The sequence below is a fragment of the Rhineura floridana genome, chromosome 1 (assembly GCF_030035675.1).
Source record: "Rhineura floridana isolate rRhiFlo1 chromosome 1, rRhiFlo1.hap2, whole genome shotgun sequence".
NCBI lineage: Eukaryota > Metazoa > Chordata > Lepidosauria > Squamata > Rhineuridae > Rhineura > Rhineura floridana.
In genome coordinates, this window is record NC_084480.1 from 80,438,251 (window position 1) to 80,551,305 (window position 113,055).

General features: G+C 41.8%; 1 protein-coding gene across 2 annotated transcripts; it reads left to right on the forward strand.

Moving 5' to 3' along the window:
- Positions 1–25,453: 25,453 nt before the first annotated feature.
- Positions 25,454–111,918, forward strand: SRFBP1 (serum response factor binding protein 1). Of its 2 annotated transcripts, none has more exons than XM_061607119.1 (8): positions 25,454–25,620; positions 66,047–66,135; positions 71,843–71,915; positions 88,633–88,704; positions 104,555–104,636; positions 107,184–107,919; positions 108,733–108,770; positions 110,692–111,918. In XM_061607119.1, the coding sequence occupies exons 1-8, from the start codon at positions 25,591–25,593 to the stop codon at positions 110,868–110,870; spliced, it is 1,299 nt and encodes a 432-aa protein (XP_061463103.1). In that variant the 5' UTR covers positions 25,454–25,590; the 3' UTR covers positions 110,871–111,918. The 2 variants fall into 2 exon arrangements, with proteins under 2 accessions (XP_061463103.1, XP_061463018.1); XM_061607034.1 differs by lacking the exon at positions 25,454–25,620 and adding an exon at positions 34,174–34,235.
- The last annotated feature ends 1,137 nt before the right edge of the window (positions 111,919–113,055 follow it).

The following is a 113,055-nucleotide window of genomic DNA, read 5'->3' on the forward strand; positions in this document are numbered from 1 at the left end:
AAGAGAGGAACTGAAGGTCAACCCAGCAGGGATCAATCCTTTCTGACCTTGACCCTGAGTTTTGTTTCTGAACTTTGTGGCTATTTAGTGGCAGCCCTGTAGCCAGGGTGGGGCAAATGGGTGCACTGCCTCCCCGAGAGATGTGCTTTGCCCACCTCTGGATTTATTTTTGGAGAACTGTCTTTTTAATTTGTGATATAACAGACAATGACAGCCTCCATTTAAAGAACGACACTTATTTTAAGAACAGGAGAGATTTAACGCTAGGACTCTCTGAAAAATTCAGTGAATGAGGCACAACAAAAGCCTCATCTAGAAGATGTACACAACAAAATTATTCCCACTAACTACATGTTACGTTTCTGTGACAGAGGGAATTAATCATGGCTTGCTTGATTTTTACAATGCAAATGATGAGACAAGTGAAACAACTGTGACACGGATCTCCAATATTCTACAGAAGAACGGTCTCAGCATTAACAGTGTGTCTTCTTATGTGGCTGACAGTGCCTCTCAGCCAAGAAGGCAGAATCTTTTTTATCCTTTGGGGGGATTGTAGAAATGGAATACAAAGATGCGATTCAGCAGGTACCAACAAGGTGGCTGTCACTTCTACCCGCTATTGAATGCATACTACAATGTTGACCTGCTTTAAGGAAATACTTTTTTTCAGAGAAGGAAAAAGAACATGTGAAGATTGTGTGGGCAGCTTTCAGTGAGAAAGAACACAAATCTCTCCTTTGTTATGTTTACTTTCTGATGGTAATCTTTCAAGATGCTGTGAAGAAACTGGAATGTAACAATATCAGCTCCACAGAGCTCCATGGGCCACATTCACACCATACATTTATTCCACTGTTATACTACTTTAAACAATCATGACTGTTGGAGAATTTTTCTCCATTGAGATCTTTTGCTGGGGGTCCTTAAAAAAAAGTATTTGAGGACACAGGCTTGAAGCAAAAAGGTAGGCCGTTATTCTTTACAAGCATATGCAGGGTCAGCCTCAGAGAAACATCCAGGAGATACTGCACTGAGGCACTGTGTGTAAGCTCTTTTATAGAGTACAGTTACAGCATGTGACAGTGATTCACCAATCTCGTAAGTTCCCGCCCACCCAACATCACAGTTCCTCCTCTCTACAATCGTTCCAAACCAATCAGAAAGCATTAGGCAATCCTGCTCCTGATTCCAAAATCCAGTCCATCTTGTTAATATGACCATTGTCCTGCTGTCTTTCAAGACTATTTTATGTTCACCGCCCAGAGAGCTATCGCTAGTCGGGCGGTATATAAATTTAATAAATAAAATAAATAAATAAATAATGAATTTTGGGGCTAGTTGGAACAGTTACTATTGCGAATATGCTTTCAAGCATACTTGGTACATTCCATATGCCATTTTTCCTGAGCAGTCAGGCTGACCCAAGTACACCTGGAGATATTTGGACAAGTTCCTTGAGTTAAGTTTGCCTCACCTTAGGGTGTTTGGGAATGTATGAGCACCCCCACTTCAATCCCTTTGCTATAGGGGTTCTTATGTCCTTATACCTTTTCAGAAATCCCATTTCCTTACTTATAAAATACATAGCTCAAGAGGGGATTATATTTAAATCATTTTAAAACCCCACAGACTCAGGAAAAGACTGGGTGACTGGCTAACTAGTATCTTTCAGCCTCAGAGATGAGGAGGCAGGCCACCCCAGAGTACCTTTTTCTTAATGAAAACACGCTTATAAAGTTGTAAATATAACACACTGGGTTATATTAAATTCATTATTAAACCTCACTGTTTCTCTTCATTAAACATTTAATACTTATTACAGACTTATCCTCTAGATGGCATTATTGCTATACACAGGAAATCATCAAAACAGTATAATTTATCAATCCTGACTACACAGGTTAAATGCTGATTGGGTTTAAACAATAGACTAATTAATCACTTGTCAGTCATGCATCGGCCAAGTCTTGGCAAAGAAACAAGATCACGGTGACCATTGCCGTTTGTCTAGTAAAGTTGGGTTAATGAGAGGACAAACTAAAAGAGACCTTATTTTAAAATATGGAAAAAGTTTTTTGAGTTTGCTGAAGATCCATGAATGGGGTGGTCGCTCCCTCAAGGGTATGTTTCAGTGTGGGGCAATTGACATCTGCAAAACACGACTTGAAAGCATGCGTCATCTGAAATAATGATAATTTCTTTCTGTACATAATTGTGATTTTGCATTCCTGTGAACTTACAGACGATGTGTATGAACGAAACGGCTGACTTATTTGTAAATCTTGGTTGAATGTATATAAACTTAAACCTAATAAAAATATATTGGAAAAAGCAAACAAACTATAGTTAAAGTTTAACCACAAGTAGCGCTAAATTGATGTCTGGATTCAGCCTCTGTAACAATAAAAATAAATAACTATAGGCTTGAGCACACAAGCTGTAATCTGCATATTATTATTAAGTAGATTTTATTAGCTGCTTGTTACCCAAAGGTCTCCAAGCAACTAGTCATAGAAACATCAGTTATTTCATGGATTCTGAGCCATGTGCTCTTTTGAGTGCTGAAGTGTCTGGAATTTGGTGGGATTGAGATGTGAAAAGGGCTGCTGGTCAAATAGCAATATTTCATTTATATCCCACCTTTCCTACAAGGAGTTCAAGGTGGTGTACATGGTTCTCTTTCTCTCCATTTTATACCAACAACAGTCCAGTGAGGTAGGTTAACCTGAAGGACTGTGACTGGCCCAAGGTCACCCAGTGAGTTTTATGGCTGAGTAGGGATTTGAAACTTAGTCTTTCCACACAAGGATCACTTCAGAATGCAGAACATTTGCTCAACAGCCGAATGGTTACTCTCAGCCTTATCAGGAGAAATCAAGCCCAGTCACTGACATTAAAATGGTGTTGAAATGAGATTCTTTACATTTCCAAAATGAGATCCCACAATTCCTAAGGCTGACAGTATCTCTGCTTTGGAGTTTTTTGCTGGATTTTGGATGTGACATGGGTAGACTGATACTGTTATTCTAAAATCTACATTTCGATTGAAGTATCTAGTTCATTCTTAAACTCTGCTTCCCCTGTCTACTGTTTGGCCAAATATAACGTTCTTCCATCTGCTCTTTTAGAGGGAAGGTTCCGCAAAATTCCCTTTGCTGAACGATATTGCCCATGTGATATTGGTGCTATTGAGACTGCAAATCATGTCCTATTAGAATGTATATTTTATAATGATCTCCGCATACGGTTTATTACCCCTTTTCTCCAGAATTTGCCGGGCAGGAATATAACTTTTTATGTGCATTATTTCTTTGCAGACACAGACCCACGTATTACATATAAGGTTGCAAACTTTTTTGCTGCAGCGATTGATTTATGTAACCCAGGGACCGCTGCACTTTGCAACATCTGTCTAAATAGTTTGTACATACATACTTTTAGGGGATACTGCATTGTTAACCCTGTTTTGTACTGTCTATGCTTGTATGATATATATTTCTGGTCATTGACCGTAATAAACTATTCATTCATTCAATGCATTCCCCTGTCTACTTTGCCTATCTCTTCCTAGTTCTAGAAGCTGTGCCATTTTTCAAATCTGTTGAACTCTTCCTAATAGACCATCCTCTTTCAACAAGCCTTTATCCCACTTGGGACTATTTTTTAACTGTTTTTATATATGGAACTTCTAAATATATATATTTTATACTTTTCTTGTTTTATGATGGTAACTTTTTTATTTATAAATGTATATTTTATTGTTGTAACCCACTCTGAGACCTTATGGTAAAGAGTTGGTAAGATACCTGATAAATGAATAGAAATGTTGATATTTTAGAGCAGAGATTCTTAGGCTGTAATCCCATGCATACTTTCTTGGATGACAGTCCCAGTGAACTCAATGGGACTTATTGCCAAGAAAAGATACAGAGAATCAGGCTGTAAGGATACTGAATCCAGCATAATTTACTCCACATTTGTGTGGAGTAAATGGCACACTACCCACAGCCTTGCATCTTTGGCTTCGCTAGTGTGGGCCCACTTCGATGTGTGAATCATGATAGAGCACAAAGGGGATGTCTTACTAGTGCTAGTCCTACCCAGATTAGACACACTGAAGTTGATAGATATGACTAATTTAAGTTCATTCATTTCAATGTGACTATTCTGAATAGTTAGTTGAATACAACCCAATGCTTTTCAGAGAAATGTGTGGGGAGCACAAATATGGTCTGGAATGAGGCACTCACTCTAGACCAGCCTTTTTCAACCAGTGTGCCTCCAGATGTTGTTGGACCACAACTCCCATCAGCCTCAGCCAGCATTGCCAATGGTCAGGAAAGATGGGAGTTGTGGTCAACATCTGGAGGGACATTGGTTGGGAAAAGCTGCTCTAGACACTTCCCGAACAGTGTTTGGTTGGGAATTCACAAGCCACGCTGAATTCCATACCCATAGAACCTTGCCTTTCCACAACAACTTTAAACTCAGGCCTATCGTTGCTAAAACAAAAGAAGGGAAACCAGCAACACTCATTTTGTTCCCATGTCTACAGTCACAGGAAAGACCTCAAACACAGTTTTGTTCATGAATGAAAATGGAACCGCTCTGTCAACTTCTACAGTAAGCACAAAGTTAGGGTTGCCATATTCCAGTTCCAAAAAATCTGGACATACTAATTTGCATATTATGCATTTTTCTAATTATGCAAATTAAGTATATTAATTGCCCAGTTGTGTTGTTTTTGTGCTTAGTAATTACCATCAAAAACTGGGGGAGGATATGAGGAATCTTTTTTAAAAACTTACATTTCAGCCTTAAAGTCTTAGACTCTAGTTTCCAACCCTACATTTTATATATATATTCCGTTAATCACCTAAAATATATATATGAACGTAATTGTGATTAACCAAATGGAGGTTTTTATTATATTAAGAAAATGTTTCAGCTTCCGCCTTCATCAGCTGCCAACATACAAATGCTGTTACCAAGGTGGCAGTTGTAGAGCTTTGAGGATGGAATGCTCAGAGGGGCTTTATTTGCAGAAGCTAAGTAGTGGTGGTACTGTCCTCCAGGTTCAGGCCATGTGGTGCCAATGTATCCAGAGAGTAAATCCAAAAGTTCTCCCTTTTGGTCAATGCTGCTGGATCTGCTGGCATCTCTATCGCTATAATGGAAAAGTCCAACAGGCTGTGACCCTTGATGTTAAAATGCTTTGCAACTGGTTGCTCCACTTTTTTTGTCAAAATTGCCGACTTGTGGTTCCTGAAGGACGTGCATAGGTCAGTTGTGGTCTTTCCTACGTATTGGATATGACATCCTGGTCTTTTGCACTCGATGATGTAAACTATATTGCAGGCCCTGCAGGTAATGTTCTGTTTGATGTAATATGTCCTGCTTGTCCTAGTGCTTGTAAAATTGGCTGTCTCCCTGAGGTACACACAGGTGATACAGCGTTTGGAGTGACAAGGATGAGACCCTGGATTGGTGATAGGTGGCTTAAGCACAGCTCTCACCAACAGTCTGTGCAAATTAGGAGGTTGGCGAAATGCTATAACAGGAAGCCTGCTGATGGCTCTGGTAAGATGTTCAGAGTTTGCCAGAAATGGGTAGCTCTCCTTGATTGCTCGGTGATAGTTAGGAGATGCTGGATGGAAATCTACCACAAATGGAATCCATTGCTCTCTGCTCTTTGACACCTCAGTATGATGGAGGAGGTTTTCTCTGGACAGAATGGAGGCTCGGTGGATGTTGCAATTATGTGGAGAATATCCTCTTCGAAGAAGGTGTTCTTTAAGTTCACTGATCCTTCTCTGGTATTTATCTTCAGTGTTGCAAATAAGTTTGATTCTCAGAGCTAAGTTATACACAATGTTCTTCTTCATATGCCTAGGATGGCAGGATTTCCAGTTTAAACAGGTGTGGGCATAAGTGGGTTTGCTGTAGAGATCAGTGGCTATTTTGTTGTTTTCAATGGTAAGAAGGACATCCAGAAAAGGGATGTGTGGATTGTCATTTGTACTATTAAATATAAACTTAATAGAGGGATGGATAGAGTTGATGTAATTTTTAAATTGTTCCAAACTCTCTTTACCATTCGTCCAGACCATAAAGATGTCATCAATGTATCGCCACCATATAAGTGGTTTGTTGATGGCCTTTTTGAGGATCTCCTGTTCCAGTTTACCCATAAAGAGATTTGCATATGATGGAGCCATGCGAGTCCCCATAGCTGTGCCTTGTAGTTGCAGGTAGTGTTCTCCATTGAATGTAAAGTTGTTACAAGTCAGGACTAGCGTAGCTAAAGTTGTGAGAACCTCTGTTGGAGGATTGTTCATATCTCTGGTGTTAAGGAACTCATTTAAAGCCTGAATCCCATCATTATGTGGTATATTGGTGTAAAGAGATGTGACATCTAAAGTAGCTAGTATAGTATTGTTGTGGAACTGATACTGCTTGTTTAAAGACTCAGTTTTAAGCAAGAAGTCCTTGGTGTCTTTGATATATGATGGGAGGTTTTGCACTATGTTTTGTAAATTTAAGTCAATGTACAGAGAAATCCTTTCAGTAGCTGTGTTGTTACCTGAGACATTTGGGCGACCAGGATTGTTGGCTTTGTGGATTTTAGGCAGCATGTAAAACCTTCCAGGGGTGGGATTTGGATTAACAAGGAGATCAGCAGTTTCCTCTTTAAGAAGTTTCATACTTGTAAGGTTTTGTATAGATGTAATGATACAAGTATTGAGATCTGTGGTGATGTCTTTGTCAAGAAATCTATATGTTGTTTCATCCTTTAGTTGTCTTTGACCTTCTGCTATATAGTCTGTAGTGTACCACAACAGCACCACCCTTATCTGCAGGCTTGATGACAATATCCCTTCTCATCTGAAGGTTCCTTAGGGCTATTCTTTCTTCTTTTGAAAGGTTGCCATGAGTAGGAGTTGGTGTGTGGTTGTTGATGACTCTGTTTATTGATAAGAGAAAGGTTTCTAGGACTAGATTCCTGTTAATGTTTGGTGTCCAAGTTTTAGGTGGCAGAAACTGTAGCAGAGGATCTCTATTGTAGAGGTATATGATGACTCTAAGAACAACATACGCTGTATCACCTGTGTGTACCTCAGGGAGACAGCCACTTTTACAAGCACTAGGACAGGCAGGACATATTACATCAAACAGAACATCACCTGCAGGGCCTGCAATATAGTTTACATCATCGAGTGCAAAAGACCAGGATGTCATATCCAATATGTAGGAAAGACCACAACTGACCTACGCACGTCCTTCAGGAACCACAAGTCGGCAATTTTGACAAAAAAAGTGGAGCAACCAGTTGCAAAGCATTTTAACATTGAGGGTCACAGCCTGTTGAACTTTTCCATTATAGCGATAGAGATGCCAGCAGATCCAGCAGCATTGACCAAAAGGGAGAACTTTTGGATTTACTCTCTGGACACATTGGCACCACATGGCCTGAACCTGGAGGACAGTACCACCACTACTTAGCTTCTGCAAATGAAGTCCCTCTGAGCATTCCATCCTCAAAGCTCTATAACTGCCACCTTGGTAACAGCATTTGTATGTTGGCAGCTGATGAAGGCGGAAGCTGAAACGTTTTGTTAATATAATAAAAACCTCTGTTTGGTTAATCACAATTACGTTCATATATATATATAAAGCCACAATAAAACACAAAATTGAAATAAACATAAAACAAGCCAGAGCAGCAGTATGAAAATCCAGCATAAAACAAAAAGCCAGGAAAACATCAATAAAAAGCAGTATTGTGACTGAGAGGCTGTCTGTACCAACAATTAGGAAATGTGAGATGAACACACCACTACAACCTGTAATGCAGATAGAAATCAAGATTTCAATATTATCAGTTCAGTCAAGAATCTTATCTAAAGATAGTAGTGTCTCAGCATGGGAGAAATGTCTTTAGTACACTGATTCTCACATACCAGATCAGTGAGAGGAGAAACACAGCCTTCCATAATAAAGGCTGGAACGATGGAGATTTGAGTGCTGGTCCCTGTTTTTTAAAAATGCATTGAATTCTAAAGACCTGGCAAGTTGTGCTAGCATTAGACAGGATAGCTTACAGTAAGAAAGAGGGATGTACCTTAACCACCTAGCCATCTTCTGCCTTCCATGATGTCCCCTGAAGTTCCATGATGCTGCTGGTGTCCCCTGAAGAAGCTAAAGCCCCGGATTGCATTTCCCCCCAAGAATCTGGCATAGCAGTGGGAATGGCAACGATCTCAGCCACTGCCAAGAGACAGATGTACCACCAAAAGGAATAAATATCACATAGTAAGGAAATAACTTTTCCCAGGGTGATGAATGTTGCATGAATTGTTCCACTCCTATTGGTCTTGAGGGGGAAGTTGCACCCCCACTGCACTGAATACATATATAGTCTCTGTGGACGTGTATATTTGTGTATAAATGTATGTACATGTATATACACACACATACCAACCATCCCTGGGGAAGAAATGAAGAAGGATGATCTTTGGTGGGGAAATGCCTGCCCATCATTTTGAAGATGGATACGTATTGGGGAAAAAATACTTTTTAGCCTTTTCTGAATTGCTGTGAATGATTCAGTGAATGAGTGAGGCTGCATTCCAATGGAATTTTACTTGGAAGTAAGCACCAATTAACAGGGTTGGGGCAGGGCCAAAAAAATGCAAAAGCTGATACCTCAGCCTTTTCTACAGAGAGGTTTGCTTTTCTATCTTGTGTTTGCTGAGGGGAGGGAGTGTTTGGTGAATTCAAACCCCTTTATTCCATCCTCCATGATGGCAAGCAGACACTCCCATTGCATTCACCACTTAAGACACATACCCTGAGACACAGAGACAATTGAAATGAAGGCTGCTTCTCCTTGTGGACTCAACCAGGAAGTGAGCTAGGGATAGGGGCAGAACTGTATGTGTTCATCAAGTAAGCATGTGCCATTTTCTAAAACTGCCTAGATTCTACATATGCAGCAGGCAATCAAAAATTCTTGATTTTCCCACGACAGCTGTGATGTCCCTCATTGGCTAAGAACAACGGACGGTGGGAGTTGGTTGATTTCTCAAAAAATTATTGGACAGAAAAACTGTCTTCACATTTTGCTTTGTATCTCTGGATCTATTAGGGCTAGAGACTTGCTTTTTTAAAAAAAAACAAGTTGGGAATCTGCACCACCTAATGAGCTAAGTGGGCACTGGGTAGCATTGCTAGAATCTGGGAAAACTCAGCTAACTGGACAATATGGCAACCCTACCCAAAGTGCAACTAGCAAGTCTTTGTACACGGAAAACAGCACTTCAATGTAATCTGGAGGCTTCTGCCTCAACAGACTGCCTAACCTCAATATACAGGCAATGCAATGTCAGTGCAAGGTATTTGTCAAGCCCCAAGTGACCCAGGGGGGCCTGGATCAGGAGGTGGCGGAGCCCCAGGGCCCCTTTCCAGCACAGAGTGACTCTGGGGGGGGAGCTGTTTGAGGCCACACCCCCAGCTCTGCAGATGGGAGAGATGTCAGATGTGGAGGGTGCCCCTGAAGATCTAGGGGGAGGAGACATGACCAACTGCTCTCTGATTCCCATGGGAAATTTGCCCGCTTATGTGGAGACCCCTCCCTTGCCAAGCGTCCCAGGAGAGCCATTGGAGCAAGACCTCACACACGCGTCAACTCCACCTCCCAGGATTCCTTATCTGGCCCTTCAAACGCTTCCCTGCCAGAAACATCTCCTCCCCCTTCAATGGAGCCGGCACCTGAGGAGTCTAGACTGTCCGATGAGCAGACATGTGCATGCCCTGTCACCTTGTGCGCGCCGTCAAGAAAAGAGGCTTGGCCAGAGGGAAGTTCCGCACAGGAGTCAGAGATTACAAGCAAAAACCTTTCCTACTTAAGCCCGCGCCACCCTGATGAGGGTGCTGAGTCAACTCCCCTTACAAGCTGCAGAGTAAGCCTGAGTAGTTTAGTTAGGGATTACAGTGAGTGAGTTAGTGAAATCTATGAGATGCCTTGCCTTCGATGTTACTCTAATAAAACAGGAATTAATTCCAGTCTCGCCTCCGTTTCATGATTCTCACTCTGGGCAGGACAGTATTTGAGCTTGTGGCCATCCACAAGCAGCTATCATTACCACAGGATGTTGTAATGGCAGTTAGCATATATGGCTTGTTCACAGGGTTGGAAGAGAGAGCCATTAGCAATAACAGCAACATTGATTCTCAGAGACAATACGCTTCTGACTACCAGATGCTGGGGATTAATGATATGAGATGGATATCGCTATCATATCCTGCTGGTGAACTTCTAAAGGCTTCATTCTAGTTGCTGCCAATAGAGCGGATGCTGAGCTAAATGGACCATTGTTGTGACCTACATGCCACTTGTGAAAGGTACATAGATCCAACTGTTAAATCATAAATTCTACAAAATAGGGGCATGCTATACTCATTTAGATTTTTTTTACACATTCCACTTTGAAAAGAATGAAATTCCTAGACAACAGTGCCACCCAGAGGCCAGTGTGTTATAAGTACAAAAAAAGGGCAGATTATTTAATTAATTATCCTAAACAGTGTCAACCAGGGACCAATGTGTTACTAGGGCACAATCCAGTATGGGTTATTCAGCCAATTATATTCTAAGAAAATTCTGTAGCCTAAAGGAATTGGAAGCAGTGTAGATCTTGTGTTGCATTGCAGCACTATTGATGTTAAAGGCTCTGCATGCAAACATTTTGAGAACTGAAACATCATGTGACTTACAAAGGCAACTTATGTCAGCAAAATAAATGAAGGAATGTAAACGTTTGCAAATAAATATAAAATGGCTAAAATTATAGAATGTTAAGAACCATCACACACACACATATATCCACTAGATTTTAACACTGTCCTACCCTCCAAACACCCTACCGTACTTTGCCTAAGAAACAGGAGGGCCTGATTCTTAATGGCTAGGAGCATAGCAACGTAGCAAATATTTTGCAGTTTCTTGAGGTTATATTTTCTTGTTTCTGTTTTTATGATGCTTTTAGTGGTTTTATGCTATGTTTTAAAAACATTTAAATTGTATTTTACACAACAAACCTATGTGAACGTATAACATGTAATATTCCTTATATACAAAAACAAAACTTTCCCTCTGTTATGTGTATAAAATTATGTTCTTTTAATTTAATACAGTTATAGTAAGTAATCATTTTAAATAGATAATATGAAATATTTGTTTAACATCTAAATATATATAATTTATATTAATCATTTATTTCAATAGTGAACATGTGTGATAATTATCAATTAAACCTCTGCTTCATATAACTGACAAAAAGGAACCAAATTGTTCTTTTTTCTGTCTTCTGTCTCTAGGTTTATTAAGTTTTTCTATCTCTACAACATGCCACACCTTGGTCAACCATTCTGTTTTAGTGGACATTTGAGCAGATTGCCATTTTGCAGTTAACAACATATTGGCTGCAATTTCCAACTAAAGTAATCTGATTTGGTCAAACCTAATTTCTTAGATATTCCATCTACACTTGCATGGGATTTACAAAATAACCTATCATATACTTTATCACCTACCGCCCTCTCCCAGTAGAGTCTAACTCTATCACATCACATCTCTATACATGCATATAATGAGCGTCATTTCTTTTACATTTCCAGCATCTATCAACAAGATTAGTGTCGATTTTAGCTAAACACTTGAAAGCTGGGTATCAACAATAAAGCATTATATAATTTCTGTTTATTTATTAATGGAGAGATATAAATTAGTTATATATCTTTCTGTTCTATAATGTCTACTTGAAGCATTCTTTACCATTTTAAATTTCTTAACTTTTGCATCTTCTGCTACGATTTATTGTATATTTGTACACTGCTTAGATTTTTTCTAATATTCAGCTCTCTAACAATTTTCTCAGATAACTAAAATTGTTATTTATGCATTTAAGTGTTACCTCAGTTGGTTAGCCTTTATCAACAGGGACCAATCCTTTAGTGTGGTGCCCTGTGGACCTCCCTGGCAATTTAAGTCCAGCAGGAACAATCCCTGCTCTCTTTTAGATGAGTTTTTAAAGTGTACTGTTCACACAGGCCTTTTGGAACATGAATTTTTTTTTTTAAGTATTGGTGTTATGGTATTATTGTTTTTATGTTGTTTAACAACTTGTTATTTTTAAGAAAGTGCAGTTTATAAATATTTAAATGAACAAATGAATCCCCCCTTAGACAGCAAAGCAGAACACCACCAGCCTCTTTGACTCTGACCCTTTTCAATTCTTGCCACCTCTCCTACAATTCCTGCTGACTTCAGAATCCCCATATATGAAATTAGAGTTCTTCCTTAGTATATGTTGGAGCATCTTCTAAATCTTTCTTCAAAACAAATTCATTAAAAAATTACTACCCCACACCTTTCCCTCAGAAGAACATTCTACCAAACTAATAAATGCTGGAGGTTAGTCTACATCTTGCTGCTAAATAGATAAGCAGTTAAGGTAGACGCATGGCGAGAAAAAGTAAGGTACACAAGACTTCCAACTCACAAAGCAAAAGAATAAAGAGAAACAGATGAAAAGATACCGACTCTCTAGTTCCTATTAGAATGTCTCCATAAAGCGATGCAAAAATGGAACTCTTTTTCTGTTTCTGTGCATTGGTTTCAACTGGAAACGTAAGTTTCCACAGGTGTGGAGACCCTATGTCCCTCCAGAAGTTGCTATACTATACATGCTATTCCTGTCCATTCTAGCAACCATGACCAATGGCCAGAGCTTGGAAGTAACTTGTTATTTTTAACGAGTTGCTTGTAATTAGTTACAATTTTAAATAATGAGTGAGTAATTCCATTACATTTGGCAAGTAAAGGAACAACTAGTAATTTCCCTACTTTTCAGCTGCAACTTTAACGTTTCCACGTTAGGTTGGACGTTACTTGGGGGCGGGAACAAGGGGAAGTCAGCTTCTGGCTGTGATTGGTTAACACAAGACATGTGCCTCACACTGATTGGACCTCTGCGCAGACTGTCTCTTCCCTCGTGATCTGTGTTAGGAGGCACGAGGGAAGAGGTGAATAGGCAGGGCCTGCTGCTAGCATCTGAGAGGACAAAATGGATGCCGGAGGAAAAAGCCAGTTGAAGGACAACGGAGAAGGCAGCAGCAGAATGGCAAAGAGCTGTGGAGGTGAGTGATGATGATTTGTGTGTGTGTGTGTGTGCCCCGGTGTGTGTGTTTACGGCTGGAGTCTCTGGTTTTGGGGGGGGCTCCAGCTCTCTGGCTACCACCCCTTACTCTCCGGACTCTCAGCTTCAATTTTTTAAAAAAAGTAAGTTTCTAGGTGGTCTAATTCCCGAGATATACACCAAAACATAACCCCCCACACACAACTTTTTTTAAAACAGATCCATGCTCTAGCTACAACTCCCATCAGCCCAATCCAGTGGCCATGCTGGCTGGGGCTGATGGGAGTTGTAGTTTAAAAAAGTAACTTTTCAAAGCTCTGGCTGTAACCCCGCCCTTTCATGATTGTAGCCAATGATGCCAGAGTTGTGACTTGTTGATCCAGGCATGCCTAGGCTGAACGTCAGAATATGGTGGCTTTGAGTTTTTTGCAGTTTGCGTAAGTAATATGGCTTAATGTTTTTTTTCCTCTTCTGTCCAAGAGTCAGACCTTGGGCTATGAAATATGAAAGTATTTAATCCAATATCTGCTTTTCTGGGAGTAAAGCCATTTCTGGGAGTAAAGCATGTACCTGGAGTAAACCCCATTGAACTCCATTAGGACTTGCTTTTGAGTAGACATGGTTAGGATTGTGCTGTAAATTAATGGGACTTGTGAGTAAACATAGTGAAGACTTGTGTTTGTGTTGTAAATCTCTCTCCCTCCAACCCTATTTTTAAAGAAATTAGGCAGGGTTTATCACAGTTTTTATTATGTAGGAAACTAATACTCATTTTTTAAAAAAATGAATGAAGTTTATTTATTTATTTATTTTTATTATTTGATTTATATCCCACCCTTCCTCCCAGTAGGAGCCCAGGGCAGCAAACAAAAGCACTAAAAACACTTTAAAAATCATAAAAACAGATTTTAAAATATATTAAAACAAAACATCTTTAAAAACATTTTTAAAAGCTTTAAAAACATTTTTTTAAGAAAAAGTTTAAAAACATATTAAAAAGCAATTTCAACACAGACGCAGACTGGGATAAGGTCTCAACTTAAAGGACTTGTTAAAAGAACAAGTTCCTTATCACTTGAGGCTGCAGTTTTCCCTGGTTGAGTAAGCCCCATTGAATACATTGGGACTTGCTTCTGAGTAAACAAACATAGGATTGCACTATAAATATCTTTACAGGTTATATAAATAAACATATTTGATAGTCATGCTTATATAAATATTTTCATAGAATCATAGAATAGTAGAGTTGGAAGGGGCCTATAAGGCCATCAAGTCCAACCCCCTGCTCAATGCAGGAATCCAAATCAAAGCATTCCCGACAGATGGCTGTCCAGCTGCCTCCTGAATGCCTCCAGTGTCGGAGATCCCACTACCTCTCTAGTAATTAGTTCCATTGTTGTATGGCTCTAACAGTTAGGAAGCTTTTCCTGATGTCCAGTCGAAATCTGGCTTCTTGCAACTTGAGCCCATTATTCTGTGTCCTGCACTCTGGGATCATCGAGAAGAGACCCCGGCCCTCCTCTGTGTGGCAACCTTTCAAGTACTTGAAGAGTCTATCATATCTCCCCTCAGTCTTCTCTTCTCCAGGTTAAATATGCCCAGTTCCTTCAGTCTCTCCTCATAGGGCGTTGTTTCCAGTCCCCTGATCATCCTTGTTGCCCTCTTTTGAACCTGTTCCAGTTTGTCTGCATCCTTCTTGAAGTGCAGAGACCAGAACTGGACACAGCACTCAAGATGAGGCCTAACCAGTGCTGAATAGAGGGGAACTAATACTTCACATGATTTGGAAACTATACTTCTGTTAATGCAGCCTGATATAGCATTTGCCTTTTTTGCAGCCACATCACACTGTTGGCTCATATTCAGCTTGTGATCAACAACAATTCCAAGATCCTCCTTGCATGTCGTACTGCTGAGCCAAGTATCCCCCATCTTATAACTGTGCATTTGGTTTCTTTTTCCTAAGTGTAGAACTTTGCATTTATCCCTGTTGAATTTCATTCTGTTGTTTTCAGCCCAATGCTCCAGCCTATCAAGCTCCCTTTGAATTTTCTTTATGTCTTCCACTGTATTAGCTATGCCCCCCAATTTTGTATCATCTGCAAATTTGATAAGCATGCTCTGTACCTCCTCATCCAAGTAGTTAATAAAAATGTTGAAGAGCGCTGGGCTCAGGACCGAGCCCTGTGGTACTCCACTCATTACTTCCACCCTGTTTTGTCATGCTGTGTCCCTATAAGTATCCAATTGCATACTATGGTTGTACAATACTTTCTTTACATTTTAAGTATGCCTTGGGGTAGTCATGGTTCTCCATTGTTTTCATCCTGAGGGGCAGATAGGCTGAGAAATGGTGAGTAGCCCATGGTCACCCACTACACTTTATAGCTTATTTCCATTTTGAAAAATTAATTAAAACAATTTACATGCAGGCAAAATTTATTAAGCGGATTCACACAATATGTGTAAAGCACATCCAACTCACATTTAAAGCGCATGACTTCCCCTAAAGAATTCTGGGAAGTGTCATTTCCCCCTCACAGTTATAGTTCTCACCACTCTTAACAAACTGCAGTTCCCATGATTCTGTGGTGGGATTCATGTGCTTCAAATGGGTGTTGAATGTGCATTAAAGGAATGGTGTGGATCTGCCCTAGGTATGATGTTCATTCAAGAGTGAATTGAAAAGAACAATTTTAAAAGATACTTCTTACTCTTACTCATTTTTCAGACCTCTTTCTGAAGTAAAGGGTCAAATCTGTAAAAACATTTGGAGCAGCCACATTAAAAGATAAGGGTAGGGTATTCCAGGCAGGGGGTTGCCAACCCTGCTTGGATATGGATGTCTTTGCAGAAGAACCCTAGTCAAGGTTTACCAACAGCACAGTCCAAACTATATCTACTTAGAAGTCAGTCCTGTTGAGTTCTATGGGGCTTAATCCCTTAGTAAGTGTGTTTAGAATTGCAGCCTTCAGGAGCCTCCATCTTTACTCCCCAAAGCTCCCATCTAACATCTCCACAACACTAGGCTCCTTTGTCTCTGCTGTGGCCTTCTGGTGACTGCCCTAGCCTGAAGGCACTTAACCCTTCTTGCTGAAAGCAAGTAGGCTAGATTAAATGTTCCCTACCCAGGCTCATATATATAAAATATAAAATATAAACGGCATTTTGTCAAAAGTATTTTTGTCTACATTTTATACCTCATCCTTGGTTTTCCAAGCTTGGCATGGAATGCTTCTCATACAGAATTAATTTGAAATGCTGCATATTTATTATCATAATCATCATATTCAAAATAAAAAATATATGTACCGCCTTCAAGTTGATTCCAACTTATGGTGACCCTATGAATAGGGTTTTCATGAGGCTGAGAGGCAGTGACTGGCCCAAGGTCACTCAGTGAGCTTCATGGCTATGTGGAGATTTGAACCCTAGTCTCATTTTGTTCTCACAACAACCCTGTGAGATAGTAGGTTAGACTGGCCCAGGCAGGGTTATTTAGTGAGCAAAAATGATGCAAATAGGATCTCTTTTAATTGTGCTATCGACCTGCTTACTTCCACTCTGACTGGGGGATCTTGCAGCATGGGGAAGAGATGGGGGCACATCACAGCTGAAGTTCACCCATATAGGAGCATTATCTCTTGTTTATTATAGAGACGCCTGTTGCAGGTTTTGCTGCTGAGAGCAGCAGTCAGTTAGTGCGGCCACTTGAGTCACAGCTTGTTGATCCTGAGGAGGCAAAACTAGAAAGTGAGGTTCAGAAAGGAGGCCCTGTGCACGAGGAGGAGGAGGGCATGAAGCAGTGGCAGTTGCCCACAGCCACATCTGCAGAACAGCAAGTACCATGGTTTGGCTTTGAGAAAGCTTGTACATTTGTGAACCAGAGTGGGAAAAATGTTGTTGTACGATGCAATTACTGCCTTCCAAGGATCAAAAATCTGAGATCAGCTGTTTCCTCCTCATCCAATGTGAAGAAACATTTTGAGGTAAGCCTTTGTCATGCTGGTCCTCATGCTGGACCTTGAGATGAGATATGAAACTGAGGAAGCATCCAAACTAGGAAAGGTGGTAGTAATGGGTGACTTCAACTACCCGGACATAGACTGGCTGCATATGTGTTCCAGTCATGACAAAGAAGCAAAGTTTCTAGATATTCTAAATGACTATTCCCTAGATCAGTTGGTCATGGAACCGACCAGAGGGACGGCAACCCTGGACTTAATCCTCAGTGGGGACCGGGACCTGGTGCGAGATGTAAGTGTTGTTGAACCGATTGGGAGCAGTGACCACAGTGCTATTAAATTAAACATACATGTAACTGGCCAATTGCCAAGAAAATCCAACACGGTCACATTTGACTTCAAAAGAGGAAACTTCACAAAAATGAGGGGATTGGTAAAAAGAAAGCTGAAAAACAAAGTCCAGAGGGTCACATCACTCAAAAATGCTTGGAAGTTGTTTAAAAACACTATATTAGAAGCTCAACTGGAGTGCATACCGCAGATCAGAAAAGGTACCGCCAGGGCCAAGAAGATGCCAGCATGGTTAACGAGCAAAGTCAAGGAAGCTCTTAGAGGCAAAAAGTCTTCCTTCAGAAAATGGAAGTCTTGTCCGAATGAAGAAAATAAAAAAGAACACAAACTCTGGCAAAAGAAATGCAAGAAGACAATAAGGGATGCTAAAAAAGAATTTGAGGAGCACATTGCTAAGAACATAAAAACCAACAACAAAAAATTATATAAATACATTCAAAGCAGGAGACCATCTAGGGAGACAATTGGACCCTTGGATGATAAGGGAGTCAAAGGTGTACTAAAGAACAATAAGGAGATTGCAGAGAAGCTAAATGAATTCTTTGCATCTGTCTTCACAGTGGAAGATATAGGGCAGATCCCTGAACCTGAACTAACATTTGCAGGAAGGGATTCTGAGGAACTAAGACAAATAGTGGTAACGAGAGAGGAAGTTCTAAGCTTAATGGACAATATAAAAACTGACAAATCACCAGCCCGGATGGCATCCACCCGAGAGTTCTCAAAGAACTGAAATAGCTGATCTGCTAACTAAAATATGTAACTTGTCCCTTGGGTCCTCCTCCGTGCCTGAGGACTGGAAAGTGGCCAATGTAACACCAATCTTCAAAAAGGGATCCAGAGGGGATCCCGGAAATTACAGGCCAGTTAGCTTAACTTCTGTCCCTGGAAAACTGTTAGAAAGTATTATTAAAGCTAGATTAACTAAGCACATAGAAGAACAAGCCTTGCTGAAGCAGAGCCAGCATGGCTTCTGCAAGGGAAAGTCCTGTCTCAGTAACCTATTAGAATTCTTTGAGAGTGTCAACAAGCATATAGATAGAGGTTGTTAGGAATAAATTTATTTTAGACCCCAAAAAGTTGCCTAGGGTTGTCAAGAGTGGTTTAAAAGAACCTACATTTCTGTCAGAACCAATGTTGCAAAGAATTCTGGACCCTAGAGAAACACAACTCAAAGTTCAGTTTCTTCCCATGAGAAATAACACCCATAGGCGCCTCTCTGGCTGGAATAATAATATCTTGGAAAGATAAAATGTATCCCAGTTGATTGTTGATAGTTTCTCTTGTCTTGCTTCATTTTTTCATACACACCCTGACATTGTAGCTAAATAGCATAACAGAACAAGTGTTCCTAAACACTTTGCTAAAATGAATCCATAGTTTTACGTCATACTGCTGACACAAGCACACTAAAGCCTCATGTTTACCTTTTCACCAAATGTCAATCTAACCCTCTTACTCGCATTTCCTCAGTTCTTATCTCATATTAAGCTGCTTAGATTGACCTGTGTATGAATTATTTATCAAACTCTCACTTTTTAGAATTATGAGAAGTGTAACAAAGGATAAGAAAATGTGCTTGTTTTATTCTGTAATATTGTATTTTTATTCTATGATTTTAGTAAACATTGCATCTTGTTTTGCTTATGAAACCTATATAAATGAAGCTTTGGGCTAATAAAGTTTGTTCTCTCTCCTGATAGACTGTGGTCTGTATGGTTAGAGACCCTTTCTTGATCAAGCAAGTAATTGTCTGTATGTCTGCTTTACTTTTGGTATCTGGAGGTAAATTATTGAGCTTGTGTGCCTAATTAGAATTAAGGTATACGCCTGCTCACCCCCCCCAGAGAAGGGAGGGGGTATTTAAATTTGTTCCTAACAAGGTGATCCAGTGGACATAGTGTACTTAGACTTTCAAAAAGCGTTTGACAAGGTACCTCACCAAAGGCTTCTGAGGAAGCTTAGCAGTCATGGAATAAGAGGAGAGGTCCTCTTGTGGATAAGGAATTGGTTAAGAAGCAGAAAGCAGAGAGTAGGAATAAACGGACAGTTCTCCCAATGGAGGGTTGTAGAAAGTGGAGTCCCTCAAGGATCGGTATTGGGACCTGTACTTTTCAACTTGTTCATTAATGACCTAGAATTAGGAGTGAGCAGTGAAGTGGCCAAGTTTGCTGACGACATTAAATTGTTCAGGGTTGTTAAAACAAAAAGGGATTGCGAAGAGCTCCAAAAAGATCTCTCCAAACTGAGTGAATGGGCGGAAAAATGGCAAATGCAATTCAATATAAACAAGTGTAAAATTATGCATATTGGAGCAAAAAATCTTAATTTCACATATACGCTCATGGGGTCTGAACTGGCGGTGACCGACCAGGAGAGAGACCTCGGGGTTGTAGTGGACAGCACGATGAAAATGTCGACCTAGTGTGCGGCAGCTGTGAAAAAGGCAAATTCCATGCTAGCAATAATTAGGAAAGGTATTGAAAATAAAACAGCCGATATCATAATGCCGTTGTATAAATCTATGGTGCGGCCGCATTTGGAATACTGTGTACAGTTCTGGTCGCCTCATCTCAAAAAGGATATTATAGAGTTGGAAAAGGTTCAGAAGAGGGCAACCAGAATGATCAAGGGGATGGAGCGACTCCCTTACGAGGAAAGGTTGCAGCATTTGGGGCTTTTTAGTTTAGAGAAAAGGCGGGTCAGAGGAGATATGATAGAAGTGTATAAAATTATGCATGGCATTGAGAAAGTGGATAGAGAAAAGTTCTTCTCCCTCTCTCATAATACTAGAACTCGTGGACATTCAAAGAAGCTGAATGTTGGAAGATTCAGGACAGACAAAAGGAAGTACTTCTTTACTCAGCGCATAGTTAAACTATGGAATTTGCTCCCACAAGATGCAGTAATGGCCACCAGCTTGGATGGCTTTAAAATTAGACAAATTCATGGAGGACAGGGCTATCAATGGCTACTAGCCATGATGGCTGTGCTCTGCCACCCTAGTCAGAGGCAGCATGCTTCTGAAAACCAGTTGCCGGAAGCCTCAGGAGGGGAGAGTGTTCTTGCACTCGGGTCCTGCTTGCGGGCTTCCCCCAAGCACCTGGTTGGCCACTGTGAGAACAGGATGCTGGACTAGATGGGCCACTGGCCTGATCCAGCAGGCTCTTCTTATGTTCTTATGTTCTTAGAGTGTCCATTGTCTATTTATGTTTAAATTGTGAAGTTCCTCTTCCATTTTTTCTTGGATTCATGCTTTGTTCTTCTTCCTCAGAGGGCACACCCTGAGAAGCTGAGAGCAATTGAAGAAGCAATAAAGGCAAGGAGACGTGGCCTTCCTGAACCAATGCATGACACCCCTCCTCCCAAAATGCTGAAGCAGCAGCAGACAACCCTTGAGAGGTGGGGATCTGGCAGGGAGCCTGTCACCCAGAGCAATCTCGACAGGAGAATTATTATTATTATTATTATTGAATTTATTTATACCCCGCCTTTTGGCCAAAGGCCCTTAAGGCAGCTTACAAAGAAAAATAAACACAAGCATAAAAATACATCAATGAAAGCAATACAATTTACAAAAATTAAACTAAAAAACAAATAACATTATTAAGAAAAAAAAATGTCCAGAAAATCAGAGTTGAAGACCTTGTCTTAAAAAGACATCCATCCTTTTTCCTACAGTGTTTTGCATCTCGAAGTCACAATTCCCTGAAGCCTGTTCCAACTGAAGGCCTGTTCCAACTGAAGGTGGTGGCGGCTCCATGGTCTTTTCGGTGGCGCCAGCTCCTGTAGCTTGAGTCCTGAGGCCCGCCAGCGGCATGTCGTGGGAGCCGGAAAGAGGAGACATTACCACTTCAGACTGTGGACAAACCATCATTCATTAATCTGGTTCGCATTGGACTCCCCAAAGATCTCACCATCATATGTGCCAAGACTCTGACAGAATTGAGAAGAGAGCATGCCACATGAGAGAAACTCTTGCAAACCGAATGGGTGCTGTGGCATATATAGCAACCACTGCAGATTGTTGGACCAATGGCAAGAAGAGTTACTTTGGGGTAACAGCCCACTGGATCAACCCAACTACCCTGAAACGTGAGGTCAGGGCCTTGGCTTGTAAGCGTCTGAAGGGGCGCCATACATACGATGTCCTTTCAAAAGCACTGCATGATGTACATGTGCAGTACAGGATCCACAACAAACTTATGTGCACTACTACAGACAATGGCTCCAACTTTGTGAAAGCATTCAGAGTTTTCATGGCCAAAGAACCAGTGGAAGCTGCAGGCACCAGTGACGATGATGGTGATAACCAGGAGGAGGAGGAGGCTGAGGTGGAGTTTGTGCCTATCTGTGAGATCCTGGACACAGGACCTGAGGCAGAGGAAGAAGCTGCAGACTCAGGAGAGGATTTTGTTTTACCACCATACCAGAGATGTGCTAGCCACACCCTCAACCTTGTGGCAACACAAGACATAGAGGCCATGCTTTCTGACTCCTCCAAAAGTAGTCTTCTTGGTCCTTTCAAGAAACAGTTTCGTTCCTTGATGGGAAAGTGCAGCAAGTTGTGGTCCAAGCAGAACCACTCAGCCCAGATTGCCGAGTATATCCATGCGCAATGTGGTGTGTATCTGAAGGTACCGAATAAGACCAGGTGGAATTCCACCTTTGATGCGTTGAAGCAACTACATGAGCTCCTGTCAACTGTGCCACTAAAAATGCATGCCATAATGGACCGCTGCTCCTTGTCCAGGATCACAGCTGCTGAGATTGAAGTGGTACAGGAATACACGGAGATTATGGAGCCACTAGCCCAGTCCCTAGATATCCTGCAACGGGAGAACGGCATGTTCATGGGGTATTTGCTACCAACGCTCTGCAATCTGGACCGCAAGTTAGAAGGACTGGAAAACAAACCTGAGAGGTACACATACTGTTTTCAGCTGCTGAGAGGTGTGCGCAAAGCCCTAAGAAAGCGGTTTGCAGCTATCTGGGAGGACAAGAGGCTTCTTCTGGCAGCCTGCCTACACCCTCACTTCAAACTAGATTGGCTGGAATCGTGTCAGGCCACCACCCATACCAACAAGTAAGAACATTAGGGAAGCCCTTTGGGTGGATTACTCCAAGGGAAATGTTGTCTCAAGGGAGGCATCAGAGGGCTTAAGGTGGTAGGCAGGGGCTGGGCCTTTTCTTCCTGGGGCTCCTCATCACAACCTTGGGTTGCTGCAAGTAATCCTTAAGGGTCTGCTGTGCTGCCCCATGAGTGTGGTGACTTGGTCACCTTCCTACCTTCCATGTCATCATCCACAGGCTCAGGCTGGACCCTGAACCAGGGGACATGACAAGCATCAGGAAATGAAGAGCAGATGATGGTTTCCTAACATATATGTGTTAACATATCCTCTCTCTTTCTTAGATACACAATGGAAGCCTTGCTGAAAGCTGAAATAAAGATGGGTGTACTTAATGAGGACAGTGATCAGTCTTCAGATAAAGACCAGGAAGGAGATGACTTAGAAGATGACTTCTTTAACTTTCTGCCCCAGGGCAAGAAGTCAGCAGTGGACACTGCTGAGGAGGAACTGGTGAGGTACCTGAGGTCTCCCAGCAGGGAAGTGTCATCACTCCATGGCTTTCCACGTGTGCTGTGGTGTTTTTTGCAGCACAACACAGGCATGCCTTCAAGCGCCGCAGTAGAACGCCTGTTCAGTATTGGTGGCAACGTAATGACTGTAAAAAGACATTCCTTGTCTGACATGCTCTTTGAGCATCTTGTTCTTTTGAGACATAACAGAAACATATTATAAAAGCATTTCAAGTGTAAAATTTGATTTCAAGAGTTGGGGTATCATCATTGCTTGGGGGGATGTGAGATTCTGTTATGCCATTATGTTAATCTTCTGGATAAAATTTTTTATTCTACTACCTCGTGTGTGTGTGTGTTTATTTTTAATATTGTTTTAGGCTTCTTATATGTGCAGCAGCCAAAGCCAGCACCTTGTAGGAGTTTTTTAAAAAAAGTAACTGAAATGTAATTGTAGTGATTACTTTCGAGAAAAAATAAAGTAATCAGTTACTTTCAGAGCAATTGTAATTGTGACGGTAATTACTACTTTTTTGGGCCAAGTAATTGTAACTGTAATTTATTACTTTTTAAAAGTAATCTTCCAAGCTCTGCCAATGGCATGTGGAGGGCCAAAGGTTCTCCACACCTTATCTAGGGAGGGGGAAAAATTGTTTTAAGGCTGAAAAGTCAAGTTGCCATAAGCACTGGATTTAGTCTCGAGTAATGGTTGTTGTTATGCGCCTTCTAGTCGACTACGACTTATGGCCAGGGCTGTGGAGTCGGTACACCAAACCAACTCCGACTCCTCTATTTTTCTACTGTCCGACTCCGACTCCTGTTTTTCTACTGTCCGACTCCGACTCCTCTGTTTTTCTACTGTCCGACTCCGACTCCACCCAAAATTGCTTCTTGTCAATCAAAATTTATTTGGAAGTCGGAGTCGGTACATTGCTCCCGACTCCGACTCCTCCCAAAACTGCTCCCAACTCCGACTCCACCCAAAATTGCTCCTGACTCCGACTCCACAACTCCGACTCTACAGCCCTGCTTATGGTGACCCTATGAATCAGCAAGCTCCTACAGCATCTGTCGTGAACCACCCTGTTCAGATCTTATAAGTTCAGGTCTGTGGCTTCCTTTATGGAATCAACCCATCTCTTGTTTGGCCTTCCTCTTTTTCTACTTCCTTCTGTTTTTCCCTGCATTATTGTCTTTTCTAGTGAATCATGTCTTCTCGTGATGTATCCAAAGTATGATAACCTCAGTTTCATCATTTTAGCTTCTAGTGATAGTTCTGGTTTAATTTGTTCAAACACCCAATTATTTGTCTTTTTCGCAGTCCATGGTATCCGCAAAGCTCTCCTCTAACACCACATTTCAAATGAGTTGATTTTTCTCTTATCTGCTTTTTTCACTGTTCAATTTTCACATCCATACATAGAGATCGGAAATACCATGGTCTGAATGATCCTGACTTTAGTGTTCAGTGATACATCTTTGCATTTGAGGACCTTTTCCAGTTCTCTCATAGCTGCCCTCCCCAGTCCTAGCCTTCTTCTGATTTCTTGACTATTGTCTCCATTTTGGTAAATGACTGTGCCAAGGTATTGATAATCCTTGACAAGTTCAATGTACTCATTGTCAACTTTAAAGTTACATAAATCTTCTGTTGTCATTACTTTAGTCTTTTTGACGTTCAGCTATAGTCCTGCTTTTGTGCTTTCCTCTTTAACTTTCATCAGCGTTCTTTTTAAATCTTTACTGGCTCCTGCTAGTAGTATAGTATCGTCTACATATCTTAAATTGTTGATATTTCTCCTCCAATTTTGACACCTCCTTCATTTTGGTCCAATCCCGCTTTCCGTACATGTTCTGTGTATAGATTAAATAAATAGGGTGATAAAATAAAATAATTGTAGGCTTTTATTATTTCCAAGTAAAATAAAGGGAGGAGTAGCTAATCCTTAATAAGAGCACTCTTATTACACCAGGTAGCATTTACCCTATCTTGCGATGTAATCCTAAACACGCTTACCTGAGTGTAAATCCCACTGATCTCAACATTTACTATCAAATAGACATGTAAAGTATTGCGCTATCAGATTACAAAATACCTCCTTGATTCCGCTTTTAACAACACACGATCCTATGAACGGGTAAGGATCGCAGGCGGACCTACAAACCGCATCATCCCCAACTTCTTTTTCTCTTAATCAGCCGCCGCCCCCCGCCCCTTTGCCTTTATAACCACGGCCCGAAGAATTCCAATAAACAAAACAAAAAAAGTTTTGCGCGCTACTGTGTAAGTCTTTTCGACGGTCCTCCCAAAGCTCTAGTTTTACTATCCCTCTACCATAGAGGAGTAAAGTGTAGAGCGGTATCCGGAAGTAGTGCGCTGGAGATCAGCACATGCGCGTTCTTTCGTTTGCGGGGAAAAGCGTGGGATGAGAAGGAATACACACGCACTCCATTTGAGAGAGGGTCTGTGTGTGGCCAAGCGGAGGCAATGGCGCAAGTTCTGAACCTTAACAATGAGGTGAGTTTTCCTCTGCATTCGCTCAGTGAGAAGCAGCCTCGCGTTTTAGAAGAGCTGCTTTGAGAACGTGAGGGAACAACTGCGCGTGGAGGCTGGCCGGCTGGCTAGTTAGCTAGAGCTACAATTCAGTGCACACTTACCTGGGAGTAAGTCCCATTGAACCCAATGGAACACACTGAGTAGACATTTATTGGATTGCAGCCTAGGCCGGTTAGGAAGAAGCACCTTTTTTTACCAATCGAGTTCAGGGCAGGAATTGGTTCATTCCCTGCAGCTCAGTTGAGGGAGGAGGAGGGTCCCCCAAACACACGCAGCAAGAGCGTCGTTTTCTAAGGTACTCCCCACTCGGCGGCGGAGAGTCGTTCTTCATTCACTGCCTTGAAACGCAAACGCTTCAAAACTCCTGAGCCCGCGCCGTTTCAGTTGCCCCACAGATCTCGGGAGCAGTACAGGCTTTGCATGTGAACCCCCTTTCCCATAGTGGAAGCTAGGACCTGTGGGGGAAGGTGATTTAGGCAACGGCAGGAAGCAGAGGGTTAGCTCTTGTCGATCAGCAGCAAAAAGAGTGCCAGAATGAGCATCTGGGATTTCCCTCCCTTTCCCCCAATATGTGTGTGACTGCTGAGAGGACTCATAAGGAAGACAGCCCTTAAGCCCCTCTTCCCCATTCATCTATCCTGCCCTGCAGACAGAGCTTGGAAAAGTTACTTTTTTGAACTACAGCTCCCATCAGCCTAATCCAGTGGCCATGTTGCCTAGGGCTGATGGGAGTTGTAGTTCAAAAAAGCAACTTTTCCAAGCTCTGCCTGCAGATACCAGCTGCCCCACTTTTCTGCTGCAATAGGACCCATCGCCTATAACGTTGCCCAAGAAGCAAACCCCAGCGACATGCTTGTGTCTCTTTCTCCCAGTTTTCCCCTTGGTTTGTTTCCTAGGTACCTGTTCTTTCTCTTGAACAGTTGCAGCCGAAGTCCCTGCATGTTTACTTGGAAGTAAATCCTAGTAAATTGAGTGGGGTTTATTCTCAGTTAAATGTGCAGAGTGTTGTAGTTGTAACTTTTTCCAGCAGGACCACTGTGTTAATCTTTTGCAGCAAAACAACAAAGGGTCTTGTGGCACCTGGCCAAGAAACACATTTATTATTGCATAAGCTTTTGTATACATCTTTTAACATTCATTTTTGCATCTGATAAAAGTGGACTGTAGACCAGACAAGATGATCATAATGAATTTATTGGCGTTTATGGTGCTGCAAGACTTCGTTGAAACCTTAATTTTGTCTTTCATATCCGTGAATGTTTTTCTCTCTTGCCCTTCTGCTCCCTTCCTTTCTTTCACATACACTTGTTTTCATTAATTTGCTTTCAGTCTTTTGTGTTTCTCTTACCTTCCACATCCTCTCTTCTCCTGTTTCATCCTGATACTGTGCATTTTCACACAGAAGTAACAGAGCAATCAAAACCCTCATCTGTGCTGGAGGGGGCTTGGAGATCCCTTCACTGGTGATGGGGCCTCCACTGAAAGCATGAGTGCACAACTACCAGGAGTATCTTTGCTGGTGAGAGCCAGTACATACCCCCAAAACGGGATTTCTGGAAAGAGAAAGGGGCAGAGCTGGGCTGACTAAGGATCTACTAGATTCTAAGCTGATTCAGCTACTGCAAATGAGATTGATTAAGCCTATCTTATCTGCTCTGTCAGCCTGGAGTTGGTTCACTGAAAATTGTCAACTTCACTGCACACACCCCTATCTACCCTAGTGGGCATGATTAACAAGGCTTCATGTGTGACATTCAGCTCCACTCATTCTGCCTGGAAGCTAGGCTTGTTCCATAAGTTTGTGAATTCACTGGGGCTACTAGAAATGAGCCCAACTTGAGAGTATTGGAACCTGGCTATGGAGAAAAAAATGTTTTAGGGGACAAATAGTGTGTGCTAATCATGGACCTGGAGAAGGTTCACTTTCCTTGTACATGCATTATTTTGTGATTACAATGAACAACATTGTTGATGCGTGATGAAGCAAAACAAAATCTTCTATGACTATAAATGCAGGGAAGCGCTCTGTTTAATAGTATGTCCCATTGTTAATCTAAAGACTGTTTCCTATACAAAAATTAATCACCACCACTGTGTGTTGTATGGTCTACCTAGAAGTCATAGTTCAATAGTAGAGCACATGCTTTGCATGCAGAAGATCTCAGATTCGGTCAATGGCATCTCCAGTTAAAATGTAAGCTGGTGGTATGAGAGATTACAAAGACAGACTGCTGCAATACTAGTAGATGGGCAAACTAGATGGTCTGGCTGTGTACGGAAGCTTCCCATGTGGCTGACCATGTTATTTACTTGAAGTAGAACAAAAAATACTTCCGCCACACTTCATCTGTGCAACACTTCCTATACATATAAGCCTTTAACTACTATGTTGGGTGTGTATTTCTGGGTCCAATACAAGGTGCTGGATTTAACAGTTACGTCCGTTCATGACCTGGGACCTTCGTACCTTAGGACTGTCTCTGTCCATATTAGTTGTCCCTTGCTGTCAGTCCTGTCCTTTGGCCAATTTCAGACTGAAGTGGCAGAGGGGTGAGCCTTTGCCACAATATGTTCCAAACTGTGGAGCCTCCTCTCAGAAGAGTTGAGGAAAGTTTCCTCTTTGCTGTCCTTTTCTAAGGGTTTTTAAACTCTTGATCAAGTCTTTTAGGAAAACTGTATTTTTCAGGTGGGTGAGTCTGGCATGTTTTGTTTCTTGCTTCATAATGTAATGGTTTTAAATATTCTGTTTTATATTTCTTTTTTTGGATTGCTAATAAGTATACATAGGCTGATAATGGGAACTTCATCTGTCTTAATGATACTTTAAATTAGTGCTTCAAACCATCATGTTTATGTTCAATACACAAGTTCTGTTATATGACAACTTCCCATGAGGAAAGTGTGTCAGCCTGTTACACCTAAAACAAAGCAGGTGAAGTAGAAAGTTTATGCCATAATAATTTTCTTATCCTTTAAGATGCCTTGTTCTTTTTCATTGGGTTTTTGATCTATTGCTTATTTCAGACTTTTACCAAGTTACCCCTTGCTTAATTCACTAGAAAAGACAATAATGCTGGGAAAAATAGAAGGGAATAGAAAAAGAGGAAGGCCAAACAAGAGGTGGATTGATTCCATAAAGGAAGCCACAGACCTGAACTTGAAGATCTGAACAGGGTGGTTCATGACAGATGCTCTTGGAGGTCACTAATTCATAGGGGTACCATAAGTCGTAATCAACTTGAAGGCACCTAACAACAACAACCCCTTGCTAGGTTTTATGCTGGGTTTTTAGTTGTTCAGCTGCTGGGTTTTATGCTGGTTTTAGTTGTTTTGTTGGGCTCTTTGCTTTTGTGTTTTTATTGTGAATGGTATTTTTATTGTATGTTTTGAATCTAACTCAAAACAAGGGATAGTAGCAAATGTTTAAGGTTATAAAAGTGATAATATGTTCTGGCAATACATTTAATTTTTGGATTGTTTGAATGTTAGACTTATGATTTAACGCTACATGCATATTTGTTATTCCATACAAATCTGTTTCCCCCTGCTATCCAACATGATCATACAACATCACTGCTGCAGCTGTTTGTATTTCCCCTTGTTTTCATATCCATGCAAAGGACGTTTGCATCAGAGGTAACAGTTATTGGCTGAGAACTGCATGACCTCCTGTTGCTGGCTAAGCATCAGGAATGGAGATGGACAACTGCCTTCAAGTCGATTCCGACTTATGGGAGACCCTATGAATAGGGGTTTCATGGTAAGCGGTATTCAGAGGAGGTTTACCATTGCCTCCCTCTGAGGCAGGAATAGGGATACAGATTATTTATTATTTTATTCCATTTCTAAACTGCCCTTTTTATCAGTTATGATTTCAGGTTTACCATACCAACATCAAATTATTAAAACACTGAAATTTAACTAACTTTAAATAGTTTTCAATTACTTTTAATTGGAACAGCACACAGCATCCATCAGTTTATTGCTCTTCTTAATGCAAAGACAGACAGAAATAGGAAGATGCTGCATATGGAAATGAAACCACAAGTAAAGCCTTTGCGTTGTGTGTGTGTGTGTGGTCCTTTTTCACACAGTGAATATTGTTTTTTTTTCTCAAATGCAGTTACTAGGGAACTATTTCTGGTATTGAAATGTGCACCAGCTTCTTCCTGTCTGTGCATTGTGCTAGTAATTTTGCAAATATGTTCAAGTCTCAGATCTATTGGGACAAGACAATAATCTTTTCCCAAAGAATGAAACAATCAGTGACACATCTTTCTTTCTGCCATGATTTTTACACAAGGAATAATCTAAAGATAAAATGAAAATGAAGTGGTCAAGCATCAAAAAGTATGTGCATAAACTTGCTTTATGCATAGATTATTCTTGAAAATGTTGCTAGGTGGCAGCACAGAATAAGTAATAAACTTCTCTTACCAAAACTTCTCTTAACACACACAGAGATACTTGTACAAGGTGTCTTGCAAACATGCTTAATTTACAAACTGATTAACTTCAAGGCATAAATATGTGTTCCAAAGAGAATGATGAGATTTTGGGGGGGGGGACATAACCCTCTTCCTTAATATATGTGTAGATTTGATAAACCTTTAACTGCCCTTGGTTTATATAGCTATTAAGAGTGAAATTTCAGAACTTTATTCATTCTGTTTTCCTGTGGATGGGGCACAACAAAGTCCTGTAACAAATTTTGTGAGGAATTTGCACTAAAGGTAAAGGTAAAGGTGCCCCCGCACTTGTAGTGCGAGTCGTTTCCGACTCTTAGGGAGATGTCTTGCGACGTTTACTAGGCAGACCGTATATATGGGGTGGGATTGCCAGTTCCTTCCCGGCCTTTCTTTACCCCCCAGTGTGTGCTGGGTACTCATTTTACTGACCACGGATGGATGGAAGACTGAGTGGACCTTGACCCCTTTTACCGGAGATTCGACTTCCTCCTTCCGTTGGAATCGAACTCCGGCCGTGAGCAGAGCTTTCGGCTGCGTTACTGCCGCTTACCACTCTGCGCCACGGAGGGTCTTCAATTTGCACTAGTGGAGTAAATACTATGGCTTTATTTCTCCTATTGCATGTATTATATATAATTTTAATGATTCAAGAGGAGTTGTAATCCAGGTGAACCAAGTTAAGCTGTATATATTGTTCAGTGGGGCTTACTATATTGGAAGTATACTTAGGACAGCACCCACAGGATTAGTTTGCACGTCGTACTAAACCTTCCTTCAGTGAGACGAGAATAAGCAGGAAGGTTCACCTGCCCCACAAAGCCATGGTTTAGTGAGATATACATTACAAGGAAGAAGCTGCCAATAACTTAAGGTGTGCATGCTTCCCTGCCCTCTATTCCTCCCATGCAGCTGGGTCAGGTTTTTCCCCGTTTTCTTGACCCTGGCCTGGATAATACACAAGAAGCCAACTTAGTAAGGGAAAGCAAAACTTAAAAGCTACCTATCCACTGCACAGGAGGAGAAGGAGAAGGGAGAAAGACATCAGCTTCTTCCTGCTCATGCGTATCTCAGTATACCATGCGTTAGCATGATGTGAATACTGGGCTATAGAAATCAAATCTGGGGATTAGATTTAGAACCAAAAGGACAGTTTCCACCCTTATATGTTGTAGCTTGCATAAGGAGGTCTGAGACCACGATAGCGAAAAAGCTAATGGATCTGAAGTAAAGTTTTTAAAGGCCAAAGTGCATTTTCCCTTTTGAATATAGTAGCAATTTCAAAAAAATAATTATTTTGAATACAAAACATACTTCATTTGTACTTTTTCATCTGTCCAGAAAAACTTAGCATACATTATGTTTGTGCGAGTGTAGACCTATGAAAAACTGTTGCAATTTGTCTATTTTAACTGTACCTCTTTTTTTGTTACATCCCACCCGTAAGGAAGAAGAAGATGGGGAAAATTGTACTCATATTCACCCTTTCTTTCTGCACTTATTTATACTACTCCCTCCAGGATTTAACTACTTATAGTATGGGTGGGGAACCTGTGGCCCTCCAGATGTTGTTAGACTGCAACTCCCATCATTCCTGACCATTAGCCATGCTGGCTGGGGCTGATGGTAAGCGGAGTACAACAACATCTAGAGGACCACAGCTTCCCCATCTGTGACCTATCACATTACCTCCTTCCTTCTCTGTGTCTAGGCCTGATGGAAGCATTTAAACTCCTGAGGAGCTGAAATGTTAATAATGTAATACCCAAGCAGCTGAGCCAGTGGTCCAGCTCACAGGTTAATGCTGTGGTGGGTTTCAACAACACAGCCTACACTTTTTCAGGTTTCATCTGCTTTGGAGAGGATTAGCAAAATATTACTATTTGCAAATTTATTTATTTTTTTACTGGAGATGGCAGCACTACTGGTAATCAATAGAGTGCCTTGCTTTATTATTTTGGTTTGACTATAACCTTGTTCTCTCCAAAGCTGAATTTGACTTTTGAAAATTGATAAACAAATGGGCTCTTCAATATGTACTGTATTCTTTAATAAATGGTGACTTCAACAGTCGTTCTGGCAAGATATTTGTCTAGAACCCCCCCCCATTAATTATCTAGGGAAAGTAGCTGACTACAGAGTTAGTACTATGAAAACACAGGAAATATACTTATATTTTTCCTCTTCTTTGTAAAATTAAGGATGACTGGCAAACCTTAGGCTATTATAGGAAGAACATAATTCTACACATCTACCAAGTATATGCCCCTTTTTTTGTTCTTTGAGAATACATGTAACACGTGTGTCTCTTGTTTAAAACATTTTAATACTCATTAGCAAGTTCTTTAGCAAGAATTTCCTGTGATGGATTAAGTTCTGCTTAAAAAGTCTCTGACATTCTTTCAGACTATGTCAGTGTTCTAAGCAATCGTTCCTCTAAAGCTTATGAAATTTCAAAGCTTAGACCCTGAGATAGAATTCAAGAGAACTGCATTTTCCCTAGGAACTCTTCCAGAAGCTATTATTCACGTTTGAATTGCCACATCATCAGCTGGAGAACAGAAAAGGCAAACTGAGATCAGCAATCCAAGCACATTTGCTTTCAGCAGATTGTGAAGAAATTAAAAATGCAAAAGCAATCTGCATATTTGTCACAAGCTGAACAATATTAAATGACTATAGGTGAAAATAAGATTCCCCCTTTCTACTCAGAGTGTATGAAGTGTATGTGGTTGGGCCACGTAGGCTAGTTAGAGGTTGCCAAAAATAAAACATGTGGCTGCTTACTTGGCTGATGCATAACAAAAAAAGAGAGACTCAGTCATGGGAAATTGCTGTACATTATATATATAAAAGAGTTATAGCATAGCTGCAATGCAGACAATGATGGTGGTTTTCTGGTGTGTCTATAGGTGTGATTTAAAAGTCATCTGACACAATTCACTTATAATTGATTGCCCCTATCTGTCAATGCAGATGTCATGCCTCAAATTTTAGTCAATGAATAATTGAACAGTATTGGATTCACAAGTCACATAATCTTTTAAAAAATGTGTGATTTTATGGTTAAACTCTGAATGTTTTTCTAAACACAAACAATGTCATACTGTTTATCGCTGAAACTGTGATATTTAAATCCATTTTAATTTGGTATACTCATACATTTAGAAAAATTAGAGGTTCTTAAAAGATATAGAGGAAAGATGCAGGGTTTTGCCTCTCACACGTATCTCTCAGGAAGCATACCAAACCTGAGATCTCCAGCACGACCGGAATTTGGAATAGGTGGGTGTGCAGGTGAGCCCAGGCTCAGCCAGCTAAAGTTCTTCATCCCATCTCACCCAGACATCCACTGGTGTAAGTTCTCCATCCCACAGCTTAGTCAGCTCAGCTGAAGCCAGAGTAAGTCCCACCAAAGGGGCAGGATGTAGCAGGGACTTACCCCAATCCAAACTCTTTTCAGCTCAGACACTGACCTAAAACCTACTGGAAGTTACATTGGCAAGAAGAGTGGTGTAAGTCAAACTCAGCCAGAAATAGCCCTGCTCCTGAGGGTAAAATACACTGGTGTAAATTATGCTGGCTTCCTATAGTTTGGATTGCTCTGTCAGTCTCTCTTCTGATTCCATGACCCCTGCAGCATGCAACATTATTTATTCATTAATTTATTTTATTACATTTTATTTTTTATTTATTAAATTTATATCCCCAGGAGCCCAAGGCAGCAAACAAAACACCAAAAATACTCTAAACCATCTTTACATAGACTTTAATATATATTAAAACAAAACATCTTTAAAAATGTATTAAAATCAAAACATCTTTAAAAACATATTTTCTAAAAAAGCTTTAAAACATTAAAAAGCCATGCCAACACAGACACACACTGGGATAAAGTCTTCACTTAAAAGACTTGTTGAAAGAGGAAGGTCTTCAGTAGTTGCCGAAAAGATAACAGAGATGGTGCCTGTCTAATATTTAAGAGGAGGGAATTTCAAAGGGTAGATGTCACAACACTAAAGGTCTGGTTCCTTTGTTGTGCAGAACGGACCTCCTGATAAAATGGTATCTCCAGAAGGCCCTCACCTGCAGAGTGCAGTGATCGACTGGGTATGTAAGGGGTAGCTATGGACATTGTGTATGGATGTATTGTTTATTGATGAGATTTTTAAGCTCCTGGAAGACAAGTACATCTTAGCGTAGCTTTCCCTTTAACATTCCCCTTCATCCCCCAGTGCATGGGCTGTGTACCTTCATTCCCAAGACCATCCAAGTTGCATGAGCCCCACCCCTTTAACACTAGACTCTGTGCCCTTCTGCAATGCACAGGCTCTTATAAATGTGTTCAGGTTGGGGTTTTAGATGGGCCTCAGCTCTTTAAGTTGAAGACTCTTAATGCTGCCCAATATATCAAATACCCAGGAGTGATCTTGTAACTTCCTGCTTGCCTGACATGATTACCCAATTGATTACCAGAGAGAGAGGGGATCAAGGTGACGCCAGCCTTTAATATATCCCCATGTAATCTTTTAGAGACTTGCTCTGTTGTTAGTTGATTTATATCTTCCCCCTTTTTTCTTTTTACAAAGCACAAGGTGACTGAGAAAATTTCACACTTTCTCTGCTCATTTAGCAGGCTTTACATGAAATCTTCTATAAAGAAAAGAAAGGTCAAAGGATGGTGTTCACTTACTTTGTACTATGTGATTGCCAGCATTTGACAGAAGTTTAGTACTGTGGAGGTTTTTGTTTAGGAAGATACAATCTAGCAGGTAACAGGGCTTAGGATTTGAGCCATAGTAACACTGACATTTGGCTATCTAGCCATGCTCTTAGTGCCATAGGATACTATTTCTGTAGTTCAAACAATTGATATGTGTAAAAAGCATCTTTATGGCCAGGTTCAAATGTTCCCACCCCAACTTACATGGCTGTTGTAAGGAGTGAGTCCATATGAACCTGGAACATTTGAAATGTGCTATTTTAAATGCCTTATTTACATCAAAGCTAGTTTAATTGAGGGGATTTTTAATGATGTATGACTTATATGTTAAAAAAGAACGTGAAGCAAGACATTGGTTGATATTTTTCATCAGTGTGTTTCTGCATCACTGGAATTTTATTACTCTTTGAACAGCTTGCCAAACAGTTCTGATCAGACAACTAGTTCGGTACCAGTTACGTTCAGAAGTGTTTTTTTAATGACTTAGGAAATAAATTTTATGTTCAAGTCACTCCACTTCCATTTTATATTTCCTGTCAAACAGCAGTTTAGAAGTGTCAGCTGTTACATAGTCCTAATATGAAATGCCCAAAACATGTAACATAAGAAATAGTTGTAATTTTACAGCAACTCTGCTATAGGTGATGGAGAATTGGTGACCTAGAAGTCTCCTGTGTGTGCTGAAATATAAGCCAGCATTACCTGAGTGTATTCTTTTGTGAATATAATCATAATCTAGAACTTTTGACCCTCCAGATGTTTCTGAACTGCAGCACCCATCAGCCCCAGCAAGTATGGTCAGTGGCCAGGAATGATGGGAGTTGTAGTTCAGCAACATCTGGAGGGCCAAAGGTTCCCCACACCTGATCAAGAGATTTTGTTTTAAGCATGAGCAAAAATATGGGTGTGGCTTGTGGGACTTATAGCCCTCCTTCATCCCTGTGCTCCATCCCAACTAAGGGGCAGTTCTCTTCCAAAAAAACTAATGAGCATACCCAGTGACCACAGAATGCTGACTGACTGACTGAGAGGAAAAACTCTGCAAGCTGAATGGGAGGGGGAATGGAATGGAGTGTCTGGAAAAGGAAGATGATGAGATGCATAGCTAAAAGGCACCCTCCTCGTGCTCTTGTAGTCAGCAGTAGCCAGTTAGTCTTCTCTCACCAGGTTGCTCTAGGCAGTCGCATGCCTAGGAAGGGAGAGCTTTGAAAATTCCTCCCAGACACACACAACATTTTATTGGGTATTCTATTTCCAATCTTGAGAAGAGAGTGATTTTGCTTATATAGCTCAAACAGCACCATCCACACTCAAGAGGGAGGTAGCAACGTATGTGTGTGTGGGGGGGGGCAGCAGTGTGTACCAAGGTTTGCAAAAGTACCCCCACAAAAAACTAAAAAACCTAAGGGGGTAACTGAATGAGGACAACAACCCTTTAGGTCCAGAGATATTTCCACAGTGCCCAATGTGCAACAAAGATCTGAGAGAGAGTAGCTCATGGGATCTGTGCAACATAGTCCACTTGTATATAGGTTAGATCCGCTTTTAAATAATAATTAGACATTAAAGTTTGCACAGGAAGTAAGACCCAAATTACAGCCGCAGGCTCAGATAACACTGGCAAAACACACACCAACAACCTTTTGTTGTAGGATCACACTTGGAGATCCTAACAGTGAACTCATTCTCTGAGAAGCTTTAAAACCATTTTAAAAAGCAATTCCAACACAGACATGGACTGGAATAAGGTCTTTACTTAAAAGACTTGTCGAGAGATGAAGGTCTTCAGTAGGCACTGAAAAGATAACAGAGATGGTGCCTGTCTACTGTTTAAGGGGAGGGAATTCCAAATGGTAGGTGCCACTACACTAAAGGCTCGCTTCCTGTGTTGTGCGGAATGGACCTCCTGATAAGATGGTATCTGCAGGAGGCTCTCACCTGCAGACCGCAGTGATTGACTGGGTAGACTATCTTTCAGGTAAGATGGAACCATACACAAAGAAGAGGGGAGGTACCAGCTGGTTTGGAAAAGCTCTAAGTTTTGCAGAACTGCAAAACATCTTTAGGAGAAAAAAATCCTCAGTGGCGATGGGAGACCAAACATCCCAATCAGGACTGAGTATGCTCAGATAGCAAGGAATGCTAATTGCCAGAGGTGGGGGCACAGAAAACTGGGTGGAGGGGAGATGGAATAGAGTATCCAATATTTTGTTGCATGTGGTATGTGTGTCATTGCTATTTAAAATTGCTTGAGAGTGGACTCCAGTACATTACCCAATTTATTTCTCTTTGAACCATACAAGAAAGACTGTTCATGCTTGTGTTTTCATTGATATTAGTGTGGCAGTTGTTCAGCTTTATCACTGAATCCAGGTTTTATTTTTGTTTCTTTTTTTAATTTAAAGGTGAACTCAAACGTAAAATTGGTTTGTTCTGCTTTGGGGTAGGTGGGGATGGATTAGCATGTGGCTAATAGCACACCAATATGTTACACATCGAAGTCAACATGTTGATGATGTGGTGGGATTAGAAAATTCAGTAGTAAACATTCTCAACCTTGGTTTGCTTTTGACATGCAAAATTAGAACAGAGTGCAGAAGGAGTGGATGCGAGAAGGGGCTTAACACTTTCCTTGTCGTTATTCCTCAATCCAAATGGGGAAAAGTTACTTTGAGGAAGGAGTAGCAGAGGATGAGCCATAGTGGGAATGAGTTAAGTACCTGTTGGTTCATACTGCTTCTCCCCTGCAAATGCTCAGTCTTGGTTTGTATATCAGGAAAACACCAAATTGGAAATTCTTAGTTGGGTATTGAACATGTCATTTCAGGCCCCCCCCTTTTTTTTTTTTACAAAATTCAGATAAGGGACTGGATCCAGACTTCAGTTAGTTGCACTCAAGTTTCCTTTGAAATCATTGGAACAAGTTGCTTATAACAAGTCAAATTGATTTCAATTCATTATACAGCCACGATAGTGGCTGCATGCTATAGTCAGCATGGATTTTTCGCATTCCACAATGTTAAATTGAAAATACCCCCTATGCCATTCTGATGCTTCCCATCAGCTCATCTCAAAACAAAACCTTACAAAACTTATAGTCCTGAACTCAGAAACCCTTGCTTTATAACCCTGTAAATTTTCATGGCGATACACAAAACAGTTAAGAGAGAATCGAGAGTTCAAAGTATAAAAAGGGACAGAGTAAAACCAAGAGCCCTTTTGGACTTTTTTCTGTCAGAGTTCGCATAATCTGTTGAAATTGATTAAAAAACCAGCCATGTTCGCAGAGTACCTGTACTCCTATTACTGACCTTGCCCATACTCTGACCTTCATCTTCTGCACTTTAAAGATTAAAAAAATGCCTGGCTGGTTTTTAATTAATTTAAGAAATTTTTGCTTGAACTGATTGTCAGGCATGCTCAGTAAGAACCAACTGTCAGTGTTCTAAAAGCCAGACTCACACCTGCTGGGCTTGACTAATCAGGGTCACACCCACATCAGACCTTTATTTCACTTGAGACAGTCATGGCTTCCCCCAAAGAATCCTGGGAGGTGCTGAGAGGAGACTCCTATTCCTCTGACACAGCTCTAGTGACAGAGCTCCAGTGGCCAGAGTCAGCCTCTCTAATTGAAGCTGTGTGAGTGGAACAGGGCATCTCCAAGCAACCCTCAGCACCTTTCACTAACTACACTTCCCAAGATTCTTTGGGAGAAGCCATGACTGTCTAAAGTGAAATAAAGGTCTGGTGTGGATGTGGCCAGGGACAGCTTTGGTTTAAATCTGAGTGGGAAGCTACATGTGCCTGCTGTAGAATAAAAAGGTGCGGGAAATTCTGAAAAAGAATGATACTGTTCACAGTGTTTTCCTTTTGGAAAGGAAAGGGGCTTCCCCTCTGCCCAGTGCCCACCTACCCAATCTTCACCCCTTCCTCCCTCTCCCTCCCCTTCCTGCCCTCCTCCTTCCACCTCTCCTCCCCCAGGTCAGTTTCACCTATCATAAGCATGATTGCACAGGAGTAAATCCCACTGAACTCAAAAAACATGCAAATTATCAAACCTGCCCTCCCCTTCCTCTTGCCCCTTCCCTCCTCTTTCCTGCCCCTCCCTCATCCCCTTCCAATCCTCTCCTTCCCTCTTCCACTCCTTCTGCTCCTCTCTTTCCTCTTCTTCCATCTCTCTACTCTTCCCCCTTCTCCCCCATGGTCAGTTTTACCTATCCTAACCATGACTGCATGACTGTAAATCCCATTGAACCCAATAAGCATGCAAATGATCAGACTTGCCTTTCTCCTCCTCTCCCTATGCCCTTCTTCCTCTCCTCCCCTCTTTCTTCTTCCTCCTCCCCTGCCCACTCCAGGCTTCCCTCCCCATGGTCAGTTTTGCCTATCCTAAGCATGATTGCAGTAAATCCCACTGAACTCAATAAGCATGCAAATGATCAAACCTGCCCTCCTCCCCACACTCCTGCCTGTTCCCCTCCCGCTCCTCCCTTCCCCATCCCACTGAACTCAGTAAGCATGCAAACAGTCAATCCATTCTCAGGAAACTTGCACAGGATCCCATTTCTTACCTCCCAGATTGAAAAGCAGAGAAATTCACTAACCTTCTCCAAAGATGGAGAATTACATTTTTGTATGTTTGTTGGTGTTCTTCTTACTTTGCTTCTTTTCTGTGTTTCTACTGTTTGTACAGAGAATCTAACATAGAAAATTATATTCCTCTCGTTATTCATCCTAGAAATCTTTGTCGAATTTATTTTTGTTAATTTCAAAGCCTTTTTATTCATCAGTGTCATATGATGGTGAAGACAGCCTTTTGTGTTTCAAACTGGAGGTTATGCTCTATTTCTATTTTGGGTGCATTAACAGTTGAATCTGAAAATGCAGTTTGATGTAAAATCAGACGGATTACAATCTGTTGCTACTTCAGCAATGACTCTTAGCTGTGTGGAAAAGGACGGTGCATGTTTTCAGCCTGCTATGTTTAAACTACTCCACTTAAGGAAAGGTGGGCATGGTCAGTTAAAAACGTAGAGCACACCTAGAATTTTGCTAGAATATATTTCACTTCCTACTGTTTTATCTTGTGCAGATTGAGACACTCCTCGTGTCCATTGGAAACTATTCTACAGAACAGTCAGTGCCATTATTCCACAATTGTTTTTGGAGCTTTTTTTTAGTGTTGCAAAGTGTTGCTGTAGTCCATATATTCACAGAAGCAGAAGCAAAAGGGAATGATTTACTTATAGGAAACTTCACTAAAATTGCAAAGGAAATCAAACATATTTAAAATGACTATCTGAACTATATCAGCTGTTTTAATATTGTTGCTTCCTCCCTGATAAACCAAGATGAGCACAGCACATGTTTTATTTCTGTTATTTGGGGCTGATTATAGGTGTTGCCACCACTCACCATATGATCAGAGGCACATGTTACCAAATTCTTCCAAACTACACAGGAAGTGGGTTGAACTGTGAAAGACCAAATGGTGTTTGCATTTTGACCAATTTGTAGGGCTGTCCAATATCTCAGAGAGGAGTTCAGGTCTCCTGCTCCCCTGGTTCATTCACTATAGCTACCCAGTTTCCCTGCTTTTTAAAGTTTGATAGAATAGCTGTGGGCTATAGGGACACTCTTAAACCGCAAGGTTTTTTGCCTATTAGTGAATTATCTTTTTCTTCTATAGTTTTCTAGTGCATTATTTCTTAGTCTATAGCTTTACCTCATTGTGTTGATTATGCTAATTCATAAGTGATTATACTGTCTTTCATTGTGTAATCCATATAAATGAACCAAGTGATGCAATTTTGTTTATATTTGGTCTTTGTATTTCATGCAAATGAGAGCCGGAATGGTTTACCTAATTTGAATTAAGTCAAGCCATGACAGTGAAGCAAAGAAGGATCCCGCAAGTTTGAAGGGGAATGTATAGCTTACTGCCAATTTAATAAAATTGTGGCCATAGCATGTGTGTTCTATATAAAGCTTGCTACAGTTGTTTTCATGTCAGTTAAAGGTGGCCTCAGAAGGGTGCTAGAATCTAGGTTTTTAAAATAAAACACTTTATTCTCTCAGAGCTGGCCATTCAGAAATCTTCATTTTAAAAAATTAATTGCTTTTACACAAAACATTTTAATCTGCTGATATAGATCTATCATGTATTTAAATGTAAGTATGCTTTTATTGTACAGCCACGAGAGTGGCTATATACTATAATCACCATGGATTTATCGCATTCTGTATTGTTAAATTGAAAATGCCCTCCATGCTGTTCTGTTGCTTCCCATAGGCACATTTTTTTTAAAAAAAACAACCTTACAAAACTTATAGTCCTGAACTCAGAAACACTTGCTTAACAACCCCCTAAGTTTTCATGGCAATACACACAACAGTCAGAGAGAATCGAGAGTTCAAAGTGTAAAAATAAAAATAAATCCAGACCCCAGTTTTTCTGTCAGTGGTTTCATAATTTGTTGAAATCAACTAAAAGTCAGCCACGTTCACAGAGTACAGTATCTGTAATCCAATTTCTGATCTTGTCCTATATTCTGACCATCTTCTACAGTTTAAAAAATGCCTGGTTGATCTTTAGTTAATTTAAGAAATTTAACATTGAACATTGAATTTAACATTATAATGTCGGGCATACTCAGTAAGAACCAATTGTCAATGTTCTAAAAGCCAGACTCACAGCTGCTGGGCTTGGCTACTCGGGGCCACATCCATGCCAGACCTTTATTTCACATATAGACAGTCATGGCTTCCCCCAAAGAATCCTGGGAAGTGTAGTTTATGAAGGGTGCTGAGAGTTGTTAGGAGACTCCTATTCCCCTGACAGAGCTCCAGTGGCCAGAATGGTTTAACAGTCAGCCGCTCTTCTGGGGATTGTAACTCTGTGAGTGGAAGAGGGCCTCTTCTAGCAACTCTCAGCACCCTTCACAAACTACACTTCCTAGGATTCTTTGGGGGAAGCCATGACTGTCTATATGTGAAATAAATGTCTTGTGTGGGTGTGGCCAAGGACAGCTTTGGTTTAAATGGGGGGGGCTACATGTGCCTGCTGTGGAATAAGAAGGTGGGGGAAACTCTGAAAAACAATGATACTGTTCACAAAACAATGATACTGCTTTCCCTCTACCCAGTGCCCACCCACCCAACCCCCTCCCCTCATCCTTTCTCCCTTTCCCCCTTCTCTGCCCCCAAGTCAGTTTCACCTATCCTAAGCATGATTGTACAGGACTAAATCCCATTGAACTCAAAAAGAATGCAAATGATCAAACCTGCCCTCCTCTCCTTCTCACTCCTATACCCTCCCTTTTGCCCTTCCCTTCCTTCTCTCCCCTTCTCTTCCCCTTCCAATCCTCTCCTTCCTTCCCTTTCTTCTTTCCTCTTCTGTCCCCTCCTCCTCGATGGTCAGTTTTACCTGTTCTAACCATGACTACAATACAGTAAATCCCATTGAACTCAATAAGCATGCAAATGGTCAGACCTGCTCTCCTCTTCTCCTCTCCCTCCTTCCCTCTGTCATTCCATCTACTCCTTCCCATCCCCCTGTGGTTAGTTTCACCTATCCTAAGCATGATTGCAGGGGAGTAAATCCTACTGAACTCAATAAGCATGCAAATGATCAATCCATTCTCAGCAAGCTTGCACAAGATTCCATTTCTTACCTCCCAGCTTAAAAAGCAGAGAAATTCACTAATAGGCAAAACCCCTTGCGGTTTAAGAACGTACCTATAGCCACTATAGATAGTCACTTTAAATATGTCTGATTTCCTTTGCAATTTTAGTGAAGTTTCCTATTGTAAACCATTCTCTTTTGCTTCTGTTTCTATGAATATGTGAAGTACAGCAACACTTTGCAAAATTTACACTAAAAAAACCCCATAAACAATTGTGGAATAATGACAGACTATTCTGCAGAAGTCTTCAGTATACAAGAGGAGTGTCTCAGTTTGCACAAGATAAAACAGGAGGTGAAATATATTCTAGCAAAATTCTAAGTGTGATCTATGTTTTTAATTGACTATGCCCATCTTTCTTTAAGTGGAGTGGTTTAAACATAGCAGGCTGAAAACATGCATCTTGGGCATGTAAAGGTTGTTTTTTCCCACAGCTAAGAGTCATTGCTTAAGTAGCAATATATTGTAATCCGTCTGATTTTACATCAAACTGCATTTTCAGATTCAACTGAATGCACCCAAAATAGAAATAGAACATGACCATGTGATGTTCCTATATTAATGTATATATGGTAAGTGTTGGTTGTTTAGAAGATACATGGTAAGTGGAGTGAAAGAGGAGGGGGAGTGAATGGGCAGTAGAATGCGAGATGATTGGCTGAGTGTTTAAAATGGCTGAATGTATAAAAGGCAGAGTGAGAGTGGAATCAGGGGAGGAGAAGAGAACTGAGTGGGTTGCTTGGTGGGGTTTAGAGAGTTGTTTACCAGGAGGGAGGTGGAGTTCGGATTAGTGTTGAGTAAAACCATATGCTTATGTGCCTTAAGAAGAAATCTTGTTAATCTTGTTAGCTTTGTTATCTGTAATAAATACTTGATTTGGTTTACCAAAGGCCTGATCCTTGGCTGGGGTTTCACAGACCAGAAGGGAGGGTAAGGTAATGACCAAGGCTGAAGGGGAACTGTAACAAATGGTGGCAGCGGTGAAGAGAATAACAATACCAGTATTCAGAGTCTCTGGGAATACTAGTATTGGGACGTTACTGGTGGTTGCCTAGCAGGGGGATCTGTTGAGATCTGTGCTAGAGCGGGGAGAGAAACCATAAGAGAGAGCGGTCCGGACTGGTGGAGTCCCTGGTGGTGCCTAGTGACAGGCAGTAACCACGAGCAGGTAGGAACCTGACAGGGAGAGCCAGGGAAAGGTTGTCACATGTGGTGGCAGTAGCGGTGGGATACGAACAACAGAGAATCCAGATACGAATACTAGAGAATCCCTAACAGTGGTGTGGCAAACAGAAATAACAAAACAAGATTACTTGTGAGAGTGACTGGCAAAGAGTGTGTGGCAAAGAGTGAGTGAACTCAAACACCATGGCTGAATACATAAAAATGAAAAGAGAGGAGCTGGTGGAGAAGTGCATAACATTCAATTTACCTCACGAGGGTAAAGGGGTAGATGAATTGAGGGTAGCACTTACAGGATTTGCAACTGCCCAGCAAAAACAACCTGTCAGGGAAGAGACCCCAGAAGGATATTTAAGCAATCCCGCTTATATAGAGTACTTGAGAGAGAAGTTAAGATGGGAGGCTGAAGAAAAAGACAAGCAGAGGGAGTTGGAAGCTGAGAGATTGAGGGTGGAAACTGAGAGAATGAGGATGGAGGCTGAGGAAAAAGACAAACAGCGGGTCTTTGAGGCTGAGGAAAAAGACAAACAGAGGGAGTTGGAAACTGAGAAGTTGAGAATGGGGTTTGAGGAGAGGGAGAAGCAACGAGCAGTGGATGCCGAATTACAAGTAGAAAAGTTAAAATTTGAAAGAGAAGTTTCATTCTGATGAAACAAGAAAGGACAGAGATGGAGCAAAAATAAAAAATTACTCCAAAGGACTTTGCTGTCTATGAGCCTGGTCAAGATCCTCAAATTTACCTCAGCACCTTTGAAAGAGCAGCTCAGTTGTGGGGGCTACCTGAAGATAAATACATGCAGTATTTATCAAACCTGATTAAAGGGGAATTGGCTGAGGTATACCAATATTCCCCCTCAGATAGGCCCATCACCTATGCTGAATTCAAAGAAGCAGTGTTTAAAAGATTCAGAGTGGGGCCTGATTATTTTAGAAAGCTTTTCAGAAACTGCCAGATACAGACAGGGACGTCTTTCGTGGAGCTGGGGGCAAAACTGATGGACATATTTGGGAAATGGCTGACAAGTGCAAAAGCTCAGTCTGTGGAGGAGGTGAAAAACCTCATGGTATTGGATCAATTATACCATCAGTTACCACCAGAAATAAGGCTCCTGGTCAAAGACCGTTCCCCTACATCGGTGCAGGAGGCCGCAGAGATGGCGAATCACTTCACCTCCAACAGAACTGGCTGGGTGGGGAAAACATCTAGAGATTTTAAACCTAGACCATATAATGCTGGCAGAAGGGATGTGGTACCACAGCGAGTGAGTCCTCCATTAAAATCTGAAGGGCACAGGACACCCCAGAGTGGATCTGTGTACCCTAAAAGTGAGGAGAAATTATGCTACAAATGTGGTAGACCGGGGCATCTACGTTTTCAATGTGAGGTTGCCAACCCCATTAGTAATCCTGCTCAGACAAGGGCAGTGAAAACAGAGCCCAAGGCTTTAGAAACAGCGAAAAAGGTTCAGTTCTGCCAGATAAACTGGACAGAAGTAACAGACCTTGATTCAAGTCTGAGAGAGGAAGTGAGTGTACAAGGGACAAATTATTGGGCATTGCTTGATACTGGTGCCGCTCAGACATTACTGAGGCCAGATTTAATAAAATCTGAGGTAATATTACCTCAGGAAACTGTGACTATCCAAGGAGTGAGGGGTCAACCAGAAAGTTTGCCTGTGGCCCTGGTGGATATGACTTGGAGAGGCCGAGAGGGCCGATATAAAGTAGGCATTAATGCCCAGCAACAAGAACCAGTAATACTGGGAAGAGATGTAATGGGAGCCCAAGGAAAGATCTATGTAGTGACCAGACAGCAAATTGGCAGAGAAAAAGAAGCCATATTAAGGGGGGCTGAAACAAACAGGGTGGAATCTGTTAACCAGCCTCAGGTCACCATAGCAACCACTAGCAGGCCTGCTGAAGGAGACAAACTGTATCAAGTGGTCTCTGATAGTGATGAGGCAGATCAATTCAGGGAAGAGCTACAAAAAGATATCAGTTTGAAGCAGATAAAGGAACAAGCTCTGACCCAACAGATTCCTTTCACTGACAAACTGAGGAATCAAGTTGTGTGTGAGAATGGGATTTTATATAGACTGTGGATGCCTGCTAAGAGAAAGGGTGAATGTGAACCAGTGAAACAAATGATGGAAGTGGTGAAAGAGAATTTGAGTCAAGCTCAGCAGAAGCAACGTTACTGGTATGACAGAGCAGCCAGGGAACGTGTGTATAATGTGGGAGATAGGGTTATGGCGTTCATACCCAGGAAACATGACAAATTACAGGCTAACTGGGAAGGACCATATACCATCAGAGAAAGGCTTGACACAGTGACGTATGTAATCACCACAGACCAATTAAACAAAACCAAAGTGGTTCATGTAAATATGTTGAAGCCTTACCATACCAGGGATGCAAAGGTGTTGCAAGTTACCTTATTCCCTGAGGGAAGTGGGCCTGAACTTCCAGATTTGGTACAGGAAAGCAAAGACAAAGGAGGGGTAGATCAAGTGGAATGGTCAGAGGAGGTGAAGGAGGAAGTAAAAGAGGAGATTCTGAGAGTTTTGAAAACCTATAGGAATCTCTTTAGCAACAAACCTGGCCGAACCAGTATAGTTATACATTCCATTGATACTGGAGATCATGCCCCAATCAGATCTGTTCCGTACCGTGTGAATGGGAAAGTTTTGAATGAGATCAAAAAGGAGGTGGAAGAGATGCTGGAATTAGGAGTGATCAGGGAATCCATCAGTCCCTGGGCCTCAAGTATTGTCCTGGTTCCGAAAAAAGATGGAACGACAAGGTTTTGCATTGATTATCGGCTAATCAATAAATTTACTGTCCCAGATGCGTATCCTATGCCTAGGGTAGACGCAATGTTAGAGTTATTGGGGGCAGCAACCATTATCTCTACACTAGATCTCTGTAAAGGATTTTGGCAAATGGAACTAGACGAGCAATCCAGAGCCAAAACTGCCTTCAGTACACCAGATGGGTTATATGAGTTTGTGACCTTACCCATGGGACTAAGGAACTCACCAAGTTCATTTCAGAGGCTAATCAATACTGTGTTGCGAGGCATGTCAGATTTTGCAGTGGCCTATATCGATGACGTGGCCATTTTTAGCAAGTCGGTGCCTGAGCATGTCCAACACCTGACAACAGTATTGGAGGCCTTAAGAAAAGCAGGCCTCACAATAAAAGCTAAGAAATGCCAGTTTGGACTAAAGGAAGTAATTTATTTAGGACATAAGGTGGGGAGTGGGAAAATCACCCCCTTATGGAGCAAGGTGGAGGCAATACAAGCGTGGCTGATCCCCTTAACCAAAAAACAAGTAAGGGCATTTCTGGGTGTGGCTGGATTTTATAGGAAGTTTGTGAGAAATTTTGGGGAAATAGCAACCCCCTTGCATGAATTAACAAAGAAGAAGTGTTCTGAGCGTGTGGTATGGACGGATGAATGTCAGAAGGCTTTTGATCTACTGAAGCAAGCCTTGTGCCAAGGACCCATATTAATAGCACCAGACTATGAGAAACCATTCATCGTGGCTACAGATGCGTCGGACCTGGCGCTGGGAGTCGTCTTGCTACAGGAGAGAGAAGGCACCAGACATCCAGTGGCGTACCTGAGTCGCAAGCTGACGCCGAGGGAGAAAAACTATTCGTCGGTCCAGAAGGAGTGCCTAGCGGTCGTGTGGGGACTGAACAAGTTGCGCCCATACGTATGGGAACGAAGATTCACAGTGACTACGGATCATCGGGCCTTGTTATGGTTGCAGACTATGAAAAACCATAACACTATGCTGCAGAGGTGGTCCTGGGCCCTACAAGACTATCAAGTGGACTTCCAGTTCATCAAAGGCAAGGACAATGTACTGGCCGATGGACTTTCCAGGCAAGCGGCTGGGACTGCAGTGACGTGACCAGACAGAGGAACAAAGAAAGACATTTTCCCCATAGAGACTTTTATTTGTTAACGTGGCGTATAAACCCTGGAACAGGAATAATACTCTGCTGTTGTTTAAGGGGGGGGGGAAATGTGATGTTCCTATATTAATGTATATATGGTAAGTGTTGGTTGTTTAGAAGATACATGGTAAGTGGAGTGAAAGAGGAGGGGGAGTGAATGGGCAGTAGAATGCGAGATGATTGGTTGAGTGTTTAAAATGGCTGAATGTATAAAAGGCAGAGTGAGAGTGGAATCAGGGGAGGAGAAGAGAACTGAGTGGGTTGCTTGGTGGGGTTTAGAGAGTTATTTACCAGGAGGGAGGTGGAGTTCGGATTAGTATTGAGTAAAACCATATGCTTATGTGCCTTAAGAAGAAATCTTGTTAATCTTGTTAGCTTTGTTATCTGTAATAAATACTTAATTTGGTTTACCAAAGGCCTGATCCTTGGCTGAGGTTTCACAGACCAGAAGGGAGGGTAAGGTAATGACCAAGGCTGAAGGGGAACTGTAACAAATGGTGGCAGCGGTGAAGAGAATAACAATACCAGTATTCAGAGTCTCTGGGAATACTAGTATTGGGACGTTACTGGTGGTTGCCTAGCAGGGGGATCTGTTGAGATCTGTGCTAGAGCGGGGAGAGAAACCATAAGAGAGAGCGGTCCGGACTGGTGGAGTCCCTGGTGGTGCCTAGTGACAGGCAGTAACCACGAGCAGGTAGGAACCTGACAGGGAGAGCCAGGGAAGGACGCATCACAGACCTCCACTTTGAAACACAAAAGTCTGTCTTCACCATCATATGACATTGAGCAATAAAAAATGGAAATGGCCTGCCTTCAAGTCGATCCCAACTTATGGTGACCCTATGAATAGAGATTTCATGGTAAGCAGTATTCAGAGGGGGTTTACCGTTGCCTCCCTCTGAGGCTAGTCCTCCCCAGCCCCTTCCTTGTCTGCAACTGCTAACTGGGGGGCAACTGGGCTCCTTGGGACTATGCAGTTTGGCCACGGCTGCACAAGTGGCTAGGCACGTAACCCCTGAGCCACTTACTGTGGGGGTGATGTTTAGCTGGCCCTTGCCACCCTAGAGACAAGAGTGGGGATTTGAACTCACAGCCTCTGGACTCACAGCCAGGTTCTCTTCCCCAATGTGGACCAGTGGACATAGTGTACTTAGACTTTCAAAAAGCGTTTGACAAGGTACCTCACCAAAGGCTTCTGAGGAAGCTTAGCAGTCATGGAATAAGAGGAGAGGTCCTCTTGTGGATAAGGAATTGGTTAAGAAGCAGAAAGCAGAGAGTAGGAATAAACGGACAGTTCTCCCAATGGAGGGCTATAGAAAGTGGAGTCCCTCAAGGATCGGTATTGGGACCTGTACTTTTCAACTTGTTCATTAATGACCTAGAATTAGGAGTGAGCAGTGAAGTGGCCAAGTTTGCAGACGACACTAAATTGTTCAGGGTTGTTAAAACAAAAAGGGATTGCGAAGAGCTCCAAAAAGACCTCTCCAAACTGAGTGAATGGGCGGAAAAATGGCAAATGCAATTCAATATAAACAAGTGTAAAATTATGCATATTGGAGCAAAAAATCTTAATTTCACATATACGCTCATGGGGTCTGAACTGGCGGTGACCGACCAGGAGAGAGACCTCAGGGTTGTAGTGGACAGCACGATGAAAATGTCGACCCAGTGTGCGGCAGCTGTGAAAAAGGCAAATTCCATGCTAGCAATAATTAGGAAAGGTATTGAAAATAAAACAGCCGATATCATAATGCCGTTGTATAAATCTATGGTGCGGCCGCATTTGGAATACTGTGTACAGTTCTGGTCGCCTCATCTCAAAAAGGATATTATAGAGTTGGAAAAGGTTCAGAAGAGGGCAACCAGAATGATCAAGGGGATGGAGCGACTCCCTTACGAGGAAAGGTTGCAGCATTTGGGGCTTTTTAGTTTAGAGAAAAGGCGGGTCAGAGGAGACATGATAGAAGTGTATAAAATTATGCATGGCATTGAGAAAGTGGATAGAGAAAAGTTCTTCTCCCTCTCTCATAATACTAGAACTCGTGGACATTCAAAGAAGCTGAATGTTGGAAGATTCAGGACAGACAAAAGGAAGTACTTCTTTACTCAGCGCATAGTTAAACTATGGAATTTGCTCCCACAAGATGCAGTAATGGCCACCAGCTTGGATGGCTTTAAAAGAAGATTAGACAAATTCATGGAGGACAGGGCTATCAATGGCTACTAGCCGTGATGGCTGTGCTGTGCCACCCTAGTCAGAGGCAGCATGCTTCTGAAAACCAGTTGCCGGAAGCCTCAGGAGGGGAGAGTGTTGTTGCACTCGGGTCCTGCTTGCGGGCTTCCCCCAGGCACCTGGTTGGCCACTGTGAGAACAGGATGCTGGACTAGATGGGCCACTGGCCTGATCCAGCAGGCTCTTCTTATGTTCTTAATGTGCTATACCAGCTGTCTGACCAATAAAAAGGCATTGAAATTTACAAAAATAAATTTGACACAGATTTCTAGGATGAATAATGAGAGAAATAAATTTTGCTAGTTTAGATTCTCTGTAGAAACATTAGTAACACAGGAAAGAAGCAAAGTAAGAAGAATACCAACAAACATACAAAAATATAATTCTCTATCTTTGGAGATGACAAGTGTTGCCACCACTCACCATATGCTCAGAGGCACATGTTACCAAATTCTTCCAAGCTACACAGGAAGTGGATTGGACTGTGAAAGACCAACCCAAATGGTGTTTGCATTTTGACATATTTGTAGGGCAGTCCAATATCTCAGAGAGGAGTTCAGGTCTCCTGCTCCCCTGGTACATTCACTAAAGCTGCCCAATTTCCCTGCTTTTCAATGTTTGATAGAAATATCTGTTGGCTATAGGTACGTTCTTAAACTGCAAGGTTTTTTTCCCCCTGTTAGTGAATATATTATTTTAAGTGTTGTAAGTGTGTTTTCTTGTGCAAACTTCATTAAGGATAGGCTTTGGTCACTCTGCTGCTACAAAGTAAAAACATACGAATCCTATTTCCTGTCTGTGTAACAGGATGTCATTACTTGTGGAAAGCTGTGCCAAGTGTAAGTGTCTACTAACACCACATTTGGTGGTATTAATCATGAAATTCATCAGGTCTTCATTTTCAGTTAAAATGTCTTGCATCCAATTAACAAAGAAGGAAGCCCAACTACAATAACATTTCTGAAAAGTATATAAAGACTGATGTCTCTTTTAATTTTTATATTGTCCCTTTACATGGCCAGCGACATTAAGAATGTTCTGCTTTTACAGTGGCTCTTCTTCCTGAAGTCTTAAATTGGTTGGTTTTTCAAAGATCTGAAAGTACATTGCAGTATGATATGTCCCCCATGATGGAAGCAGGGTTGGTAGTTAATCATTGTAGCTGTTAACATTAAATCACCACAAAAACATATTCCTGTAAAAGGAATCTAAAGGCTAAATGGGTTGTGTGGTCAGGATTGGAATATACGGGGAGATTGAAAAGAGGGAGTTGAACACCTTTCCCTTGGTCACTCTTATGAATGCTCTTCCCTTCCCCAAACCCTTATTAACTATTTCTTTGCCAATATTGCTCTCAGATCCCTGCGGGGGGGGGCTTTTTTTAAAAATGGGGAGGGAGAACAGGATGTACAGGTGAACGTACTGGCTTTTCCCTGCCTGTGAAAACCCCCCTCTGACTTGTAAGATTTGACGTGATCCACATTTCATTTCAGTCTGACTGTTGCTGATTTTTCAAACATTTATCGCCAATAATATTAAATCTTATGATCACTTTCAGCTTCTTAAGAATAGTCCTAGTGCCTTTTGGTCCTTTAGAGATCCATAGTTTTGTAGGTTTTGGAAGGAACCTTTATATTTGAAGAGTTCAGTCCCTGCTAATGCAGCAAAGCTCTCACACCAACACCTGAAACAGATGAACACATAAAAGAAATGCTGATGGGTGGTTTGGACAGTTTTGGTACTGATTTTCCTCTATATGGTTGTCCTCCTGGATTAGTGCATCTGTATGATCACCTTGGGCCGAGAGCAAGGGTGACAAGCACACACTCTTCTACAACAATTTCTGTAATTGTGGCAGCGCATTTGTGGGGAGGACTGCTGCCAAATGTATCTGTATACATCAGTAGAAGAAAGATTGATCCATAACAATTCCACAAAATAGACAACGCTTTTGTAAGGAACTTTTTTTCTCACCTCTTAGCCAAAGTTTTTGTTTTTTTAGATTTGTTCAATTGAGGGAGGGAAAAGTATTATTATAATTGTAACTGAATTCATTCCCCCCACCTGCACCCTACTTTGAGTTGAAAGTCAATGGTTAATATTCTGTAATTTCTAATTGTTCTGCAGACTGACCTCAACAGCAGGTGCAAAATTTAGTACTTTATTGAGCATCAATTGCTGCTTGGGCAAGCAGGTGTGCTGCAGGATCTGTCCTTCACCACCGCCACCACCTTCCTAACTCAAAAGCTTGTTGTTAATCTGATAACATCAAAGCTCTCTCTAGTGGCCAGTAAAGCAGAGGATGCTGACAAATCAAAGCTACTTTAGGACTAAAGATTGCTATCATTCCAAAGGGGACATGTCTGCCAGTTATGATTTGCAGGATGCTTAAGGACAAGTAGAGGGATGGGTACAAAAAAGCCAATGTCCTTAACGAGATTGTAACGATCAGGCTTCACTCTCCGTGCTTACCATGGCAAGTGTGCTGCTACCTCTGACACATGTGATGAGCAAGGAGCTTTTCTTCCAGGTTTAGAGACTGAGAGACAGGCAATGATCGTTACATCACCACCATTCCTGCAGTTATGCAGCAATTTCTCCTCTTCCCCAAGCCGGAGGCTGGGAGGAAGTCAGGAGGTTGTTTAGTTACTTTTTTGCCCATGTACTCAGAACATCTTGTCTGTGGAGTGGCTATAACAGGCAAAATCTCCGCTACCCTTTCCTGGCGGGAGACCACTACGATAAATTGCATTATTGCTTGGAAAATATGTGTGTTAAGAAATTTCTCACAGGCATTGATTTTCCCATTTTCAAACGTATGACTTGTTTACAGCTTCCACAGATTTGTGACATTGCCTGCACAGTACCAGCAAACTTACCATGAACATCACCAATTGCACCACAATTATTCTCTAATTTTTATTGATTGCTCAAAAGGCCCAGTACCATTTGGGAGTGACATTTATCCCTAGACTCTGGCAAGAAGCTCTTATCCTGCTAAAACATCTGTTTTTTCCAGAAAGTTTTGCAATCTCAGTGGCCTTGAATAACATTCAGCTTGTTAAAGACTTTGTTTCATAATGACTATCAGCTCATTTCTAGCTTTAGAATTGTCCATGCTCACCTTACTGCAATTGCTTTTATTTTTCCAGTTGGGGACTTTGTTCTTTAATCCATTGGTTTCCAACTAGTAGTGGGTCACATCAGTAGGACCCTACTTTGTTGCAATGGCAATGAAGAAAACTTACTTCTCTGTAACCATTGCATCGAGGTCAGTGAAATGTATTATTAGGATTTGTTCCAATCCGTCTTATGTGTGGGCTTTGAGTAAAACCACTTTGGTCACTCCAGTGCATTGTTCCTCAGTGTGGTGCCTGCAAGGCTCACTTCACCCCATCCTCCTGGCTGCCCTCAGCTTCTGTATGAGAGCAGCTCAGTTCCAAGCCTTGACAAGTGGTGATCATCTTAGATTACCCAACATGCATTGCCTGATGATATTGGACAATGTATTTTGGATGATCTTAGATGGCTGTCGCTTGTCACGGAAGGGAGCCAAGCGATTCCCTGTAAAAGTCCCAATGCCATACCCACAGACAAGGGTGTCCAGGGGAAAGGAAAGGAGGGAATGAGGAGTAACATGGCAGGAGCCGGGAAAGTCAGGAAAGCAGTTACCTGGGAGGGGGAAAGGTTCTACTTCACTTTTTGCTAGATATTTATTTGGCATTTTTTCTCTTTCTCTTTAGTTGAACAATGCTCCTGGAGTGGCTTACAAATGATCAAGGAGAATTATTTATTTATTTATATCCCCCTCCCTTCCTCCAGAAGACACCCAGGACAGTCTCTGCCTTCAGGCTCACAATCTAAGAGACACAACATAACAGGAAAAGTGACTGGGAGGGAGTAGAAAGAGTAGTATGCTCAAGCACTCATTCATAGCTATAGAGATTTTGTAGTGAACAGCAGGAATGGAAACATTTGAAAAATGGAAATGGACTGCCTTCAAGTTGATCCCGACTTATAGCGACCCTACGAATAGGGTTTTCATGGTAAGCAGTATTCCGAGAGGGTTTACCATTGCCTTCCTCTGAGGCTGAGAGGGAGTGACTGGCCCAAGGTCACCCATGGCTATGTGGGGATTCGAACCCTGGTCTCCCAGGTCGTAGTCCAGCACTTTAACCACTACACCACACTGGAAGAAAAAGCCAAAAGTTGCTCGTCTTTCAGCCGAGCTGATGGCAAGGCCCTGCAGTCCTACCTCCCCCCCCCTCCCCCAGCAATGGCTGTTTAGGGTGAATTCACACTGTCATTGCTGACTGTATGTAGCCTCTGCCATGTGCAATGTTAAGCCTTCTGCATAATGTTAAAGACACTTGAAAGGGGACCTTGGCAATGGCATTCAGATATCTGGCAGCAGTTAGATAGTCACAGACTGCTGACATACGTGGTCTTACTGTGTTGCCAGCGGTCATGTGCTTTGAAATTAACAGAATTGAGGTCCAGTAGGAATGGCATTCCACTGGATTGCTGCCAAGCACACACTGTTTGTTAGAATCATAGTCAAAACTGCTTGTAAAGCTGGTTTATAGATTGGACCATCTAAGTGGTTTAATATTGTTATTTAGCTTTTACCATAAAATCAGTGTCATTTCGCCCCCGAATTCACTATTCGGGTGTTGAAGAACAGAACATAGCTGTAATCTTGAGTGGGTAACATAATTTGGTGTTAACTTTTTCATATTTTGACCCAACCATGGTGATATGCTTTAAGATATAGATACGTACCTTTCATGAAACCTCTTTCCCCTTTTGGTCAGATTTTCCTGTAAGTATTCTTAAATACTTGGCTGTGGGTTAGCTTAGGCTGGACTTCTTGTTTCTCTTAAGATTTAAAGCAAGCTCCCAAAGTAGCCAAGCATAACATTTTATTCTAATGTAATATTTCTTTCCAATATTTGCCACCCCTTACAAGGTCTTTACAATGTATAGTCTTTGGGTGTGATCCAGTGAGTCCTTTTAATACACCTTCTTAGCATTCCACCCCCACCTCCACAATCTCTAAAGCATGTCTTAAACTTCCTTGCAGTTTGTCATTTGAGTGAGCTATGCTAGATTTTTTTGAAAGATCTACCATGGTTGTCATGAGCAGAATTAACAAATGCCTGGAATTCCTTTGGGTGTATGAAAGGAAGCCAGGAAGTATATTTGATTAAAATCCTCAAGTAAGTGGAATCTGTAACTCTTATCAAAGTCCCAAGTTTGATTTGGGTGCATAGGAAACTGTGATTGCAGCTAAGTAATTGCATGAGAGCCATATAAAGTGAAATTTGAAACCTCAGCTACAGTATAGAATGATCATGACTTGAGAATGACTTGTGCTTGTGAATTACTAGAGGAAGCGGAATGGACACATTTACAACAGAAGTGTTGCCCCTCAGACATCCAAGTATAGAAGTAGAATCCCAGTTTCCTTTCTCTTCATTCGCAATCTGGCTGTAACCCAGTTCAAAACTTACCTTGCATGATGTCATCCTTCCTCTTTTCTCGCCCCATGATGTTCTGAGATTATTAACTTAACTGTCTTTAAGTACCTTCCATTCTAAGCATGGTTTCCCAGTCATCTGCTACATATTTCTCTATATCCAAGTCAACAAGTTGCATTGTTAAGATAATAACATTTACAGTTGAAATACTGTTTACATTTTAAAACACTGCTGTCACTGCACAAACATCCCAAGCCAGTTGTTCCCACCATGTCTATTTGCATTTGCACTTTATCAGCCCCCTTGGATGAATAGGCGGACTGCATTTTTAAACTCAGCTATATTTAAGTTCATCTGCTGGAATGCAAATGGAAATACACAGATTGGCAATCTTCATTTTCAGCTAAATAAGATTTCCTTTCCTTTAAATTAGTGTGGTATTCCTAAGCAAAGGCAACAAAGCATGTGAATTTCAATCTCACAGGCTTGCCAACCCTGGCAAAATTATCAGCCAAAATAGGAACAAAATCAAAGAACAGAAGCAAGTTTTAGAACTTTCAGTTTTAAGAAATTAGCCTGCATTTGAGAATATTTTATTTGTTTAAAATATTAGTGTTGAATTTTGACTGCATGAAGTTTTACCATGGTTTACAGCTCATAATTTAAAATAATTAGAAACCCCAAAAGACAATTGGATATAATGTTTTTTAAAAAGCACTGGGCAAAGCACAGAGAAAAGAAAAGCACAAGGACAGAATGCATTTCATTAATATCACATGCCATTGAATGTCCAGGCAAAAATCACCAGATCTAACACGGTGGGCACCTGATTGAATAGAAAGCAAAAGGGTGTTAAATAGAAGCAGTGCTACTACTATGGTACCCTCTCTCCAATAGCCACTTACCTTACATCTGAAATCGTAGGCATTCGAAGTACTGCCTCCACTAAAAATCTTAACAGGTAAAAGACCAGATAACAAGGTTCCATACCATTTAGGGATGTATAGGTTAAATCCAGTCCTGTAACCTGAGCCCAGATCCAAACCAAATGTGATAGTTATGTGATCTGATCTGGAAGACCAAATTTCCAAGCCATCTTTAAAGGTTGCCCCATGTACAGCAATCTAGTCTGAATGTTGTCAGTGTATTAATATTGATCATGTTTATCCGGAAAGGGCTGCAGCTAGCACACCCACTGAAGCCAGTGAAATGCTATTTGAGTCATGTCTTTGGTATCCAAATGCAAGCGTGTATCTTAACAGCACTACCAGGCTGTAGGAAATCCCAATAATTTGGTAAACTGTACTATCAAACAACTCCACCTTCATCTTGTCTGGACTGAGCATCACTTTATTAGCTCCTGTCAAGTCTATTGCTGATTCAAACACATAAGCAGAAGATCAATATCCTTGCATGGATTCAGTAAAAAAGAGAAATAAAATTGCGAACATACTGGCTGACAAAAGCTTGCTGGAGATAATGGACAGCTTCTGTAGGTCAGAGAAGACTATACTGAGCTAAATAGGCCAATGTCCTGAATAGAACATTACATGTACATATGTTCTGCACACACTAGAAAGGGTGTGTTCTCATTCTTGCATTCATGACCAGCAGTTAGTTGACCTTTGGTTTAAATTAGTTCCTAAAAATATACTATGGCTCCACACGTAATCCTAGAAAAATAAATTAAATATTGGAGAGGAAGGTAAATATATATGTTCGAGTACATAATGATCTGCTGTGATGCCTTAAATTGTGGGCCTTGCATGTGCCTGGTGGTTCTTGTTTTTTATTATAGCTTGTGAGCTTTTCATCCGTATCAGTTAACACATGCATGGAATAAGGCTTTAATGTAAGGTTCTGACATTTTCTTCCCTGTGACTTGGTGCCTTTTAAAGAAATGCATGGCAGGCAGGAATTGAACTGATGCAGCTGTTACTGCCATGGAAATTCTATGGTGGAAAGAACTGCAACTGTTTAACAACTTCATGAATGGCATAGTCTCTTTTTGAGGAGCAATGTTGTAGTGTCAAGTCTAATCTAAGGCAAGATCGCCAAATTGGAACACCTGGTTCCTTAAGGAAATGTGGGAAGTCTGTTGGGAACAGTTTGGATGGGCAGGTATAATGTGCTGCAAAACAGTTTAGAAGATGAGCCTTGTTTTCCAGTGAAATTTTCAAAGAGAAACGCTTAGAGCTTGGCCCAAAAAAATTGTAATGTGAAATCCTAAATTTAGTTTTGGTACTTTCATATCCATACTTAAAAGAGCTTTGTGAGTTCTGAGTAAAACATTCTTTTTTACCTGGTTGTTTATTTTAAGTTGTGTTTTGAGCCTATTTCCTTACAAACACAATTAGGGAGAATATTTATGGACAATTACTTGCTATTACAGGCATAATTTATTTAAATTCTGACTCTGCAGAAATATTTATACAAACCGGTGCTTCCTGTTTGCACGGTAGTAAGACGGATGGTAACATGACATGGTCACCCTGGCCAGATGTCTAATTCATGACCAATTGGTTTCAAGATGCAAACCCTTCCACCTTGCAGTAAACTTTTTTTAAAGGGCTTTTAGTTTTAGTACCCTTTTTACATCAATATTTGTTCTGCATGGAGTGAATTTTCACAGAGCGAGACAGTCTTTTTGGAGGCTGTTGCCAATATAAGGAAAACAAGCCTTGCATATTATCTTGACTTTTTTTTTCTCCTCAAACCTGAATAAGAGGGCAGGGTAATAGTTTGGAATTGGCTAAAACTACTTATTGTTCCTACTGCTATATAAACAGAAAGTCTCTGCAGAGTCAAAATCTGTGTAATAAACTGCTCCTCCAATAGCAAATAATATCCATAAATATTTTATCAGGTCTTCTAAAAGAGTGATTTTACGTTATTTATTTATTTGTATCCTGCCCTTCCTCTCAAAGGAGCCCAGGGCAGCAAACATCAAAATGTAAAAACAGTACGATTTAAAATAAAATAATATTTAAAACAAAAACCATCTAAAACCATTTAGAGTATCTAAAACCACTCAGAAGCAATCACATACCCTCATAATTGCCAATGCCTGGGTAAAAATAAATGTTTTTACATTTTCCCTGAAAGTCAGAAATGAGGAAGACAGGGAGGGCATTCTGCAAACAGGGAACTACCACCAAGAAGACCCTGTCACTGGACAGGAGTTACAGGCAGCTCTCCCATCAAGGCCTCCCCTGCTGACTGTAGGTCCAAGATGGTTGGGGGAGTTGTTCCTTTAGGTGCTTGGGTCCCAATCCATATAGGGCTTTGTATGTTAGTACTACACCTTGAATTGGGCTTGGTAGGTCCAGTACAGAGTTTTCAGGACTGAAGACACAAGGTCCCACCAGGCTGTCCCACTAACCAGCCTAGCAGCTGCATTCTGCTCTAACACCAGCCTCCAGAGTGCCTTACATGGAGTCTAAGTGGGAAGTCACTAAAGCCAGGCTTTCTTGGGGAGTTCACAAGCAGACTGGTGAAGGCCTAGGATTGTGCATTTCACTGGCAAAAAAAGACAAAGAGAGAAGAAAATAATTTGATCAGTTGACCCCTCAAATATCATCAAATAAGGATTATTTTTAAAGCTTTAACTTTATTTGAACAACAAAAGAGATACTGTTTAATCGTCATCAGATTTGATTTGTGTGCTAATTAAAAAACATTGCAATTAAAAATATGTAACAAATTATTGTTTGAGTAATGTTAGGTAAGTTTTCTGTAAATGTAAATGACATGCTGAACAGTTCTTTCATTTTTATTAGGGTCACTTTATAATTACTTTTTTTTAAAAAAAGCAATTAAAACAGTGGCCTTTATGACTGATTACTGCTTGTGTACCCGTTTCAGCTTGGAGATGCCTGCTCTTATAACAGATATTTAGTGGGGGAAGCTCTGCTATATGGCTAGTTCTCCCCTACTCCTCCTAACTGTTGCAAGGTTAGTTCCTCTCTAATGCTCTTGTTAACAAATTACAATATAACACAATTAAAAAAGGAAGATGCTACTTGCATCGTGGTATTTTTTGGCTTCATGGAATATTTGATCATAGTCAGATAATAGGCAGTTAGTTGGCATTCTTTGTCTATCAATTGACCAGTATGCCACATCTAACAAAGCCACTTGCTTTTACCACAGTGGCTTTTCTACCTGCCAAGAGAAATTGGGAGTGGAGGGGGATTCGAAATCACTCCTTGTTAAGCTTCTCCCTGCAGAATTGGCACCAGGAGTTTTTTCGGGCCAAGTCTCCAGGCAATACGTAGCAATACAAAGTAAAGTGAAGAACATTTGTTTTTCTGTGGAAAGTCGAAGTTCCTTTCTAGAGCTGAGTCTGTGAGGTAGACTTCAAAGAATGCAATCACATCCAAATAGCCTTTAATCTTAGTGGAATTAAATCAGAGATTTTTATATATACAGTATATGTCCTGCCCAGAGTTTGACACAGGAGTCAGAGGTGAGTCTGGCAATAAATCTTGCTTTATTAGAGTCTCAGTTACATCAAAAGCAGTGCGTCTCATAGGCCTGGCTAGACTAGCTCACTACTGGTGCTAACTATGCTAACTAAGCATTCTCTGCAGCGTGTGGAGTAAGTTGACTCAGCACCCCAATCAGGGGGGCACCATTTTAAGTAGGAAAGGTCTTCGCTCATAATCTCTGACTCCTTCGAAGACTCTCCCTCTGACTGAACCACTTCTCGCATTGTCTTGTGCAGGGTGAAGGGGGGCGAGCCTCCACCTGCTCATCGGATAGTACAGGCTCACCAGGAGCCGGCTCAACATCAGGGGATGGGGAGCGAGTTGGTGGGGAAACTTTTAAAGGTCCAAGCAGGCTGTCCTGGGGGGTTAGAGTTGGTGCGTGCACAAGATTGCTCCCCAATGGCTCTGGCTGCATGCTTGCAGGTGGCAAGACACTGTCAGGTGGAACAGGCTCTAAGCCGTCCGGGGGAGTCTCCAGAAAGATTGAAGGGTAGCTCATGCTCCTCCCTCCCTCAAGGCTCTCAGAAGCCTCATCCTCCTCTGCCCACTTGCCCTGAGGCTTTTGGAGTAACTGGGGCTCAACATCATCCCCCCATCCATGCACCATTCGCCTCCACCCCCTGGGTTTGGGGTTGTCCAGGTAGATGTCATGGAATTCCCTCACCAAGTCTGGCGCATGAACATAGTCTGCTGCTTCCCAAGAGCGTTCCGATGGATCGTAGCCCTTCCAGTGAGTCAAATATTGGAGTTGTCCCCGGCGCTTTCGCGAGTCCAGAATCTGTTCCACTTCGTATTCTTCCTGACCATCCAGAATGAGAGGAGGTAGCGTCTCCTCTGGCGCTCTTTGAGGATCTGGGGGAGTTCTGGTGTCAGCAAGGAGCAATGAAACACAGGGTGTATTTTGAAGGTGGAAGGCAGTTTCAGATGGAAGACCACTGGGTTGATCTGTGCCTCCATTTCAAAGGGTCCCACCCTGCGATCCGCTAACATGACAACGTCCCTGTGTTGGTAAGTAAACCATGGACAGCCACACCCTGTCCCCCACTTGGATTGGAGCCCCCTCCTGATGATGGTGATCCGTAACTCTCTTGTAGTCCTCTTTTGCTTGCTCTAGTTGCTCTTTCAAAAGCTTCTGCATAGCCTGAAGTTCTTGCACAAAGTCCTCTGCCACTGGGATGGCCTGATTGACCCGTGGGGCAGCAAACGCCTGAGGATGATATCCTAAGTTAGCAGAGAACGGAGTTTGTTGCGTGGTCGCATGCACAGCATTGTTATAGGCAAACTCCGCCAGGGGCAGAAAGGAGAACCAATTATCTTGCTGATAGCTGACATAGCAGCGCAAGTATTGCTCTAAGGTAGCATTCACTCTTTCCGTTTGCTCATCCGTCTGATGAGCCAACAACAGTCACAGTTCACTCTGTAGGAGTTGCCACATCGCACGCCAGAACCGCGCCGTAAACTGCATCCCTCGGTCTGAGACAAGACTGTCTGGCAGACCGTGCAACCAGTACATATACTGCACATACAAACAGGCTGTCTCTTGTGCATTTGGGAGTTCAGTACATGGAATGACATGAGCCATCTTCGTGAAGCCATCCACCGCTACCAACTCTATCGTCTTTCCTTGCAAAGTAGGGAGATCGGTGACAAAGTCCATGGTGACCATCTGCCAGGGGCCCTGCGGGGTGGGAAGTGGTTCCAGAAGTCCTGCTGGCCGTCCCATTGGTGTGTTTGACCTGCACGCAAGTGGGGCAAGACCGAATGTAGTACTCCACTTCCCTTTTCATCTGAGGCCACCAAAACTCTCTGGTTACTGCTTGTAAAGTCTTAAAGACTCCAAAATGCCCAGCAGTGGGGGAATCATGGCACTGACACAGCACCCGGGCTCTCGTCTCTCCGGGGGGCACATAAATGGCATCCTTGTGTTACAACACCCCTTCCTGCCACATAAAGTCCTCTTGTTCTGCGACAGGCTGCGTGGCTAATTCAGAGAGCTTCACTTTGATGAATGGATCCTGCTCTTGCACCACCTGCACATCAGACACCCGGGAGTCCTGACATGCACCAGCCACCATCTTCTCGGGGGGAATAATGAACTACAGCAACTTTGGGGTGGGATTTTCCAGGTACTCCAGCTTGCGGGACAAGGCATCTGCCCTCTTGTTCTGGGCTTGGGGAATGTAGTGGATTTTGAAGTGGAAGCGGGCAAAGAATTGAGCCCAGCGCACCTGTCTCTGATTGAGCTTGTGGGTGGTATGGAGGCTCTCCAAATTCCGATGGTCCGTGCGCACCTCACTCTTGTGTTGCGCTCCCTCCAGATGATGTTGCCAAGTTTCGAAGGCATCCCGGATAGCCAGTAATTCTTTTTCCCACATGGTATAATTTTGCTCGGAATCAGTCAACTTCCATGATAAGTAGACGTAGGGTCTCAGACCTACTCCTCTCTGTGCTGGTTGTAAAAGTACTGCACCAATGGCCACATCCAAAGTGTCCGTCTCCACCACAAAGGGACGCGTGGGATTGGCTTGCTGCAAGATGGTTTCCGAAGCGAACCGCTGTTTCAGTTGTTCAAAGGCTTATTGCGTGGCTTCAGTCCAACAAAAAGGGCCCGAGCCCTTCAGACAATCCGTGAGAGGTGCTGTCTGGTCAGAGTAGTTGGTGATGAAGCTATGGTAGTAACTGGCAAATCCCAGGAAATGCTGTAGATCCTTCTTGGGTTTGGGGGGGCTGCCACGTGAGAACGCAGTGCACCTTCCCTGGATCCATCTCCATACCTGCTGGCAAAATGCAATACCCCAAAAGTCCAACATGGTCAGATCAAACCCGCACTTCTCCAACTTGGCGTAGAGATGGTGCTCTCACAGCCTCTGCAACACTGCTCACACGTGTGCCTCATGCTCCTCTGGGGAATCCAAATAGACCAGAATACCATCTAAATACACAATCGTAAAATGATCCACATAGTCCTGAAGATGTCTTTCATGAAATTCTGGAAGACTCCTGGAGACCTGGACAATCCGAAGGGCATCACTAGATACTCAAACTGTCCATAGCACTTTTTAAACACGGTTTTCCACTCATTCCCCCTCTTTCATCCGCACCAAGTCATAAGTCCCCCTCAAGTCCATCATAAGGAATAGCTGTTGGGGATGGTGATTTGATTCAATGCTCTGCAGTTGTTAAACAGGCGTAACTCCCACTCTTTTTCTTGACAAACAGCAGAGGTGCCCCGGCCAGGCACTGCAAGGGGCATATGAAACCCCTCTTCAGGTTCGTGTCCAGTGGGGATGCATGCTCCTGGCATCAAATTGATGGTGTAGTCATAAGGGCAGTGGGGAGGCAGTTGATCCGCTTCCTTCTTGTAAAACACGTCCTGATACTCCTCATACTTCACAGATAAGGAAGCTTCCTCCTGAGGAAGCACTCCAGCCACTACCCTGACCTCCTTCGGCGGCTGGCAGTGCTGATAACAGTACTTTGAGGTGAACACCACCACCGCCTCATCCCAGAAAATGGTCAGATTGTGTTGAACCAACCAAGGCATCCCCAACACCACAGGGAAAGGAGGCAAAGATGCCATATAGAATGCCAGCTCTTCCCAGTTCCCGGGGATCTCCATCTCTAATTTCTCCGTTGCTCTGGTCACATTCCCCGACTTTAAGGGCTGTCCATCTGTGGTCTCGACAGACAAGGGTTGTTCCAGTTCCTGGATCGGGATGCCATGCTCCCAAGGAAAGTCACTGTCCATGAAACTTGATGAGACCCCACTGTCAATCATGGCCTTGGCTTGGAAGCTGTGCCCCGAGGACAGAGTTAGTCAGACAGGTATAAGCAGAGTGCCTTAGGATGGGAGGGGTTGCTGCTGAGGCTGAGTTGTCACATTGCCTCCCAACTCTTTGGCTTCTATGAGAGCTGGGATTTGGAGTTTTCCGGCATCTGGGGCTTTCCCGCCTTGGTGGGGCAACCTTGGGCCAGATGCCCCCCTTTCCACAATATAGACATAGCCTCTCCTTCCTGTGCTTCTCCCTCTGTTCCTCCGACAAGCACGGTCTGCTCCTGCTGATTTGCATAGGCTCCTCCCCTGACAGAGTTGAAGTTCCCACGCTAGGTGGGTGGCACACGCAGGGTCGTTGTAGTCAGACACTTGAGCCAATACACGAAATGCATTGGTATAGGCCCCCACAGACCCTTTTCCTTGTTGTAAAGTTCCCAACTGGCAGTTGACCCTGTCCTTTGAGAATCACGGAACATGTCAGACATAACTATAACGAAGGCGCAGTACTGGGTCATTTGTGATCAGGTACGGGGTGGCCCATTTGGCTGCTTCCTCTTCCAGGAGACTGATGATGAACGCCATCTTCGCATCATCGGTCGGAAATTCGGCTACCCTCATTCCTATGTTAACACATTTCTCTTGGCCAAGTCTTTGACATGTAGATCAGTATTTAACACAGTGATTCCCAACCTGGCCATTCAGTGCTGGCTGAAACCCAATACGGAGCCCATTTATATCCCCAAAAAGAGAGGTGCCGGGGTTCACACCTGGAAACTTATACAGGGGATAGCCCTGCATCTGATGACTAACAATGCAATCTTATACATGTACACTCAGAAGCAAACACCCATTCTGTTCAGTGGTACTTACTTCCTGACAAGGGTGCAGTCCTCCATGGTGGTGGTGGGGATGTCTTTGCCCTTTACTTTTTTGGAAGGGTCCTACTGGCCAATTAGCATGAAAGGGGAATATGTTAGCCACTGAGAAGAGTCTTCTAACTTGCTTCCTTGCCTTTTCCTGCTGATTGGAGTGAATCAGAGTGAAGGGAGGTGAGTCAGCCGCTGAGAAGATTCTTTTCAGTAGGTACTGTAACATGCTTCCTTTCATCCTAACCGTTGGAACAAACCACTCAGGGACTTGTGGCTCTCTGAGGAGAACAGGAGCCTCCTAACAACTCTCAGCACCCTTGATAAACTATACTTCCCAGGTTTTTTGGGGGGAAGCCATGAGTATTTAAAGTGGAATAATAGCAGAATAAATGCATGGTGTGAATGTGGCCTGGTTTCACTCTTCTTCAGAATGTGGGTTTCAGAAGTAATTATCTGAGCAGATTCGTTTGGGGACCTGTTCTGGTGGGTGGGTGAGTGAGCAAGTGAGTGTGTGTGTGTGTGTGTATGCATGCATACCTGCACGCATGTGCGTATGGGTGTGGATGGGTGTGTTTTGGGAGCTCCTGTGTGTGTGTGTTTTGAATGTGCGTGTGTGTGTGTGTATGTTTTTGAGGTTGGTGCATGAAGCCCCTAGTTACCTAAGCTGACTATCCTTCAAATTTTGTTATAAGTTGTCTATATTCTGTAATCTGCCCTGGGACTTTCTGGTGAAGGGCAGATAATAAATATCATCATATTTGTTGTTGAGATGAATAAAAAATGACATTACTTAACACTTCATTATGTATTTTTTTTTCAATTAACAGATACTAAAATTACAACAATTAGCATGTGGGGGTCACAAACTTTTTTGAGTTTAAAAAGGGGGTCCCGTACTCATAAAGGTTGGGAACCACTGTCCTAGAGTATCTATGTTATAGAAATGTCATAAATAAATATATGAGATAAAATTTGGACCTGGGGCTTCTTAACTTATCCACTGTACCAGAAAACTGACTTTCTCCATGAAATGAAATTTGAAAGAGCCTTTTACTGAAAATGAGTCAGGTTTGTATTAACATCATCTTAAATTAAAACATTTATGTGGTTAACTGAAGGAAGTCTTGTTCTGTAAAAGGCTTAGAAGAAAGTACAGGTGCTTTTGTGGTAATGTGGATACATAAATGAAATAGAAACACAAATAAGCTGTCTCCACCTATAGCCAAGCCCTAGGTCTAAGAATATTAAACATGACTGCCTAGGAATGTCTTGGCTATTTCATGGCTTGTTTCTTTTCGAAACTCAGACATGTTTTTAGACTGTTGGCTTGTTCCTTAACTGGCCGAGTATTTTTGGAAGCAGTTTGACTTTTAACAGAAAATCTGAATTCAGTCTTTTGTTAAACAAAGGAGCTAACTATGCTCAAAGCTGTTTGTGAACTTGGAACATAATGCAAAATACATTCCTGGTGGTTCTACAAAGCATTTTATTATAGTTTTCTTTTTTCCAAAACAGGTCGTGAAGATGAGAAAAGAAGTGAGGAAGGTCAGAGTTCTGACAATTCGCAAACTAACTAGACACATCACAAAACTGAAGGCAAAAAAGTAAGCTTAACAATTATTCTCTTTATGATTTTCTGCAGTCCCAGGATAACTGGTAGATAGAACTGAATATTCTTTCTAGCAGGAAGGCGGAATGCAAACTTCCTGCACATGCTCCTTCTGTGGCCAATGACTGTCCCCCTTGCCATGATATTATTTCTGCAGCTTGTCTCTTCATTTCCTATTCAGTAACTCTACAATATTATAGAAATCATAATAGTTATGTTATGTTATGTTAATGTTTATTTGTACCCCGCCTTTCGGCCAAAAGGCCCTCAAGGCGGCTTACAGAAAAAGTAAACACAAATATAAAAATATATCCACAAGGCAATACATCAATAACCAATACATTGTACAAACAATTAAATTAAATAGCAAATAACATTATATTAAGAAACAAAAATATCCAGGAAAGGCATTCTGTCTCGCCTGAACTTACACCTATTTCAAGGGGCGGTACACCAAATGAGCAAATTTGATCACATCTTTTACAATGGATGTATGTGATGGCATTATTTATTTTATTTATTTATTTATTAAATTTATTAGTCGCCCATCTGGCTGGTTGTCCAGCCACTCTGGGCGACGTACAAGATAAAACAATACATTAAAACATTAAAATTTAAAACCATAACAGTAAAAAACCTAACCCACCCCAAAAGCCTGCCTGAAGAGCCAGGTCTTCAAGGCCCAGCGGAAGCTTATCATAGAAGGGGCATGGCGGAGATCATTTGGGAGAGAGTTCCACAGGGTGGGGGCCACTATTGAAAAAGCCCTCTCTCTAGTCCTCACCAGTCTAGCTGTTTTAACCGGTGGGATCAAGAGAAGGTCTTCTGAGGCTGATCTTGTTGAGCGGCACCCCTGACGATGCTGGAGGCGCTCCTTCAGATAGACTGGGCTAAAACCGTATAGGGTTTTAAAGGTCAAAACCAACACCTTGAATTGGGCCCGGTAAACAACCGGTAGCCAGTGCAACTCCTTCAGCACTGGAGTGATGTGATCTTGCCGGCGGCTGCCTTTAATCAGATGAGCCGCCGCATTCTATACCAGTTGCAGCTTCCGGACCGTTTTCAAGGGTAACCCCACATAGAGTGCATTATAGTAATCTAGGCGAGAGGTGACCAGGGCATGTACTACCTGTGGGAGTAGATGGTTGGGAAGGTAGGGGCACAGCCTCCGTATCAGATGGAGTTGATACAGCACCGCCTGGCTCACAGCCGAGACTTGAGCCTCCATGGTCAGCTGGGAGTCAAGAATGACCCCCAGGCTGCGGACCTGGTCTTTCAGGGGCAATCGTACCCCATTGAGCACCAGGTCCACATCCCCCAGCCTTCCCTTGTCTCCCACAAACAGTACCTCGGTTTTGTCAGGGTTCAGCTTCAGCTTATTCCTTCCCATCCAGCCACTCACCGACTCCAGGCACTTGGACAGGGTTTCTACAGCCAACCTCGGTGAAGATTTAAATGAGAGATAGAGCTGCATGTCATCCGCATACTGATGACATTGCAGCCCAAATCTCCTGATGATTGCCCCCAGCGGCTTTATATAGATGTTGAACAGCATCGGGGAGAGGATGGAACCCTGTGGCACCCCACAAGTGAGAGGCCAAGGATCCGAAACCTCATCCTCCAATGCCACTCTTTGGTACCTACCAGAGAGGAAGGAATGGAACCACTGCAATACAGTGCCCCCCATGCCTAACCTCTTCAGGCGGTCCAGGAGGATAACGTGGTCAACGGTATCGAAAGCCGCTGAGAGATCAAGGAGGACAAGGAAGGTGCATTCGCCCCTATCCCACGCCCTCCTCATATCATCTACCAAGGCGACCAAGGCTGTTTCAGTCCCATGTCCAGGCCTGAAGCCCGATTGAAATGGATCCAGATAATCCGCTTCCTCCAAGTGCGCTTGCAACTGTTTTGCCACCACCCGCTCAATCGCCTTGCCTAAGAATGGCAAATTTGAGACTGGGCGAAAGTTGTTCAGATCTTGGGGATCCAAGGAGGGCTTCTTTAAGATTGGTTTTATTACTGCCTCCTTGAGTGATGATGGCATTACTCCCTCTTCGAGAGATGTATTTACCACCATCTTGATCCCCTCACCCAGTCTATCTTTGCAGCTCATAATGAGCCACGATGGGCAAGGATCGAGTAAGCAGGTGGTTGGCTTTAAGGTTGAAAGCACCTTGTCCACTTCATCAGATGGAAGAAGCTGGAACCGATCCCACACCACCAGAGCACCACTGGTCACCTCTGGCTCGCTCACTGTGTCCACAGCGCACGGAATAGCACTCTTAATACGATCGATTTTCTCCGCAAAGTGTTTAGCAAACTCGTCACAGGAGGCCTTAGCATCTTCCATTGGTTCCGGAGCAACTGGACCGACCAGGCTCCGGACCACTTGGAACAGTCTCCTGGGACAGCACTCTGCAGATGCAATAGAGGCAGCATAAAAATCTTTCTTTGCTGCCCTTATTGCCACATGATAGGCTGCCGCAGCCGCTCTAACATGTGTCTGATCGTCATCAGAGCGAGATTTCCGCCACCGGCGCTCTAGCCGTCTCACCTCCCGTCTCAGAGTTCGCAACCGTGGGGTGAACCACGGTGCCGTCTGAGTTCTATTCAGGGGGAGAGGGCGTTTCAGAGCCACCCGGTCTAATGCCCTGGCAATTGTGGCATTCCACCCCTCCACCAGGGTCTCAGTCGAGTGGCTGTGTGCATGCTCCAGAGAATCCCCAAGCGCATTCAGGAATCCATCAGGATCCATCAGACGCCTGGGGCGGACCATTTTAATAGGTCCTTCACCCCCACGGAGGGTTTGTGGCACCGAAAGGTCCATCTTCACCAAGTAGTGGTCTGACCATGACAAGGGGGTGATGGATGTACCCCCAATTTTCAGATCACTCCCCTCCTTTCCCGAGACAAACACAAGGTCGAGTGCATGACCAACTACATGGGTGGGCCCCATTGTAATAAGGTGCAGCTCCCAGGAAGCCATGGTTTCCATGAAGTCCCGAGGCGCCCCAGTAAGGATGGCCTCTGAATGTACATTGAAGTCCCCCAATACCAGCAGGTTTGGGGACTGTACACGCACAGCCGAGACCACCTCCAGCACCTCGGCCAGGGAGTCCGTCGTGCAGCAGGGTGGGCGGTACACGAGCAGAATCCCTAGACTGCCCTTTGGGCCCAACCTCCAGTACATGCAGTCTGCCACCTTGGTCTCACAGAGAGGAGGTCTGGTGAGAACCAGGGACCTTCGGTAAATAATCGCCACTCCTCCTCCCCGACTACCGACCCTCGGCTGCTGTGCATACGAGAACCCAGCCGGACACATGGCCCCAAGAATAGGAGCAGCAGCCTCATCCAGCCAGGTTTCCGTAATACATGCCAGGTCCGCGCCCTCATCCAATATCATATCATGGATGAGGGATGTTTTTTGGGCAACAGACCTGGCATTGCACAGCAGCAGTCGAAGGCCAGAGTATGGAGTCAAGCATCCCCCAGCTGTCTGTTGGCTCTGGACAGGCCCGGAACAGGGGACAGATATTATGCATCTCTCCCTAGTTCCTCTTATCTGACGTGACCTGCCCCTAGCTTTCCCCAGCATCTGCCGCCCAGCCTCGGTATACATTGGCCTCCCACCCTTCCCCCATCACTCCCCTGTGATTGACACATGCCCCAATGTAAGCTTCCACCACTCAGGCAGGCACCCAACCTTAAAACACCCCCCCCAAAAGAAAAGAAAAAGAAAAAAAGAAAAAGAAAAAGAAAAAAAACAGACACAGCACACAAAAAACCCAGGCCACCTCAGCCAGCCGGCTTATGTATCCCTCCAAAGAGGGACAGGTGGTGGGAATCAGTCACAGCTGGCTGGGTACCTGGGGCCTGGTCCTGCAGATGTACGTCTGCCAGGCAGAAGTCCCACAGGGAAGGATGGTGGAGATGGTGAGCAGCAGCAGCAGCAGCAGGCTCTCCTTCCCTGGGCAGCGGTGTTCCTCTCTTCCTGCAGGCACTGGGTCTCTAGATTTACAGTAATGGTCAGGTTTGGACATAACACTGAACCATAGTTTAGTATTAGAGGAATGAGTCTGCTTCAGCATTTGGCAGAAGCACTCCTTGTTATGTGTTTGCTGAATTTTTATCTTAGCTTCCTCCCATAAGAGCCTATGGCAGTAACATCCCAGTGTGGCTGCAAAGAGGAGATTGGAAGCATCCACTTCCTGATTTCAAATAACTGCAGTTTGTATTCTGTCTGAACTGGGAGCTATGGATAGTTTAAATTATGGTTTATTGCAGGGATGCTGAACCTCAGGCCTGGGGGTCAAATGTGGCCCTCGGGACTCTTTTTTCTGGCCCTCAGAACTTTTTCTCTGCTCATTGCCCCTACTCTGCACCCTCCTCAAATGTTTTTGTCTAGCTGGAATGTGTCCTTGAACTACATTAATGTCTCCTGCTTGCTTGGATAGAAAGAGATGTGTGTGTTTGTGTGTTTAGAAACCTCTGAATGTTGTGTAGCTGGACTATAGCTTTCTGTACAAAGACAAGACATCTTTTCTTTACCCATTTCTTTGCCTGTGACCTCACCACCACTGGCATGCAGTCCCCAGAAAGTTGCCCACAGGGAAATACAGTCCTTGAGCTGAAAAAGATTCCCCACCCCTGGTTTATTGACACAGAAATCATAGTTTGATCCTGGTTTGGTTAATAAATCATAGTTTAAACTAACCCTTGTTTGGCCCATTCAGATGTAATGCCAAACTAGGGGTAGTTTAAACCACAAATCAGATGCTTCCATCTCATCCTTGTAACTGTGCCAGGAGGAAGGAAATATGGAGTGCTTGTGCCCAGGATCAGAGCAATCTTGTTCTTTTAATGCTAAGCGATGATTTGGCATTACATCCGAACTAGATCAATAATTTTCTTCTAGATACTGATCACTAAATTTTGTACCACTAATGCAACTATCACATCTGATTGCTAGAACAAAGTGTTATATCCAAAATTGCATGGACACAGTTCCACTCATGCAACAGGACTTTTCCTTCTCCTCCTCCTCTGACATACCATCACAACTGCTCTGGAAGCCCCTACTCCAGCCCTCTGGAATAGATTTTGAGGGGGCTGGAGGGAGGTGAGAAAGGGAAAGTTCCATTGGGCAAGCACAATCTGTTTTGCGAATAGATACACTTGCACAAATCTGTTGTGCAAGCAATATTGGATACAACCCTATGCTTACGTTTGAACATCACACTTAGCCAAACCACGTCTTTGCATGAATACACAAATGTGCTGGCTCCTGAGGAGGAGATCGAGGCTACTTTGTTCCTCTCTAGGTTTTTTAGGTCAGCACAGCAACTAAGCCAAGGTTTAGCAGTGTGTTGTCAAAACTCCTTAACTACAACCTGTAACTGTGAGCTATGACAAGCTAAATCAAACCTTGGATTAGCTGCCATTCCACACTGATGTGACGTGCAGGCCAGGCCACGCTCTTTCTCATGTGGCCCAATACAAGTTCTGTATTTCCTAACTGTGGTTGAGAAATTGCAAAATACACATGGGCCTGTATAAGGTAGTATGTCAGTTTACATTTTAGAAATCTGGGGGTGGGGAAGAGCCATGCTGTTGGTAACTATTACCATGAATTATTTTACACTGAATAATAACTAAACATAATGTATGAAGTACTGCAATATTATTGAAACATCTTTTTTCAGGGGCACTGAAGATGCAGTCCTGAAAAACCATAAACGAGCAGAGAGGTTACTGGAAGAAATTCATGCCATGAAGGTAATGCTGTGCAGATGCCTTCAATATCTAGTCTACACTGCTTAAATTGGAAGCATCTGTATAGGTCTCTCTCCCCCTCTCTTTTTAAATTCAAATAAGCTTGTTTCAGATGTTGTATGGACTAGTTTTGGCTGTAAGTATTACATCTGGGAGAGCAACAGAAAGCAAATGTGGTGGGAGACTATTTTTAAATTTATATTTTACTGTTTATTGGTATAATTGTCAAGGTGCTAGACTGGATTGACTTCAAGAGTTGCTAACGTAAACTTGCATTTGTTTCCATCAGCCCTGTTTGCCTCAGCTTTTAATTCCTGAACCTAAACCATTAATGTTAAGTGCCTCCGCTGTTCAGAAATGTGGATGGCCATTTTGGAGGTTGACATCATAGTTCCTGGTCTTCCCTCTTGCCAGCTCCTTACATTTTTGTGTGATGCTGTCACTGCTCTAATGTGCAAAGCAGTAACTGACAAAATGGATGGTAACCAAAGTATTTTTTCTTCTGTGGCCAGGGTATTCATTAGCAATTGCAAGTCTCTTTTACTTCTCTTACACTGACATGCTGGGCCATTAAATGTCTGGCAGGCTCTTGAATAACAGATCTTTTTGTAGCAATGAATAGCTTAATTACACAGTCCCTTTTCTTTGTACAATATTTATAATTTTAAAAGTCAAAGTACACGAACAGATTAAACTACAGGAATGCTGTTTTGCCCTATCAATGAATGCACAGTTTACTTCCATAAATAGGAGCAATACTAATTTTACACCATATGCTTATTCCATAAACTCTTTCAAAACTCAGGATTAATGGAAACATACATTAGGGAAGAGGCAGCAAGTGCTCCTTGAGTTCTGTGAAATGTCTTCTTCTGCAGGAGATGGACTGAGATTACCAGCCCCAGAGTTCCCTATGACCTTTGTCTTCATGAAAATGATGTATAAAGTGTAGGTTTTCCACCTGTATTCTAGGACTTAGAGTTTGCACCCACAGCCACTGCCTCCTTTCTTAGCCAAAATTTCAGATTGTTGACGTGGTTCATGGGATTTAAGTGATTGCTTTCCTCAATCCTGCTTACAAAAATTTAAGCAGAGGCTCTCCCTTTTGCAAACACTCCAGCTCGACTGCTTGGGACACATCATCTTTCAAGTTCTTCTGTACCTGAAGTTCATTATTTTTGCACCCATTTCATATCTAAAATATTATATTAGCTCTTTAAGACACATATTTTGAAATGAAGTGAGGGGCATAAACTACTTCAACTGGGAAATAAATCATTTCTATTTACAACATAACTTGCATTATATGAAATTTGAAAAACAGACTGCCGGGTATCTAGCGCTCTGATGTCATGTTGGGCTATATGTTTATCTAAAAAATGTTGGAAACATAAAAGACTTTTCAGAGTTAAAACATACTGCTAGGTGCTAACAGTTATGTGTAATGTTCAGTGTGAAGAATTCTTCAGTAGTCACCCTATATGGCACCCAGATAAGATTTAGGTATCTAAGCTTGAAAAAAATACTACCAGTTATCCAGCAAAAGAATTGTATGTATTTGATGGAACTTGAGAAGTTTCTGTCACTAATTGTTAAATGGAGTAACGTTTTCATCTACAGCAGATTTGTTCTCAGTGTACCAATGTTGTCTGGCACAAGGGGCTTTTCCCCTTGATGTTTGTTTATTTTTATTAAAGAGGACTAATGGTCATATGTAGTAATCAAATGCTTTAATAACGCTGAGTGTTTCAAACCCAAAAGCTAGAAATGCCCTTCTTTCTGGGGAAATGACATTGGTTAAAAATTCTAGCTACGTGGATTGAAACAAACTGGGTTAATTGTTTGCAGGAGTTCTTGAAGCTATTGGAACAGAAAACTGCTTTTAGATTCTTTATATTTCGTTTTGCCAGAACTGTATAAAACATTTATTTTAAAATACAGGAAAGAGACAAAGAACACTATGAACATAGCTAGTTCTTCCTCTGTACATGATTTATTTCATGGATGCCAAGAATGGCCATGGAAGATGCATTTGTGAAAGAAGAGGATGGGTTACAATAATAATTTCTGTCTTCTGAAGTATTGTCATTTGGACTTTGTAGATATCAATTTATCTTGTTTCACAAAATACCCATTTCACATTGCATGTTATGTTAAAATATTTATTGTAAACTTGTGACACTGTTTAGAAATACATATTCTAGGCTAGTGCAGGTGTAACAGACATAGGGTGATAGCCAACTTACTTAAGCCTTTCTCTTTTCACTGTTTTAACCTCAACCATTTTAAGTGTTTAGGAGTTTTCCAAAGGTCTGTTTTTTGTACTTCTGGAGTAAGGTACTTTGTGCATTTGTCCCCCCTCCCCCCAAAAATGCATAAGTTCCTGGTATGGAGACCTCTTTGTAATGTGTGAAGTTGCCAAAAGTTGTCCTCTTTTCCTTACATGTGCTGCTCTGCCAGGATGGTAAGTCATAACCATATTACAAAGGCAGTGGTGGCTTGAACCTATGTTTTGTGCAAGGGAAACATTAACATTAGACAGGCTTTTTTGTAAGAAAAAAAGGGCTTCGAGATGAATTTTTTATGCATCACATGGTATCTTTTTAATTGATTTCAGAAAGGATTGTCACAAATATTGTTTGTCTAAATAGGTAGTGACAACTAATACAATTCAAAACAGTTTCTACGGTCTGCCTTGTGCCCAAAAAGGAATTTAAAAAATATGTTCTGCATTTAATTTCTTTTGCTGCTTTTCTCTTTTCACTGTTTAACCTCAACCATTTTAAGTGTTCTAATAGTTTTTCAAAGTTCTGTGCAATGTTGGCAAACAACTCAAAATATGATTGCAAGAAAATAACTTCATTTATATATTCAATATGTGCTTGATGAACTTGAATTCTAAATTTGCTACTGATTAAGAGTTGATAGTTTTTCTCAAGAACTAAAAAACACAAAAATGGGAATAGAACTATGTACCGTGTACTGCCCATGAATTTACAGCAGGCTTTTCAAGTAAGACATATTTTTCTACTCAACTTTTACAAAGATGCATGAATACTTAATATGCAGTACATTTAGGAGCAGTGACTAAAATTATTGTTACATCTATGCCAGTGAAATATCATAAAATCCAAATATTAGAACTTCCAAAGTATAGGCATAGAACTATCTTGTGATATCATTTTCTGTCAGACAGGGTGTTTAGTGGCATTGGTCAGATGAGACCATTTGGTCTCTCCCAGCTCTGGTTTGTGATTAGTATTGATTAATTTTTATCTGATCTGAATGGTGGAGTCCAGGAGACCAAACATTAAGGAAATGGGGACTGAATGTCTTCTATGAACAATATTATAGCATTGGAATAGTGTACAGTCAGTAAATCTTTGCATGGTAGCAATTTTTTATTTTTAGGAAGAACAATAATATAATCACTTCATTTCCCCCATCCCTTGATGGGCCAACTTTGACAGGTGGGCTGGAGTACTGATGAGGAACTTCCTAGTGCAGCCATCCCTGTGGGGCCCGTTGTCAGCACCAATCAATTGATCGGTGCTGAGAGGGATCCCTGCTTGCCAAGGAACAATTATCTTTTGCAGCCACAACTTTACCTTCCTCACATATGAGGTCAAGTGCGTGGCAAGTGGGCATGATTTGGAGAAAATGAACTCTTAGCCCTAATTAGGACTCCTGCTGGGCCTAAGTAGACCTGCAGCCCAGAGCTTCCCCACTGCTGCATTGACACATTCCTTTCAAGGCTGTTCAGCATAGTTAAATATTAGCATTTACAACAATATTAGTACCAGAGTTGCTGCTGAATGCCAAGATGTTATGCTTTTGACAGTTTGAGGCAATGCTTTCCACAGCTTTTGATTCAGATTGGACTTCAAATTACTCAGAATCTGTGCCTGATGAATCTGGATTTGTGGCAAATTTACTGAGGTGAACCCAAAGGCTTCTTGGTCATACTTTGTTGTGATGATGCCGAGATCCCCTTTATGCACCTTTATTATATATGGAGTACTCAATGCCGCAGGAAAACATTTGGCACAGGGGTCACCAATGTTTTTGAACCAGAGAGCACACTTCAAATTTCGAGAGCTTGCTGGGGGCACCAGTCACAAAATGGCAACCATGGGGGTGTGGCATAACACAAAATTAGTCCATCATGGTGAAGCTTTTCCCATAACTGTATTTCCATACTAGAAAAGGGTGGACCTGTTGAATTTCTGCCTGCCATGCAGCTATTAAAGCCACAAGAACCCTGTTTTTTCCCAATGTCAACCCTCAACTAAAGCATAGGCTGCTATCCTGTACCTACTTGCCTGGAAATTAGCCTTGTTAAACACACAGACTTTCTTCTAAGTAGACATGTATACAGTTGTACAGTGAATTTTTAATAGTTGCCACCTAGAAGTGCATGTCCACATTGAAGCTAGTCCTATCAAAACTAGGAAAGATTTTAAACCTGATATTGCTTATAATGGAAATTCAATTTGACTTTGGGGAAGGTGATGTGGAATGCATTTCAAGTAAAAATTAGAGGATACTATCCCAAGTGAATGCTGACATACAAAACTGAAGGATTTCTAAGGAGATGGAATGTTCAAACATTATAATTTTGGCTTTTGTGACTGCCCCACTGAATGATGTTATGACCTAGCTTTTTCCTTTTTCTTTTTGTCTAACTTGTTTTTTGTAGCATTGATAGCCAAAATACTTTCCTGCAGTAGCTTCTAAAGAGCAATCTGAAGAGCTACTGCTTTTAAAATTACCACAAAATTACTGTCTTGCAAACTGATGTTTGTATCCAAGAGGAAAGACAGTTAATTATATTTCCCATATGTGACTACTGCCTTGAATGGGAACCATCAGACTGAAATGGTTCCTCTAGTTATACTGTCTAAAATACCCAGATCATAATTTCCAGTTTAAATTTTAAGCTGAAGTCATTGCTTTCATTGTGTCTTGCAGGCCTCTTAAAATCAAGAAAATAGGTTCAGAAACTAGACATTGCATTAAAACTGTTAACTATGGCAACAATTTTGCAGTTGTGAAGTCTGAAACCTGTGCATGAGTCCTGCTGAGTTCAGTGAGACTTATTCCCAAATAATTGCACAAAGAATTATACAGCCACGAGAGTGACTATATAACACAGCTAGCGTGGATTTTTCACATTCCGCAATGTTAAATTGAGGGGAAAAAACCATGCCATTCTGATGTTTCCCATAAACTCATTTCAAAACAAAACCTTACAAAACTTAGTCTTGAACTCAGAAATGCTTGCTTAACAACCCTCTAAATTTTCATGGCGATATACAAAAAGATAGAGATTTCAAAAATCTAAAAAGAGGGGGGGAAACCCCAGAGCCCTTTTGGACTTTTTTCTCTGAGAGTTCTCATCATCTGTTGAAATTCATTAAAAATCAACCGTGTTCACAGAGTACCTGTAATCCTATTACTGACCTTGCCCCATATTCTGACTTTCATCGTCTGCAGTTTAAAAGTTAAAAATATGCCTGGCTGATTTTTAATTAATTTAAGAAATTTTGGCTGGAAGCCAATGGGGGGCGGGCATGCTCAGTAAGAACCAAGTGTACCAAGAAGTGTAGTTTGTGAAGGGTGCTGAGAGGAGACTCCTATTCCACTGACAGAGCTCCAGTGGCCAGAATGGTTTAACAGTCAGCCACTCTGATTGAAGCTCTGTGAGGGGAAGAGGACATCTCCTAGCAACTAACTACACTTCCCAGGATTCTTTGAGAGAAGCCATGACTGTCCAAAGTGAAATAAAGGGCTGGTGTGGATGTGGCCAGAGACAGCTTTAGTTTAAATTTGGGTGGAAGACTACATGTGCCTGCTGTAGAATAAAAAGGTGGGGGAAACGCTGAAAAGCAATGATGTGTGTTCACAATGTCTTCCTTTTGGAAAGCAAAGAGGCTTCCCCTCTGCCCAGTGCCCACCCACCCAGTCTCCTCCCCTCCCCTCCCTGCCCCTCCCCCAGGTCAGTACTGGACTACAGCCTGGGAGACCAGGGGTCGAATCCCCACACAGCCATGAAGCTCACTGGGTGACCTTGGGCCAATCACTGCCTCTCAGCCTCAGAGGAAGGCAATGGTAAAACCACCTCTGAATAGCGTTTACCATGAAAACCCTATTCATATGGTCTCCATAAGTCGGGATCGACTTGAAGGCAGTCCATTTCCATTTTCAAACACGATTGCACAGAAATAAATCCCATTGAACTCAAAAAGTATGCAAATGATCAAACCCACCCTCTCTTCTCCATCCTATCCCCTCCCTGTTTTCCCTTCCCCTTCCTTTTCCCCTCCCTCCCCTTCCAATCCCCTCTTCCCCTTCTGCCTTCCCATGGTCAATTTTACCTATCTAAGTATGATTGCACGGGAGTAAATACCATTGATCTCTATAAGCATGCAAATGATCAAACCTGCCCTCTCCCTTCCTTTGTCCCCTTCAATCTGCTCCTTCCTCCTCCCCCTCCCTCATGGTCAGTTTTACCTATCCTAACAATTACATAGGAGTAAATCCCACTGAACTCAATAAGCATGCAAATGATCAGACCTGCCTTTCCCCTCCTTCCCCTCTCCTCCCCCTTCCTCCTCCCCCCAGTCAGTTTTACCTATCCTAAGCATGATTGCGCGGGAGTAAATCCCACTGAACTCAGTAAACATGCAAATGATCAAACCTGTCCTCCTCCCCTCCCCCTTCTTCCTGCTCCCATCCCCCTCCTCCCCTCTGCCCTTCCCTCCCTCCTTCTCCTCCCCATCTTCTGTGGTCAGTTTCACCTATCCTAAGCATGATTGCAGGGGAGTAAATCCCACTGAACTCAATAAGCATGCAAATGATCAATCCATTCTCAGCAAACTTGCACAGGATCCCATTTCTTACCTCCCAGGTTAAAAACCAGAGAAATTCACTTATAGGGAAAAAACCTTGTGGTTTAAGAACGTACCTATAGCCCACAGATATTTCTATCAAACTTTAAAAAGCAGTCCAATATCTCAGAGAGGAGGTCAGGTCTCCTGCTCCCCTGGTGCATTCACTATAGCTGCCCAATTTCCCCGCTTTTTAAAGTTCGATAGAAATATCTGTGGGCTATAGGTACATTCTTAAACGGTCATTAGACTTTAATTGCATAAATTTGATCCAGAGGCTAAATATGAGGCATAATCCGAAGTTAGTTTAGCCATTGTAAGAGTTTATGTATGCCCAAGAGGATTTTTTTTAAATTTAAATTTTATTTTTGTAATTTTAAAAACAGACCCTCATTCCATATTACAAGCTTCATTGCAAATTGGTTTGAAGAAAGACTAGTTCAGCACACAATTTTTAGAAAGGAAAGTAATCACGCTTGTTTGGAGGGTGGTCATTATTTGGAGTTGTTTCATGACTTAACAAATCTCTAGTGTCTCCAAGTCTACCCTCTAGTGGCAAATGCAGAAGAAGAAGAATTGGAGAGATTTTACACAGAAGTATTATTTATTTATTTTATTAAGCTTATATACCGCCCGACTAGCAAACAGCTCTCTGGGCGGTGAACATAAAAACATATACGATAATAAAATTACAGGATCTAATACAACAAGTATATAAAAGTACACCATCTAAAATAAAATTACAACATTTACTCAAATTAACTTAGATTAAAATGCCTCAGAGAAGAGAAAGGTTTTAACCTGGCGCCGAAAGGATAATAGTGTCGGCGCCAGGCGTACCTCCTCGGGGAGACTATTCCACAATTCAGGGGCCACCACTGAGAAGGCCCTAGATCTTGTTACTACCCTCCGGGCCTCCCTATGGGTCAGGACCCGGAGGAGGGCCTTCGTAGTAGACCGTAGTGTACGAGCCGGTTCGTATCGGGAGAGGCGTTCCAGCAGATATCGTGGTCCCGCGCCGTATAAGGCTTTATAGGTTAGTACCAACACTTTGAATCTGGCCCGGAAGCATATTGGAAGCCAGTGCAGGCGAGCCAGAACAGGTGTTATATGCTCAAACCGCTTGGTTCTTGTTAGCAGTCTGGCCGCCGCATTTTGCACTAGCTGTAGCTTCCGAACCGTCTTCAGAGGTAGCCCTACGTAGAGCGCGTTACAGTAGTCCAGACGTGAGGTTACCAGAGCATGTACCACTGATGTAAGGTCCTCCTTACTCAGATAGGGAGGTAGCTGGGCTACCAACCGAAGTTGGTAGAACGCATTCCGTGCCACCGAGGCTACATGAGCCTCGAGTGATAGGGAAGAGTCTAAAACGACTCCCAGACTATGAACCTGCTCCTTTAGGGGGAGTGTAACCCCGTCCAGGACAGGGTATGTATCCACCGTCTGACCAGAGAAACCATCCACCAGCAGCATCTCAGTCTTATCAGGATTGAGTCTCAGCTTGTTCGTTCTCATCCAGTCCATTGTCGCGTCCAGGCAACGGTTCAGCACATCGACCGCCTCACCTGAAGAAGATGAAAAGGAGAAGTAGAGCTGCGTGTCATCAGTGTACTGATGACAACGCACTCCAAAACTCCGGATGACCGCACCCAACGGCTTCATATAGATGTTAAAAAGCATGGGAGACAGAACCGAACCCTGTGGGACCCCATATTGGAGAACCCACGGTGTCGAGCAATGTTCCCCAAGTATTATCTTCTGGAGACGGCCCGCCAAGTAGGAGCGGAACCACTGCCAAGCAGTGCCTCCAACACCCAACTCCGCAAGCCTCTCCAGAAGGATACCATGGTCGATGGTATCAAAAGCCGCTGAGAGATCAAGGAGAATCAACAGAGTTACACTCTCTCTGTCTCTCTCCCGACATAGGTCATCAAACAGGGCGACCAAGGCCGTCTCAGTGCCAAAACCGGGTCTGAAACCCGACTGAAATGGATCTAGATAATCGGTTTCATCCAATAGCGCCTGGAGCTGGTCAGCAACCACTCGTTCCAAGATCTTGCCCAAGAATGGAACATTCGCCACTGGTCTATAGCTGTTGAAGTCCTCTGGGTCCAAGGAAGGTTTTTTCAGAAGTGGTCTCACCACCGCTTCTTTCAGACAGCCAGGGACCACTCCCTCTCGCAAGGAGGCATTTATCACTTCCTTGGCCCAGCCAGCTGTTCCCTCCTTGCTAGTTTTTATAAGCCGGGAGGGGCAAGGATCGAGTACCGAAGTGGTTGCACGTACCTGTCCAAGCACCTTGTCCATGTCCTCGAACTGAACCGACTAAAACTCATCCAACAAAACATGACTAGACTGTGCTCCAGACACCTCATTAGGACTAACTGTCATAAAATGGGAATCTAGGTCCCTGTCATGAACCTGTAATGTTCATGAGTTATTAAAAAGCTAATAGCAAAACTTTGGCTCTAGTAAGGGATTCTGGGAGACGGTTACAGTTAGAAAAGACAAGCCTTTGCCAATTTACAATTTTGAGATTCACTTCCAAGCTGAAGATGGTTAGAGAAGCCTTAACAAGCTGCACCTGTTTATCTTTGCTGATTAGCAAGTGCCTGGTACCCAAGGTCATCCTTGGCCTGTACAGTTGGAAAACACAGTTGGGAGGGGGACTTGCAAGGCGCGAAAATGTGAGAAACATCGAGAAGCAAGTTACATCAGCCAACTCCTGATTGGTCAATTAATCTTGGACCGTTAGGATCTTTTTCCTTGAAGTATAGGGCTAGAGACCCCTAGCCTTTGTTCTCTGTTCTCTGCCTATGCTGACTTGGCACCAGAGTTCCAAACCTTCTGCCTTATGGTTCCAGGGGTTGCTTATGGGAAGGTAACCTATGTCTGGTTCCATTGCTTTATGTTGAACATCCATCTCTCTTAGGAGGGGTGCCACACAACCAACTACCTCGTGTGTAAGTAGTTAGGTGAGTTTAGTTTGTTATTTTCTTGTTGTGTGTATGAATTCTCTTGTAAGAACCTAAACCCCTGTTTGGGTGTATGGTCTTATTTTGTACCGATCTGGCATTAAGAAGCAGCAACTGGAGATCTGTGGGTTGGCTGAGAGGACAACCAACAACCCTGCGGATATGAGAAGGACCGGAACAAGGCACAGGCACTACATGTCTGGGTCGCGTTCCCCTTACCTGGCACGTCCTTCTCATAACACCATACCTCCCTCTGCCCATCACTACGGCAATTGGGCCCCCCTCAAGTCTCCCTACTTGATAGAAAAGCGTCTTCCCCAGGCACATTGTAAACTATAAATACAAAAACTCATAAAAATAAAAACTCATATAAATAAAAAATACACATTCACTCATAACATACATTCATACAGACAGCCACACATTCAGTTTACACTCTCACTGGCTCTTCTGCCTGGGCGGTGATGGTCCTCTTCCCCTTGCAGGCACTGGATCTCCCAAGCCCCCTCAGCCAGCCGGCTTATATATCCCCTCCAGAGAAGGGACAGGTGGAACAGTATCAGGCACAGCTGGCTGAGTACCTGGGGACTGGTCCTGCAAGGTGCCCATGTGCAGAGCAGGAGCCCAAGAAGGAGAGAGCAGAGATGTTATCCAAGCAGCAGCAGCACAAGCAGGCAGATGGCTCTCCCTCCCTAGGCGGTGATGGTCCTCTTCCCCTTGATCACACACCAAAACAATATGTTCTGATAATCATGGGGGACTGGAATGCAAAAGTAGGAATACAGAAGAACTAGGAATTATGGGGAAATGGGGCTTAGGAGACAGAAATGAAGCAGGAGAAAGACTTACTGAATTCTGTGGAGCCAATAATTTGTTCCTTGCCAACACATTTTTTGAGCAACTGAAAAGATGACTGTACATGTGGACATCACCAAATGATCAATATAGGAATCAAATTGATGATATAATTGGTAACAGAAGATGAAGTTCCATACTTTCTGCAAAAACAAGACCAGGAGCAGACTGCAGTACAGATCATGAACTCGCCGTATCAAAAATCAGAGTAAAGCTAAAGAAGAACAAGAAAGCAACCATAATGCCAAAATACAATTTAAATGACATCCCAGAACAATATAAAGATCAAATAAGGAACAGGTTTGAGGCTTTAAACTTAGTTGACAGAGAACCAGAAGAACTGACAGAGAATCAGAAGAACTGGAGTGAAGTCAGAGACATTATCAGGGAAGAATGCAAAAGGACAATACCTCTAATTAAAAAGAGAGAAAGACCTCAATGGATGACTGAAGAAACTCTTCAAATGGTTAAAGAGAGAAGGAAAGCAAAAGCAAAAGGAGATAGAAACACAGTCAGAACCCTAAATGCTACAATACAGCGACTAGTATGTAGGGACAAAGAGAACTATTACAATAGTTACTGTATAGAAATAGAAGAGGACAACAAAAAGGGTAGAACAAGAGCCCTGTTCCAAAAGATTAGAGAAATGAAAGGGAAATTTAAACCAAGAGTAGGGATGTTGAATAATCAACAGAGGAACACACAATGACTGACCAAGATGAAATGAAAGGAAGATGGAAGCAATACACTGAAGAACTCTATAAAAGAGATGCAAGGATGACAGATTCATTCACAGAGGAAGCGTATAATGAAGAACCAGAAATTTTAGAATGCGAGGTGAAAGCTGCTCTTAAAATACTTGGAAGAAACAAATCACCAGGAATAGATGGCATACCAGCAGAGTTGCTACAAGCTACTGAGACTGAATCTGTCCAAATTTTGACAAAACTTTGTCAAGAAATATGGAAAACTAAACAATGTCCCACAGACTGGAAGCGTTCAATATATATCCCAATTCCAAAGAAAGGGGATCCAAGAGAATGCAGTAATTATCAAACTATTGCCTTAATATCCCATGCAAGTAAAGTAATGCTCAAGATTCTACAACAAAGGCTCTTACCATATAAGGCTTTATATTTCAATGCAAACACCTTAAATTGGGTCCAGTAACATATAGGCAGCTATTGCAGACCCCTCAAAACACGTTTTATATGACTAGACACTAAAGTGCCAGGCAGCACTGTAGTGGCAGTGGTCTGCAGGAGCTACAGTTCCTGGACCATTTTCAAGGGCAGACTTATATAAAGCGCATTATAGGGAGATTACCAGAGTGTGCAGAATTGGCCAAGCTATCCTGGTTCAGAAAAGGCCATAATTGGTGACCTGGCCATAGTTGGGAAAAGGTGCTATTTAAACTATCCTTGTTGGTTTCAAAGCCTGTGGTAATAAATGTAAGCTGTATTTGTGAGTGTCTTTATTAAGATTTTCAACCCGGGCAGAACAAAGCCATGGGCTATAATGTTGTAGATACCTTGGAATTGTAGAATTAATTCACTAATAGACAAAAAACTTTGCGGTTTTAGAATGTGCCTATAGCCAAGATATATTTCTATCAAACTTTAAAAAGCAGGGAAATTGGGCAGCTATAGTGAATGCACCAGGGGAGCAGGAGACCTGACCTCCTCTCTGAGGTACTGTACTGCCCTACAAATTTGTCAAAATGCAAACACAATTTGGGTTCGTCTTTCATAGTCCAATCCACTTTCTGTGTAGCTTGGAAGAATTTGGTAACATGTGCCTCTGAGCATATGGTGAGTGGTGGCAATACCTGCCATCTCCAAAGATGGAGAATTATATTTTTGCATGTTTGTTGGTGTTCTTCTTACTTTGCTTCATTCCTGTGTTACTATTGTTTCTACACAGAATCTAATATAGAAAATTTTATTTCTCTCATCGTTCATCCTAGAAACCTCTGTCAAATCTGGTTTTATTAATTTAAAAACCTTTTTATTGGTCAGTGTCATATGATGGTGAAGACAGCCTTTTGTGTTTCAAAGTGGAAGTTATGTTCTATTTCTATTTTGGGTGCATTAACAGTTGAATCTGAAACTGCAGTTTGATGTAAAGTCAGACTGATTACAATATGTTGCTACTTCAGCAATGACTCTAACTATTGGAAAAAACAAACTTAGCCTGCCCAAGATGCATGTTTTCAGCCTGCTATGTTTAAAGCACTTCATTTAAGGCAAGGTAGGCATGGTCAATTAAAAACATAGAGCACACCTAGAATTTTGCTAGAATATATTTCACCTCCTACTGTTTTATCTTGTGCAAACTGAGACATTGTTGATGTCCACTGGAGACTATTCTGCAGAATAGTCAGTGCCATTATTCCACAATTATTTTTGGAGTTTTTTTAGTGTAAATTTTGCAAAGTGTTGTTGTACTTCACATATTCACAGAAATAGAAGGAAAAGAAAATGATTTCCTATAGGAACCTTCACTAAAATTGCAAAGTAAATCAGACATATTTAAAGTGACCATCTGAACTATATCAACTGTCTTAATAATGTTGCTTCCTCCCTGCTAAAACAAGATCAGCACACCACATATCTTGTTTCTGTCATTTGGGCAGATTGCAGGTCTTGCCACCACTTAACTTATGCTGAGAGATACATTACCATATTCTTCCAAGCTACACAGGAAGTGGATTGGACTGTGAAAGACCAAGCCAAATTGTATTTGCATTTTGGCAAATTTGTAGAGCAGTCCAATATCGCAGAGAAGAGGTCAGGTCTCCTGCTCCCCTGGTGCATTCACTATAGCTGCCCAATTTCCCTACTTTTTAAAGTTCGATAGAAATATCTGTGGGCTATAGGTACATTCTTAAACCACAAGGTTTTTTGCCTATTAGTGAATTTCTCTGCTTTTTAATCCGGGAGGTAAGAAATGGGATCCTGTGCAAGCTTGCCAAGAATGGATTGATCATTTGCATGCTTATTGAGTTCAGTGGGATTTGCTCCCCTGCAATCATGCTTAAGATAGGTAAAACTGACTGGGGGGGAGGAGGGGATTGGAGGGAGAGGGAAGGGGCAAGAGGGAGGGGATATGAGGGAGGAAAAGGGATGGTGGGTTTGATCAGCTGCACACTTTTTGCGTTTAGTGGGATTTATTTCTGTGCAGTCGTGTTTGAAAATGGAAATGGACTGCCTTCAAGTCGATCCTGACTTATGACAACCCTATGAATAGGATTTTCATGGTAAACACTATTCAGAGGTGGTTTTACCCTTGCCTTCCTCTGAGGCTGAGAGGCAGTGACTGGCCCAAGGTCACCCAGAGAGCTTCATGGCTGTGTGGGGATTCATACTCTGGTCTACCAGGTCGTAGTCCAACACTGACCTGGGGGAGGGGGGAGGGGGAGGGGAGGAGATTGGATGGGTAGGTACTGGGCAGAGGGGAAGCCCCTTCCCTTTCCAAAAGGAAAACATTGTGAACAGTATCATTGCTTTTCAGGTTTCCCCCACCTTTTTGTTCTACAGCAGACACATGTAGCCTCCCACCCAAATTTTAACCAAAGCTGTCCCTGGTGACATCCACACCAGACCTTTATTTCACTTTAGGCAGTCATGGCTTCTCCCAAAGAATCCTGGGAAGTGTAGTTAGTGAAAGGTGCCGAGAGTTGCTAGGAGATGCCCTGTTCCCCTCACAGCACTTCAATCAGAGCAGCTGACTGTTAAACTACTCTGGCCACTGGACCTCTGTCAGGAGAATAGCAGTTTTCTCTCGGCACCCTTCACAAACTACACTTCCCAGGATTCTCTGAGGGACACCATTCGCTTCTAAAGTGAAATCAAAGTCTGGTGTGGGTGTAGCCATCTGATTAGCCAAGCCAAGCAGCTGTGAGTCTGGCTTTTAGAACACTGACAGTTGGTTCTTACTGAGCATGCCCGACATCATTCAGTTCAACACAAAATTTCTTAATTAAAAATCAACCAGGCTTCCTTCCTTCCTTCCTTCCTTCCTTCCTTCCTTCCTTCCTTCCTTCCTTCCTTCCTTCCTTTATTATTTAATTTGTATTCCGCCCTTCCTCCCAGCATGAGCCCAGAGTGGCAAATAAAGTGCAAAAAACACTTTAAAACATCATAAAAATAGATCTTAAAATACATTAAAACAGCATTAAGAACATTAAAAAGCAACTTTAAAAAAGGGTTAAAAACATTATTAAAAACATAATAAGCAATTCTAACACAGACGCAGACTCTCTTTTTAGCCTTTGAACTCCCGATTCTTTCTTACTGTTTTGTGTATCGCCATGAAAATTTAGAGGGTTGTTAAGCAAGCGTTTTTGAGTTCAGGACTATAAGTTTTGTAAGGTTTTGTTTTGAAATGAGCTTATGGGAAGCATCAGAATGGCATGGGGGGATTTTCAATTTAACATTGCGGAATGTGAAAAATGCACGCCAGCTATAGTTTACAGCCACTCTCGTGGTTTTATAATTCAAGGCACTGCAGATCAAAATCACCCTTGATACATAGTGTTGCTTTTTTGTAATTATATTTTGTAAATTAACATAGTTGGATAGCTTCTGCATGTTTTGCGATGCTTGAATTAACCTTGTCAAGACATAAAACAATATTCTCTTTAGTACTAGTTATTAGCTGGAATATTGTGACTAACTTTCTGTATTGTATTAAAAGAAAATATAGTCAAGTTGGAAAAGCAAAGCAAGAAATGTGATTATGGAGCCAGGGCAGACAAGAATTGAATGACAAGGTTAATCTATAACCTTTAGATCTATTATAACCTTTAATCTGTAAAGCTTCTGTTGCTTATATCTAAGAAACATTGGGTCATAATGAATTTGGTATGTAAGATTAAATGGAGTGCGTTTTTGGTTGGTGGGGGTGAGTGGATAGAGATTGGCTTAATTTTTGAAAACAGACACACCTGCCTGGAAGCCCTACTCTCTCTCTCTCTCTCTCTCTCTCTCTCTCTCTCTCTCTCTCTCTCTCTCTCTCTCTCTCTCATATCTCAGAGATGAGAAAGTATATAGGGCACTTACTATAATTTCATATTTTCAGACAGAGCTCTGCCATTCAAAGAAATTATACCTTTGGGAACCTTAGCTGAAATTAAGTATTTTAGCAGGCAGTTTCAAGGCAAACCACTTTGTGCTGATGGAGCAAGCCCCCTTGAAGGTTCACTCTCACTGCCAGTCCCATAGGCTGTATCCAATTCCCCCACCCTGGCTTACACTGAAGTTTATTTCATTTATTTTAATTTATCTAGCAAACTTTTATATACTGTTCAATTAAAAAAACTCTTAAGCTATTGAAAATTCTAAATTGATACAATTTGCTTTGATTTAACCTTTTTGAAGAGAAACTAACACAGGCAATTTTATGGGACATATTTCTACCCATAAGCCAAATTCCAATATATCTTAGGGTAGTGAAGCTCCCTGACAAAGCAGTGTCTATTGTATCAGAAGAAGAGCACTTACCTGCTTCCCTGGGTTAGTTGTTGCTTGAAGAACCGTATAGAACACTCTTTACCTTAATAGGTCACTTTGGCTAGGTCCAAAAAGCACTCTAATGGCTTTTTGTATTTCAAAAAGAAAATCATTTAAATCTCCTTCTCTCAATCACTTTTATTGGGGAATAAGTTTATCCCAGCATTTTATATGGGCTGTGGTAAAAAAGATACCCCAAATACAAGGATTCAGTTGGAATTTGGGGAAATATTTTTTGTTATAAGCATGCTTTGAAAGAAATATGTACAGGGAAAAACTGTGAATGCTAAGTGACTGAAATTAGGAGATATTCTTTACTACGCTATGTAGCTAATGCTATCCTAGAAGGACTGTGTTGTCTTCTGTGTAAGCACATCTGGGGTAGATTTTAATCCTGGTTTTGCTAAGAAAGGAAAGCAGAAGCATTTTACACATTAAAGTGATCACAGTTGAACTAACCAACTTTCTCTCTCTCTCTTCTCTCAAGGAAATAAAGCTTGATCAAGTTACCAAATTAGCACTTGGAAGAGAAATTAATTTTGAGATTGTTTGCAGAAAGGTATGATTCTTTGAATTCTTGTGTTTACGCTACTGCTTACGCTATTGTACACTACATTCTTGGAGGAAAAGAATCCACTTTTAACATGAGCAGATATATTTACAGCCATCCCCAAAGGTTTACCACAGTATGCAATGTTGCATGTTATGTTTGTGCTGCTGGGAAGTATGTTACTGTAGATGCCTCAAGACTATGCTTCTGATTGTCCTGCCCTAGGCTGCTGAAGTCTGACTCAGACATGAAGGTGTGCTTTTCTTTAATAGGTTTAACAGAACATTTCAGTTCAGAACGGCTCATGGATTAGCTTACAGGTTACACAGGATACTGTAACTACACAGAGCTAGGATGTTGTCGCAGTAATTGGACACACCCTCCTACAACCCTTAAGTTAGTGTGAGTGGGTTCATCTACTTGCTTAAGGAAGATGTCACTGAATGGGAGAATGCACGTGCACACTCCTCCTTAGAGGAACTGAGGAAAGCCTTTGAGCCTCCCAGCACAGTTGCCTCTGTGGCCGAGGTGAGGGTGGTAGAGACACATCTGCGAGGTCCTCCTACTTGGGATGAGGTGTGAATGGTGGTGGTGGTGATGGTGTGGATGGAGAAGGGGGTGAAAAGGCAGTCTCTTGATCAGGCAACATCTTGTCAGTTGTAATTGGAGCTATGGGGAGGAGCTGTCAGGGTTAACGGAGCTGGGGCCTTTGGCTTCAACGCCCTCTGACTGCAAGACACTAGAGCCCCCAAATCCCAGCCCATCTCCTCCTCTTCATTGTCGCTCCATGGACATTCCACAGGAAAGACACTAATGTTCTGATCCAAAGACATTTCGGGATATGTGCTTTCATCATGATGGACTCTATGATGACATTTGTGCTCTTGGTTACAGATATCTCCTTTTTCTGTTTCTTATCGGTCTGCAAAATTAGGAAAAGAACCTCATGTCTATAAATCATACATATTCCATGGAGCAAAATTTTATAGTTGGAGAGTGTTTGTTTAGATTGCCAGCACTTTCAGTTTTTTGGGTGGGGTGGGCAGGGATAGGAATTTAGATGTTTTGGGATCAGAGAAAATTTTGCAAGTACTTTGCAACACATGATCTGCATTGCCATCTTTAATTTGTAAGCTAGCATTATATCTATAGAAGCCAAAATAAATGTACTTCAAAATTCATCTCTGCTGTAGTTTATTACATAGGTTCTTGGTTCAGTTGTCCATCCAAGAAAGAGGGCAAAAGATGCTGGCTTAATGTTTCAACATATATTTCAACATTTATCAGCACTTTTGATTTTTGTTTTTTAAAAGCAAGCAGCAATCCAAAGATGGACTGACGTTTGACAGTTATCAGCCAGTTGCACAATGGACTTCCACTTGCACAAATGAGATTTCCCCTTCCGCCTGAAACCTTCCTCATGCCCCCAGAATCTGCTTTGGAAGGTTGGAGGAAGTCCCATTTGTCCCTCTGGAGAAGAGGAAAAGGAAATCCCATCACATTTGCTTGCGCGACATTTGATATTACCCATTTATTTTTCTGAGATTACTTTTTCCAGAAAAAAGGATTTGGTTGCATGTTCATCATTTATCATGAAAGCCTTTGTGTTACAGGTTTGTCATGGCTTGAAATGGTTAACTTCTTTTAAAAAATTAGAAATTTCCTACTCAGAAGAAAACTTAATGGCAAGAATGCCTTATCGCAGGATCAAACAACTTGTTTATTACAGAGATCCACCTTATTAATTCATGGATATAGTCAGAAACCCCCTCTAGGTTGCACACCTTAACGTGGTGAGGGGGTTTGAGAGTGTTGAAGAAGCTAAGAGCAATGCCGTCAGGAGTCTAGACCAAACGGCTAGACTCTTAGCAGGGGCACCCAAGGCAGAATGGTCAGAGCTGAAACACCAGACTAAGATGCATCCAAACTCAGAGGAAGGCAATGGTAAACCACCTCTGAATATCACTTACCACGAAAACCCTATGAACAGAGTATCCAAAATGCAACATGAGATAGTGCTGGAAGATGAGACCCCTAGGTCAGAAGGTACTCACCAAGCTACTGGAAAAGAACAAAGGACAAGGACAAGTAGCGCTGTGACGAATGACACAGCTGGGTCAAAGCCAAAAGGAAGCCCAGAGGCTGATGCGCACAGATGTGAAAGGAGAGTCTGGAGTTGTACAACGCACACAATAGGAACATGGAATGTGAGAACCATGAACCAGGGAAAGTTAGAAATTGTCAAGCGAGAAATGGAATGCATCAGCATTACAATACTTGGTGTGAGCGAACTAAGATGGACGGGAATGGACATTTTCAATCAGGCAACTACAAAATATTTTATGCAGGAAATGAGAAATTAAGAAAAAAGGGTTGCTTTAATAGTGAGAAATGATGTAGCAAGAGCAATTAGGAGCTACAACGCAAGGTCTGAGAGAGTTATATCAATGAGATTAAACAGGAAACCTATCAACATAACCATCATCTAAGTCTATGCTCCAACAGCAAACGCAGGAGAAGAGGAATTGGAGAGATTTTACACAGAAGTACAGGAAGAAATTGATCACACACCAAAACAAGATGTGCTGATAATCATGGGGGATTGGAATGCAAAAGTAGGGAACAGAGAAGAATTAGGAATTGTGGGGAAATGGGGCCTAGGAGACAGAAATGAAGCAGGAGAAAGGCTTATTGAATTCTCTGAAGTCAATAATTTGTTTCTTGTGAACACATTTTTTGAGCAACCGAAAAGACGACTGTACAAATGGACATCACCAAATGGTCAATATAGGAATCAAATTGATTATATAACTGGTAGCAGAAGATGGAGAAGTTCCATACTTTCTGCAAAAACAAGACCAGGAGCAGACTGCGGTACAGAACATGAACTGGTCGTATTGAAAATCAGAGTAAAGCTAAAGAAGACCAGCAAAGCAATCATAATGCCAAAATACAATTTAAATAACATCCCAGAAGAATATAAAGATCAAATAAGGAACAGATTTGAGGCTTTAAACTTAGTTGACAGAGAACCAGAAGAACTATGGAATGAAGTCAGAGACATTATTAGAGAAGAGTGCTAAAAGATAATACCTCTACTTAAAAAGAGAGAAAGACCTCAATGGATGACTGAAGAAACTCTTAAAATAGTTAAAGAGAGAAGGAAAGCAAAAGCAAACGGAGATAGAAACATAGTCAGAACCCTAAATGCTACAATACAGCGACTAGTACATAGGGACAAAGAGAACTATTGCAATAGTTGCTGTATAGAAATAGAAGAGGACAACAAAAAGGGTAGAACAAGAGCCCTATTCCAAAAGATTAGAGAAATGAAAGGGAAATTTAAACCAAGAGTAGGGATGTTGAATAATCGACAGGGGAGCACACTGACTGACCAAGATGAAATGAAAGGAAGATGGAAGCAATACACTGAAGAACTCTATAAAAGAGATGCAAGGATGACAGATTCATTCATGGAGGAAGCGTATGATGAAGAACCAGAAATTTTAGAATGCGAGGTGAAAGCTGCTCTGAAAATACTTGGAAGAAACAAATCACCAGGAATAGATGGCATACCAGCAGAGTTGCTACAAGTTACTGAGACTGAATCTGTCCAAATTTTGACAAAAATCTGTCAAGAAATATGGAAAACTAAACAATGTCCCACAGACTGGAAGCATTGCATATACATCCCAATTCCAAAGAAAGGGGATCCCAGGGAATGCAGTAATTATCAAACTATTGCCTTAATATCCCATGCAAGTAAAGTAATGCTCAAGATTCTACAACAAAGGCTCTTACCATATATGGACCGAGAAATGCCAGATGTCCAAGCTGGATTTAGAAAGGGAAGAGGTACCAGAGATCATATCGCAAACATATGTTGGATAATGGAACGGACCAAGGAATTTCAGAAGGAAATGACCCTGTGCTTTTTAGATTACAGCAAAGCCTTTGACTGTGTAGATCACGAAAAACTATGGAATGTTTTAAAAGAAATGGGGGTGCCCCAGCATCTGATTGTCCTAATGTGCAACCTATACTCTGCACAAGAGGCTACTGTAAGGACAGAATATGGAGAAACCAATGGGTTCCCCATCGGAAAGGGTGTGAGACAGGTGTATTTTATCACCCTGTTTATTTAATCCAAATGCAGAACATATCATACGGAAAGCAGGATTGGACCATGATGAAAGAGGTTTGAAAATTGGAGGGAGAAATATCAATAATTTAAGATAGCAGATGATACCATACTACTAGCAGAAACCAGTAATGATTTGAAACGAATGTTGATAAAAGTTAAAGAGGAAAGCACAAAAGCAGGACTACAGCTGAATGTCAAAAAGACTAAAGTAATGACAACAGAAGATTTATGTAACTTTACAGTTAACAATGAGAACATTGAACTTGTCAAGGATTATCAATACCTTGGCCCAGTCATTAACCAAAAGGGAGACAATAGTCAAGAAATCAGAAGAAGGCTAGGACTGGGGAGGGCAGCTCTGAGAGAACTAGAAAACGTCTTCAAGTGCAAAGATGTATCACTGAACACTAAAGTCAGGATCATTCAGACCATGGTATTTCCGATCTCTATGTATGGATGTGAAAGTTGGACAGTGAAAAAAGTGGATAAGAGAAAAATCCACTCATTTGAAATGTGTTGTTGGAGGAGAGCTTTGAGTATACCATGGACTGCGAAAAAGACAAATAATTGGGTGTTCAAACAAATTAAACCAGAACTATCATTAGAAGCTAAAATGATGAAACTGAGGTTATCATACTTTGGACACATCATGAGAAGACATGATTCACTAGAAAAGGCAATAATGCTGGGAGAAACAGAAGGGAGTAGAAAAAGAGGAAGGCCAAACAAGAGATGGATTGATTCCGTAAAGGAAGCCACAGACCTGAACTTACAAGATCTGAACAGGGTGGTTCATGACAGATACTCTTGGAGGTCGCTGATTCATATGATCGCTATAAGTCACAGTTGACTTGGAGGCACATAACAACAACATAGTCAGAAAGGGCAGCCTTTTTGTACCTGCCAGCATGTAGCTTACACATGTCTGGAATGGGAAGATTCTCTGTTTTCTACTAATCTTCCAGCTTTTCTTCCAGTCCTTACCAAAAATTCCAATGTCTTTTAAAACCTGCATGTAGGAGGCAGAATGAATAGATGTAGGCGGATTTGCTTTCTCTGTATAATACAATTTTAAGCATAAAATATGGGTTTCTTTGATGCAGTTTCTGCTTCTAGCAAAACCACAACATGGAATCACCAGTATGGTGGTTTAGGGTTTGTTGTGATTTTTTTTTTTTTGTTGGTTTGGGTTTTAAAAGGAAAAACCAGTTGTGGTTCTCCATTAGGTGCTATTCAGTGCATTTAGCTTTGGCGACCACATTTTAACTAGCATATATTCAGAAAGAGGGAGTGGGGGGAAATTTCAGCACCTGGGGAAGATGAAGAACTAAGTATGTTTCACTTAAATGAAACAATATTTCTGGGATGGGGATCTGCTGTACGGCACAGCATGAAGGAAGACTTTATCTCATGTTTTCCTTTCTTGTGTAAGAGAGTGGTGGGGAACCTCTGGCCCACGAGCCTAATTAGGCCTGCTAGGCTTGTCCATTTGGGCCACAAAGCCATTTCAACAAAACCACACCTACCTGCACTACGCCTGATGTCATACACAGAGAGAGGCATCTCAAGGGTGAGGCAGGTAAAGGCATGGCTGGGCCAAAAAGAAGTTTGGTGTTCACTCAGCTCATTCGTAATATCTGCAAAGTGCTATGCCTTTGCCCATGCAATTTGATTTCAAACTGTGTGGGCGAAGAGAAGCAGATCACCTGATATCATTGCGGTGTCAGGTGACTGAGGGTTTGACAGCTCCACCAGACTTTGGCCCACCACGGGGGGGGGGGAGATAAGAATCAAGCCCGCTGTCCGGATCCAGTTTCTCATCCCTTTGCTAAGATCTTATAAGGAGGCCATTTCTACGTCATCAAAAGTGTAGTGAGCAGATGGTGAAGAGCTTTCTTGGTGGGGCCAGATGTATGGCACTCTGCCTTGACCAGAAGTCATTTTGTTTGTTTTTTTGAAGGCTGGTGAAAACAGGTATTTCCTCAAGACGTTTGCCTTTAATAGATTGTCATTTATTTAGGATTCAGTCTAACTTGAACTAGATTTGATTGTTAATGACTGAATAATATCTTATTGATAATATTGTTACTATATTATTTGGGAGCCATCTGTACACTTCGCAAATTAATTAATCATAATAAATAAAAGATACAATTACAACAGAATATTTTTTGAAAAACTTAAGCAATTAGTATATGAGAAAATCCATTGCCTTTATTCAATGTGCTTTGAAACCAATTGAAATTTCTCTATTGAGTCAGAAGTTTTGGAATCCAGTCTAAATCACTAATGTTTCTCTGCTGGATCAAGGCCATTCACTTTGAAAATGTTATGTTACTTTCATGCTAATTATGCATTTCTGTTGCTTGATAGAAAATGTTGGCATTTGTTACTCCATGAATAATAGAACACATAATTACTTCAATGGATTTTTAACGTTCTTTATTAAAAATAAATTCTGAATGTAGTTTTTAAGAAGAAACAAACTATTGTAAAATCTCTGTTGTCTTTTTTAGCTTAATTACTTGTGAGCTAGTCTCAATATTTGTTGATGACATCTTGTACTTAATGTGTACTTTGTTGAATGCAAGTGCTGGGTATTCTATCAAAACACAGCCATTTTGCCACCTGTACTGCATCCCAAAGCCAAAAGATGTGCAATGGACAGGTATAATTCCCAGTGCAAGTGTTCTTTGTGATCTACACACCTTCAGGACCAGAACAAATACTGAGCTTTCCCAAATTACTCCAGAGGCATAGCCCTGATAGTCTCTTGCAGCTAAAACATCAAAGAGCGCTGTGGCATCTTAAAGAATGTCATTAGCCTTTGTGGATTCAAGCCCACTTAGTCAGATTACCCAAGAGTTCCTTGGATACAAGTGTAATAAGAAGTTAGTTTACTGTTACTTCAGAAGGCGTAAGATAAGATGTCCTAGGAATAAGGTTTGTGGAGCTGAAAAAGCCCCCCCCCCCATTCTGTCTGAAATGGAAATGACTGTGGGTGTATAAAAACCACTGTTTCCTGATAAATTTTCCATGGCAAATAGATGTTAACTTCAAACACTAATGGCTGTGGTTACTTTGAGAACACTGGTGATGTGAGAATGTTGCATGAAGGTGTAAGATTTGTCTGTCTGCGACTAACTGTTCCTGTAATGCGGATGAGTAAGCCTTGTGGTCTTCAAAACATTTGTACTTTTGAACTATGCTCTTAAATATTTTCAGTCTTAAGAATCCGTTGTCTAACTTAACGTCTACTCAGTGCCAAAGGTACACTTTCTGTTCTTGTAAGTTTGGCTTTTGAATAGATATGAACTAGCTCAAAAAGTTGCAAGAGTTAGATGTAGATATTTCCATGTTGGATTTAACACTTAAATATCCAGACCTGATGCCCTACATTGCTGTATATGTTATACTAAATTTCTGTGCCAGGCTTTGCTGAATGTAGCTTTCCTGTTGATGACAGAGTTCTGGTCTACCTATAAACAATATGCAAAAACATAATGAATAGTTTCCATGTAGTAGCTGTAGAGAATGTGTACTATAGCTTGCCAAATGGCTTGCTCCATCACATAGAACAGGTGTGGGGAACCTTTGGACCTCCAAATGTTGCTGAACTTCAACTCCCATCTTCCTTGGCTATTGGCCATGCTTGCGAGGCTGATGGGAGTTAGCAACATCTGGAGGGCCAAAGGTTCCCCACACCTAACATAGAATATTTCTTTACTACCCAAAACCTGGGAGGAATTGCAATAAGGGCAATCTATGTCATGTTTATTTGTTTTTTTAATGATCACCATACAAAGCAGCTCCTACAAATAAACTGTTCAAAAGAGCTTTCATCTGGCTTTGAACTGTTAAGTCCCTGAGGACACTGAAGTGGAGGGCTCCCCCCCCACCTGACTACAGCTGAGGCAGATTCAGTTCCTGAATCAGTGTCCAAAATCCTGCTTTATTGTTGGGTCTCCTATTGATGCAAGACATTTACTTCATACAAGGAGTATGGGCAGCAACAATCTGGGTGAGATCAATGTCTGCAGTCACAGTGGGAAAGCCTGTCAAATCTTTTTGTTTCAGTTGGCATTTTAACACCTAGGAATAAGCAAACATAGTAGAGTTGTTATCCACTACACAGTACTTAAAAAGTAATTTTACATGGCGTTTTTTTAAATTGACAACTATAGCCATAGAAGTCATAAGACTGATAAGTGAAAAAGTAACACAACTTATACATCCTTACTTTGGAATAAGCCCCAGTCAACTCAGTGGAACATACTTCTCTGTAAACATGTATCGGGCCTTAAGCCGATTCATTTAACTGTGCAATCCTATATCTGATCAGAAGTCTTACTCTTACTGTATTCAGTGGGACTTATTTCAAAGTAAGTGGATATAGGATGACAACCTGGATGTACTAAGATGTAGTAAGAACGTACCTTGGATGTTTTCCAAGACTTAGCCCTTGGGGGGGAGCATAGTGTCATTCCCAGGGACATCCTTGTGGAAAAAGATGGCTGGTCCCATCTTTTGTCAAGGTTTCATATGCTGGTAGAGAGCTATAAAATATGGTTGTCATGTTGTTTGCTTAATGCCCTTTTTCTCAACTGTAACTTTAAATAGGAGGGGAAATTAATTATTTGTTGTAAATAGGAGATTTCAGTGCTTTCCACAGTCTTTTGCTTGCTTGGGTTTTCAGATTTTTACAGATACAAACGATGATAGGAAACAATGATGGGAAATAAACTCAGGAGTCATGTAGAAAAGAATGACAGAGATACCTCTTTGGATGCAGTTGTTGTCACCCTATTTGATGGTACGGTCCTATGCCTAATTCTTCATTTTCAAGGAGCAGCTAAAAATTGAGATCTAAGTAATTTCATTTTGTAAATTCCATCTTAAAAATTATAAAAGTAATTAAAAATTGATTAACATTAATCAACCAGAGTACTACCCTTAAAACCTAATAAATCAGAACTAACTGCTGTGCACAAATACATTAGATAAGCTCAGAGGCTGTAAAAAATCTGGTAGATTTTGACCATGTATCTGAATACTGGAATATAGAGGGCCTACCAGATCTTCTTAGGAAAAGAGTTGCATAGTATCAGTGCTATCGTTGTGAAATCTTTATTCAATTCAGTGTCAATAGAAGTGTCACCTAGAAGTTGTGTGTTGGTGCACCTATCAAGATAATCAGATCATGCAATTTAGTAGCCAAGCCTTTGGCATCCAGAAAGGTACAGTTGGTGAATCAATTGAAGTGGGGGTGGGGGGCAGGAGAGAGGGAATACATTTCTGGCCTGCTTTATCCAGCCAGGTGTTAAGAAACACACGTTGAGCACCCACATCTCTGATCATGTTATGGATTTTTGAAGTTTCATTTTGAACTGACAGGCGTTAAAAAAAAAAAAAAACAGGTGAAGGATCCAAGAACTGAGTAAGCTCCTTACTCAGGCTGAGTGGAGAGCAAGAAAAAAGTCTAACTTATGCTTCGCCCAACATACCTTGCTTCAGCCTAAGATTGCCTAGCCTAACCATTTACTTCTGCCACGTGCTTTGTAATCTAAAGTAATACAAGCAACTATCGAGCAGCAAATTCTCCAGCAATCTGATTGTAGCAAAAATGTTTGGAGCATACACAAAATTTATCTGGGTAGATACATAAAAAGCCAACCGATGAAAAGAGAACTAACACAGATCTGATTATTGGACAATAAGACCACACTCATCCATGATTTGATCATGGATGAAGGTGCCAGTTTGGTGTGTATTACCGAGACATGGGTGGGTGAGCTGGGAGGAGGTGATCTGACCCAGGTTGCCCACTTGGATACTCGTTGCAACACCAGCACAGGCTGCAGGGATGGGGGTAGGGGTGGCTGTGGTCTACAGAACTTCCATCTCTGTCACCAAAAAGCCATTCTATCTTGGAGCTGGCTGTGAGGGTTGCACGTGGTGTTAGGCCAAGGAGACAGTAAACTAGGGTTGATGCTGGTGTACCATCCGCCCTGCTGCCCAACAACTTTTCTGGCCCAGCTGGTGGAGGCTGTCTCAGCTATAGTATTGAAGGAGCCTAGAATGATAGTCCTGGGTGATTTCAGTGTTCATGCTGAGGCTGCCTCTAGTGTTCCAGCTCTTCATGGCCTCCATGACGAACATGGGGCTGTCTCAAGTTGTCACTGGCCAGATACATAGGGCAGGGCAAACCCTCGACTTGGGCTTTGCTCCAGATGGAGGAAGGGGTGGTCTGGAGATAGGAGGGGTGGCCTTCAACGCCACCAATTATGCCGCCCGACAAGATCAGCCACACAGGGCCTTCTCTCAATCCCGCCGACAAAAACAGCTAGATTGGCAGGAACTAGAGAGAGGGCATTCTCAGTGGCGGCCCCCACTCTTTGGAACTCCCTCCCGCAAGATCTACGGCACGCCTCTTCCCTAAATGTATTCCATAAAGCCTTAAAGACCTGGCTCTTTCAACAGGCCTTTGGGATTTCCGGGGAGGGTTAATTGTTATGACTGAAATGCCTCTTACCCTGCATTAGTGCTGTTGTTGCTGCTGTATTGTTTTTATTGTATTATTGTATTTTATCACATTGCGTTTTAACTGTTTACATGTACGTCGCCTAGAGTGGCCATCGGCCAGATAGGCAACACAGAAATTAAATTATTATTATCATAGTCATGGTTAGACCACTTCCTGATCCTTCCCTGGAGGGGTGGTGGACAGATTAAGATGGTCTGTTGTATGCAAATTGGTTTCCCATCTGCTCGTGAACAGTTGATGGGATGGGATGCTGCCATACTGCTGCTCTGCCAGCAGCAGTGCCCCTGCCACTTACTGGAATGGTGCAGAGCCAGTCTGGTGCTCCTGCCAGTGTGCCCCCACCAGCCTGACCTCACCACTGCTGTCCCTGCTTTGTCCTGGTAAGCAGCAAGGATGACACTCTCAGGAGGATCGCAGCATGGCACTGCCTCACCATGTTGGCTGCTCCTGGGTTGAGGTCCAGTATGCTGTGGAAGGAGGTCAAAGAGGCAGAATAACATCATGGAGGGCAAACGAGACAGGACAGCTAGCACTGGGCAGCAGGAGGGAAAGATTTCACATTGAGCTGAGGGTTGATAGGTCAAGGAAGCCGTACAGTTTTTGCTTCATATTATAACTGTGTTACTTTGAAATTTTAATTTCTTTCAGTTTGTTTATTTGAATTTATACGCTGCTTACTAGAAGACCTTTAAGTTTAAAAGATGGTTTACAATTTTTTGAATTTTATGGCACTTCGATGTATATGTTTACGGGTTGGTGTGTGTGTATTTGGCAAACCCTTGCCATTGCTTATAGTAAGTGTTACATAATAGATAGCAATCGATCAGAACAACATTGGAGGCTGCCTCATACTGAGTCTGACCCTTGGTCCATCTAGCTCAGTTTTCTCTACATTGACTGGCAGCGGCTCTCTGGGGTTCCAAACAGGAGACGTTCCCAGCCCTATCTGGAGACACTAGGGGTTAACCCTAGGACCTTCTGCATGGTGAGCATAGGCTGTACCACATGAAATACAGCCCATTTACAGTTTAGTGTGCTATTTGTGAAAATAGGTGCTAAATAGTGAGCTGAGCTGAATTCCACATTGACTCAAAACAATGAGCCATGTTTGGAACAGTGGGTTTCCAGTTAACTGAGTTAGCAGCAATTAATTTTATTAAACTAAATTTGATGTTTAATGCTTGTGTTCCATCCCTGCCGTTTACACACTAAAATGAGCCAATAAATTATTACAAATATCACTCTCTGCAGTGAGTTTTCTTGGAATTCTGTACTGGCAGAAATCCATTCTGCAAATGCTGTGATTAATCGTTTCAATACCTACAGGATGCACTCTGGTCCTAATGCAGCTGAGGGAATTTTGACTGAAAGTCCAATGACAGAGAGATCCAACTGTCTTGAATGTGTTTTAAAGTGATGACAGCTATAAAGAAAAGAACTCAGGGTGGTTGAACGATCACATTCAAAGCACATCTGCCAGTTATTGGCTTAGACTTAACTGCATTCAAAACCAAGAAACTATGCAATTCTAGCAATATGCAAAACTCCAGAGAGGCATAATTATATTGGATATAGAAGGCTTCCAGCTTTGCTGGCTTTGAATGGTATGTCTGTTAAAGTAATGCAAAGTGAATCCAATGTAACACTGCAGTCAACATTGCACATTGGTGCATTTTTATACATTTTGACATTTTTTTTCTCTTGTAGTTGAACTTTTGAGTTTGGGGAACAACAGGAAAGACTATGTATTCTTCAGAATCCTCCACATTTCAGTTACATAGAAGTGTCCATTCCTCAGACATCCCTGCTCTGCACTTGGATTAAAGGCATATTTGAGACTGTAAAAAATTGCCTACCCTCTTTCTACTGATCTTTGCAAAAGGATACAGCCTTTTTGGCCAATAGTTCCATTACTGGATTGTGTCTTTCACATATACAGGCATACCCGCTTAATGTCGCTTCACTTAACGTCGCCTCGCTATAACGTCGCATATGCTCCATATGCCTGTATTTCTCCAGAAACACAGCTAGCAAACCACTTACAGGGTTAGGGTTAGGGTTAGGGAGAGGCGCGGCACGGCAGCGCAGCAGCAGAGGCTTTAGCACATGGGGGTGGAAATAGACGCCATCGCGCCACCACAAATCAGCTGGGAGGTGCAATGCGATCAGCTGAGAGGCGTGGCAGTGCGGCAGCAGAGGCTTTAGCACGTGGGGGTGGAAATAGACGCCGTTGCGCCACCGCAAATCAGCTGGGAGGCGCAATGCGATCAGCTGAGAGGCGCAGCAGCAGAGGCTTTAGCGCGGGGCTTTGAGGCTCCGCATAAAGGAGAGGGAAAAAAGTTTTAAAAGGTAGTGCTTCACTTTAAGGACATTTTCGGTTTACGTACTCGCTCTGGTCTCACTGAGTACATTAATGCGAGGTATTACTGTATAACCTTCTCCCTAAATGCCCTTATCTCTTTTGCAGCTACTGCCCTATTCCTTTCCTGTCTACCCTAGTGGTTCTGACACTGCTGTCATCTTCTCTCACACACAATTGATACTCCAGGCCTTTTTGATCCTGCCTTCATTACCACAAAGCTTCTGTAGACCACTTCCCTTAAATCTGTCCAAACCTGTGCTCCCTGGTTTGACAGGTCTCCAGGATTTTTAGATCAATACTTGGAAGTGAAACCATTGCAATTGTTGTTGTTATGTGCCTTCAAGTCGACTACGACTTATGGACACCCTATGAATCAGTGACCTCCTACAGCAACTGTCGTGAACCACCCTGTTCAGATCTTGTAAGTTCAGGTTTGTGGCTTCCTTTATGGAATCAATCCATCTCTTGTTTGGCCTTCCTCTTTTTCTACTCCCTGCTGTTTTTCCCAGCATTATTGCCTTTCCTAGTGAATCATGTCTTCTCATGATGTATCCAAAGTATGATAACCTCAGTTTCATCATTTTAGCTTCTAGTGATAGTTCTCGTTTAATTTGTTCTAACACCCAATTATTTGTCTTTTTCGCAGTCCTTGGTATGCGCAAAGCTCTCCTCCAACACCACATTTCAAATGACTTGATTTTTCTCTTACCCGTTTTTTTCACTGTCCAACTTTCACATCCATACATAGAGATCGGAAATACCATGGTCTGAATGATCCTGACTTTAGTGTTCAGTGATACATCTTTACATTTGAGAACCTTTTCTAGTTCTCTCAGAGCTGCCCTCCCCAGTACTAGCCTTCTGATTTCTTGACTATTGTCTCCCTTTTGGTTAATGACTGGGCCAAGGTATTGATAATCCTTGACAAGTTCAATGTCCTCATTGTCAACTGTAAAGTTACATAAATCTTCTGTTGTCATTACTTTAGTCTTTTTGACATTCAGCTGTAGTCCTGCTTTTGTGCTTTCCTCTTTAACTTTTATCAACATTCGTTTCAAATCATTACTGGTTTCTGCTAGTAGTATGGTATCATCTGCATATCTTAAATTATTGATATTTTTCCCTCCAATTTTCACACCTCCTTCATCTTGGTCCAATCCTGCTTTCCGTATGATATGTTCTGCATATAGATTAAATAAATAGGGTGATAAAATACACCCCTGTCTCACACCCTTTCCGATGGGGAACCCATTGGTTTCTCCATATTCTGTCCTTACAGTAGCCTCTTGTGCAGAGTATAGGTTATGTATCAGAATAATCAGATGCTGTGGCACCCCCATTTCTTTTAAGCATTCCATAGTTTTTTATGATCTACACAGTCAAAGGCTTTGGTGTAATCTAAAGCACAGGGTCATTTTCTTCTAAAATTCCTTGGTCCGTTCCATTATCCAACGTATGTTCGCGATATGGTGCCTCTTCCCTTTCTAAATCCAGCTTGGATGTCTGGCATTTCTCGCTCCATATATGGTAAGAGCCTTTGTTGTAGAAAACCATTGTAATATGCAACTGAAATGGCATTTTGGTTGTCATATAACCCCTGCACTGTTTGCTAGCTTATTTCCAGGCCAACTTCAAGGTGGTCACATTGGTGTTTAAAGGCGTAGATGACTTAGCCCCCAAATATCTGAAAAAGACTGCCCCCATTCCTGCAGACTCTCTCGAGTGTTAAGATTGACAGAGGGAGCTCTCTTGGTAGTTCCACCACCCTTAGAAGTGTGAGCAATGGCAACCCAGGAAGAGAGGGGTTTTTCTTTGGCAGCCCTGAATTGTGGAACCCACTCTCCACAGATGTGCATCTAGTATCTCTGCTGTGCAACTTCCAATATACGCTTAAGATGTACCTCTTTGCCTTGGCCTTTGACAGTTAAGGCATTTTGTTTTGTGGGGTCCACCTCTTTTGTTGACCCTATACTGTTTTGGTTGGAACGGTCTTGTTGTTTTCTTGTTTATCTGTGTTGGAATTGCTTTTTAAGATGTTTTTAAAGTTTTTAAAAAATGTTTTGTTTTAAAAAGATGTTTTAGAGTGTTTTTCATGTTTTTGTTGCCCTAGGCTTCTACTGGGAGGAGGGGCAGGATGTAAATATAACAAACAGCCCAGTCTCAGTAGGCCAAGAACCTTCCTCAGGTGGGAAGACACTCCTTTTTACCGGGTTACAGACCTTTAAGACTAAAACCAGCCTTTTTAATAACATGAACAACAAGATTTCCTACCCAACCTTACCCTCATCCAATCTTAAACACTCAATCCCTTCATATCGCCCATTAGGCAAAACATGTCTTTGGCGAATAGTCAGGGCTAATCCCCACCCCAAACATACACACACACAGTGAATTCAGCTAATTAGAGGAAAAGGTGGCACCTTGTCCCAGGTGTAAGGAAATGTTCTGAACCCCAAAACATTCACTTATTGGCAAATGGAGGTGGGCTTTCTCTGGAATGGAAGAGTCTTTGCTTTTTGAAATGTGTCTAATTATAAAACTACATTTAAATCTAGTGACCTCAGGGAAAGTTAGGCTGTTATCAGCTGTATTGAGAAATCCCAGATCCTTAATTCTGAAGGTTAAGACAGGCTGTGGGATCTCTTCACAGGTGTTACCTTGAAATAGGAAAGTCAGTGCTTTCAGAATAGTAACCTTTAAGCCACTTATTACAGGATGTGGATATTATTCCACAATCTTGATATGGTTGATTTTCTTTTTTGTTTCATTTTGTCACTCAGCAAAATGATTTGTCTTTTTTCTAATATAGCCCAGTTCTACAGCAACTGATAGAGCAATTGCTAGATTGACAACTCACGCACTACTGAAGACAAAAATTGCCAATATTAAAGGTAAGCCAAAATTAGTCCCACCAATCTATATACACTGGAGCTTGTACAGATCTTTTTAAAAATTATGATTGTGTTCAGCTACATTTTGTCTAGACGTAAATGACTCTCTCAAACTGAGTATTTGCAATAGTCATGCAAACTAAATGTTTTGTATTCTGTCTACCTGCAGTATTTAAAGAGGGAAATCTCAAAAGAAAAACAATGTATCCACTGATGCCTAGCATACACATAATCCAGATAGTTGCAATGTTTCAGGGTGTGTCTGACATATTTACAGCTATGTGCACTATTGCACATATGCATTGTTACTCATACTGCTAAGCTGAGATGGTACCGAAACTTCTAATTACCACTCTTGCTGTTTCCATAGTTGCTAAAAAAGTGAAATTAAACAATGATTCAGAAGGTTCTGCTATAACAATTAATATAATGCACTTAAGGCAAGACAGGTATAGTTCCGTTTTTCTTAAAATGCTTTGCATTTGAGACAGTTCTGTGTATGCTTACTTGGAAGTAATCCCACTATATTTAATGAGGCCTATGCCCAAGTAAGTGTGCCTACTATTGCAGCCAAATTTCTTATGAACTATATTTTCATCTTGTTTTTTCTGAGGTCCCTGGAAAAGAAAGAGCCTCTCATTTCCCCACCTCTGTGTTTACTGTATCACTTGTATTTCAGGCTTTCACTACTGGGGTCATCTTATAACTTCTTCCAACTCTCCTCCTCCAGTCTCTATAAAAATATTCTAAGTGCCTTCTAATGACTTTCTAATTAGGGAAATAAAGGATTGAGAGGTTTCAATCCTATGTACACTTACCTAGGAGTAAATCCCATTGAACTCAATGGAACTGACGTATGAGTAGGATTTCTGAACTCCATTCTTCATGGATATGTTTAAGAAATTTCACAGGTGCTGACTGGAGATTAGGAGCAGGAGAGCTTAATGTATGAATTTGTATTTCAGTCCTTTGTCACTTCTGAATACAGCTCAAACATGGAGCACATTATGTTCAAGTGAGATGATGATAGATGATATTACTTCTGTAGCATTCCCAGTTTTAGATTCTAATAATAGAGATGCATGAGCAGTCTTGTGCTCACCGTGAAAATGAGGAGTACTATTCGAATATTTCATTCAAATAGCCCAACTTCCTCCACTGGCTGTTACCCCACACCTATACCGAAAGCGGAGGGTAAACCTCATCTTTGGAGTTGGGACAGGGTTGCAAGTGATAGTGATGATTCCCTTGAAGATGAAAGATACTTGCTGGGCATCTCTTCCCTCCAACTATTTGTAAAGTTGAGAATGATGTTGGCATTTCCCACTGCAGATCATGACAAGAGTATAGAAGCGGCGGGAGTCTCCTATATGACACTGACTCTACCTAGACCAGTACAATATATTCACTAATAGGCAAAACACCTTGTGGTTTAAGAACATACCTGTAGCCCACAGATATTTCTATCAAACTTTTAAAAGCAGGGAAATTGGGCAGCTATAGTGAATGCACCAGGGGAGCAGGAGACCTGATCTCCTCTCTGAGATATTGCCCTACAAATTTGTCAAAATGCAAACACAATTTGGGTTGTCTTTCACAGTCCAATCCACTTGGAATCTCAGAGAGGAGGACAGGTCTCCTGCTCCCCTGTGAGTCTGGCTTTTAGAACACTGACAGTTGGTTCTTACTGAGCATGCCCGACACAATCACTGAGGTCAAGACAAAATTTCTTAAATTAATTAAAAATCAGCCAGGCATTTTTTTTTAACTTTTAAACTGCAGACGATGACGGTCAGAGTATGGGGCAAGGTCAGTAATAGGATTACAGGTACTCTGTGAACATGGCTGATTTTTAATGAATTTCAACAGATTATGAGAACTCAGAAAAAAAAGTTCAAAGGGGCTCTGAGGTTTTTTCTCTCTTTTTACACTTTGAACTTTCTATTCTCTCTTACTGTTTTGTGTATTGCCATGAAAATTGAGAGGGTTGTTAAGCCAGTGTTTCTGAGTTCAGGACTAGAAGTTATCTGAGGTTTTGTTTTGAAATGAGCTTATGGGAAGCATTGAAATGGCATGGGGGTATTTTCAGTTTAACATTTCGAAATGTGAAAAATCCACACTGGCTATAGTATACAGTACTATATAGTATACAGCTTTTCCTGTTACCAGAGAACCTCTTAACCTGGGATGCTGCAGAAGCATTTATTCTACAACAGCACTATGGTCCCTCTGCCTTTTCACCTCCCCACCCCCAAAATACAAAATGAGTTTGCTTTAGAACCTCTTTGATCATTACTATATTCAGCAGGCATCTTCTGTTTTAACTTTTAAACACCTGCTGAAAACCTTTCTGTTCTGCCAGGCTTACGCAGGCAATTAAGAAGATGTCTTTTCACAATAGCTCTCCTTATATTTATTTTTGTTGTATTTTAATGGTTTTTCAGTGGTTGCTGTTTTTTACTTGTAAACTGCTTTGTCTAATGAAATAGCAGAATTTGTATTTCTAACATTTCTACTTATTGTGAAAAAAACTCCTTATTTTTCCAGCTGCTGTAAAAGCCTTTAAAGATGCTAGAAGACAGAAGACAGTTAGACCTATTTCTTCAGAAGAACATAAATTGGAAGAGCTTACAGAAGAATCTGAGATGACCCAGCATTTCAGTAGCAGTCTACATAGCAAAACATTTAAACAACCTCAGAACCAAGACAAAATAAAGGTGAAAGAGAAGCAAGGCGGTGACATGGGAAAAGAACATATTTGTTTGGGGGAGCTGCAGAAAATGGCAGACAGTGAGAAAAAATGTTCTTCGGAAGATTTTACAATGCAAGCTGCTGAACATCATCAACTGGCTCATCAAGCTCAAGCAGTAAAGACAGTGTATTCAGAAAGAACAAAATGTTTGGATGATCTCCTGAGCAGGGGAGCAGATGCATATAATAGTAATATAAGTAAAAGTAAGGATGCTGGAATAGAGAAGGAATACTTTGATGACAGCACGGAAGAAAGGTTCTATAATCAGTCTTCTGGCTCTGATGAAAATGATAGTGATGATGATTTCTTTATTGGCAAAGTAAGGAGAACAAAGAAAAAGAAGGGAGTAGCTGATATTTCATTACCTACAGAAAAGAAAATCAAGTGCATTCAGCTAAAAGGCCGAAAGGGCTCACAATCTGGCACAGGCCAGGACACAAAAGACAAATATCAAAACTCAAAATCAATGAAGCTAGAATCTGTGTTTTTCTCTTCATTGTCAGACTCTAACAAATCAAAAAATGTGAAAAGGTATGTCGGCAAAACTGGTAACTAGTTAATTTGCAGGAACACTTTTTTGGTAGATATTTTAACCCATCAAATGAAGTTGCCTTAGACACTGTGATCAGTCTACACATGTTTTCTTACTAGCTTATCTGTTAGAGTCAGATTTCACAGTAGACTTTGCCAAGAGGAGCTACCTCTGTCAGTGTTAACAGTTTTAAGGAAGCCATGCAAATTGAGTCTTATTCAAAATAAGACAATGAGCTCAGGTTGGCTGTACTTAGAAACCCAATGATATACATTGGGGGTGGAGAACCTTTTTGGCCTATTGAACCAGATCTTTTATCTCCCTCCACCCCGTGGGCCGACTTTGACAGGTGGTCAGGACCACCCACTTGTCACTTCTACGATACCAGATGATTGACCGGTGAGTGGTCCCACCTACCTCTCCAAGTTGGTCTGCAAGGGTCAGGGAAGATAGTCACCAAGCAGGATTGGACCTCCTCTCACCCGATCTATCAGCTGATGGCAGTGGAATTCAACTCTGCTTTCTTCAGGGAAAGCTTTGTCAGGTTTGGGGCAGGTCAGCATGGCTTGAGGAAAATAGCATCGTGGGCTAAATAGGGAGTCCTGGTGGGCCAAATTTGGCCTATGGGCCAGAAATTTCCCACCCCTGATACAGATATTCTCAGATCTATTTATGTATTTTAGCTTCATCTTATGGTTTCATTGTCATCACATGTTTGTTGCACTCAGTAATATCTTAACGTCTAAAAGAAAAATATGGTCGCATTGCGCACTGTTAATAGCCTGCTTTTCCCCCTCTGTTCTGTGTTCTAGGACTATGAGAGATGACCCTCCGAGAAATAAAGCAAAAGGTGAGTCAGGTTGTTGTTGCTGCTTGAATTCATGCATTAGAACAAAATCTCATTTGTTTTTAAAATGTAGCAATAATTTTTTCAAATGCATTTAATAGTATAGATATTCAAAATTATTTCTGTTGCACTTGAACTTCAGTGACGGTATGAGCATTTTCAAATTTTTTGAAATTAAAAGCTAAGTTTGTACAGTTATTTTACTGTCCAGTCCCTACGTTGAGTAATCACCATGATTTTAGTGAAGTTATATTTAGAATAATGTGCTATTCCTTTTTTATATATATTTTCAAAAAGAGCTTAACACGGGGAAATATTTTCATATTTTAGTCAGATCAAATTTTCCTCTTTTAGCCCCACTATAGTGATTATGAGTCTGAGGCTTTCTTGAAAATGGAGTTCAAATAGCCTAGAATTTACTTTTAATTGAGTACTCATGTATATATACTCAGAAAAAATTACTTTAAAAAACACATTTTGAAGTTTTGTTTGTCCTCACATATCTGCATGAAATTTCATGTTGCAGTCTGTAAGTGTATTGTCATGTCTAGAAGCTTTCCATAAGGTAAAAGAATCTTTTTAGAAGTTCTCTCTGTTTAATGTGTAAATGTAATTGGGGGTGCTACATCATATGTATAAAAAATAATCCATAAAGAATATACAGTAGGGCCCCACTCATACGGCGGGTTAAGTTCCAGACCCCTGCTGAAAAGCAAAAATCACTGAACAGTGGAGCATAGCCTTTTTTTTTTCAGAGATCGAGCAAGCGAGCCCAGCTCCAAAGGCACCCGGGCCAGTTGCAAGCCAGCAGCAACCCCAACAACTGCCCAGTGACCCTGCCTGCTGCTCCTTCCTGCCGCTGCAAGCGCCCAGTGGGAAAAGGGGAAAGGAAGGAGCAGGAGGCGGCAGCGGAGCACCCAAAGCGACACACCTCTGCTGCGCCCACCCATGGGTGCTAGCGTGCTTCCTGCACCGCTCCTAGAGGAGGAAGAGAAGGGGCAGAGAATGGGGCTCTCCTCTGCCACACACGCGCGCACATGCACATCCCCCTTCACTCTGTTGCCTGCCCTGCCCTTTGCCATGTGGGCCCCCTGGAGGCTCTTCAGCCCTGCCGGAGGCCCATTGAAGCTCGCCCCTCTCTGTGTCTGTGGCTGGGCTGGGGGGCACTGGAGGAAGACCCCTAGGGTTCACAGAGCAGACCTTCTCAATCGGTCTTGGCTGGCTTAGCCACAGCCAACTAACCCAAGGATGGCCATCCTCTAGAAAATGGATCTCTGTGCGCGGAGCCGTCTGAAGGCTTGCGCACACTGGCTCAGTGAAACTTCTCGGAGAGGCCATGGCTCAGTAGGAGAGGCGGGGCGCCTCGCCTCTGTCGGAAGGAGCAGCATAGCAGTCACCTCTGCCTCACCCGCCAGCCCCCACGTGCAAGTCCTAGCACACTTCCTGCTGCGCGCCACTGCTTCTGGTGGAGAAGGGGGCAGAGGACGGGGCTCACGCCGTATTAGCGGAACACCGAAAAGTGGGGCCCTACTATATAAGATGAATCCAGGCTTGCACTCAGTGGAGCTCTGCAACTTCCACCGATTCTTCTTTCGGCAGGGCGGCAATTTCCACCATTTTTTCCTTTCCCTCCTGTGCCCCCTCAGAAGCTGCCTAGGAGTGGTGGGAGGTAGTGCTTGAGGTAGCATGGGAGCTGCAAGGGCAAATGGAAGAAAATTATGGGTCCACCCCCTTTGTCCATTGAGCTACTGCATCCCAGTTTCTTCTACAAAAGGAAGCCCTTCTGTTTGCCAAAGTTCAAATCTGAACCCAATTCATGTCTTACAACAGCAAATAAAAACAATATATCCTTTAATGTGTTAATCATTACCTTTATAATATTCCTTTATAATGTGTTAACTTAATGCTGTTAATTTTTACACAGGTTTTGAAACAAATCGTCCACAGAAACAAATGCCCAGAGGTTCATGTATGAAGCAAGGTGTTAAGAAAGACGAGTTGGAACAATCTCTTCATCCTTCATGGGAAGCGAGCAGGAAACGCCGAGAGCAAATATCTCAACTTACAGTATTCCAAGGGAAAAAAATTAAATTTGAAGACTAGAGGGAGGGGTTTCTTTTTAAGGACTCTCTCTTCTTACTTTTTAAATCACCTATATTGGCATTTTGTATCTTGTTATGACAAAGCAGTATAAACTAAATACATTTTTATTTACCATTTTCCAATATTACTGTAATGTATAAAATAAAGTTGCAATAGGCTTTTTTAATAGGAACAGTCATTTAGGCATTGGTTACACTTGTCAGGAATACTTCCAACTAGCATATTTTTGAATGACTTGAGGAAACGTTAACGAAAGATCACAGGCTTGATTCTGCACTGCCAACACTGTATTATTTTCAACAAGTGGACACCTCTTTACTAGTTTTAGGCCTTTTGTTGAATGGAGTATCTTCTTCCTGCATCGCTGTGATTGCTGGTCTGTGCTGCTGCTGTGTTGCTTTGCCACTGGTTGTTTGTTTTAATTTTATTACTATAATGTAAATCATACTTGCTTTAACTGTGGCATTTTGTAACATTTTGGGACCATTCATTGAAGAGATGGCTAGAAGTACAAAACATAATAAATATATGTAGAAATCTTGATAGGCAGAACATGTACTTCCTGTGTGTAAACACACGCACACCACCTGAGGAGAACATTCTGTGCATCTGAGGATAACTTTCTGTACATCTTGAAGTTTATAAAAATTTATGCCATAATAAATTTGTTGGTCATTAAGATGCTACAGGACTTGGTTGTTTTGGCTTAAAGTGTAGCAAATTACTAGTTCCTGAACAAATTGTATAAACAGAAACCACTGTGAAATTGCATGAGCTTGAGGCTTGCAGTGTGAATAACTGACATATGCTATCTAAAATACTTACCCAAAAAGGGAATGCTCTACATCAAGAGCCAGGAACTTGTCTCCAGATGTTTTAGGGCTCCAGCTCTGACAGCCCAAGCCCACATGGCCAGTGGTCAGGAATTATGGGAGTTTGATTAACAACATCTGAAGTGCCACTACTACTTCATCCCAGCTCAAAATAAATGCATCTGGTGTTCAAAATTATTACCTATAAATAAATACACTCCAATGGATAAATTTCATTCGTCTTTTGATATGCTGAGATTGGAAAGGCATTTGACTGAGTCGAATGGCAGTATCTACTTTAAGATGAATTAACTCTTGTTATCTAGAGTGGATTGACTGAAAAGATAGGGTGCAGTTGTTCACTTACAAGGTTGCATGTTTTGTCTTTTCTGTCCAGAAGAATTTCTTTTCACTTGGTTTTTCACAATTATTAAAGAATGTTGGGATACACCATATGTGAATAAGCCATAACTATTAGTGGCTACACGGCGTTAAATGTCTTTTTTCCATGTTATATGCATGTTTGGAGAGAAAAACTTAGACATGTTAATGCTATTCCACTATTACAGTTCCCTTTTACTATGATCTTTAGTTTCTCTTTGATTTCCTAAGTTTATGAATACTACAAAACAAGCCCCTAATTTTTCCAGTTGATAAATGTCTTCCAAATTGGGAAAAACAAATTGTGAATAGCTAAAGAAAACTTGCATACTAAATACAAAATAAGATGCTCCTTTGCTTGAAAATATAGAAACTGGAAAACTTTACAGCTTGGATAGGATCTCTTTACATGTCTCTGGTGCCAAGATTGCTTTGTTTTTCTTGGTGAACAGGAAAGATTTTTTTTTACTGCTATAACTTATTACCCTAACAGTATTATACAGCCACAAGAGTTTGCATTTTAACAAATTTGTAGGGCAGTACAATATCATAGAGAGGTCAGGTCTCCTGCTCCCCTGGTGCATTCACTATAGCTGCCCAATTTCCCTGCTTTTTAAAGTTTGATAGAAATATTTGTTGGCTATAGGTACGTTCTTAAACCGCAAAGTTTTTTGCCTATTAGTGAATTCCTATGGGGTGTCTAGAACAGCAAGGAAATTTTAAAAGTGCCCCTTTTAATTTTTTGCTAGCTTCTCAGCAACGCTTTTGGTCAAAGGAACTAGCACTAGACATGGCTACATGTGAAACCAGTATCAAGTGGATGCAGTTTCATGTTTTCTATTCATATAGACCAGTACTTTTCAAATATTTGTGCCACCTGTCATACTGAAAGTAGCATCATTTAAAAAGCACTAATATAGAAAGTCTAGCAGTCTTAAAATACATTCTTAATGTTTTGTTTAGCAGCATTATTGAACTGACGGTTCCATTGT

Bases quoted from the DNA above. Each gene is read 5' to 3' on its own strand.
- SRFBP1 (XM_061607034.1), top strand. From the start codon at position 34,188: ATGGTATCTCCAGAAGGCCCTCACCTGCAGAGTGCAGTGATCGACTGG. The intron at 66,136-71,842 runs GTAAGCTTAACA...ATCTTTTTTCAG, and splicing joins ACAAAACTGAAGGCAAAAAA to GGGCACTGAAGATGCAGTCC. The intron at 107,920-108,732 runs GTATGTCGGCAA...TCTGTGTTCTAG, and splicing joins AAATCAAAAAATGTGAAAAG to GACTATGAGAGATGACCCTC.